The sequence below is a fragment of the Eschrichtius robustus genome, chromosome 13 (genome assembly GCF_028021215.1).
Source record: "Eschrichtius robustus isolate mEscRob2 chromosome 13, mEscRob2.pri, whole genome shotgun sequence".
NCBI classification, from domain to species: domain Eukaryota; kingdom Metazoa; phylum Chordata; class Mammalia; order Artiodactyla; family Eschrichtiidae; genus Eschrichtius; species Eschrichtius robustus.
Genome location: NC_090836.1, coordinates 12,601,322 through 12,745,500, shown reverse-complemented (window position 1 = coordinate 12,745,500; position 144,179 = coordinate 12,601,322). Strand labels below are relative to the sequence as shown.

General features: G+C 38.1%; 1 protein-coding gene across 1 annotated transcript; it reads left to right on the top strand.

Moving 5' to 3' along the window:
- Positions 1 to 23,431: 23,431 nt before the first annotated feature.
- On the top strand, positions 23,432 to 130,802 carry RERG (RAS like estrogen regulated growth inhibitor). The gene is made up of 5 exons (XM_068560564.1): positions 23,432 to 23,572; positions 27,266 to 27,429; positions 118,533 to 118,589; positions 127,605 to 127,678; positions 129,221 to 130,802. Exons 2-5 carry the CDS (start codon positions 27,369 to 27,371, stop codon positions 129,626 to 129,628), a joined length of 600 nt encoding a protein of 199 aa, XP_068416665.1. The 5' UTR covers positions 23,432 to 23,572; positions 27,266 to 27,368; the 3' UTR covers positions 129,629 to 130,802.
- Positions 130,803 to 144,179: the final 13,377 nt, after the last annotated feature.

The window sequence follows — 144,179 nt, the reverse complement described above, 5'->3', positions numbered from 1 at the left end:
CTGATTTCTAGAATCTTTCGACTGTATTAAGCATTCATAGTTTACGGTAATATATTTCTATACACTAAACTGACTACTAAAATTTTTTTAAATTTCTTAACTCATAAAATTCCAAATACATTCTTTGTTTTTTCTTTTTTTTTTAAAATTTTTATTGGAGTATAGTTGATTTACAATGTTGTGTTTGTTTCAGGTGTACAGCAAAGTGAATCAGTTATACATATACACATATCCACTCTTTTTTAGATTCTTTTCCCATTTAGGCCATTACAGAGCATTGAGTAGAGTTCCCTGGGTTATACAGTATGTCCTTATTTGTTATCTATTTCATATATAGTAGTGCATATGTGTCAATCCTAATCTCCCAGTTTATCCCCCTGACCCCTTGGTCATTCTCTATTTTCTATGCTTTCATTTTAACCAAATCTTTAACCAAGTGGATGGGAAACCCAAATATAAGGACAAAAATGTTTCTGGATTTTGGTTTATTATCTTGTAGACAAATACATTGGCATATTTTCTCCATGTGGAAAAGAAAACTAATCTCATACTAACATTGATAAGAAGCCAAATGTGACTGAGGGAAAGGCAATCCTTCAGTTGATCCTTAACAAAGTATTTTCTTATTGGTATGTATTGAATGAACCACTACAATCAAACTGAGATAGACCCAACCAATTTAAATTTGTCTTTCTTTTTAATTAGAAGGAGAGTTTCCAAGTGATTGCACTCAGAAAAATGGGTAACACCACCATTATGTAAACATTTTGTTCCTTGTTTCTCTTAGTATTTGCTTTTCCTAATGCAAACTAGCTCACTAATCTTCCTGAAGCTTAAAGAAAGAAGTCTTATATAACCTGTGAAATGCTGGACTTGAAATGGTACGAATGCAATTTTATGATAAACTATAAAAGAATTTAGGCACAAGTCATTAGGGCATAAAAATTTATTGAAGATCATGATCTACTGAGGGACACAAGAGCATTTTTATTTAGGAACCATGATATATGTTCATTTTAGTTTAAATAGCATTTCAAGCAACTCAGTTGAAGAAAGCTGTGGTGGTTGGCAGTAAGGTGATGAGGAAATTGGCCAAGTAGGTGGGGAAAAGAGTAGGTGCATATAGCTGGATGGGGTGGGAAAGAGAACATCAGTAGGAGGAACAGTAAATCATCAGCTAAGAGAATCAAAGTTGTGAAGTTGCATGTTTGTGTACTTATTTTATCCTCTACCACTTTATATAAGGAATTTCAGTCAGTTTACGGAGAATATATAATACATACTAGTGCAGTAACTCAAACTATTTGTGGTAAAGAGCTAGCTTTCTTTCCTCTTCTTTCATTCCTTCCTTCCTGCCTTCACTCCTCCCTCTCCTCCTTTCTTTCCTTTCTTTCTTCCTTCCTTCCTTCCTTTCCTTCTTTCTTTCTCTCTCTCTCTCTTTCTTTCTTTCCCATAGACTGCTACTGTTGCAAAAAAGAATGAATCACTAGGAAAATGAAATATAAAGAAAACACCCAAACTGGTCTATGTTTTTTTCAGTGAGATGAGTTCACTGATCACATGTTTGAATGTTATGTCAATGGCAAATTGCTCTCAATTCTCAATTTCTGTACTTATTCTGTCATGGACCATGCTTTTAGTAACACTGTACTATTCAAACATAAATGAAAACAAATGTGAACAAAGCAAACAATCACCCACAGCATCCAGAAAGCCACATGTTAGAATAGGAAGCACTCCTGGTACGCTTGCTGTTGAGCTTGGTCCTTGGCTATGTTTGCATTTAGATAAATCCCTCTGGTTTATGTGTAATAGTAGGAGTCACTATTTTCTGGTTTGTAGGTGATAGAAACCCAACTAAACAGGCTCCAGTTGGAAATGTATTCGTTTACGTGGATCCTAGGAAGAACAGAGTTAGAACTGATTTCAGAGATTCTTAGAACGTGGCAATGTGGTTATTACATAACCTCCATTTTCTTTTTCTCTTCCTTCCTAAATCAGCCTCAGAGTTTGCTGGGGGAGGAGGAGTAGGTATGAGGGGAGCCTGACGGTTAGGACTTGGTTCTATGGGCTCTTCACCAGTGTTTGCCCAGCTCTGTGTTACTAATTAAGGGTATAAAGAATCAGAGGGAAATGGATGTTGAGAGCCTCCACCCGCCCCCGCCATGGGTTCCCGGCTTCTGAGATGTGAGGAACTTACGTCTCATATCTCCCTGCAGGAGTGGGAGAGGTTTTAGAGAAAGGATGTAGGCATGTTCGTGTGGAACAAGAGGGTACACTGGGGGCTGCTGTGGCAGGGCAATGGAAGACATGGCTGGATGTTACAAAGGACTAATGATGCCCAGGAGATCCCCTGCAGGTCAGAGACAATGAGATGGAAAGGCAGTTACCAAGCAAACAAGGAGGCAGGGGAGGCCTTGCAAAGCTGGTCACAAAGGAGAGTACTGTACCACCCTAGTCTTTTCTCCCTACCCCAGGTCCAGGGAGGGAGTCAAGAGGAGCAAAATCTCTCTGCTCAGAGCCACGTGAACTGCCAGCGCCCTGCTGGCTGGTGGGGTGGGCAGAACAGCCGAATTGCAGATGAGGTTAAAGTCTTCAGATAAACAGGGCTGAGTCTGAGAAGCTGAATGAAACCAACTGATCCAAAGTGACTGAAAACTTAGAGAATCAAGCCGAGATATTGCCCAGGAAGATACTACTTAGTGGGAAACAGTATCTCAGCAAATACTGGGAGTTGAGGCACCTTAATAAAATGGTTACATAATTAATCACAGTGGCTGCTATGTTGAAAGATTGAGAAAAGCAACCCTAGATGTAGAGAGACCCTTAGGGGACCATTTTAGTGTGGTCTGGGTGAAAGATGATTGTGCCCCGTACAAGAGTTATAACGATAGTTATAGGTAGATGAGGATGGATTTGTTATGTATATTGCAGTCAGAATCAACAGGACTTGCTAAAGTAGAAGAAGGGCATGGTGGGAGGAGAGAGGGATTTCCCCTTGGTTTTCTGGCTTAGGAAACTGGGTCGATGATGAAGCCTTGTAAGGAGGTGGAAAAGCCTGGAGGAAGAATCAGATCAGCTTTGAGAGGGAGCTGCAATCAACCTTTGGGTCTGCTAAGCTAAAGATGCTTACAAAGCAACCAAATGTAGATGTCAAATGTTCAGCTAGGTATTTAATTCCAGAGCTCAGAGATCTTCACCCGTGGACATAACATAAACCTGCAACCATTCCTTGAAAGTACCTGCACCCAGCAGATTGAAAGTAGACAGCAGCTTTATACTTTCTCAACTTGTCTTTTTTAACTCCTTTCTGTTGAATGGTTCTTTCCTTCCACCGGAATGGGGAAGTCTCAGGGTTTCTCAGACCAGTATCAGGCAAAATACAAATCCATTATCGTTTTCAAACTAAGTTCCAGATACTTTCTATTTGAAATTTCTGCTCTCCACCAGCTGTCCTGCGTTTGGACTCTGAGTCCCACAGTGGGGCATGCCCTTAACTCTTCCAGTAGTGTAGGATGGTTCTGGGTCTCTGCAGGATTTCAAGGCGTTGGTGGGATAGAGGAGAAATAACTGGTATAATTGAAATGAGGCATCGGTGCCTTCTGGGTGGGGTGAAAGTGAACAGCTGGTACACTCCAAGCCAATGCATGCAGAGGTCACCTCACCCCTGGCAGGAAGTCCTCTTGAGAAACAGGAAGTCACCTGTTTCAAGACAGCCCATGAAGTTCACCTTTGACACCTGGAAAACATACATCTTTCCTCTAAGTCTGTCAACTTGCAATTCACCACACTCCCACCTTCTTTCCTCCGTTTATGGAGCTCTTGTCCTTCAAGGGAGTCCGATACCAGTTGTGTGTTTCAGAACCTGTGTGCTAAACTCTAAATGGTTCTACAGATCCTGACTTACAGGCTTTAAGTGAGAAGGGAATACCTCCCACCCTCATGGCTGGTGCAGAACAAGGGAGAAATATACAACACACTGACAATTTACTCCAAAGAAACCTGTACTATTGGCTGCTGCATCCTCCAGTGGATTCCCTGCTTTCCTTTATAGATTCTGAAGGCAGCTGACAGTCTAATGCTGGTGGTGCTGGTTTCACAATCCCTCAGCGTGACCTTCCCACTCGGTTTAGCCTCTTTTCTAAGATCCTTGCACAGTATTGCATTGCTCTCAGCCTTTGCTCCAGACAAGGAAAATGTCATAGTTATTATAGTGTTATATAAATGTAGGCATCAACTGCACAGAGATGGAGATAGCATTTACACTATAGGACTGCCTGAGAAAATTTAGGAAGAGAGAGAGAAAATAGAGAGACCCATTTAAGGGCTCCAAGGAGCTTCAGTATCCAGAAGTAAGGTAGGGAGGAACTTGCAAAGGAGTTTGTGGGGAGGGCACAGAGATGAAGGGAAAGATAGATGTTTGGTAGCACAGCGTTTTGAAGAAAAAAGGCAAAGCCTTACCACAATATATCCTTCTCCACCAGAGGTGAAGCTTCCTTTTGTTCCTGTTCTTTGACAGACATAATCCATTAGTCCATTAGTTCATGTTGGGACATACTGTAATTGATAATAAGATTAAAAGTGCTAGTGAACCAAAAAGTTCATGAAACAACTCTTTAAATAGAAGGCAATTGTCTTTAGTTCAATTGATCAGTAATAAAATCTAACAAATGGAAAGCACCAGGGGGCACATTTCAGTTTTAAAGTTCTGTGGGACTAGGAGGAGAATTTAAATAAAAAAGCAAAATTGAAAATAAAAAAACAAAAACCAACCAGCTGAACAAAAAACTATTAGGAAAGCAGCCAGTATTCATTTTCATTCTCGCATATCTAACTCCTAAACGTAATTGCTGGTTCTCTTATTTGGTTCACAAAGTTGACATTTGAGCGGAGACATCCATTTTTAGGCTGAAGTAGAATAAGCATATTGTATACTGACTGTTTTTACTGTCCAAATGCAATTAAAATGAATAATCTTAAAAATGTTTGTCTGGCATGAATGAATATACAAATGAATTAAAGAATGTATGCAATGGGTACCATACCCCAAACAACATGAAAAATTTGAGATTGTATGAAAAGTCAAATTAATATTTCTTCACCTGCCTTCTAAGCAGGGCATCATGTTCTAGTTAAAGAATGTGGTATAACTTATCCTAACAGAGCCTAGGGTCTGAAAAGCTTTTAATTATAAATTTTGTTTTGACTTTGTGGTTCAAAGTATTTAACTTCTAGTGGAGACAGTTATTGTATATATAATTTTAAATGAAGATTTAACTGTTAGGATTAAGGATTAATTCCCACATTTGTTTAGTTGCATTCTCTCCCTTAAAAATAAAGGCTCAAAAGTAAGACAAAAGGGCTTGAACAATATTTTATCCATCACTGGAACAATATTAATGTCTGTGAAGTCATTTTGGACTGAAAGATAATTTTTAGCATTTTCTAAACTCTAGCAAACAACTTTAAACTTTGGAATCTAGAAATTTCAACAAATGCATCAATTCTCTTTTAGTGACCCGTGGTAATTAGGTCTTTGCCAAGTAGAAAAGGGACTTTCTGGCAAAAAGATATACTTTCTTGATCATATAAAGTAGTAATTATTTCCATTCAAGGCTATTTTTAAGTTGTTTGCACCCGCTTTCATGTTTGTGAAAATCAGCTTTGGCTGAGTTAAAGCTTGACTTAACTAGATAGTTGGCATAAAAACCACTAACGAAAAAAAAAAAAAAACCCACTAACGATTTGCTCCAATAAACATGAACAGAAAAAAGTGATTTTTGTTGTCTTTAAAATCCTTAATCGTAGGAATTCACTTTTGAAATCTTATTATCCTTTGTCCACAAATCACTCATTTGCCAATTGTACATCTTGGTTCATTTCTGCAGATCTTCTACATGTGTGCTGCACTGGGCCAGTCATCCAGAAAGTCTAGCTAGACATTCAGTCTCAGGGGAGTTGATCAAGGCACAAGTGGTAAATGTGACGCGGGTTCGGTTGGTGCTCAGTCAACTTGGATGGTTCAATTGCCAGGAAATGGGGAAGTGGAACCACGTCAGAGCTGTTTATTGGCCATGGGACCAGGGTCAATGCCCCAAAGGTTGCCAGGAATCACTACAGTTTCAAGTCAAAGGGAGTCAGGAGTGGTATATACTTGTAGGTTCCCACACCAGCCAAAAGAGTGTGGGTGGAAGGTCAGTACTAAAGAGTTCTCTCCATCCTGGAGATAAGGCAGTAATTCTCAAAGGGTTGTGTTCTCTTCTGATACTTTTTGTAGTTTAACTTAAATTTTAAATTTTTCATAGGTAATTACATAGGCGTAATAAAATATTCAAAAAGTATAAATGGTATATAATGAAAGGTAAGTACCTCTCCAAGCCTTCAGTTCCTTCCCCCAGAAGAAACCACTGTACCAACGCCTTGTACATTTACCTTCCCTCTAGAGATAGTCTAGGTATGCATGAGGACACGTGCGTGTGCATAAAGACAATTTACAAATATACAAATTGTATCGTACTGGTTTGCTCCTTCTTTCCCATTTATCAACGTATCTTGTAGTTCATTCCTCATCAGTACATAAAGAGGCTGTTCCTTCATTCCTTTGAGCGGGTTCTGCTGTCTTTTAATTCTGGTATTTGGGGCTGCCAACTTAACTTTATTTCATCTAACTCATTTCACTTAAAGAATCCTTGCCTTAAATTTAAATTAAAACGTGAACATCCAGCATCTAAGAAATACCTGGCACGGAGGAGGATCTTCCACTTTTATTTGTGTGACATTGAGGAAGGCACTCAGTTGTCTCATCTACATGAGAGGGATCCTACTTACCTGGCTGATGTGGCCAGGTTGGCTGGCTGTCTAGCGAATGTATGCTCTCTGTTTCAAAGTAGAGAAGAGGCTGTCAAGGTGGAAACTGCAGTTCTGGGCTCCCTTTATATCTAGTGTAACCACATAACTAAGTTTTGCCAATGAAAGATGAGAAATAGTAGTATGTGTCAATTCAAGGCCAAGGCAATTAAAACCAGAACTGTACACTAAATCATATAATTGGGGTAAAGATTAAATTCAATAAGATAACGTAAGTAAAGCATTAGGGCATAGTAGTGCAAAGTGACATCTATTCTTATTAATACTGTAATTTATATACAGCTCTCCATATGAATAACATACTTTTTTTCCTGTACCAAGTTTAATAAGGACTCAATACTCAGTCATGTGCTCCAAAGTCAAATGGACTTCACAGAAGCATTAGGGAGCAATGAAGATTTTAATTGGGGAACTGAAAGAGCAAATTTACTTCCACAGCTCATAGGAAACAACTTAATAATAATCTCCATTAGATTTTTTCTCCAAGAGTGAGTCTTTAGCTACCAGCCAATAGGTGTCTTTCTTGATGTTTTCCCCATAAATCTCTAAATTATTTTCTATTGTCCCAACAAATTCAGATTCCACCCAAAATTTAAATGATCTCACTTAAATTAAGAACTACTCAGGGCAGCTGACTCACCTTCCTTGTTTTTCATTAAGAAATAATTGACATATAACATCATATTAGTTTCAGGTATACAACATAATGATTCAATAGTTTTATATATTATGAAATGATCACCATAATAAGTCTAATTTATATCCATCACCTCACATAGTTATACATTTTTTTCTTGCAATGAGAACATTTATGATCTAATCTCTTAGCAATTTTCAAGTATGCAATACAGTATTATTTAACTATAGTCACTATGCTATGTATTACATTCCCAGGACTTATTTATTTTATAACTGGAGGTTTGTATATTTTGACCCCCTTTACCCATTCTGCCCACTCCCCCCACCATCCTTAAAAGGCAATTTATCAACTATCCTCTGGTGCTCCACTTACCTTTTGAGAATCTTAGTTCTTCTCCAATCATATTATTAAAATGTTTATCCAACAAAAGTTAGTCTTTACCTAGAAGGGGATTTTTTTCTGCTGAGAAAAACAAGATTCACCTCTTCCCCTCCTAATTTCATTGGAATTAGAAAAGGCTTTCTTAGTGATTCCTAGTTGTATTCAGGAGATGGACTCTATCAGGAAATACTCTCCTCTCTCGGACTAGAATAGCCCCAGAGAAGTCTCTCAAGGGAAGTTTTGAGTTACTGAATTAAAGGCAGCATCCACCAGCCAGCTTACCTTCTGTGTCACAACTGTCCTTTTGAGATTGACTATGGCTTTTGCTTCTGACCCTGTCTTAACCATCCCTTGCTCTCTTCTACTGAATGTGGCTCATGGATTCTGCCTCTGCAAATGCTGAATTTGCTCCTAACAACATACCCCAACTCCCTTTCCTGCCTTTGTATTCTTGTTCATGTTCATCCTTACAGGCTTCTGCACTGGAATTCAGGCTCAGAGCCTTCCCATTTCACTGATTTCAACCCTTGTCTCCTGAACACCACCAGCCCTCTTTATGTGTAGTTGATGAGTTGGTTCATTCAGAGAAGTTACCACCAAACTAATATTCAATGTATCTTGTCTACTAGTAGGTCGTAGAACACAAAATGCAAGTGCAAATACACACACTATATCTGTGACTAACTAGGGTGTAAGTGTGACAAAAACGCCTTGAAAGTGTTTCATAAGAATTAAAACTTGTTTAATATTCTCTTCCCCCCAACATGCTGTAAACTCTATAGGCAATGAACTGTGTCTGAACTATTCCCTGGAGTATCCTCAGAATCTAGCACAGTTATGTGCTTGGTTATGTTAGAGCCTAAATAATGTTCATTAAATAAATAAATGATACAGATAACCTAGAAGTAAAAGACTCAAGGTTCAAATATATATTTTACAAAATAAAATCCATATTCCATATTTAAGAAAATATAACCAAGTAGCATCCAATAATTACCAACTTTGTAAATGTAGACAAGATATGCTGGGTTTCCCTTTCTTTATCTCTAAAATGTAGCTAATGGTAGAGTGAAAGAAATTAGAACATCATAAAAGTGCTGTCTGTATATTGGAGATTATTGTTTTTACTCACATTGGCAATATGAGGTTGATAATCTAGTTGTTACAGTCTGAGGACAATCATTCGGAAGTCTATTGCATTATAATAAAAATAATGTGTCTTGGTGACAACATTATAGGAGCTCATCTTGTAACTTGCTGGGCACAAGAGGCAAATCACTTATTTCCTTTTATTACTTTTAAAATGAGAATAATGCATACCTGCCTCCCAATTAAGTTGTGTATGTTCATTCAAGTGCTTATAATTTACCATGTATCAGCTCATCTATACTAATTTTTTTTTTGCCCATGGAGCAAGATAGCATCCATGGTTAAAAGAAACTGGCAAGTACTTTAGCCTGATTGTTATCTGTATTTCAGATTTTGAGCCTGCTGTTTTATATCAAAATGTAGACACACACAACTGTCTAAAACCTTATGGAGTTTATCTAATTCAGAGATGAAAACGCAAAATTAAATAGTTCCATGTTCTGTTCTTGCCATTAACAAATCCTTGCTATTAACCCCACAGATAAACTATTCCCTGAACCAAAACTAACATAAGTATATTGTCACAACATATTAAAAGCAGCAAGTGATGGATTTTCTCCATATAGGGCAGGCCTGGGGATACTTCCAGGCCTGAGGATACTTAATAAATAGCTCTAAAATAAAAGTCACTTCACTATAAAGTGAAGGTTTAGATCAGTAATGGGCAATGTCTTCCAGGAAGGACCCAAGTCTCAAATTCTTCATTTCCCACCAAGGTTGCTAGAGAATTTTACATCCCTGCAAAGCTTCCCTCACCATAGCGGGGAAGAGACAGTGGAAAACCTCCCTCATCACAACCATGAAAGCTTTTTGGAAGAGGAACACCCTAGTCTCCTAAGACTAAATGTCATTCCTTATGGAATGCTTCCAGGTAATGGTAAATGATGGAGGTCAAATTTTAAACGTGTTTCTTGAAAGTTGAAGATCTAGGAACATAGTTAAGTGACAGTTAGAGGTAGCAAGCCAGGCTGAGGTTCTGGACAGAGATGAGGAGGACCAGAATCCCTGACTCCGACACAGGCGAGAAGGACGTGCGCTCTAAACACTGTGTCTGCAGGGTACACGAGTCTCATCCTGTCTATACATTTAACGATTATTTAATATGTGTGGGTATTTTCTTAAATAAGTCAACTCTATGCTGATAGTGTCTCCCCACTATAAAGGCATGCCTAGTGAAATATGCCACAGAGGGGAACAATCCTAAGTTTGGTATCCCAGCCTTTCTGCCATGGGGTGACTATAACAAGGCTTCTATGTGTTCAAGTAGCCCTGAGCTGTCCCACGGAAAGCTTGGGAATAAGAGAAATATATTCACTTTCTGGGAGTTAAACTAGGGACATGAATGGTTTGGGTATCTTACTGGAGGACACAGACTTGAGAGTCATCGTAGCTGAAAGCATGGTGGACTTGGCCAGCACGGGCACCTGGACATCTGGGGGGGAGTGGAAAAGAGGATGGAATTCCTAAATAAACAATTGACAAAGACATGTATATATTTATTTAGTGCCAACCAGCCTTTGCCTCTGCTTGTCTCCCAGTCCCGGATTCTTGCTTCTATATTTTGACTTTGAAAAAAACCTGCCTGTCTGTCCCTCTTTCATTGAACAACTCCCTAGACTTTCACATCCTCCTATTTCACATTCTCCTATTTCACCTTGGCTTGTCCTGCCTGGTCTACGTAACTCCAGTCCTTGAGAAGCCTCTCTGGCTGGGGCGACAGATCAGTTAATAGGAGGTAAACATTTTCATAGCATTTGGTAAAATGCTGTAAGAATAGATTCATGCTCTAACGTAAGAGCTTCTTCTCGGGTATTCATCTCTCTTCTCTTCCACTAGCCAGAATCAGCACACTTGAAAACCTCTAAATATCAAATCTGCCCTCTTTTGCTGTGCATTCATCAGACTATACGATGTACAGCACCATGAATATTTTTAGATGCTTAAGATTTTTTTCAACCTAGTTTTGATAAAAGATCTGCTTACCTGATTTGCAGAATCTTAACTTGGGTCTATCTGAGGTATTTCTTTAACTTGAGTCTTTACAATGAAAACAAAAATGTATAATTCAAGAATGACTGTCTTATGTTATGAAATTAGGAATAATTACATCAATCTGCTTATATTGCCCGATAGTTGATGTTACTTCCCAATTCATTCCTTTTAGGGAACTAGTAAAAGACTAGCAGTAGGAGAACAAGCTCTCTCCTCCTTGATTCCAGATTTATTTTATTACATAATCCAGATTCTATTGATGGTCTTCTGCCAGTTTTAGGTTACTCTTGTTCCACTCTCAGATGTGACAATCACTTCTTTGTGTCAGAATTAAAGAATTCTCAGCTCTTGTATTAGTTAAAAGTTTACTTTAATTGCAGATCTTTAAGCTACTAAAATGTAAAAGAAATTGTTTTCTTCCAATGTTTTTGGTAAACACCTAGAAATATCTTTTTCTTGGTTTGTATGTTTTGCCCGCCTGTGAAATTCTGAGCTCCATGTTATATTAAGAAGTAAATTGTAAATTTTGGTGCTTGCTCCAGCAATGCTATCTCCTGATATTACCTTCTGGCTAAAGGAAAGAAAGGACTAAAGGCAAACTGTGTGTGAAATACAGAAAAGTGTACTTTCAATAAGGCCACCTAAAGGGGGCTGTACTGGAGTCAGGCTTTTATAAAAGTGAGCCCCTTGTGCCATCAGCCCTGTGGTGGCACTAATATGCCCGGGACTACCAGCGGCACAGCTCCCGCTCCCAGTCTCAGACATGAGTGACAGCATCTTTCAACTCACGTTCATGCCTTCCTGTCATCACTCTTCCTAAGCAAGCTGGCTGAAATATCATTCACCACCACAGGAGAAGAACGTATGAGGCATCTTGGCAGCGTTCATGTAAGAAATATAACTCTACAGATATAACTCTGTAGATGCCGACCATGTATCCTTTTTTGTACTGATGGTTTTGTTGCTGGGCCCATTTTCCTTGAACAGGCTTTTTCAATCATCTCCAGAGCGCATGTATCAATATTAACTTTGTATTTTCATTATTTTTTTAAAGAACAATATAATTTCTAACAATTATAATACATATATCTTCATTATAAGATGAATTCAATAAAACCAACTAAAACATTATAAATAAATGTAATGTCCGCTTTATCTATGAACACCAACCCTAGATACCTCTCCAGAGGTAACTGTTTTCATTTGTCTGCTTTACAGCCTTCACATATTTACTATGAAGCCATGTGTGTATGTTTGTGTAACCACATAGAAATGATATAGGGTTTTATACATAAATTATATCAAATTTTATATACTCTATCCTGTTTTTGTGTTGGAAATATTTTTATGTCAGTACATGTGGGAATACTGCATTTTTAAAAGATGATGGATAGTATTTCTTATTTTAAAATGCATCCTTTAGATGGTTTTAAAATGTATTTTTAGATGGTTAAATATATTAAATAAATTATGTTTGGTACATAGTTCCTTAGTACAATGACACAGTTGGAATCAATGAGGCACATCCATAGGTAGTGACATGAAAAGATCTTTATGTTGAATGATGAAAAGAATAATTTGTAGATTATGATTCAATATGTGACTTTTAAAAATAAGTATGTTTTGGGGTATGTGTGTTCATGTGTGAATACAAAGAAAAAGATGAAAGGATATGATCTAGACTGTTAAAGTTGGTGGTTTTATGTAAGTTTTGGCTTTAGGTATTAGTGTTGGTGTGAGCTTTGATCTTTATTAATATCTTTTTAATGTATTTTATTTAAAATTTTGGAGACACTTAGCTAGGGACAGTTCACCAGATGAAATATTAAATCAGAAATTGCTATGTATTTATTTTATGCTTAATTATCCACAGATTATACATATACTTGATTATATTCTATTTATTTTGTTCAACAATTATGAAAATGAATTGAGTTCCATCTCGGTGCCAGGCACTGTGCTAAAAGCTGTGAATAAACGGTGTTATTATTTTTCAGCGTCTACAATTTTCCCTGAGTTAGCTGCTTATGTGAATCAGTTGGTGGCTGTTATTAAACTTTAGAATTTCTAGTAGCTGGTAAAATATTCTTAAACTTTCACCTCCTACTCACCCACTTTTTCCTACCTCACTATTTTCTCATTCCAGTCCATGGTTATACTATCAATTGGATTCATAAAATTACCATTTCATTTAAGAATAGTTTCTTCTTTCAACCCAATTTAGGACGGAACAGCTAGGAAAATGATCCTGAGTGCATATGGTTTCTTAACCTTTTTTTAACCACAGGTCATATGTCTGATTACTTCATCCTGATTTGTGAGGTTTAAAAAAATGTTGCAGTTTGAATAGTTTTCATATATCATTAGGGCAAAGTTAGAAAGTGGAAAACCACGTGGACTTTCCTATGTAAATAAATTTAGCTTTGCATGTAGACTGTGTGGTAGGCTGATTTTTATTATGAATATGTTATGCAGGTCCCACAAATTGTCAGAACTTTGAAAATGTGTTTCTAATTTCCTGAGAGTTTATTAGGTATAGCTCATCTGATGTCATCTAAGCAATATTAACTTCTAATAAAATCTTTACTATTCCATTTGAATTTATTAATTTCTTCAAGCCCAGCTTATTAACTATAGAGGTTACTAAATTGCATTCTCTATGAACAGATAGTTTCTCTCTCTCTCTCCCTTTCTCCCTCTGTCTCCCTCACACATATAGACACACACACACACACACACACACACACACATACACTACTGCCCAGTCCAAAATCAATATACACAAAAGTAATAAGATTTTAATAAGTATTTCAATTCTACTAGAACAATTTAATCTCCAGTGAGCTGGAAAAAATAGTTTAAACAGAGATGGGCTCCTGAAAGTTACATTTAGTTCAGCGATTATGGTTCAAAAATCTGCTCAATAAGAAACTTGCTTTTATAGCCTCATATGGGCATTCACTGGCTTTCCCCTTTCCTAATAAAGGTCTCATTTTATTTATGTAACTACAACAACCTTTCCCACCATGGCAGGGAAAAGGATTCAGGGTGAAAATCCTCTCCAAAGAGATACAAAATATTAGCCATAGCTTACTTTTCTCCAAACATGCTCATTCTTAATATTCTTGTTGTTATGCTTAGAATAGCACCAGCTGCAGAACTGAGAATGGGAAAGAAGAATGGAGGGAATCAACCTTGGCCAAGGCAGGGAAATCTCACTAAGAGAGATGGACTCAGCAGTACTGTAAATATAGCGGAGCATAATGATCAAGAACATGGGCTTTTGGCTGACTTTCATACATGTAATGGTACAGAGTGAAGATCAATTGCAGAATCACTCTTTCCCTTTGATTAGTGTTTGCATGGCATATCTTTTTCCATGTTTTTTTTTCTCAGTCTATCTGTGTTTCTTTATTTAAGGTCTGTTTTTAAAAAAAACACATAGTCATATCATTTTAAAACAATATGAGAAATTCTACCTTTTAATTGGAGTTTTTACTACATTTACATTTAATGTAATTACTGAGATAGAGTGCCTTAAGTAGATCTCATTTATTGTCAATTCGTACCATCTACTTGTTCCTTTATTCCTCCTTTCCTGCCTTTTTTTGTACTAATGAAGTGTTTTTATTTCATTTTTTTCTCTATTACTGTACTTTTGGATTCTTTTAGTGTTTTCTTAGAAATTGCAAACTGAATTCTTACTATTAGTCTGTTTTAAATTAGTAATTTTGCCATATTCCAAACTGTGGAAGAAACATATAGTAGCCTAACTTCTTTTCTGTTCTCCCACCTGTTTGCTCTTGTCATATATTTTACTTCTAGGTATTGTTGTATCCCCACAAGATATTTTAATGCTTATGGCTCTTATTGATCAATATTCATTCATTTTACCTATATTTTTACCCTATCTGAAGTTGCTGATTACTACTTGAATTTTTTTATTTCTATCTGTAATCTTTTTTTTTTCATTGTTCTGCCAACAAAGAACTCTCTCAAATTTTGTTTCTCTGAGAATGATTTATTTCAGTAAATATAGAATTTTAGTTTGGCACTTTAATTATGTCATTTCATTGTCTTATGTCTTCGTTACTTTCTGTTGAGAGCTTACTGCAAATTCTCATTGTTTTTCCCTTAAAAATAATGTGTCTTTTTTTCCCCCTGTCTCCTCTTAATATTTCCTCTGTACTTTGGTTTTCAGTAAGTTGACAGTGGCGTGCCTAGGTGTAGTTTTCCTTTTATTTATCTTGCTTGGGGTTAATGGAGGTCTTTGAATTGGAGGATTACAATCTTTCAACAGATTTGCAAAATTTTCAGCCATTATTTCCTCAGCTACTGCTTGTATCTCATTCTTTTTTTGCTTCTCTTTCTATAACTCCAGTTACAAGTGTGTTAGCTCTTTCACCCATGTTATACATTTCTCATGCTCTGTTTTGGTCTTTCCATTTTTTTTCCCTCCATGGTTTACTTTGGATATTCTCTAATGACATATCTTTGAATTTACTAATCCTGTCTTCTGATATTTCTGTCTGCTGTTAAAACCATCAAATGAGTTCATTATTTCAGGTATTGTATTGTATAGTTCTAAAGGGTTTTTTGATCATTTTGTTTTCAATTGAAGTATAGTTGATTTACAATATTATATTAGTTTCAGATGTACAACATAGTGATTCAGTATTTTTACAGATTATACTCCATTTAAAGTTATTACAAGATAATGCCTATAACTCCCTGTGCTATGCAATATATATTTGTTGCTTATCTATTTTATACATAGTAGTTTGTATCTCTTAATCCCATACCCTTATCTCTCTCCCCCTTCCCTCTCCCTACTGGTAATCACTAGTTTCTTTTCTATGTCTGTGAGTCTGCTTCTTTTTCGCAATATACATTCATTTGTTTTATTTTTTAGATTCCACATATAAATGATGTTATACAGTATTTATCTTTCTCTGGCTGACTTATTACACTTATTTCCATCCACATTGCTGCAAATGGCAGAATTTTATTCTTTTTTGTGGCTGAGTACTATCCCATTGTATACATGCATATCTCATCTTCTTTATCCACTCATCTGTTGATGGACATTGGGTTGTTTCTCTATCTTGGCTATTATAAATAGTGCTAGTAGGAACATTCAGGTGCATGTATCTTTTCAAATTAGTGGGGGTTTTTCCAGATATATACCTAGGAATGGAATTGCTGGATCATATGGTAGTTCTATTTCCAGTTTTTTTGAGGAAACTTAAACTGTTTTCTACAGTGACTGCACCAATTTGCATTCCCCAACAGTGTACAGGATTCCCTTTTCCCTGAATACACACCAACATTTGCTATTTGTAAACTTCTAGACGGTAGCCATTCAGACAGGTGTGAGGTGATATCTCATTGGGTTTTGATTTGTACTTCTTTAATAATTAGCAGTGTTGAGCATCTTTTCATGTGCCTGTTGGCCGTCTGTGTCTTCTTTGGAAAAATGTCTATTCAGGTCTTCTGCCCACATGTTAATTGGATTTTTTTTTTTTATATATTGACTTGTATGAGCTGTTTATAAATTTTGGATATTAACCCCTTATCCATAAATTTATTTGCAAATATTTTCTCCCATTCCATAGTTGGAATGGAATTTTTTTTTGTTTTGTTGAAGGTTTCCTTTGCTATACAAAAGATTTTAAGTTTAATTAGGTTCCACTTGTTTATTTTTGCTTTTATTTCTTTTCCCTTAGGAGACAGATCCAAAAAAAATATTGCTATGATTTATGTCAAAGAGTTTTCTGCCTGTGTTCTCTTCTAGGGTTTTTATGGTTTCAGGTCTTACATTTAGGTCTTTAATCCATTTTGAGTATATTTTTGTATACAGTGTGAGTAAATGTTCTAATATCACTCTTTTACATGTGGCTGTCCAGTTTTTCCAGCACCATTTATTGAAGAGACTGTCTTTTCTCCATTGTATATTCTTGCCTCCTTTGTAGATTAATTGATGATAGGTGCTTGGGTTTATTTCTGGACTTTCTATTCTGTTCCATTAATCTATGTGTCAGTTTTTGTGAAAATACCATGCTGTTTTGACTACTGTAGCTTTGTAGTATAGTCTGAAATCTGGGAGGGTGATACTTCTACCTTTGTTCTTTTTACTCAATATTGCTTTAGCAATTCAAGGTCTTTTGGGGTTCCATATGAATTTTTGAATTATTTGTTCTAGTCCTGTGAAAAATGTCATGGATATTTTGATAGGAATTGCATGAAATCTGCAGATTTGTTTGGGTAGTATGGTCATTTTAACAATTTTAATTCTTCCAATCCATGAGAATGGAATATCTTTCCATTGCTTTGTATCATCTTCAATTTCTTTTATCCATGTTTTATAGTTTTCAGAGAATAGGTCTTTCACCTACTGGGCTAAGTTAATTCCTAGGTATTTTATTCTTTTTTATGTGATTTTAAATAAGATTTTTGTTTACTTTCTCTTTTTGATAGTACATTATTAGCATATGGGAAAGCAACAGATTTCTATATATTAATCTTGTATCCTGTAGCTTTGATTAATTCATTTATTAATTCTAATAGTTTTTTGGTGGAAACTTTAGGGTTTTCTTTTTTATATAAATTTATTTATTTTATTTATTTATTTTTGGCTGAGTTGGGTTTTCATTGCTGTGTGTGGTTTTTCTCTAGTTGTGGCAAGCAGGGGCTACTCTTCGTTGTGGTGCACAGGCCTCTCATTGCTGTGACCTCTCCTGTTGAGGAGCACAGGCTCTACGTGCGCAGACTTTGGTAGTTGTGGCGTGTGGGCTCAGCAGTCGTGGCTCGTGGGCTCCAGAGCGCAGGCTCAGCAGCTGTGGTGCACGGGCTTAGTTGCTCCGCAGCATGTGGGAATTTAGGGTTTTCTATATCAGGTATCATGCTATCAGCAAATAGTGAGTTTTACTTCTTCCCTACCAATTTGGATGGCTTTTATCCTTTCTTCTTGTCTGATTGCAGTAGCTAGGACTTCCAATACTACATTAAATAGAAGTGGTGAGAGTGGGTATCCTTGTCTTGTACCTGAATTTAGGGGAAAGGCTTTCAGCTTTTCACCACTGAGTATGAGGTTAGTTGTGGGTTTGTCATAGATGGCCTTTATTATATTAAGATATGTTGCCTCTATACCCACTTTGATGAGAGTTTTATCGTGAATGGATGTTGAATTTTGTCAAATGCTTTTTCTGCATCTATTGAGCTGCTCATGTGATTTTTACTGTGGTATATCACATTGATTGATTTGTGAATATTGACAAATTCAATTTCACTACTAGTGATCAGTCTGTTTGAATTGTCTGTTTCTTGATTCAGTCTTGGCAGGCTGTATGTTTCTAGAAATTTGTCCTTTTCTTCTAGGTTGTCCGTTTTGTTGGCATGTAACTGTTCATAGTATTCTCTTATGATTTTTTGCATTTCTGTGGTATCCATTGTTATTTTTCATCTTTCATTTCTTGTTTTGTTTATTTGGAACTTCTCTCTCTTTTTGGTGAGTTTGGCTAAAGGTTTACCAATTTTGTTTATCTTTACTAAAAAACAGCTCTTGGTTTCATTGATATTTTCTGTTGTCTTTTTATCTCTATTTTATATATTTCCTCTCTGATCTTTATTATTTCCTTCCTTCTGTTGACTTTGGGCTTTGTTTGTTCTTTTTCTAATTACTTTAGGCGGTAGTTTAGGTTGTTTATTTGAGATTTTTCTTGTTTCTTGAAGAAGGCTTGTATCGCTCTAAACTTCCCTCTTAGAACGGCTTTTGCTGCATCCCATAGATTTTGGAGGGTTGTGTTTCCATTTTCATTTGTCTCAAAGTATTTTCTGATTTCCTTTTTGATTTCTGCATTGACCCATTGGTTTTTTAGTAGCATGTTGTCTAGTCTCCACATGTTTGCTCTTTTCCCATTATTCTTTCTGTAATTGATTTCTAGTTTCATACCGTTGTGATCAGAGAAAACGCTTCATGTAATTTCTATATTCTTAAATTTGTTGAGACTTATTTTGTGGCCTAGCATGTGATCTACAGTAAGTCCCCTACATACGAACTTTCAAGTTGTGAACTTTCAAAGATGTGAGTGTGCATTCACATGTCCAGTCACATAAGTTAGTTCACATGTCTGGTGTACATTGTCACATGCATGCATTCTCTACAAGTAGTTGTGCTTTTGTCTACTTTACTGTACAGTACTGCATAGAGTACAGCAGTACAGTATCTTTATTTCAAGCCCAGGATGTCTGGAAGCAAGTGTAAAAGCAGCAGTGAAGTAGCTGGTACTGCTAAGAAGCACCAAGCAATAACAATGGAACTTGCTGTGCAACACGAGGAGCTTACTAATGAAGACTTGACAGAATTGGAGGCCCAGAGAAAGCACAAAGAGAGACAAGAGGAAGAAGAAGTAACTGAAGAACTGAAGAGGTTCATGACACAGAAAATGGCAAGGGATTTCCTTTATTTGAGGAGGCACTGTTAGTTTTTGAAGCACAGCACCCGAACGTAGAACAGTATATGAAGGTTGCAGCAGCTGTTCAGAATGCAATCCAGTGCTACCGTATCATCTATGATGAGAAAAAAAGAGCTACTAACCAGACATCACTGGATCATTTTTTCAAGAGGGTAGATAGAGTTGAATCCAGCAAGAAACCAGAACCTGTGCCGTCAAAGTCAGGCATGAGTGAAACTGCAGCTTGCCCTCCATCTCCTATTGCTGACGATCCTTCAGCTCTACCATCTCCCACCTCCTCTCCCTCCTCCAGTCAGTAACTCTTCTTGCCTGTTCACTCGATGCCAGCCCTTGTATGCCAGCTGTTGTACAGTACTACTGTACTTTTCAAAGTACTGTACTGTAAGATTAAAAATGTTTTCTTTATTTTTTCTGTTTCTTCGTTTTTTATGCATTATTTGTGTGAAAAGTATTATAAACCTATTACAGTACAGTACTACATAGCTGATTGTACTAGTTGGGTACCTAGGCTAACTTTGTTGGACTTACAAACAAATTGGACTGACGAAACTCACTCTCGGAACAGAACTTGTTCATATGTAGGGGACTTACTGTGTCCTGGAGAACGTTACATGTGCACTTGAAAAGAATGGATATTCTGCTCTTTTTGGATGTAATGTCTTGTAGATATCTATGAAGTCCAACTGGTCTATCGTATCAGTTAAGACCACTATTGCCTTATTGATTTTCCATCTGGATGACCTGTCCATTGTTATAATTGAGATGTTAAAGTCCCCTACTATTATTGTATTATTGTGAATTTTCCCCTTTATATCTTATCTGTTAGTATTTGCTTTATATATTTAGGTGCTCCCATATTGGGTGTATATACATTAACGAGTGTGATATAGATTTTATCACACTTTAAAGCACTTTATTAGTTTTAGTGGCACTTTATTAGTGTTACAGAACAAATGTAAAATTGTAAATCTTGATAAAAATAATATAGAAGTAAAAATATAGGAGAAGGGAAGGGGAAGCGAGAGGAATAATAAGAGACTAATTTCCTCCTTTTTAAATGGCAAAAAGTCAATTGACATTGACTAAAACAAATATATGGTTAAATATGAACCATATAAATATATAAATAACCATGTAAATTTAAATATAAACAAATATATGGTTAAACATAATGAATTCAGATCTGATTATTATGTAATTAATAATTTTAACTTCAGATCTGATTATTATGTAATTAATAATTTTAACTCAGATCTAATTAGTGTGTAATTAATAATTTTAATCTTTAGGATAAAATATCTTGTGAGGTGAGTTAACATCTAAAATTCAGCCATCTTTTAAGGTTCACTTTCATTTCGTTATCTTCTGCTTAATTTAGTGTATTTTTAAATTAAAAATAGCATTTACTTATTTATTAAAAGAGTATGATTGCACTTAGCATATCTACATGCCATTTAATGTATCCACCCATTGATTCATTTATGTTCTACAACATCTTGAAGGTCTCTTATGGTAACAATGGTTATTTCTGGATAGTATGATTTTGGGGGTGATTTTCTACTTCTTTGTATTCTTTCAACTACTTGAATTATTTACAATGAACATGATTGGCAACTACACACACACACACACACACACACACACACAATTCCAGTTTGTAATGTGTTTTGGGCTTACACTGATGATTCATCTACTAGCTTTGTGTTAGAAGTTTTAGCTTAGGCCTGAAGTCAGGCTAAGGGACCAGAGGATGACAAGACCTCTCCCCAGGGCTATTGCTGCCCAGCAAGCAATTATTGTGGATCCTTAAGTGCAAAATATCCTCTGTCCTTCTTTCTGATCCATGAAGCAGTCAGCATAAGGGAGACTGGCTCTTTTTTTTTTTTTTTTTTTTGCCACTTTTGAGACAAAGGAAACACTCCCATAGAATATAGGCTACATACTGAAGATATCACACGATGGGTGTCAGGCTCCAATGTAGCTATTTCACCTCTCTGGTTATAGCGCGTCAAGAGCTACAGGTGTGCCTGCAAGTGCTTCCCTAATTGAGAGAGCAATGCTGGCCTATATGTGCTAAGTAGGAGGATGGAGACAACTTGCCTAAGTTCTGTAGACAAGTTCCCAAAGAGCTATTACAAAAGGAGCCTGGCTTGACCCTCTTCAATAACTCCAATTAGGTAAGAGTGGCAAAGTAGGAATTCAACTTAAGTCTCTGTAAGAAGGAAATATAGGTACAGATATAGACAGATACAGATCTTTTTATTAACTCCTTCCATGGGTAACACGTGAGACCTGAACACCTCAGTGCCACAAAATTCCATGTAATTGGATTTCTATAAAATTCCATATAATCTACCTGGACCATTCTTTCCACATCGTAGGCTTTAAAAACTTCCTGCATGCCAAGACACTGCAATCTGTCTCTCTCTCTCTCAGACCTCTTTCCTGAACTTCAGACCCAAATGTTCATCTACTTACTAGCTATTCTGTCCCAAATTCAGCAAGTACAAGTAAATCCAACATACACTGTCCCAACTTGTTCTTTCTCTTCATTCACTCAACAACTGTTTTTTGAACACCCACCATGTGCCGGCATGACTGTAGAGCCTGGAAATACAGAGATGCATATGCTATATTCCTACATTCAGGAAGGTCAAATTTTCATGGAGAAGACTGAGAAATAAAAATGAATACAATGCAACGGCGATGATAGATCACAGGGAGCTGAGACATATAATCGGGTCATCTAAAGCAGGTCGTGTGTTTGGGAGGGCAGGGACAGATTAGTGATCAGGAAAGTCACAGAGGAAACAGTGTTTGAGCTTTCTCCAAGAATTTGCAGGACTACTCCTGCACAGCAAGGCAATTCTTACCTCTGCCGCAGACCCAGCTGTTCCGGTCAGCGTGGCCCACATCTCGCGTCTGCAGTGGCTTTCCAGGTCAGCCGGCCCTGGAAACTGCCTCCCTGGCTACATCTCTTCCATCAAGGACACGCTGAAGACGGTTCACTTAGCCCTAGGTCCCTGTCTGCTCTATGCGGTGGTTTTCTGGAGGCCACCTGGTATCTTGCTAAGAACACCTAGGTTTCAAAGGAAAAAAATAACGTAGGTGTTTCCTGCTCCTTTAATCAAAAGTTTCTTAGTCTTTGGGAAATGATTTCACCTCTCTGAAACTCACCTCCTCGTCTCTGAAAGGCTAATAATTTTAAATACTAGTGCTTACCTCAAGGGAGGGTATAAAACACCAAATGAGGTGAGCGATGTGAAAGGCACAGCACGAATACTAATCATCTTTGTTAGGTTTTGAGGAGGATGGACGATGACTTCAAACGTTATAAATGCGGATCTTGTAAGGACAGTGTGAAGCTTTTGGAACTTTCTCAAATATACAGATATGAATTTCAGTTGAATTCACTATTTATGTCTCTTCCAGCATCTCAGTTTCCAATCCGGTCTGGATTTCATTCCAGCCATTTACTAGCCTTGGACAAGTTATTCTAAGTTTCCTCTCGGGTATCATGGGGATAATTAAACGTGTCTCTAAGGGACGTTGTGAGGATGGTTCGAAGCATGGAATAGAAAACATCACCTAGTAATGCTTTCACACGCAAGGTTTTGACCAAGGAAAGAGGTCCTTCTGTGGGAACCTAGAGACCGGGAACTGAGCAGGGGCAAAGGGAAGCCTGTCTCCGGTGCAGCGCGAAGGCGGATATTCGGATGCTCGCACTCACCAGCCGGGGGCGGCCTCGCGGGAAGAGCCGGGCGCTGGCCCCGGTAGGGGGCGCCCGAGCGCCGCACTGCAGCATCCTGGCGGCCTCTCCGGGCTGAGCTCGCGTCCTGCCGCAGTCCCTCGGCCGCTAGTCGGAGCGAGTGGCGGCGAGGAGATCCTGGCCGCTCCGCCAGCACTTGCCGCAGCTGCCGCCGCTCCCACCCGCGATCGCAGCCCAGCAGCTGGGAAACGCCCCCCCGCAGACTGGGCTGCGCAGCGTGGGAGGGTTAGCGGTCCCGGAGGAACGATTCCGAACTTGCAAGGGGACCGCGGCTCTCCCGGGCCTGGAGAGTATGAACAGGTGAGTGTCACGCACGTGCCCAGGTGGCTCTTTCGGGATTACTTCCTGCAGACCCTTTCGAGCCCCTGAACGCTCGGCCTCTGGGGCGGTCCTCCTGGTCACTGGGTCCTCCCAGGCGGGGCTTGTGGGTCACCGAGAGGGAGATGTGAGCGCCGGCGCCCAGAGCTTGACAGCGCCCTCCGTCCCAGCTGAGACCGAGAATGCCCTTTTGACTTAGGCTGCATTTGCTCCCTAGGTCGAGAACAAGTGACCTGCAGTCCACGATGGGCTTGTTTGTGTATCATTTCCAGGATACCTGTTGCTTTCCGAGCAACGGTATAGCCAGGGGTGTCGTACAATCATCCTCATCCCTGTGCGTGCTGCGTTGTGATAAGATAAGGGAGAATTTCTGACAATGAGACCAGGAAAACTTGATTTCAGAGCTAGAGAAGGAGCAGCCCAAAGAGAATCTCATTCCCACGACCAGACTAGATTCTTTGCTTCCCTAAACACCTGCACTTTATTTTGATGAGACCATAAATATAGAAGTTACAAAACTATTACCATATAAAGATGCTTGCTTTTTTTTTTTTTTCCAAAAGGAAATAGAAAGCATGGACCTTGAAAAGTGTAATAGTCTTGGGATTGATTTACTATGGATAAATCATTATTTTAAAATAAATATGAAAATCGGGTTATTAGTGAAGTAAATGTCATAGGCCTATTGAATTGTAAGCTCCTTGAAGGTGACCATTTAGCATAAATGTGGGATGAATCAATGCATGCATTAATGTAACATAGAATTTGGAGTCTTGCTTTTTTCTTTTCTTCTTCTTTCTAAGCTTTGTTTTGGTACCTTTATGTTTAGGAAAAACCTTTAATCTCTTAAATACCTAAGTGTGATTTTAGCTTTAGGAGTGATTAGAGCTGAGAATTCTTTGTCCTAATAAAGCACTGTCCACGTAAAAAGTGAATGGCAGCTTCGAGACCCAGCCAGAATATTTCTGCACAACAACATGAAAAAAAATGTTTTCTTCGATCCGTGTTATGGAAGGTCTTGGATCATGAATTATTTTAAACATCAGAGACTTGACAACAGGTCCCTTATTAAACCAATTTACACATTTATCTTTGTTTTCTATCTTTATCAAATGTAACTTTTCACATTTTCATGTGAGAAAATGTTGAAGGATATATGTCAGTTTTGTGTCTTCCTTTAAGGGATTTTTCTAAACATAACCTAAGATTTACAATAACTAGCTGCATCTTTATTAGGTTATGTATGAAAAATTTAACCTACGCAATTTTTCTTTCTTATGTGAAATTCCTATGCCTCTGAGGCCATTTGGGAGTTACTGAAAAATTTAACTTAACAAATGTTTTGGGTTTTTTTTTTAAAACCACATTTGATGGCTACTTTCTTGAGGCGTAAATCAGATAGTAAATTATTTGGATTTTTATATGCATGGGAATGAACAGTTCTGTATGAAATAACAAATTTTGTTTATACAAGCTCCAGACACTTGCATGTTCTATGTTTCAGAGAAATGCTTGCCATTCTTATTCGGACTTTAGTTAATACATCTCGATAGATTATGCTTCTGTGATGCTTCTGTGATGAACCACTGAGCCTTAAGCATAGAGGCCTTTTCTCTTTTTTTTTCCTTTTTGATTTTCAAATTCTTTTAGATTGTATCTTTTTCTTTTTTTAACATCTTTATTGGAGTATAATTGCTTTACAATGGTGTGTTAGTTTCCACTTTATAGCAAAGTGAATCAGCTATACATGTACATATATCCCCATATCCCCTCCCTCTTGCCTCTCCCTCCCTCCCACCCTCCCTATCCCACCCCTCTAGGTGGTCACAGAGCACCGAGCTGATCTCCCTGTGCTATGCGGCTGCTTCCCACTAGCTATCTATTTTACATTTGGTAGTGTATGTATGTCAATGCCACTCTCTCACTTCGTCCCAGCTTACCCGAGGCCTTTTCGTAATGAATGCATATAAAATGACAAATAATGAAATTCTTTTTATCTTTAGCCAAAAGTGTGGGACTGGACAAATTACAGATGTAAAAGCTTCTGGTTTTTGTACTATTAATGATCACTAGGGAGTTTGTTCATTATTGGGATGAAGTAAACAACAGCCAGTGTTATTGTTGACCTTTCTGTCCTTCGGAGGAAGCTCTGGCACTGTGGAAATCAGCAAATACAAAATTTGTGAGGTACAGGTCCATAGTTTAGATGCGTAATGAAGGAGACGACTACACGTTAACGTCTTTGTAGAAACACTCTTTCAGAAGGACTTTTACTTTTTTCTTTCTCTGGAAAAGCTCTTTTTGAAAATTTGTAGATGCCAAAACTCTGGCAGGAACAGTTCATGTGTTTAGATAACAGACTTGAAAGTGAAGTCTTGTATTTAGGTTGAAAACATCGATAGCAGAGGTTCAGAATAGGGGAGCCCGCAATTCACATGAAAAATGGGAGCCTTAATATGAGTGTGCTGAAATATAACTACAGTGCCAGATGAAGAAGAGGTCGCATGAAACTTTTGCTGGGTCATTTGTCAGGTCATATCTCAAGGGGCGAATGCAGAGGGTGCCACATTTTTAGAGTGATTAAAATGGCAAATACCAGAGAAGAGAGCTGCACATGGTCAAGAGGGAAGGTGAGGGTCAAAAAAACATAAACAAGAACAGATGTCCCATGAAGAACCAGGGAAGATGATTGGGTCTCATTTTCCTAGAAAGTAGACATCTAGAATGGGGCAAAGGTTCCTAATAGCTGCTTGGCTACTTGAAGGGCTCTGAGTGAAAGAAAAGAAAAAGTTGATATAATGCTCCTCCTCCCCCCATACCTGGAAGTGATAAATTAGACCCAGGATGGTTGCTAGATGGTTGTCTGATCAAAAAGGAAGGCTGGATGGATTTTTCTGTTGACTCCAAGGCTTTTTCCAATTTTACATTTCCATGGTACCAAGGACCTAGGTGTCCTTCCTAAAGCACCCAACTATACAAAATGTGCTTACATTGTATATAATGTCATTTCCCAAGTGTCAGGACAGTACCATAAACTAATTTACTTGAGGTTGTCATAGAAAAGGAATCAGAAGTCAGCACATGGCATTTATCTTTTGTGTACCAGGGCATTGTGCCCAGAAAAATATAATCTAGATGTTATATATCAATTTTGGAACATGGGTATCTGTCACATGACTCAACCATGTGATCTAGTGTGAACGGAGATAAAATTTAAACCTTGGAATGCAAATTCAGTCGTATTACAATGGGATACACTAATATGAATGTGTATTAATCAGCCCAAAGGGAAATAAGAGTTCCAAATGTGACTCTCCCCATGTGTGTATGTATATTGGATGTTTACAGACATATGGTAAATACATGTATTCACAGGCAAGTATTTGTTATCAATTACTGACAAAAAACTTTCTTTGAGGAAGTACTTTTGGAAATGCTATCTTGTGTAAAAATGCATTTTTTAGAACCAAACAGATCTACGTGCAAGTCCTGGATCTATCACTCTTTAGTTGAATGGTTTACAGTATATTGCTAGGACCCTCTCGCAGGATTGTGGTGAAGATCAACAGGGAAGATGTTGATCGAGTGAATGGTGCTGGCACATAGGAGATGCTTTAATAAATATGAGTTTCTTTCTCCAGTCAGTTATGAATTCCCAAATCTCTTTTGTTGAAGGATTGCTGCTTTACAATGATATGGTGAAACCAAGGGCTGGAACCAAAAAGATCTTCTCAGCTCTTTAGTTTGAACCACAGTGAATTGTCTACCAGCAGCCGGCATGGCTAAAAGTTCAGAGGTCAAACTGGCAATATTTGGGAGAGCAGGCGTGGGCAAGTCAGGTAAGATTTTTGTGGTGGTTGTTTGTGTGTGTGTGTGTCTCTCTCTCTCCTGTTCTCCTGTGTTGCTCTTTTAGATGAAGCCTCTTTCTCTTTATCTAAAATTTTCATTTTGCATAACCAGGTTTTATGTCCTCTTTTGCTTCTTTATGGTAAAGAAGCTCTGCTGGTAATACACAAGGCAATGGATACATCACAGGTCTTGGTATTCTGAGGAAGGATGTTCAACTTCCAAAGAAATCAGATTGTAGAAATTAAAAAATACATTTGCTCTTTTTTTCTCTATATGAGATCTTGAGGGGCCAATGTAATATCTCATCAATCTTGATATTTTCAGCAACTGGCTCAATGTCAAGCATGTGTTGGGTGCTGAATAAATGCTTGCCGAGGGAATATATCTTTACAAGAAACAGAATGGTATTATCACCCAACACGTCTAAAATTGGGGAGGACTGGTGAAAACTGGGGCGTGTGTGACCTCAAGTAAGACAGCTATTGTCAGAACCTCTGGGGTGAATTTAAATGATCCAGTTGTGGCTCACGTTGGTAATTCAGAGGCTTTTGTATTTCACACCTCAGTAAAGGTTTGCAGACCTTTAAGATGAAGGGTGAAGTGGTAGAAGTGAAAATGTATCTAATCCAATTTGAGAAATGGATCTCAGATTTTATAATTAAATGTTAATTACATGTTGCTGAAATATCAGGGCAACGTGGTTTTTCCGATAACGTTGCTTTGATCTCTCACTGGAGGAAAGACCCATAATTGACTTTGCCCATTGAGCTCTTGGTTCTCAGGAAAGGACTCCAACAGACACCTAGTAGGTGTGTGTTTGTAGAGGGAAACCCATTCGGATCATCCAGTACAACAAGTCATCCACATAATCTTAAACAAACACGCATGAGCAGCTTTAAATTCTGTGACCAACCTCTCTTTCCAAACCGGCTCTCTGGTATAATTTCAGCAGTAAATCTTCCCTATTCTAAGTTCTAAGTCTTTCTCTCTCTCTCTTTTTTCTTTTTATTTTCTCAAGAGGGCTCTTTTCTGCCATCACCCTTTTCTCCTGCTTGCCACTTGCTCTGGCCTCTGGCAGAAACCAAGCAAAAAAAAAATAGATAATTGACAAGGCTAAGAAACTGCCAGCCTTCAGGAGATCGGAAGATCGTTAAACTCCTCCCTATTAATCTCCTCAGTGTTTCCTGATGGCATGAGAACAAACAATTTCTGTAGCTGGTGGAAGGCTCTGGAGAATGAGGAAACTGTTCCAGTGAGCGGAGGATCAAGGAGATGCCGTGTGTGGGAAGACATGTTCTAACAAGAGCTGGTCTAAATTTTTCGCGACCGAGGGATCTAGACTTAGAGCTCAGCGTTTAACATTCATGCATGCAAAATTTAACACAGGCAATAAGAGAAGGGGAATTTTTAACCTTACATCATTTACCAAAATAAACTCTGCATCATTTGAAAAGTGAAACATAAAAATAAAAATCCAGTGGAGAGAACCACTTAACTCTATGTACCGTATACCAACCCTTTTTCATCTGTAGTATCTCAGAGCAAACTGGGTATCTCTTCCTGTCAAGGCTGATCCACCAATTAGACCTCAGTTAGACCTCAGTTTCCTTTGTCTTCCCCCAAGTTGTTTCAATTATTTCTTTAAGGATTCTTCTCTTTCTCTACTGACCTTTTCCCCTTGAGCATTTCTTTGTCCACTACTCCATCTTTTTCTTTTCTCCAAGGTTATTGAACTTGGGCTCTGCCCTCACTGTCTTAACTTTTTTGGACTTCCCATTCATTGCTTAAACATGGCAATCTTCCACTGTGATCATGCTGTTGAAACTGCTTTTGTGAGGGTCACCACAAACCAATATCCAACCAATCTAATGAATCTTTCTCTGTTCTGGTCTTCTTAGAACTCTTGTTACCGTTCAACATAACCACTTACGCTTTCCTAAAACTCCTTCCTTCCCAGGCTCCCATGACATCACACTTCTTGGCTTTCCTGCCACCTCTCCATTGACCCTAAGCAGCCATCTTCATGCGCTGCTTCTTATTGGCCTACCTCTCTCAAAGATTGGGGCTCTCAGGTTCTACACACCATCCTCTTGTCCTCTCACTGCAGACCCTCTCCCTAGGGGAGAGTCCTCACGCCCAGAGCTGAAGATGACACCTGCACACAGAGTCCACATTCTGTTGACCTTGGTTTTAATTTATGGAAAGTTCAGAAGTTGAACTTGTTCATTTAGGTCCTTTCCAACTCTAGACTGGTTTTCCTGTCCCCCTTATATACATTCTACCATGCGTGTTTATTTTCATTTAGGTGAAAATGACAGTGATAGACCACATGCCTTTAAACAATTGCCTTTTTGTCTGTCATCTATACACAGACAGTGTTTTCCTATTTCAACGTGAGACTGTTTTCCTGAGACCTTGTAACCACACCTCCCATTTATAAAGTAGATCGGTTTGACTTATGCATGGGAGACAGTTCTGAGACCTTTTCCCATAGTTCAGTGAAAACAACCATAGAGTACTTCATACCTTATCTCTCAACTTTGAAACCAGACTGTGAATTCACGTTTATACTAGTTCTTAATTAATATGGATATCTCTGCCTAATCATTGCATCCCACCTTCGCCTTCCTATTGTACAGATTCAATTTGTCTTATAAGTAACTTTTGTTTGTTTAAGTCTGCAAGAAATTATACCTGCTGGAATGTAACTATGGCTCCTCACTTACTCAAATGCCTCCCCCAAACGGTAGTGACCCACCCGTGGGCTCAAACAATCCATTTCTCACCAAACGTTCCTGAGAAGGGGCGGCAGCTTGTGACCTTGGAGCGGTAGAAACTGAGCGTCTCTGATTTGAACCTGGGTCTGTGTGAATTGCTTCAGAGGCTTCAAGCCTTACCTGGCCCATCTGCTTTCCTGCACACTCAATACCAATTTGGAATTTGGGGTAAATAAGACCATATTGGCCATTTGCTAATGGAGTCAAGAACAGGAGACCTGGAGTCACACTATTAGGTCTGACTCCCAGTTCTACACTTTATTAGCTGTGTGAATTTAGCAACTTTAACAAGGTACTTAAATTTTCAATTTCTGCAATAATATGAAGGATGTAATAGTGCCTATTTCAAAGAGTTGTTGTTAGGACTGACTGAGTTATTACACGCAAGTCTCTTAGAACAGTACCTGGCACATAGTAAGTGCTCAAGTATATTAGCTTATATTATTACAATTTTTCAAGGTATGCTCTTCTTCATTTGTAAGTTGTCTAGTGAAACCATACAATCAAAGATATATCTACATTCAAGTGGATATTTGGGTTTTCAGTAAAAGTCAGAAAGCTTATAAGAAAAAATTTTGTGTTGCTGCTCAGCACACCCTGAACACACACACACAGAGACACACACACTTTCTCTGTGTCTCTCTTTCTCTTAAATCCAGAGTCTGGTTTATGTCAATTACAGCTTGACCGCTGCTGATCATAACAACACTTCTCCTGGCTAATATCTTGGAAATCTTGGAAAAACAGCCAGAAGTATTATGGTGTCATCAATAAATTAACACCGTTAAATTTGAAAGTGCTTCTGGTATGTGGTAGGTGGTTTCCTAAGCCCAGGTAACAGATAAGCCCTCCATGTTTAAAACAGAATTTAACGTTAACCAGAAGTCTTTGGTTGACAGGTTGACATTAGAAGCGTCAGCACAGGCGAAATTTAATAATGTGTTAATTACAAAACATGTCGGGTATGTGTACATGTGTATGTATATTGCAGTATTTACAGGGTCTTTTGTATCGGGAGGATTCTTCTTCCTTCTGTCTAGTTTTGGCAGTTCTTGCAGTTCTGTCTTCAAGTGAGCTTCCTGGCTTGGCGAGCTTGCTGGTTCAGCATGGCGAACACTGTGTGGAATCTTCAAAGTGGAGAGCCAAGTTTTCCCAGCCCTTTGCTTCTTCTCTTGCCCCAGCAGAGTAAACGTTTCCTTTCTCTGGCTAAGGGTAAGGCAGCCAGTAATAACATGGCATGTAGGGCATAGATTTCCTTACTCGTGTGTGTCAGCCTGTAATGTGGCAGGCTCCAAGTAATGAAAGCAAAAAGACCTGCCATAAAACCTACAATGCACACCGTATTTATGTAAATGCTTCCTGGATTCACATTATTCGAATGTGTAGTAAGTGGGAGTCGTCGAGAGAAAAACAACTGAAATTTTCAGTTGCATTTCACAGTTGACGTTCTCATCTTAGGACTGAAATATTGTGTGCCATAGCTAAATATATTTCTTGAAAGGGATAGTCTCAAAGTTAATGGAGTAATGCTATTCTCTGATTCAAAAGCCAATTGATGCACTCGTCCATGAAGGCTTAAGTTCATAGACTCAGATTGCTGGGCTATGAATTGGGTGCCAAACACAAACAAGCATGTGATACAGTTTCCCTTGGCACAAAGAGATTTATTTTTTCTTCCTTTTTCTTATTCTTGTTTGCTTTTCCCCCTCTCTCTCAATTATTAAAAGTTTTAAAAAGCCTTTTTCATTTTATTTTCAAGTGGGACAGGCAGGGACAATTCTGATTTTAAATGTGACTTTTCCAATGAGCGCCAGATACTGCTTTAACATATATGATTCTTTATGGCTGAGTTATGTTTATGAGATCTCATATATATTAAATAAAGACAATATCAATAGCATCTTAGGTAGGTCAATTTCCTTATGCTATAGAGCTCAGCTTTGTGTTTTAGAACTTTTTCTTTACCCAAGTAGCTATACCAGTTCGTTCCCTTCATTTATACTTCATGGTGTAGTATGATCCTTCTTAAACATTGTCTTCAAAGTACTTCTAAAAGAAGGAGGAGAAAGATCTAGGGGATTGGGTCATGCAAGCATCTCATTACAATCATGTAATTATTTTGCATGTTTTATTACTTATAGAAATATAGGCAAATTTTAATATTGATCCACAATATGTCTATGTTTGTTTGAATATAAAAACAGTTTTATCCCCAAATCAGTGACTAAAATGGACTCTTCAGGATGATATAGCAAATTGATCTGTGGCTTCAATAATGCCTAGGCTTTGGGTCCAGTTTCAGGACCACGAGCAGAGGAAATAGCCTCAGCTGTGTGCATCACATGAATGTGAGCGCTGGCAATGGTCCTGTACCTCACTTTTTACCTACTTAAGTTGCCAAGCAGCTCTTCAAGTTCTCGGTTATTCTTGTTCTAAGATTATACACTATAATATTAATGGTAATTTTTCTTTAAATATGTTTAGGTAAAAAGAGGGATAGGTTGTGTTTCAGGTGGGTGCAGAAGTTCCACAGCTCCTGGAAATGTGTGTGTGTGTGTGTGTGTGTGTGTGTGTGTGTGTGTGTGTGAAGAAGCCTTTCCTAAGTGGTTGTTGAAATTTAAAGATTACCGGAAATCAGGTCCATTGGTTCCTGTGTAGACGGTAGTTAGAGAAGTAGTTGTTTTTTAATGGACTGGGCCAAAGGGAGGAAGGTGGCATTGAGACAAGTTTGGATAATGCTGGAAAAATAGCTGTTCTCTTGTCATAAAATATGGTGATGTGGTTACCTGCGGCTTTCAAGCATTTATACCTTCCTTTACCTGCAAAGATAGAAAAGCAAAAAGAGACAAACAGCCAAAATGAGTTTATGTTCATTTGATTCTTCCACCCCAAGAGGAATAAAAGGGTGTTTTCAAACTGCAGGTGTATACCTATGGATATGTACAAAAAGTCAGACTTCTGTGCAAGGCTTAAGTCACGCTGACTTTTCTTGCATGCCCAGGAAGTTAAGCAAAGATGAGGAATCGTGCTTATAAGGACTTAGAAAAAGAAAGGGAAAGGAAAGAAAGAAGAGGAAAGAAAAATTAAAAGAATCAAAATCAGTTGTTTATTGGTGGGTAAACATTTTTGTAGGCTGGCAGTGGCCAATTCTTAAGCTTTTCTCCCAAGAAAAATATAATTAGGAAAGAAACAAGACTGGAAAACAAAACAAAATCAAGAACTGTTTTTCAAAGTCAAAAGGACATATCTCTGTCTCTGCTTTTTTCTGCTGGGATATATTATCAAAATTCAATTGTCCTTAATTTTTACCTGATGGCTAATTTATTTATTGAAATATTTTGCTGTAGTTTAATTATCAGTTACCAGTTGGTTCCATTTTGATCTTGACTTGTTTTCTTGGCAATGGACAAAGACTAAATTTGAGGGAGGGAGTGAAGAAAATTGTAAATCATCCTTGTAATTCCCCTTTTTATTACTGGTATTTCTCCAACTCATGGGTTTGGGGAAATCAGCCAAATTTTCAAGGTGGTACTGGCCTTGAAGCCAAAATTCCAGTGCAAACGCATCCCTATTGCTCCAGCTGCCTTTAAAAATTGATGTGGTTTCAGAGAAACAGCCATAATTTCTTCCATCCCATTAAAAATGAAAGTAGATATATTATGAAGACAAGGCAGCCTGAAATAGGTAATTTCAGCCTGGAATAAGCAAATAGGTAAAGCTCCTATACATACACACGAGAGAGATTCTTACCTAGATCACCCAGCTTATTGGAGCTGCAGCCAAGTCTAGAATCCCAGTTTATGACTGTGCAAGGCTTTTGCAACTTTGCCACTAAGTGTTTTCATTTTGTATCACCCCGTTCCTTTCAAACACCTTTTATTAGGAAATGAAATGATCGTTAGAATTTTGTAATATGAATTTTGTAAAAAAAAAACTCTAAAGAGTTTTATTTTTATAAGAAATTTCCAGTACTCAGTGAATTACCAATGCAAGGCAAAGCCCCTTGGGAGTACAGGGTAAGTTGCCAATCAATACAACCAAGATTCTCAGCAACCTGTATATGTAGGAAAGTTCCCCTGTAATGCAGTATTCCATTTGTTATAGCTCTGGATCAAGAGTAAGAAGACTGATGAATCATCTTCTACTAAAGGGTAAATTTTCCGTTGTTAAAAGAGAATATGCTGCGCCATGTTCTGTCAGTATGATCTAATGCGAAAAAAAAGCACCCAACCGAACCGAGTGAAAGGATTGGGGTTTAAACTTCACCTTCATCCCATCCATGACTCTCTCTTTTTATTCATCCGTCAAATGATACTTTTATTTGCTTTTTTTTTTTTTTTACAGTGATGCAGGTCGCATAGGCTGTGAAGGTACTTTGAAAAGTTACAAGTGTGATATAAATATGGTCCTAATACTATCATGCTTTTATATTGAAATCTGTGCAGTTCTTCCCCTGCGTTCCTTAACATTCGTGTTTGGAAAAGCAGTACGGTCGGTTTCCTGGCTGTCCATCACTGCAGGCTGGGTGAACACGCTCAGGTCAGTAGTTGGCTATGAGTGTTCCTCCACTGAGTGTATAACGTTACAGACTATCCAGAGGTTGTAGAGTCTATGCTGAAGGAATTTGCACTTTCAAATGTGTGAAATGAATAGACATTAAGTCAGGGTGTTTTCTTAGGCTCAGTATGTAAGGGGGTCAAAAAAGGAGAAGAGTTTAGGAAAATAATTTGGACTTATGCCTCACTGGAGGAGGAAATATGGCATGTTATAGAATTTTTTGATAAGCAAATCTTATCCTTATTAAAAAATTAAAGCTTTAAAACATTTACATATTTTTATAGAAACATTTCTCAAAAAATATATAAATATATGTATCTATATATTTCCCTATAATCTTAAACTATGTTTTTATTCATTCATTCAATTATTCATTCAACAAGTGTCTGTTGAGTGCCAACTTTGTGTTCTAGAATAGCTTGCACATAGTACAGGATTCATGTACATTCCAAAAAAGCAGAGTAGTAACTATTTCTGCTCATTATTATATTCCCAGAGCAGATGAAGACTGGCTCCTCAATAAAGTGAATAAATTGAGTTAGGGTATGTGGTCTATACGTGCTATATAGTTTCATCAAGAATCATATCTTCTAAATGGTCTCTTTATTGTTGCCAAAGTGGTTTCCTCTCCTGCACTTGAATACCTCTGGTAACAGGAACTCAGCATGAGAAGAAATAGACCGTTCTATCCTTGGGCAACTGTATCAGTTACAGTCTTCCAGAGAAACAGAACCAGTAGGACACACACACACATGCGCGCACACACACACACACTCAAATTACGTCTTTCTATATTTATTTGGGCTGGCAAGACTGAAATCTGTAGAGAAAGACGGCAGGCTGGAAAGTCAGGGAGGAGTGAATGCTGCAAGCTAGAGGAAGAATTTCTTTCGCTCTGGGAAAGCTCAGTTTTTGCACTAAAGCCCTTCCAGTAATCGGATAAGGTCCGCCCACATCATTCAGGCTAATCTCTTTTGCTTAAGGTCAGCTGATTGTAGATGTTAACCATATCTACCAAATACCTTCACAGCAACTCCTACAGTAATATTTGATTGAATAACTGGGTCCTAGAGCCCAGACAAACTGGCACAGAAAACTATCACAACAAGTCTTCCTGTCTGTTACTTTACCTTCTTTGCAACCAAAGGCTGTTCGTCAGTTTCTACTCATTGACTTTAACCCCTTCAAGTTCCACAGAGCACTTTAAATCCTTCTTCCTTAGGACAGCCCTTAACATATTTGAAGATAAACCAGCATGCCTCCACCCATGCCTGAGTTTTCTTTTCCACTGTGTGGTTCCTCACAGTGATTTCATTTGCTCTGCAGAGATCACGGTTTCTGGTCACGACACCATCCTTGCTGTTCCACTCCAGCTGTGCACTCCACGAAATGTAGGGCTTGGAAATGAATGCAGACGTTTCAGTTGTGGGATGCCCAGACCAGATCAGAGCACAGCTGTGGTTTTGATACTAGATACTTTGCTTCTGCTAAGACATTCTAAGGTCACTGTTGCTTTTAGGGTGACAGTGGGTACAGTGTTGGCTCATGGGGTGTATACTGCAAATGAAGTCTTTTTCTTTAAATATATGCTGTTGCTGAGTCAGATCTTCCCAAACTTGTACCTGAGTATGTGTATGTTTCATCCAGGTGTAGAAGTTAACTTGTATCCTCTAAAATACTGTTTTGTTCAATTTAATTTATTCTTCTGGCTTGTCAGGAGCTTTTTGGATACAACGTGTGTATCATCTGTCTCTTCTTTCTGTCATCTAGAAATATGTTGGTTTGGGAACATTTTAGGCCCTGGATGCTCTTACTGAATCATAGAATTTTCCACTTTGGTATTATTTAGCTCACTGAAATGATGAGGAATCCCAGTGAGTTTTTTGGATAATTTTCAGCTAGTAAAGAAAAACAAAGGTCTTTGACTCTTGGTGTGGGGACATTAACACCATATCACGTTACTTCCATGTTCATTAAATAAGTTCTGTTTAGATTTGCCATAAAATAGGTTGTCTGGGAGGAAGCCTTACACACATTCTTGTCTTACGATTCAAGGTATCTTGCTATATAAAGTGCATAACAGTGGTCAACTTTTATTGGCCCACATATCTAGTCTTTACAGAAAGTCATTTTCCAGAGACTCATTCCAGGATATGTATGTTTCTGTGCTGAAATAGCTGAGTTTATGTGATGCAAATCAGAGCTGAATTGGGGAAAGAGTTTTCTTCCTTAGATTATACCGGTAGATATCAAACTTTAGCATGCCTCAGAATCACCTGGAGGGCTTGTTAAAATATATGTTTCAGGTCACCAGCCCTGAGGTTCTGATCCAGCAGGTCTGTAGTAGGGCCAGAGAATTTGTATTTTTTAACAAATTCCCAGAGGTTGCTAATTCTGCTAGTCTGAGGACCACATTTTGGAAACCACTGTTTAAGTTTGCTAAGTACTCAGTTTCCATTTGAAATAGGTGTTTTCAGCTTTGGAAAAGCATATAGCTTTTAGTGAGCTACATGTAATAAACATTGAGTGCCAGGCACTGTCACGGGTACCAATGATACAAGGGTAAATAAAACAGACAGGGTCTCTGCACTCATGAAGTTAACATTCTAGCAGGAGTAGACTAGGCCAAAAATTACTCTATTGGGGCAGAGCAAATGTGAGCTTTTGCTGTGGTTCGTTAGGACTAGAATTTTTCATTCGCTTCATAGTAAGATAAGTTTTGTTTAAAAAAAAAAAAAGTGTAAGCCTCAACAACTGTGACATGCTGAGCTTTGATTTTAAGATGATACTTTGAGCCATTTGGCAACAGTAGGGGTGGCTTGGGCTAAACTACAGTGTTAAGAGTCTGGGAGTTAAACATGGTCGAAGACCATGGTACCAAATATTCTACTGAGAGAAGCTAAGTAGCCCACATAGGAATTGAACCTAATAAACTTGAGCTTATTAACACAATGCTCCCTCAGTCAATTAAAGCCAATGTAGACTAGCTTTAATTAATATAAGATAGTTGTTCTTCCTCCAACATTTGGAAAAAAACAATTTTCAATTGCTTGCTGACAGTGGCATTTATAAAACTTACACAATGGTTGTGTAGACAGAACTACGATATTGAGAAAAGTTCATAAGTTTCCACTGTTTTGGATAGAAAGATAACATCTTTTTCTCACTGATGCTTTTCCAGGTTTTTTTAAAAATGTTTTTTAAAGTTCTCTTTTGCTTTATGCCGTTGGACAGTAATTTAAGTGGTGAAGCCAAAAATTAAAAAGTAAGAATAAAAATGGTGAATATTTGTCTGTCTGAAAAGCATTTGACTTCTTTTTGCATTAAGGATCTTGTAAATTACAACTGAACCTAATAACTGAGCCAGCTTCCTAGTCATTTGGCAACACGTGTTGAGTTAGATGTTTTAAAGGAAGACTCAACCACACTTAGTAGTGTGAGTAATGGTTATCTGTTCCAATGCCTGGGACTATTTTTCCATTCATATATTTTATAACTGGAAACTATTTTTCTAGCGGTTTCTAAAAGAGGTGAAATCAAGAGCACAGTAACCATACATTTAAATCCTTGAGTCCCAAAATCTAACCCATGATTTCTTAATGTCTCCCACTTATCAATTTACAAATATTTATGAAATTCCTCCTGTGTTCCCAATTCTTCCACCTTCTTCATCCTCCCACCATGTGCCTAATAAAATGCCAATATTTGGGGGGAAGTCCAGAGAATTATATGATTATCCTTGTCTCAGGGACCTTAGTGTTTTGTTGGGCCTGTGTGACTTGCAACTAGAAATCAGCTGGTGATGGTTTCCAGCACAATGATTGATTTTGACAAATTTGCATCTTGAAATATTTTTAGAAAATTGTCAGAGTTGCAAAAACAAACAGAGAGCTCTTGTGTACCCTTCACCTAGCTTCCCCCAATGATTAACACCTCACATAACCACAATACATTATCAAAACCAGGAAACTGACATAGACACTGTATCAATTGTATGACATGGTTACAACTAAGCTGTAAATATTAGAATGATTGACTTTTGACTCAATTCAGGCTCAGGGCCCTTTTGAAAAGACAACAGCAATACAGAAGGAGAGACTTCAATTGTTTTAAAATTAGTACTTATTTATTTTACAGTCTGTTTGAAACAGGCTTTTAATAAAGGCTATGGACTGTAATTTTGTTTGATATGTGTCTTACATATGGAATTTATGTAATTCGTGGAATTTATGAGATTTAAGTTTCCTCCTCCATCAGTTTTTTGGGGTATTATTTTTGTTAAGAAAAGTGCATCATTTGTTCCAAGCAGTGTCCCGCAAACTGGAATTTGCCAACTGGACCCCCAGAGTGTTATGTAGCACAGTTCTCTACCCCCTGTATTTCCTGTAAATACAGGAAGCTGGTGGTTCGATCCAGAGGCTTCATTTTATTCAGGTTTTTTTGTTGCTGTTGTTTTTGGTTTTTCGCAAGGGGTTATTGTGTACTTCTGTCACTCAATGTCTGGTAGCAATTGAAACTCATTGTCTAGAGTAGACTTTCTAGAATAGCACTTTCCAACAGAAATTTCTGTGATGATGGAAGTGTTCCATATCAGTCTTTACTTATTAGCGGGAATATTTTTATAAGGAGAAACTTCGTCTTAAAAACTATGTTGCTACTGTGAGGTTCAGTTTATATAGAAAAGACAGAAAAATTGTTTAATTCTTACTCTCTATTATCAGCTGTCAAAATAATAAGTTGGTTCCTTAGCATTCTCCAAAAGTGATGCACCCTCATCCTCATGTGTTTTTTGTTGTTGTATGTCATCATCATTTGCATTTTAGTTTATTGTAGTTATTCTTTTTGAGGCTCAAATTGGTCCATCCTTGGCCAGAGGGGGTTTATTCAAATGAAGCTCATCATGGGTTTTCAAAAGGTGAAATTCAATAAGCTATTTACTATCAGACATTTATTTTTTGAGATCTGTGCAAGTTAGTGTCTTAAACTGTACACAAGACAGTGTTCTAGCAGTTGAGTTCAGGCCATAAATGCTATAAGAGTCAACAAGAGGGAGAGAAATCAGTGGGAAATACTTGGGGAAGCTTTGAGGGAGGCAGTGGGAGACTGAAATACCATACGTTCAGTGGGATTTTTATGGTTCCCTTTCATTTCTTATCTTTCAAAATTATATGTTTTCTTCATACCAATTCACATATGTCATTAATATTGGAATTAGGAGGGGAAAAAAGACAACCAAGCAATAAATGAAAGGGATAGGAACTAAATGATGCTTAGGGAGGGTGAAGAGCTTTGGGCATCCTGCTGATTCAGTTGCAGGAAAAGCCCCTTTAAAGCTCCCCAGAGCCAGCTTTTCAGTCCTCATTTCCCTTCAGTGGCAGGAACACAGGTTTGGAGCCTGACAGGCCATATATTAACTGTGTGTGTGGTCAGCTTACTTAACTTCAGTGCACCCCAGTTTCGTCTTCAGTAAAATGCAGAAGATAATAACCATCTTCTATTAGGGCTGTTGTACGCCAAACCCATATGAGATCTGATGGTAACCAGCAATTGCAATAATTAGCTAATGCTTATAACATTGACTATAAGCCAACCGCTGCTATAAGACTTGACACATATGAACTCACATAATCATCACCACTCCTCTATGAATTGGCCCTATTATTATCCCTTCTTTACAGATGAGGAGCTTCAGGAGGGCGTGAATAACTTGCCCAGGGTCTTGCAGGTAGAGACGGGACTCTAGCAGAATTAGGATTCAAACCCAGGCAGTTTGCCTCTGGTGTCTGTGCTTTTATCCACAGTACTCGGAAAATTTCCAACAAAATGCCAATGCAGAGTTGTAGATGCTCAGCGAATGCCTTCTTCCCTTCTCCCTCTCTTGTCTTCTCTTCCTTGTTACTTGGGAACATTCATTTTGATTAATCAGTATCCATGAAAAGTACTTTACTTCACTGCAACCATTACTAGGGAAAATGAGGAACCAGAACAGAGGAACCGTTGCTTAAACTACCAAGAGATCGTCTAGCTTTATATTACACTTTTCTTCAGCTCAGTTTTTAAAACAATATTTCTATTCCAAATTCTGCCTATGATTTCATGCTGAAACCACTTATTGGCCTTTTGAGGTGCAGCTGTATGCGAAGGAGGTGTTACGGGAGAAAGGCGGAAGTTGTACAGAAAGATGGGAGAGCTTAGCATTGAATATGTGAAAAATGCGAAGCGTGTTAAACATCTTCAGTGGGAAGGGAGGATACATTAATAATTTGACCTGGAAGAGCCCCAAAAGCAAAACTCAGAAGCTATTTAAAAATGTGAAAGTCCTAGAATGTCAACATTAAGGAAAATATATAGTCAAGTCAAAAATTTTAAATGATGGGGCGTGTTAAAAATATTGGATTTCAGAGAGTTGCTGCATTATTTATCACAATAAGAGGATGTTTTTTTTCTCCACTGAAATGCAAGATGTTCTTGTGAACCAAATAGCTGGAAGAATCGGGCTCCTACACAGGGCAAAATGCCAGAAGGCTTCAAACATTTTATGAGGGCAGATTGAATCCCATCAGATAACTGGAAATCTTTTATCTGCTATGAATAATTCATGATTAATTATTGCTGGAGACTTCTAGGTCAATAAATATTATTGAAGACTACGATGCTTCTTATAAAGGCAAAGGGCCACTGTCGTCATTATTGATGATTGTTTTTGACTCCGTCATTCATTATGCAAAATTACATTATGGTGGTGCTCTTTTGGGTGTATAATTGGTGTAAACAGCCTTGATGGCAAAGCAGAAACTCTACATATCGTTTTCTTAGGTCATTTTTTTCAGAGTCAGTCAAAAGGAGATTCTGTTCAGTACAAATTAAGAAATTCCTCAAGCCAACCATCAAGAGAAAACATGAGCTTTTGTAAATGTGTTTTATTTAAGGTATAACGAAAGAAGTTTTTTTTTGTATTATCTTTTATTTATGCAATGTAGCATTGCCATAGTTAGTAAGTGAACACTTTTATCTTATTTGGGCACCTCCAGGATATTCATTATAATTTCCCAAATGCCTTTGTCTGTGTGCTCAACCAAGACTATTGTTTAGTCCTGTGTATCTTGTGCCCAGTTCCAATAGCATTCACAATATCGATAGGTTTTATTTCTAACATGTTCTGGTTTGAATGGCTTACAAATTACTGTAGAGTATTTTTATTACAGTGAAAGGGTTTCATTTTATTGAGGGACACATGCAAACAAAAAGAAAGAACTTGCCAAGAAATATCAAGTTCACTTTAATCTTGGAATGCTCTTTCTATAAAGATGTATCGATAAAGTTAGAAACAAAACTGAATTCTTCACGCTCCACGTTTTGAAGATACTGGACTAGCCATTAGATCAAATTAGATAATTGAAAAATCTCCACTGTTATTTGATGAGTGTGTGTATGTGAGTGTGTGTGTGTGTGTGTGTGTGTGTGTGTGTGTTGGCTAAGAGTGCTAGTCCAGAAAATCAGAACCTCAACCAATTATGAATGGCAGTGGTTTCTACATTTGAAACACATGAAAAATTTTGAGATACGATGGGCTTAATACTTAGTCTCTATTTAGTCTCATGTTTAGCTTTTTCCTCCATATGTGGCAAATCTAGAATATAGGAATATAAGAAAAACATGTAACTAGCTCTACCCTGGGAGTAGAGAGTTGCAATCAGAATGGGAAGATTGTAATGGCATACAGTAGACATAGTGGGACATGCAGGAAAAAAAAAAGAACACTCATGGTCTTTTCAATAAACGCCTCAGAATACCATCAAGAGTGGAAACCTTTGACAAAATGTGTAAACTATAGAAATAACAACAATTGAATTATTTCAAAACACTCACATTAGAAAAAAGCTACCTTATGTTGCCACCTAGAGCCTCAGCCATGCTTGGTTTATCTGAAGTAGATAATGAGATTTGGGACTTTTGAACTGATGAGATTTTGATGAGATTTTTGGACTTTGAGTAGACACTGTAATGGATTGAGAATATTGAGGGCCTTAGGATGGCAGGAATATATTTGCATGTGGAATTCCCTTGGAGGGCCAGAGAGAGGAATGAGATGGACAGAATAATGACCACAAAGATGTCCATGTCCTAATCTCCAGAACCTGTGAATATGTTACCTTACAGGGCAAAAGGGACTTTACAGATGTGGTTGAAGTTACGAACCTTGACATGGGGAGACTATCCTAGATTCTCCAGGTGAGTCCAGCTTAATCACATGATTCCCTGACATTGAAGAACCTTTCCAGGCTGAGGTCGGAGGCTGAGGTCAAGGGGAAGTGTGACTAAGAAGGTATGGTCACAGAGATATAATGGTGCTGGCTTTGAGGATAGAAGAAGGGAACCTTTAGCCAAGGATTATGGATAGACTCTGGAAGGTGGAGGAGGAAGGGAAATGGATTCTCCCCAAGAGCCTCCAGAGAGGCACTAATGACCTGTGTCAGACTTCTAACCTATGGAAGTGTAAGATGGCAAATTTGTGTTTTTTTCAGGGCACTAAACTTGTGATCATTTGGATTCTTATTCATGAGAATGGAGCGTGGCTCCCAGAAGCTTTGATTTCATACACTAAGAGCCTGCTGAGAATCAATATGCATTTCACAGAATGAGGTCTCTGAGTCTGTGCACACATTTGCCCCCTTACCCCGACGTTCAGAATCATCTGTGAAAACTAAGGAATGGAGCCCAAATCAGCCTTGAGGGTGACCAAATGGATGGGGATGATCAATATCCTGAAGAATCGTAACTGGTCAATTTCCAAGTTTAGAGACTTGCCTTGAGCGATCACTTGAGTGGGCGTGACCCAAGGGGATTTGAGTCCTGCACCCCTCTTGGTAAAGAAGAGGGGTGCCTTTGGGAACTACACACAAAGGAGGCTGCTAACAGGTCAGACCATATGGACTGATCGATAGAAGCATCCTTACTAAGAGAGAGGACAGGAAGATAGAGAGCAAAGAAAGTAGATCCAGGGGTTGTAAAGGAAAGAGAACTGAGGCCCCAGGGGTGGAGCAGCTAGACCAAGAGACATCCCTGTGGACAAAGCAGTTTGTGACCTTTAGGCATCTCTGCTTTCTATGGGCCCTGGGTGACCTGGTCATATGGAGGACAGAGCCCTAAAGCAAGCAAAGCTGGTGACACAGGACAAAAGACTCAGGCTCCTTGATACAGGGAGCTCTGTTTTGGTGCCCCTGGATAACACAGGATGCTGTGCCTTCTTTCTCTCCGCACTGCCTATGCCCGTGAACACACACACTGAAGACAGATGGGCTAGAGACCTCTGCTCTGCCTCAGTCCGTGCAGTCAGGCATTTATACAGTGCAGGGCTGACATTCCAAGATGACTTCAATCAGCTTCTGATATTTTATTGTCTGGGTTTGCGGGTCCATAAACAACAAATAAGAAGAATAGTTTACTTTTGACAACGCCAGGCACTTTGCAAAGTATTTTATTTCTCTTATCTCATTTAATAGCCCACCACAACACAAAGAATGTAGGTCTTGTTATCATTTCTCTCTTCCAGATGAGGCTCAGAGAGGTTTAACAACTTGCCCCAAGCATCCGTGGAATAAATAGCAGAGCCAGATCTTTTTTTTTTTTTTTTTTTTTAAATGTTTAACATACTATTTCCCCCTGTGTTATTTCATGGACATGGGTATATTATTATTATTATTTTAAAATTTATTTATTTATTATTTTTTTGGCTGTGTTGGGTCTTCGTTTCTGTGCGAGGGCTTTCTCTAGTTGCGGCGAGCTGGGGCCACTCTTCATCGCGGTGCGCGGGCCTCTCACTATCGCGGCCTCTCTTGTTGCGGAGCACAGGCTCCAGACGCGCAGGCTCAGCAGTTGTGGCTCACGGCCCTAGTCGCTCCGCGGCATGTGGGATCTTCCCAGACCAGGGCTCGAACCCGTGTCCCCTGCATTGGCAGGCAGACTCTCAACCACTGCGCCACCAGGGAAGCCCCAGCTCTTGGACCTGGGTCTGCTGAATCCAAACGCCAGCTCTTTTCAGTTTCAGGCCCTGCTCCTACTATTCCCAGCAAGAAGAGCAAACCAGCCACATCAGTCACAGAAAACACATCTCTCCCAGTTGTTTCACATTTAACGCTTTATGATCTAAGAGATTCTCACTGGTCTCCAAAAGAGGCTACCTTTTGTGACACCTACTAACAACTGTGATGATTTTACAGCCCAGTAGCCAGACTTCTGAGATTCAAATCCTGGCTGCGCTAGGATGTAAGTTACAGAGTGCAGGCGTTTGTGTGTGTTTTGATCAGTGCAATAGCCCCAGCCCCCAGACTAGCGTTTGACACATGGTAGGTGCTAAATAGATATTTGGAGAATAAAAGACTGCTTCAGTTGTCACCGTTAAGTATTAAGTGGAAGAATCCATGAACATACTTAGAACAGCACCTGACAACGAATAAGTGCTCAGCCAATGTGAGCGATTGTTATTGTACATGAGATTGACACCCTTGGTCTGTGGTCCAATAGGCCTGTGATCCCTCAAGATGCCAGTAATGAGGAGGTTTGGTTATTTTATGATTAGAACCTTTCTCCCTCATTCCTGACCTTTCTTATTTCTCCTCTCATTCTCAACTAGGACTGTTCTGTTTCAGCTGCAACAATTGAAGATTACAGAGTATTTCTAAAATATAAACTGTGCTATGAATGCTGAAGAATAACCTCTCCTCTGCAGTATAGTTATGTACAAAATACCTTTCTCTGAATGAATTACTGACAGTACTTGGAAGGTCGCCATTTCTAACGGTCTTTGGAAACCATTTCTCAGCCCAGAGATGTGGCATGGGTTTTGTTTTTAGTGTAAACCAAATGCTCACAAATCCTCAAAAGCGTTCCCTTCAATGTGTTTACTTGAGTTGATTCTTAGTATATTTTTGGTGCAAGGTCCACAGTCTTGGTAGCAGAGGAGACGTGATTGACCTTTCCACCAGGGTTTTAAACTTGAGCAGTGTTGCTAATGTGAAGCCCAAGTGTGGGGTTGCATCTGTTTGAGAAATACTTGCTCAGGGGAAAAGAATGATTAAGACAAGGTGTCATTTTCTAGCATGTTTGTGCCAACCTTGTAACAAGCTGATAATGTTAATTATCTCCATCCAAGGAGCCAGGGTCAACTCTTCAGTCAGAAAAGCTCTGCCTGGGCAGAACGAAATGTTCTTTTTTTTTCCCCATAAATAAATGAAAGCTCTGCCTCTACACCATTTCACTGGGATGGGCGGTGTGTTCCTTCTCCTCCCGGGCTTCTTTCTCATCTGCCTTAAGATGAATCCTGTTCACCAAATCGTTAACTAGAGAGGTCTCACTTATGTAAACTTGTGGGGGAACAGCCCCCCTTTCTCGGATTTTAAATGTCCTGAAAGGAGGCGGGAAGTGATGGGATTGTATTCCTCAGGTAGTCAGGGCTTACACACTCAGCTTTGGATGGGGCACGTTTGCAGCCCACTGAGCTTCATGGGTGGACGGCTGCATCCCTTCCACGTGCTTGTCCGTTTAGCTTGTAATGTGGCTCACGATACACAAAACCCAAAACCATCCGACTGAGTGGCTCTTCGCCTTACGTTGTCCAATTTAAGCCATGATCTGGGGGCAGGAGCATAGGATGGAACTGAAGCTGTGAACCTTCTGGGGAGGAGGATGGCGTATGAACAGTTTATTCATCATCAGTGTTGCAACTTCTGGGTAGCTGCGTGCCTCAGTTTGGTGCCACATTGCAGCCGACGCTGTTTCCTCCCACCTTCCTGAACTGATTTTCTTTTGACCTCAGTTCAATTTGAGACAAAAAAATGCTGATGGATTTGGGTAATTAACTAAACCAACAGGAGAAAAATGAATGAATAACCCACAGCCAACCTTGCTGTGCATTAACAAGGTAAGTGGAGATTTTCCCCTGGGTGGCTACGGAACCAGGATACACAGTCATTCGTAGGGCAGGGTGAAAGCCGCCTACTTAGCAGAAAAAAAAATGAGTGGGCAAAAACTATTCAGAGATTAAGAATGACCTCTGTTGATCCAACTCTTTGTTTCCTAATTAGGCACCCTTGGCATTCAGGGCATCGCCCCTTATGTTTGAGGTGGGAAGGGGAGGTGAGGTGGTCCTGTAGTGTTGGCACTTCATTCCTTTTCTGACACCTTAGTCTCATCCTCAGCCATACCGGACTTTATCCAAAGCAACACACCTGAAGGCAGTGTGGGAATCTCCTCAATTCTGCCACCATCTCCAGGTGGCTAATTAGAATTGTTCCATTTCATCCCTTATTTGTTTATTAGCCAAGACGATAATGATGTGCAGAAGGGCTAGACCCAAGTCACTTTGCAAGCATTAATTTGAGAAGCTCTCTAGCTTTCTGGGTCATGCATTAAACTTTTCCACAAAGTGTATTCTGGAAGATAATATAGGTAGATGTTTCAAAAACCAGACCAAACCAAAAACTCTCTCCATTTCTGATGGATGTAAAGGGGTGACTCCTTGACATAAGTTACCACATGACATCTGGCAACCGGAGATTGGTCTTGCAGAGGTAGTGGATTTCGAGTTGGTGGTGAAATCATAACATCACCGGTACGATTTTCTCTGTGGATATCGTCAAGTTCTCAGTGGTCAGACCAGCAACTCAGGATCCTGCAGCAACCACAGCGTGAAAAACGGACATAGCAAGAGATCCTGCTGCTGTCAACAGAATTGCTTTAACAAATAAAGCAAAGTAGAACTTCCTTCTTGGCAACTGCCTAGTGGACATCAAGTGAAGCATTCCTGGAAAAGATGGGCTCCAGGCTTTTAAACGACACCAAGACTGTATATACGGTGCATGAATCTGAGCTAATGAAATACTAGTAAAAGAGTAAAGCATTCCTCATACAGATTTCACGTGAACACCATTTTTTTTTCAGGAGATCAGAAAACTTTTTTTTCTCTCTAATTCAAAACACTCAGTCTAATAAAATCTATTTTCAAAAGTATAGGTTCTGAGGGGAGAATGTATAGATTTGGGGAACTGAGGAGCAGCAGACCGTATGTGAGAGGGGGTAGGAAAAGGGTGTTTCAAGAGATCTGTTTCTAGTGACTTCGAAAGGCTCATTTACAATCCTGCTGAAATGTCTTCTGCCTTTCCTTCTTTCACAGCAGGCCTGGAATGTGCCATTGAAGGAAGTCAGGGTTTGTTGTTTAGAGCCCAGCCTGGATCCTGTAAGTGTGTGTCAGGCAAGCTGTGGAAGTCCAGCTGCACGCTGTCTCTTTTTCACCCTTCAGCGTATAATTTAGCATAATCCTCTGAAGCTTTTCAAAACAGGGAAATAATCTTAAATCCTTGCACTGAGTTTGTGAGTCATTGTTTTGATTGTTCTTGTAAAGGTACGTACCTTTCTTCCTGTTGGCAAAGCAAAACTCTCAGATTCAAATTATCTTGGAGGAGGGGTGGGAAAGTTGAGAATAAAAAGAAGCAAGCCTCTTTTCCCCGATTCATGCCTTTTTATAGAATAATAACCTGAGTCGTTTGCCTACCTCTGAAATTCAGGAACAGGAGAATGAATGCAGGAGAAATAATAGCCAAGTGTTTGTAGGCAGATTTCTCTCACTTGCAATGGTATTTATAGTTTCCCGTACTTACAGTACTTTTCTCTGCAAACCAGACCCAGAGTCAAAATGCCAGATGATCAGAAACATCTCCCAGCTCTAGGTTCATTGCTCTTTCTGCTACACTGTATTGCTGTGTCTCCATTATTATGTCCTGGACCCACAGAGTTTCTAAAACTGTCATTTTAAGTGTGTCTTTCTTTGAGGGAAATAAAAGAGGGGACTTCAGCGTGGGGAGCATGAGAATGAGTGCACAGATAAGACTATCACAGTGGCAGAGAGGCAGGTATAATTCTCCACTAAAAGGAACCAGAATTCCTTGGAGAAGGGGTTCCAGGGCTGGGGCAGGCAAGTGAAAGATGAACGTGGAACATCTTGTGGCACCAGAAAGTAAGAAAGTGCTGGAAAACGAGAGAGGAGGGAAACATATCCACCAACCTGAAAGGGCTCCCAATGGCCAGAGTTGGAATAATTTGAGCAAAGTAAATAACATAAATCCAATAATAGTATTGATTATAATCCAATGGATAACATGGCTCTCCTTGAGTCCACCCTGATGTAAACAAACAACCAGCTAGATAAAGAGGAAGAAATAACAAGTCTTCTTTACAAAATAATTCCAGTTAATAAATATAGAATGAATGAGAGGAATAGAACATTATAACATCACAGGAATAATTTATGCAGGCAACCATGGATGGATTTCGTGGGTGAAAGTTTTAAGCAGAAATGGGACACTCGCATAGTTTCAAAAGATCTCCCCTAAAATAAACATTTACTAATTGCAAAGGAAAAAATAGTAATGTTACAATGAAGAAACCTGGCAGGCACCACATTAACCAAGTACTAAAGGGGAAATTAAATAAGCAAACAACTAAATAAAATAATAATCACTAGGTACAAGGCATATCTACATGGTATGATTCACTGAGAAGGGTACATCATATCTGTGGCATTCTTTCCAATAATGTATAACCTCAATCTAACCGTGGATTAACACCAGACAAACCCAAATTGAAGGGCATTTTGCAAAGAGCTGGCCAGTACTCTTTAAAAGTGTCAAGGCTGTGAAAAGGAAAGTCTGAAGAACTGTCACAAAGTGTAGGGAGACTAAAGAGACATGATAACCGAATGCAATGTGACATTCTGGATTGTATCCTGGAAGAGAAAAAAAAAGGACATTATTGCAAAAACTGGTGAAATCCAAGTAAAATCTGTAGTTTGGTTAATAGTATGGTATCAATGCTAATTTCTTAGTTTTGATAATTGCACCATGGTTACATGAGATATTATCATTACATGAATGTGGGTGAAGGGTGTACAGAACTCTCTATTTTTAGAACTCTCCTGTAAGTCCAAATTTATCTCAAAATGAAAAGTTATTGCATCGGTGATATTTAGTTATCTCTCTCTGTTTTTCAACACTGGAAAATAAATGAGTGTAAGGCATCTGGGACAGTGGCAAGAGAGCTGCTTATAAGAAAACTTGGCATTTGTTCATTCAACAGTTATTCAGAAGCCGCTAGGTTGAAACACTGTGTTAGTCTCAGGGATTTAGCAGCTAACAGGCGAGACAGTTCCTGACAAATCAATAAGTGCCAGCATAAAAAGTACATGGTTCTATGTGAAAACACAGAAGCAACACTTAACTTAGGCTTGGGGGATCAGAGATCACAGAGCTGAAGATGAGTACAAACAAGCCAAGCTGGTTGGGTGAAGATGGAGTGTAGGGTTGGGGGAAAGTAACAGGCAGTAGAAACAGTGTATCAACAGTAGAAGCAAGAGAAAACGTGGAACTTTGGAAAAACAAAGAAATAGTGAACTTGGCTGGCTCATGAAGCTCAAGGGGAGCTAGAAAGGTAAGAATCCACCTGCCAATGCAGGGGACACGGGTTCAAGCCCTGGTCCGGGAAGATCCCACATGCCGCGGAGCAACTAAGCCCATGCGCCACAACTACTGAGCCTGCGCTCTAGATCCCGCGAGCCACAACTACTGAGCCTGCGTGCCACAACTACTGAAGCCCGTGCACCTAGAGCCCGTGCTCCGCAACAAGAGAAGCCACTGCAGTGAGAAGCCTGCGCACCACAACGAAAAGGAGCTCCTGCTCGCCGCAACTAGAGGAAGCCCGCGCACAGCAACGAAGACCCAACACAACCAAAAATAAATAAATAAAATAAATTTATTAAAAAAAAAAAAAAAAAAAGGTAAGCAGAAACCAGATGATGTTAAGAAGCTTGTAACTTAACCAAAATGTGAGGGGCAATGAGTAAAGAGCTCTAATCAGGGAGTGATGTTATCAAATTTATATTTTAGAAAAAGTACTCTGGCTTCCTTGTGAGGACCAGATTATACAGGGAGGTGGGGCAGAGGTGGAGGGGTAGGGACACCAACTAGGAGGCTACCACAACAGTCCCGGCAAGGGATGGTGACAGCCTTGACACCACAGTGAGGGCTTTAAAGAGAAAGTGGACAGATTTAAGAGATTTCAGGAAGGCATAGTCAACAGAGGTCAATGCTTGATTGTATGAGGGTGGTGAGGGAGAGGGAAGATTTACTGTGGAGAATGTTCAATTCCACATCTAGACTCCATACGTCATTTCTTAGGCTACACATAGATTGATGCTGTCATGTATGGCAGTGGCCTGTGACTCAAATACGTTTATCTGGAGATCTATGGTGAAGCTTGTGTGAGTGTGACAGACACACCTTAAGATGATCCCTAATGAGTCACGTCCCTTCCCCTCGAATTCAGGTAGAACCTGTAACTTGCTTCCAAACAATAGAAAATGGCAAAGGTGATGGGGTGTCACTTCTGTGATTAAGTTACATTACATAAGACTCTGTCTTAGCAGACTGGAGTGAGAGAGACCCCCTCCCCTTGCTGGCTTTGGATAAGTAAGATGCCTTGTTGTGAGACAGCTGTGTGGCAAGGAACTATGGGTAACTTCTAGGTGCCCAGAGTCTCCCCCCACACACCCTCCTCCCCCAACAGTCAGCAAAAAAAATGAATCTTAGTCCCCAACCATGAGGAACTGAATTGTACCAACAACCTGAGGAGGCTTGAAAATGGATCTTTCCCAAGTCAAGCCTCTGATGAGACCGCAGTCCCCAGCTGACCCCTTGATGGCAGCCCGGTGTGCCCCTGAGCAGTGTGGTGAGACAAGCAGCTATGAGATACTAAAGGGTGTTTTGAGCCACTACGTTTGTGGCAATTTGTTATGCAGCCACAGATAATGAATACACTTGCTCCAGATGCCTTTATTCCCTCTTTTGTATTTCCTATCTTTAGCTCTGTCCATTATCAGGGTCTTCAACCAGGGATCTTGGTCTTGTTTCTACCTATCCTTATATTTTTCAGCTATTTAACCTGGATGTTCCAAATATCAAAAACTCTCTTTGGCTCTAGTACCAGAACCTGGGCTAACTTAAAAATTAAGGAACATCTTACCACCTTTGGACAACCCTGGGCTATGATGTGTACATAAGCCATGACCAGTGACATTTGCTTTCAGGTTTTGGAGCAGCCCAAAGGTCTTCCCACTGTTTAATCTCTGAGGACCCATTGTAGACCCAAGTTGCCTTTTCGTGCTCTCCTATGTCCCTCACCATAGGCCCTGTGGATGGAAGGTCTTTCAGGCTTTACTTAAGGTGTCAACAGCTGCTTTAGTTCTTGCAGTTCTTTGAACCCCCTAATCTAATCCCTAAGCCAGACTCTATATAATGCACCCCCAACTCCTCCCTGTCTTACTATTACTAAGAATAGTAACATTTAAAATTAATATTAAGAAGTGGATAGATGATTATGAAAAGAGCATATGTGAAGATGCACGGAGTCTAAGAAATCATACGGATTTCTCAATGTCAGAATCTCTGGTCTGTATCCTTGATGAAATAGGTGATAACTAGGAAACTGTGGCTTTCTGCCTTATTCATACATTTTTGAGGGTGGGATTTACCGAACTCTTCACTTCATAACCCTCACTTATAGTGAAGGTTGTGTAAATTCCTCTCCCAGAAGCCCTTTCTTCCTAACAGTCTAGCTGTAGAATCATTTACTCAATCAATATTTATATACTAGTCACTGTCTGAGGCTGTGGGAATATGGCAATAAACAAAATAGTTAAGAACAATGGAATTTGCATTATAAAGGGTCAGAGATATAATTAGAAAATGAATATTTGCAATGTACATTATGTCAGAGTATGATAGCTGTGATGGGAAAAAATAAAGATGGAAATAGAAACAGAGTGTTGAGGATTGCAATTCTAAATAGACTGATCAGAGAAGATGTCAGGAAGGAGACTGCATTTAAGCAAAGATCTGAAGAAAGTGAGGAAGTGAGTCATATGGTCATCTGAATAAAGAACATTCCTGGCAAAGGGAACAGCGAGTGCAAAGATCTTATGTCTGAAAGGACACCAAAAAGGAAGGCCAGTTTAGCTGGAGAGAGAGGAGTGGAGGAAGAGAAAGAGGTCAAGGAGATTCTTGAGGATGGTGAAACCACATAGGGTCTTAGGTCACTGTAAAGACTTTAACTCTTACCGGAATTACCGGAAAAACCATTGGCATTTTTTAAGCAGAGGAGTGACATGATGTGGCTTATGTTTTAATAACACTACTCTAATTTCTACACTAAGAATACAATACGGTGTGCACTGGGGGAGAGAGATTGAAAACAAAGGTAGGAACAGAGACCCCAGTTAGGAGACTATTTCAGTAATCCAGGTAGCACAGTGCAAATACAGAACATCTCCATCAACAAGGAAAGTTCTGTTTGACTTATCGGGAAGAGGGACAGTGTGGGATACCCTGGCTTCTTCTGGTGACTGATGTCAAGAGATCCCTTGATCTCTTTACTCTGAAAGGACGTGTGGGGTTGGGGTGTTCTCTTAACTCCTGCCGGTGGAGAACGGAGAGCTATGGAAGGGATAATAGATTCCTCCTTCTCTCAAGTAGAACATTTATTTCTCTCTAAGAACTGTAATTGGGGCTGGAAAAGCCCTTTGAAGGAAAAGCAAATAACATCTTACTATTGATCACCCGTTACATGCTAAATACAATTTTAATATGACATTGGTATAAACACACATTATGTGTACCCATTCTGTGCTAAATACAGTTTAAATGGTATCTCATTTTTATCTCCACACTAAGTATGTAAAGGATACCTTCATTTCTTGGTAAAGCCACAGTTCAGAAAAAAATTAATGACATGTTCAGAGGAGGAGCTATAGTGCTGGAGCAAGACTTGATCCCAAAGACCGTTCCCTTTTCATTGATGTACTTGTACTGCCTCCTTTCTGAGCATCTCTTCATGCATGATGATCAAAGAAGAATGTTAATAGATTCAAAACCTTTGTCTATGTGTTTGTGTAACTTCCTCAATATATCTGTACAGACACTGTGACCTTCTCCAAGTAGCAGTGGTTACCCAACCTTGGATATTTGAGCAGAATGTGCTTTCTTATCCTTTGTCAAAAGCCTGTTCTGTTAGAGTGTGAAAGATAGACATCTCTTCCGAGAAGGCATTAACTCTGGCCATGTGAGAAAAAGAAAACACTGGCGGAAGTACGTGAACATTGGATTGGGTGAAGGAGGGGGCAGAAGTTATGGTCTTGACTTTGCCGCTAATTAGCCTTGTGACCTTGGGCAAGTAAGTTATCCATCTCTTTGGATATCTACTTCTCATCCTTATAATAAGACTACTGCTTGTCCAAGAACCCATTCTAGCTCTGTAACTCTAGAACCCAGCTTGGTGTTCTTTATCCTTATTTACTCTGGTGGGAAGAAATTTTCTAGGTTCCTGTATCTTTGGTATTTATTTCCTGATAATGCAGAGGAAAACAATATGCAGTCTTATGAAATTATGATAAAATCTTACTTCAATGTAGTTCCCCTAGTACAATGCAAAACAAGATCTCAGAGTATTTCATTTTGCTACTAAACATAGCCAAAAGACCAAGAAAAAGCAGTATATGTGTATGACCTTAATTCCCATTTGTACCTAACATCGTCAAACTTAAGAGCTAACAGTGTTATGACTGGTCGTTGAAGTATGAGCAAATTAGTAATAGTGCTAAAACCCCAGACCTAAAGAACTTTCTGGCTGCCAGTCAAATCATACTTAAATTTTGCATTAATATATTCATATTTAGCATTTGGTTGCGCTAAATAGTACATTTACTCTCAGGTTCATTGTAAGCTTTGCTCTCCAAAAAGAGTAGTGTCTTTTACTTAGGATTCTTCATGGTGCCTTAATCCTACTTGTTGACTGGAATGCTGGTTCTACCACCTCTTGAAATCCCAATTTTCATAAAGTCTATTGTTACTTCTTTCCCACCTTCTCAAAAATTATCCTGGTCATAACTCCCAATTTAGCCTGGGGTAGTGGAAAAGTTTTACCTATAGTTAAGAGACTGGAAGAGTGAGAGAGGAGATAGGCAGTCTAATGATCTCTGTAGGAATCTTAATTGAAACCAAATTGTCCCCTGTGTTAATTTTTTTTTAATAGGAAGAAAAAGATGAAAGCAAAAGCAAGCACCCAAGTCCTCCTCCATTTTCTGCTTCCTAGCGAAGTTAACAAGAGACATTTCCTGGGTATTATTCATTGACTGGGATCATCTTGGCTGTCCCCAGGGCCATCGACTCTTCCCAGCTGCTCCGTTAATCTCCGGGAAATCCCCAGCGCTGCAACTGTCACTATATAATTAAATGCTTTGTTATTTTCTGCACTGTCCTGTACTTCGGCAGCTCATTTTCCTTAATAGCAGGGCCTGTTCTTTGTCACTTATCCCCTATGGCTGTGACGAAGTAGCCTCTAATCTTTCCTCTTTTTTATTTCTTCCTCTTCTCCTTCTGAATCAAGCAGTTTCCCCCTGTTCTTTCTCGCCTGTTCCTCCTCCCCCTCTCCCTCCGCCTCCTCCTTCTCCTCCCACCCTTCGTCCTTCTCCATCCCCTCCTCTCCCTCTTCTCCATCCCCTCCCCTCCCCCTTCTCCATCTCTTCCCCACTCCGCCTTCCCTTCCCCTTCCCCCTCCCTCCCTCTCCTCCTCTCCTCCTTCTCCACCCTCTTCTCTTCTCCCTCATCTCTTCGACTCCAAGACAGATTCTCTAAATAATATATCAGACTGATATCGCGATTTTTAATTTTCCTTCTAAGCTTTTCCTCCTCAGACGAAGATTTAAAACTTTAGAATTTAATGTGCATTGCTTTCTTATGTTTCCCGCACAGGGGTTAATCTTTGGCTTGAGTGCACGGCTCAGCAGACATCCAGACACTATGGATGGCTGTCAAAGCTGAACAGGAAAAAAATCAACAATTTCACTTCTCGATGTTGTCATCATGCTGGTAATTTCTTAATTGTGGTAACAGGGACCACACTTTGATACTAATACAGGAAGATCTTTTAAAATCATTATTTTCCCCAGAGAGTCCAACCTCAGAATTTTCCCCTAAGATACCTTATTATTGCTCAAAAGTGATGCCATCGCTTTCATACACACTTAAGAGGTTTCTTGACACTAAATGAAGCGTCTTCCCCCAGTGGAAGGTAGTAGCATCTGAGGAGATCTAGGGGAATGAGAGGTTCCCAGGGTGGATGGTCACTGAATTGAATTGCAAGCTGCTTAAGGAACTTCCCTACCCATTTTCATGTCCTCTGTCAATTGATTCTCTGCCTTTGGGTACACATTAGAATTAGGTAGGGGAGCTTTACAAGTCTTGATGTCTAGGTCACAGCCAAGACCCATGTGAGAGGGGATTGTTAAGGGGAGAGATTATTAGTTTCATAACTCCAAAGGAGATACTGATGATGAGAAATGACTAAGAGCTCTCACTGGAGGCCAAGTGATGACACAGTTATAAATTGGGTACCTGCCTAGCCGTCTCACTTTCTCCTTACGTGGAGCAAGTGACGCTTAGGCTCTGGAGCAAGACCTGGGTAAGAACCAGCACTGATGCCCCAAACCTGGACCAATGCTCTTGACCTTTCTGGGCCTCAGTTCTCTCATCTGTAAATGAGAATAATTACACCTAGTGTACATATGTCCCATGAAATTTCAATAAGAATGAACTTTTTTTTTAAACACTATTTTATTTATTTATGGCTGTGTTGGGTCTTCGTTTCTGTGCGAGGGCTTTCTCCAGTTGCGGCAAGCGGGGGCCACTCTTCATCGCGGTGCACGGGCCTCTCATTATCGCGGCCTCTCATTATCGCGGCCTCTCTTGTTGCGGAGCACAGGCTCCAGACGCGCAGGCTTAGCAATTGTGGCTCACGGGCCCAGTTGCTCCGCGGCATGTGGGATCTTCCCAGACCAGGGCTCGAACCCGTGTCCCCTGCATTGGCAGGCAGATTCTCAACCACTGCGCCACCAGGGAAGCCCAAGAATGTACTTTAAAAGCGCGCACACATAATGTGTGCCACTTCCCAAGAACCTAATAAATAATTAAGGCCTTGTTTAGCATGATGACGCTGGTCTACACCTCCCTTCTGTTCCACGTGCCCTCTGTTCCCACAAACTCACAGCAGATGATCCAGAATTCACGATTCTCGTTCATGCCTCTATAATTCTATTTATGTTTTTCATTCTAACCACAAGAAGCTATCTTCTTTGACTGTTTACTTGGCAAAGTAATATTTATCCTTCCGGGCTTAGCTTGGTTTCTACCTGTGAAACATTCTTCAACTTCCATAATCAGACTTAAGTTCTCCTTTGGTAACTTTCCTCCTGCACTTTGTACCTACCTTGAAAAGGGTAAAAAGTATGCTGATGGTTGAAAGGCCCATCTATCTTCCCACTAGATTCTAGTTATTAAGGCCAGAACTAACTGGTTTTGTTTTATATTGTTTTATATCCTGTGCCAAGCAAAATACCCAGAACAGAGTAGCTGTTCAATAAATATTTTTTGAATGAATGGGAACAAATGAGTTCTTTTAGTGCATTTTTCGCAGAAAAAGGTTGGAGTTGCCCAGAATGCTCTCAGGAGTCAGAAAGCAGAGGAAGACATGGAGAGCTAGGCCTCTGAAGGTGGCGATTACCTGGTAGTCAGAGAAAAGAAACTTGGAAAATGAAAAGAGGGGGTCAAATGCCGTTAGGCTCTCAAGGAAAATTGTTGTATTTTTGTCTTTGGTTTTTTTTGCCATGTGGCACGTGGGATCTTAGTTCCCAACCAGGGATCAAACCCACACCCCCTGCAGTGGAAGCACAGAGTCTTAACCACTGGACCACCAGGGAAGTCCAAGGAAAAGTGTTTTGATTGTTTATTGAGGGTTGAAATTTTAATTCATTAAATTGAATTGAATTGCAAGCTTCCTGAGGAGCTTCATACTCACTTTGCTCCCCTTTTCCACTGACTCTCAAGCTGTCAGTGCATATTGAAATTACGTGGGAGCTTTAAAAAAAATCTTCGGCCACATCTTAGACCCAGGCATCAGCATTTTTAAAATTTCCCCTTCTGACTTCGGTGAGAAGCCAATGTTGAGGGCCATTGCCCAGCACAGAACCCAGCTTAGTTCGTTGCCCACAGTGAAGGCTCAAAGTCTGTTTTCCAATTGCATCACTGAACCTCTCACTCATTACCTAACTCCTTCCTAGCTTATCGTAGCTGAGAATGAGAGCACATAGCAGTGTTTTCCAAATACTGAATTAATCAGCCCTACAAGTCTTCAAAACAGACAGGAGCAACTAATTTGTAGCTTCAGGGAATGAATGTTTGTTTTTACTACTTTTTTGTGTGTGCTCATCTTTGCTGTCAAGTTAATATATTATGTTCTTAGAGTAGTAAGACAACTCTAAAACTATGGTGGCAGGAAATGGTGATTCAGGGAGGGAAATAGCGTGAAGGGGGCCTCTGTTTCTGACAATTGATCGTTCAGGAATATTGTCACCCTTATCGAAGCAAACAGAAGATTCTCCCATGAGGACATTGGCCGTTCAGCACATAAAGGCCTGTAGGCATTCCCCAAAACTGCTGCACTGGACTTAATTGTTGGTGTCAATGTAGAATTTCACAGCATCATATGGTAAAGGGAAGAATCCACGAGGATCAAGGTAACAATCACTCCCAGAAGTGAGAGCACGTTTACTGCACATTTGAAGACAGGAAGTGAAGGAAGAGAGGAGATTAAGAAGGAGTACCACTTTTAACTCTGATTTAACTTACCATCTTGGAAATCAAGGAATTCTGACTTCCAAACCAAACCTCAGAACCTATGGATTCGTGTTGAAACACGCAATGCCAATATGCTGCTGATGGCTTCTGCAACTCTTGCATGCCATAGAGAGAAACTTTTAAAAGCTCATCTTTCATCAGCATTCCTTGAGGGGGTGGATGGGCTGTGCCTTATAGATTGGCACAGATGAATATTATTAAGGAGATGGACTTTGCTTCCTTCAGAAGTGCATTACCATAGAAGAAGCAGTTTAACTCTTTAATCTTCACGGGTCTTTAATGTAGTACCTTGTGTGCCTGAGGCCCCATGCATTGTGAAGACAGATGATATTTGTACTAGTTTTCTATTGCTGTATAACCAATTTCTGCACGTTTAGTGACTTCACACAATACCTACTTATGATCTCAGTTTTCGTGAGTCAGGAGTCTGGGATCATCTTAGATGGGTTCTCTGCTAAGGGTCTCAATCAAAGAGTATGCTGGCATGCATTCTCATCGAGAGGCTTGACTAGGGATAAAATCTGCTTCCAAGCTCATTTAGGATTTTCACGGAATGTATTTCTTTGCAGCTGTGTATGTCTGAGATACCAGTTTCCTTGCTGTCAACCAGGGTCCTCTTTCAGCTCTAGAGGTGCCCACACTTCCTCGCCACATGGCCTTCTCACAACATGGCAGCTTACTTCTTCAAATCAAGCAAGGAACTCTCTCATCCCAATCTTTTTTTTTTTTTAATATTTTATGTATGTATGTATTTATTTATTTATTTTGGCTGCGCCAGGTCTTCGTTGCAGCACGCGGGGTCTTCATTGCAACATGCGGGGTCTTTAGTTGTGGTATGCGGACTCTTAGTTGTGGCATGCATGCGGGATCTAGTCCCCGACCAGGGGTTGAACCGGGCCCCCTGCATTGGGAGCGCAGAGTCTTATCCACTGGACCCCAGGGAAGTCCCTCTCATCCCAGTCTTATGTAACATCATAATTATGGGACAGACATCCCATCACCTTTGCCATTTTCCATTGGTTCGAAGCCAGTCACAGTTTCTACATTCAAGAAGATGTGTGGGGCAGGGGTTTACACAGTTTGGGACTCACTGCTGTGACTATATTGTGTTTGTTGACCACAGTATTCTGAACAGGCATTTTACTGAAGTTGTTGATTTATTAGAACCAACTCAGTAAAGGTGGCATAGTGTGGAGTAGAAGAGAGAGCCCTGGGATTAATGTGCTTTGCAATCATGTAGCTCCATGACCTTAGACTAGTTACTTAAACTCTGAGACTCAGTTTTATCTCCAGTAAGATGGGAACAACTAACATCTACTCTATAGAACTGTAAGTATAAAATTACATGTGTATTTGAAAGTTCCTGTATGTTGTTCAATCAGTCTTAGTTTCCATTAAAAAGAGTGATCGGTAGAGATTATTTTAGTATGTCTGAGTCCTTTAAACCCAAGATCAAGTCACCGAGATTAAATTCTTTTTCATTTAACTCAATTTCTGGAATTTCAGCAACCTATCTGGAAACAATACAACTTCTTTTCTCTAGTAAGTATGAACTCCTCTAATAAGTATGCAGGGGAAACCTCCAGTTGAATCCTCCAGGGCCAGATTATATAGACGGAAAAATAATCAGACAAACTGAGGTAATTTAATTACTCGAGACTTTTCCCCTCCCTACAAAAAGGAAGAAAGAGGCACAGTTTTTAACATGGAGATTATGATGAAGGTCTTAGAATATCAAGCTGTAGCTCACAGAATTCTCTCCCAGCTCATACTATTCCTTTTTAAGGAATGCATTTGAGGTTTAGGTTGCTAACGGACACTATTTTAGGAATATAGAATATACCTCTGGACCAAAGAAATTAAATATTTTGTGTTCTATATTCTACTTGTTGAAACATTGCATGATTTGGATTCAATTTGTGTGTAGTCTAGCAATTGTGGCAATCAACATAAGATCTAAATGTTTTGGGGGAAATGAATATTATATAAACATAGCCACCAGGAAAAAAAAATCAGGGGCGTGCACCCTTCCCTAAGACTTTGCCTGCTTAAGAATAAAGTAAGTGTTGGGGGAATTATATGGAGGCTATTTGTGCAGTGTTTGGTCTGTGTTTGACAAATTACTGGAGCTGCTTTTCTGTCACTTTGCATCAGAGTGTTATGTTAGGTTACAGGAACATAAAATTACATCTAAAACAGACATCATTTTATGCCTGCCTCCATTCTTCCTTGTGGTATTTCAAATCATGCCAGTTAAGGGAGACATTTTAAGTACCTCAGTTCATATTCTGAAAGAACTCCTGAGGGTTGGCCCACTTAAGAAGTAAGAAGTACAGTCACCCCCAAACTGACTTGGTAATATGCATTTTTCATAATTCGCCTCTGACTGCTTTTGTGACACACCCTCTGTCATTATGATTTGCTGTCATTGGATGCTATTAAATTCATCAGTTCAAACACACTCTCTTCCCAGGTTTACAGCTTGCAATAATGATCTGGATCTCTGTGCATTCCTGATAAATTAGGCCCGTATGATCACGTAGCACGCGTAGGGAAAGTTTACTGGATTAAAAAGTTTCAGACATTCTGGCTTATTGTATCTTCTCTAGAAAAAAGTGTCACAGGTCATACTTCTTTTTTGAAGAAGAAGCAAGCCAATAGTTTAGAAAAGCAAACAACTTCTGTTTGAGGATAAATAACACCTGCTTTCCTGCAAAACTAGTCTTCTATACAAAGGAACATCTTTCCCTTTTATTTGGACTAGGCCCATTTGGATTAACTACCTGTCACTATGGTACTGATATATTATTTGCATTATAAAAAATATAAAATGTGGACATTTTTAAAAGATGAGATTAAAATTAATAGAAACAGAAGTTTGAATATTTTCTCCCTGCCTCCCTTTGGAGACTATTGGTGTGGGTGAGGAAATGGGATAAAAGGTGTTGTGATTCACCCCTTTCTTCCCTTCCCTGATTTGTGCTCAGTGTCATATTCTGACTGCTAAGTGTCATTGGGTTTGATTTGGGTGTCTTGGTTACGGGAGTTGGGGAGTGACAGCGGTATAGAGTGGATTTCCATAAATTCACATCACACATTTTACTTTTAGAAAAGTTACTTGGCTTCCTACAAAAATTTGATAGGAGGACAGAGATATTAAGTGTTTGCTTACAGGCTTCTCATTAAGCTCTTCAGAGAAGATGAAGAGATACATAGTTGAAATAAAACTGGGCATTGTTCCCAGCTGGGTTCATGGCAGGCTAATCCTGAAATGTGTGAGTTTAGGGTTAATCAGGATGAGCTTTTTTTTTTCTATACTATTCATGGGCCTGTGTAAGAACTGTGCTTTTTATGGATTTAGGATAAACTGCAATAAAATAATTTTTCTAAAATGATATATGCAGGTCAGTTATTTAAAGAAAAGAAAACATCTCAATAGCTTTCTAATTTTTTGATATCTCAGAATGACAGATTGTAAAATAAACATGCTGTAAGGCATAAAACTTCACATAACATCAGGGAAAATATTCTTCCTGGGTTAGAAATTGTACACCTGAACTAGAAGTTTGGATCGAATACCATATTTCATGCCTTCATTGGCTTTCTTTCACTAACAATTGAGATAGATGCTTACATTTTTTTGGCTGCTAAAAAGAAAGGCTTTTCTTTATCAGCATATATTTCAGGAAGATGACACAAATTTTTGAGTTGCAAACAAAGTGGGGAATGAGTATACCATTACACGTTTAAATTTGTAAACAAAATTATTTTTATTTAGCATTTACTTTTTAAAATTCTAAACTAAGTTGATTAGTCAATTTGAATACTCTAGTGCTTTCTTGATCACAGATTATTATATGTTCTCCCACTTGTCTCACAGGTTTATGTTAAAATTTAAATGACATCATGACTGAAAAGGCATTTTTTAAACCATTAAAGATGGTATGATATGAGTTATTATTACATTATATATTATTACATGTTATTATATTATTATATTTTAAGTTATTATTATTACATTCATTGCAATTTATGTCTTCCAACCCACTTAGCTTCCATCCCACTTTTTCATAATGTCTGGACACAAATCTCCCTTTAATACTTTCTTAATGAGATAATGTCTGTAATATATTTTGAGGTCATCAGGAAGTGAAAGATCATTATTGTTAAGTCAGAAAGTCAAGACGAACAGTTTATATCACTCAACATTGATGTTGTTCTGGAATCAACGTGTATATGTAGAAAGTACATGTTTTGCAATTTAGCAATTGGCTCACTTTTCCTGGAATTATATATTGTTTAATGGCTTTAGATGAGGAGAGAAGAAATAAGCCGTGTACCTTATGATGTGATCTTACATCTTGGAGTCAATATTTGATTATTTTTTACCTCTGAAATTCTTACTACCCAACAGCTATTCTTTGATTCCATTATGGTTAACCCTTGGGAGGACTTTCTTGGTGTGGATGGATAGTTCTTTTAGCAAGAAGCCAGACATTTTTCAAGATTAATCTGCCAGTTGTTTTCTTCTTCTGCGATAAAATTATCTCATGAACTGAAATTTAATTCTTCAAAGTATAAAAGAGAAAATGATTGAATTTCCTGGTGGCTCCTGCTGGTGGCCATAAAGATATTCTTCCAGAATTTACTGCGTGAATAGCAGAGCCATTTGCAATGACCTCCCAAGGGCATTTTCCACCTGGCTGTATGTGTGACCTCACTTCTCCCCTTCTTTTTTCCATTCTCTACTCTCTCCTCATTGAAGTAAACTTAGAGGGCTACCCCAGCAGGCTTTTATCATTTCCTTTCTTCCTATATGGGATGAAGAGTAGGTTCACCCAGACATAATAATAAAATCTAACATTTATTGAGCTCTTCTGATGTTCCAGGAATTGTTCTAAACATTTTATGTATATTAATTAAGCCCATAACAACTCTATGAAATAGTTAACATTATCCCTGCTTATAGACGGGGAAACTGAGGAGAGAAGGTTAAGTAAGTGGCACAACCAGGATTCGAAACCTAGCAGCCCTGGCGCCCAACACCCTACACTGTGTCTCTACAATTACTTATTGCTCTGTCTTTAAGTCTGCAAAGCTCAGCTATTAGCCATCTCGATAAATGGCATACCTGTGGACACAAGCAAGGAAACAAACCCCAAGCCCGCTTTTGAATTGGATGTGAAATTTCATAAATAAAAAGGTTCTAGCTTAATATTTCACATATTGTTCAGATCATTAAGATTCGTCAGGAAGAAGAAGACTCCCTTACTGGAGGTTGGGTTTCTGAGTTAAATTCTCATGACTCAGTCATTCTGGGAATCGCTCAGGGCCTCCACTGCCTTGCGAGTATTGAAGGCTTTCTTTGGCCTGCTATGTATGTGCTGGTTCTAAATGAAACCAGGGTCTCAGATGCAGGAGGTGAACCAAAAACAAATTTTCAAAGCTATTGATATCTGTGTTTGGTTTCTTCCCAAGGGAAAAAGAATAAGTGGAAAAAATGAATGTCTGGATGCAATAGAATTGTCACTCTTAATCATTCTGTACATGTTAGAAGAATTGAGACTGAGAATTTATGAAATATCCTTATAGTTCATGGTCTGCCTAACAACGAGGCGCAACCTGGCTGTGTGGTCTTATTCCCCAGTTTTGGTAAAGAATACTGAAAAATTCTGCCTTCCACTCGGAAAGCTAGGGGCCTCCCCTTCCGTCCCTTACCGCATCAGAGGGGGAAGATATGTCCCCATGGAGTCTTGAGTGAGGCTTTTACCTATGAGTGAGGCAGACAGCCACCTCGGATATTTATCAGTAGTGCAAGGGACGGCTGGCGGTTCAGTCACCTAGTTCCTAGCAGACAGGAGGGCTCCACATCCTTGCTATCACCTTCAGCCAGTGTGACTTCAGTCTCAAAGCCTGAGCCTCCAGTTAGAGGGTGTTGGGGATGATTTACTGGATTTGCCTTAAGGGCGTGGAGTTTTTCATTGGAACATTCTTGACCACAGTCTGTGGAGCTACTACTTACAGGAAGCTGGGCTGTCAGGACTGTGCAGAGAGGCAGGTTTCCTCTTCCTGCCAGAGTCCCGGCCAGGAACTCAGGCCTCCCCACTCAGGGCCCCAGCTCTCTCACCTCTCACTCCAGGAGAGGAAGGAGTAGTTTGAAGAAGGCTCCTGAGGGACCGAATGGCCCAAGGCAGGTGCTCTCAGGATCCACAGTGGATATGCTTTGTGGATTCATTTCACACTGAAAATAGGGCTGCATCTTTATCTTTTTTTCTGTTGTTTTTTTTTTTTTTGAAGTATATTTGATTTACAATGTTGTGTTAGTTCCAGGTGAACAGCACAGTGATTCAGTTATACATGTATATGTATATATAGCTATTCTTTTTCTGATTCTTTTCCCTTATAGGTTATTACAACATATTGAGTATAGTTCCCTGTGCTATACAGTAGGTGCTTGTTGTTTATGTATTTTATATATAGTAGTGTGTTTATGTTAATCCCAAACTCCTAATTTATCACTCCTAATCCATCTTTATTTATAATTTGATAATTCAGACCTTTGTTCACTTCCTATATCAGCCCTTTGCAGTAAACTTCCAAGGTTTCATGTGGAATGACATGCCTCTCTGTTGGAAAGGGCAGTATTCCATGAGATTTTTTGACTTTGCAGTTTAGAAAAAGTTAAATCCCTAGCTAAGAAATACTGTTATCTTTTTCTTTAATTTTCTTGCACTGGAAATCTCCCCAGATAGGTTCATATGGGTGAATTTCATGTCACTTCTTTCTTCTTCCCCAAACTACTAAACTCAACCCATCTGCTTTGCATTACATTACAACTTTGGCCTGGCCACTGACCCTCAAGATCTGTGTCCAAGCTTGTGAAGTGCTGTCCTAGGCGCTTCATGCAAAGTCCAGAAACGATCTTTTGAAGCTCCCGCTGTGCAGTGGAGAAGCTGCGATAAAGTGTATAACTGGAACTGCCCACCCTGGATCCCTCAGTGCCTCATTTTGCTTTCTCTGTTGATTGGTAATTTTCTCCGCGAAAAGCCATGAATCAGTCTGTTGTGGCTTTCAGAGACGGCAATTGGAATAAGAAAACCCGTAGGCATTTTCTCACACTCTCTTAATACCTTGATATTTTTGGATGTTACGTGGCAGCAAGCAAATGTTTCCTAACAATTTTTTGGAGAACGATGCAACCTAAATATGGAAGATAATGCATTCAGCGGAATAAGCCAGACACTTCAGAATTTTTCTGATGGAAATTCAGAAAATCTCTCCATTTAATTGTAGCATGGTGGGGCAGAAGATTGCATTCGAGCAGGTACAGGGGTCCCATCCTGGACTTGAACAGTGATTGATGGCAGAGTCCCTAATGTAGTTCTACAGTTCAATTTAGTTAGATAAAAGCAGTGCCAAGCCCTAGCTTTCAGCCCTTCTGAACTACATTGGTTTTGGAGATCCTTTTCTTCCAAACTGCCTTTGAGATTGCAAAAAGTTATGGCCGATCAGGTAAGGAGAAAATCGCTGCTGTCTTTAGAAGCAATTGTATTTAATTAATATAATACAAATTTAACTAGGACAATGGAGGGGTTTACCCTGGCCCCAGGATAGCTAAGTAGTAGCCATCCTCAGCAGCCCCTGGCCAACACACATACACACTCGTTCCTACCGCCCGCTCTTCCTCACCACCTCCCCCAACATAATCACACATTCTCTCTTGCTCTCTCCCTTCCCTTCTCTTCTTTCTTTCTCTCCATCTTGAAATTTTTTAATTTTTTTTTTAATTTTATTTTTTTGGCTGCACCACGTGGCTTGCAGGATCTTATTTCCCTGACCAGGGATTGAACCCGGGCCCCAGCAGTGAAAGCCCAGAGTCCTAACCACTGGGCTGCCAGGGAATTAATTCCCCTCCCTTCTTTCTTTTCCTTTCACGTTTCTGATGTCCAAAATCTTCATTTAACAGGGGCATGGGGAAATAATTGTGTTTTAGGCAACACACTAACTAGAGAAAGCAGAGTTATAATTTCAACACAACCTTTTAGTAGTTAATTAAGAAACTTTTACTGTAAGCATTCACCTCTTCTGAGATAAAAGAGTTGACCTGATTTTTAACACAACTGTAACTCCAGAAAAGAAAACAGTTATTTACCAATAAATAACTTTTCTTCAGGAAAGCATAGTTTTTTCACATCTCTAATAGGTTGGTCCCTTTACCAAATCTCCACGTAAATTGAGGAACTTGGAGAATGTTGCTATGCACATGTCCTAGATGAATGTCTTGGAGGTTTGCAGGAGTCAAACTTTCGTTTCAATGCAGTCATTTAATTTATGTTTATGCTTTGGCCCTCACATCAGGTTTCATTATCCATATTTTACAGATGAGAAAATTGAGGCTCAAATATAATAGGTAACTTGTGTAAGATCACACAGTAAGAGATGAACTTGGAACTCAAGTCCAGGCCTTCATGAATCCAAAGCATATTCTCTACCCAAATAAAACAACAGTTTATAAAATTAATGAAAAAAAAAAAGAAAAGAAATAGATGGATATTGTCTTGTGTACCTTCCTTGATATTGTATCGATCATTTCTGGTACTTTAACTTTGCAGAGTACAGATCAAGTCTATTCATTACTGCCAAGCTCCCAGTCTTCATATTTTTACTACAGTCTCAAAATACATAACAGTAAATATTGCAGAAAACCCAATGGTGTCATTTTAAGTGGAGTGGGAAAATACAATGTTTCAGTCAGAAGAATGGTTGAAATGAATAAGAAGAGTGTAGTTAGTGAGTTTCTAGAGAGCTTAAAGCTACTCTTGAACTTATTTCATTATAGAATCAAGTTCTTAACACATAGTCAAAATGAGAGAATTGCAGTGTATCCCTCCATTATACCATTTAGCTTTCCCCTTTCCTGCTCCAATATAGCAGTAGAAATGTGAAATCTGTTCCCTCAGTCATCCAGGGAAGGGTTTCAAACTATTTGGGAAAAAATGCTGAAAAGGGCAGATCTGGGGATGATAGCACGTAAATGTCTAAATATATGCTTCCAGCTCCCTTTGTTCTATGTGCTCTGGGTTTCTGGTTAATACAGCAAAACAGTAAAGCGTAATATCATGCTTTTAAGCAGCAAAAATAATAGATGATACAAGTAGAAAAGAAAGAGATGGAATCAAGAGAGATCACAATTTTAGGCTCTCATTTTGTCTCTTGCTTCTTTATTCCTCATGTCCTTTATAGGTTCTGTCTTTCAATATATATATTGTATATATATATATATATATATATATATATATATGTATATGTATATATTTGGTCTCTAGATTTTCAGCTGTAGCCAATGTGTTTATAGGCTAGGAGACTGATAACAAATGTTCCTTTAAGCTGACAGCTTAGGTGTCTTTAATTTTAAAATACTGTGATTATTTTTGCTGCCTTTCATGATCAAACATGGAGCCATTGGACTTATCAGAAAGAAATACAATGTGAGGTGCTCTATTAAGCAGTGGTATGAAGTTCAGAAGAAATTCATAAACAAGTCAGCTGAATTACAGAGGGAGAATTTTTCTGTATGAGTTTTAAAGTTTTCAAGAGATTAGAAATTATCATGCCAAAATATATTCTTAAATTTATTTGAAAGTAAACAAAAGGATTATGCACACCTGTATATCACTTAGATGCATAAAAATTAAGTGATGACGTTTTCAATAAAATCAATCATTTTCACACATTATAACATTTTAATAAGATATCAGAAAGGTGTAGCCACCCTAAATAAATGTGTTTACAAATAAATGAGTTTACCCTTTTTGTTTGTATTATTGGTACTTAAGGAGTGTGAGGGGTAGTTAGTTAATGGGAGTGTATTCTTTTATTGAAAGATCAATTACTAGAAAAGTTCTCTAAGGCAATGCATTACCCAGAAGAAGAAACTTGATTAATGTAGTTTTTTTTTAATTAAAATATCTTTAAAGAATACAAAAGAAAGTACCAAGTAAAATTTTGTGTGTGCTGGTATTTTAAATTATATCCTTATAATCATGAAAGATGGGTGGACTTTTTTTCTTTCCATTATTTCCTAAAGTATTAATGCATCATGGTAGGCAGTTTGAAAGATGTCAGCTGACTAGCCTTCTGACCATTTTCAAATTGCAGTATACCTAAGTACCTGACCTCCAACAGAGAAAAACTAACTTTGTCAGCATCTATTTTACAATTTTCATTGTTCTGTGTCCTATTTCAAGCTGATATGGATCTGTGCATGTTCACATACTTAAGCAAGTGTGTACACTGGAAAACAACAGCAATATAAGCATAATACCTATTATGGGGAGATGGAAAAGCCCTCCTATGTTCTGCAAATGTCTGATAGCATAGGAATATTGTGTTCTGTTCTGGGTACCAATGATAAGAAACACAATCAAAACAAGGGGAAAGAAAGGAGGATCACTTAGGAGGTTTAATATTATTTATAATTTGAGGAGCTATGTGATATAAAGAAGGGACTGGATAAAAGTAGGAAAATTTAGGTTTCTGCCACATGTCATAAATTCATGAACTTTGAACTAAAATGTGTAATCACCTAAATAAATTAGATGAAAACAAAGATCAAGAGTCACTTATAATGTATGAAAAGTTTCAATCAAATTACATTTCTCTTTAAGAATAAATAATGGTAGGAGACTTCTGCAATGGCTGAATGAGGATCTCTGTAAATTTACCCTCCCATGAAAGCAATGAAAACACTGGCAAAACCATCAAAGTCAACTTTTCAGACCACAGGAAATTAACTGAAGTCTTGTAACGATCTGATAATAGTTTATTTGGGAAAAACTGCTGAACCTCATTAAGAACTATAGGGTTTGCATCATTTTAACTTGATCTGCTATTGTCACTCTCTTCCCAACTCTGCACAGTAACCTTGAAGACCAGCCTCACAACCATGTAACTGCGAAAAATGGCAGCCTTGGAGTCAATGGACGGGCAGTCAGGTCGGGTTTGGAGCTCCACAAAAAGTTCTACCTATGGATCATTGTCACCATTTGATTTATCTCACAGCCTGGGGAAAAGCCCATTCAGGGTGTTGTTGTTATTTGATCTGACTCGGAACACCTGCTGGAGGAAAAACCCTATCCCCGGGGCATTTGTCAAAAAAAAATCAGTAGTGATTGTTTCACATTACAGACAAGCAACTAGAGACTTACAAGGAAGATAAGGGAAATGCGACGTCCATAGGGGGTTTTGAAAAGCTCTAACATGTTCCTGGGGGTCTAGAAGGTTGTATTCATGTACAAAGCTATACGCATGCCCAGAAAAGATGTGAGAGGGCCTCAATCTCTCATCTCTGGCCAATCTTGAAGCTCTGTGCAAGTAGAAAATGAAGTCGAAGACAGAGTTATAAACTAACTGCCTGGGCGTTGAAATCATGTCCCAACACACAGGGAAAGTCTGACAAAAAAGGTTGGAAGACTTATTTTTTCAAGACTTTTAAAGAAGTCTCGGACCCATCACCAGCTGATTAGTAAGTTAACTGAACAGATACTTCAGCTGTTATATGCTACAGAGAATACAAACTTTACAGGATTGGTCTGGGAAAGTTATAAAACAAACGAACAGCAGCAACAGCAATGACACAAAAATAATAACAACAATGACAACAAAAATACTTTTTTGGGAAGGAGTGATCTAACTTCAGAGTTTCCACATTATATTAGTTTAAAAGTCTAGTTTTCAACAAAAAATTATGAGACACAGGAAGGAATAAGAAAGTGTCATCCATACACAGGAAAAAGCAGTCAATAGAAACTGTCCCTGAGTGATCCCAGATCATGGGTTTAATAGACAAAGACCTTAAATCAGCTTTTACAAATATGTTCAAATAACTAAAGGAAATATGTCAAAAGAATTAAAGGAAAGTATGAAAATGATATCTCACCAAATAGAGAACACCAATAAAGAGAGAGAAACTACAAATAAAGAGCCAAGTAGAAATTCTGGTTTTAAAGTTATAAGAACTAAAATGAGAAAAATTCACTAGCAGGACTCAACAGCAGATTTTAGCTGGCAGAAGAAACAATCAGTGAACTTGAATATAGGTCAGTTGAGATTATCCAGTGTAAGGAACAGGAAGGAAAAAGAAAGAAGAAATATAAATAGAGTCTCAGGGACCTGTGGGACACAATTAAGAATACTAACATACATATAATGGGAATCCCAGAGTAGAAGAGAGAAAGAAACAGAAATATTATTTAAAGAAATAATGGCCCCCAAACCCCACAAATTTGATTTAAAAAAAAAAATTAGTCTCCACATCCAAGTAGGATACAAACTCCAAGCAGGATAAACTCAAGGAGATCCACTCCTATACATATCACTGTCAACATTTCAAAAGGCAAAGACAAAGAGAGAATTCTGAAAGAAGCAAGAGAAAAATTATCCATTGTATATAATGAATCCTCAATAAGAATAACAACTAACTTTTACTCCAAAGCTATGGAGGCCAAAAGGCAGTGGAAGGACAACCAAAGTGCTGAAAGAAAAAGGCTGTCAACGGAGAAGTCAATATCCAGCAAAACTATGCTTCATAGAGATTAAGACACTTCCCCCAAAAAAAGAAGCTGAGAGAGAATTTGTCTCTAATATATCTGCCTTACAAAACATACTAAAGGAAATCCTTTGGGAAGAATTGGAAAGACACAAGGGAGTACTTGATACCACGTGAAGAAACAAAGAGCATCAGTAGAGGTAACTGCATAGATAAATATAAAAGGCAACTTACAGGTATTTTTTAGTAAAAGGATCCAGATTAGACAAGAAGAAATAAAACAATATCTGTTTGCATATGGCATGATCCTGTATACAGAAAATCCTAAGGAATTCACACACACACACACAAAAATCTACTAGAAGTACTAAATGAGTATATTAAGATCTCAGAATACAAAATCAAGTTACAAAAATGTTATCTTTCTATACACTGACAATTAACAATTCAAAAATGAAATAAAGAAAACAATTCTATTTAAAATAGCATAAAACGAATAAAACACCTATGTATAACTTTCACAAAATAAGTGCCATACTTGTACACTGAAAACTACAAAATATTGCTGAAAGAAATGAAAGAATACTGAAATGGAAAGATAACCCATATTTATATATTGGGAGAATTCCTATTGCTAAGATGGCAAGATGGCAGTACCCCCCAAACTGTTCTCCAGACTCACTGCAGTCCCTACTGAAATTTCATCTGACATTTTTGCTGAAATTCATAAGTTGATCCTAAAATTCATACAGAACTTCAATGGATCCAGAATAGCTAAATGATCTTGATAAAGAAGAACAAAATTGGAGATGCACATTCCCTAACTACAAAGCTACAATAATCAAGAAATTGTGCTACTGGCATAAGGATAGAAATATAGATCAGTGGAACAGAATTGACAGCCCAGAAATAAACTCATATTTGTGACCAATTGATTTTTGACAGAAGTATCACGAAAAATTTAATGGAGAAAGGATAGTCTTTCCAGCAAATGGTTTTGAGACAACTGAACATCCACATGTAGAAGAATGAATTTGGACCTGTAACACACCATATAAAATTTCTAACTCAAAATGGATCATAAATCTAAATATAAGAACTAAAAACATAAATTTTTAGAAGAAAAAAGAAAAACTAGGAGTATTTGTGACTTGGGGCTAAGGAGTAGTTTGTTAGATATGACATGTAAACACAAGCTACAAAAGGAAAAATAGATACATTTGACATCACAAAAATTAAAAACTTTTCATGCATCAAAGGATATTATCAAGAAAGTGAAAAAAACGGCTCAGAGCATGAGAAAGTACATTCAAATAAATTATCTGATAAGGAACTTATATCTAGAATTTTATAAAGAAACTTTATACTAAATGATAAAAAAGATGAATAACCCAGTTTAAAAATGGACAGAGGGTTTGAATAGACATTTCTCCCTGGAAGACATACAATAAACAATAAGCACATGAAGAGATGCTCAACATCATTAGCCATTAAGGAAATGCAAATCAAAACCATAATAAGATATCACTTTGCACCCACTAACATGGCTATAATGAAAAACACAGATAGTGATAAATATTGGCAAGGATGTAAAAAAAAAATGGGACTCTCAAACAATGCTGATAGATATGTAAAATGGTGTAGCCCTTTGGAAAAAAAAAAATAGCAGTTCCTCAAAATGTTAAACATAGAGTTACTATATGACCAAACAATTCTTCTAGCTATATACCCACCCAATAGAAAGAAAACATATGTCTACGTAGAATCGTGTACGTGGATGTTTACGGCAATATTATTCATAGTCACCCCAAAATGAAAACAACCCAAATGTCCTTAAACTGTTGAGTGAATAAACAAAATGGTATATCTACATAATGGAATAATTTCAACAATAAAAAGGAATGGGTACTAATACATGTTATAACATGGATGAGCCTTGAAAACATTATGTTAAGTGAAAGAAGCCAGGCACAAAAGATCACATATTGTATGATATCATTTATATGAAATTTTCACAATAGGCAAATCTGTAGATACAGAATGATTAATGGTTGCATAGGGCTGGGGGCGGGTGAGGTGGGCTGAAGAGTGACTGCTAATGGGTATGGGTTTTCTTTTCCGGTGATTAAAATATTCTAAAATTAGACTGTGTTGATGGTTGTACAACTCTGTGAATACAGTAAAATACATTGAATTGTACACTTTGGACTGGTGAATTTTGTGGTGTGATAATTGTAATCTTCTAATAAAGCTATTTTTAAAAAGCTATTTTGACAATCTCTAGGTCCATCCATGTCACGCAAATGACATTATTTTGTTCTTTTTTACGGTTGAGTAATATTCCACTGTATATATGTACCACATCTTCTTTATCCATTCCTCTGTCGATGGACATTTAAGTTGCTTCCATGTCCTGGCTATATATATAAAATAGATAACTAATAAGAATCTACTGTATAGCACAGTATTTTGTCAATACTCTGTAATGACCTATATGGGAATAGAATCTAAAAAAGAGTGGATATATGTATCTGTATAACTGATTCACTTTGCTGTACAGCAGAAACTAACACAACATTGTAAATCAACTATACTCCAATAAAAATTAATTTTAAAATGCTATTATATAGCTTAAAAAAGTAAACAAAAAGTGTTAGGTCTTATACATGTTAAAATACTTCATGAAAACTAGAGTGCTACAAATCATTATTTTATTAATTACTAACATAATTTTTATCGTTAGGATGTTTAACCAATAGGTCCCATTATTTTAGGTAGGTTGCACTCTTCAAATGTGTTAATATTATTTCCTGTGGAAATACGTCACTTACAAAATACTCATTTGTATGAGCTCAAGGAAACAGAATAATTTACAATAATTTTATTGAAATTTCAAGACCTTTTCAGGTTAACCTAAAATGCATTTCAAAATAATTTAGTAACAATATAAAATTAAAAGAGAGAACAATTGCTTTGTAGGTGTGTCTATTAGATATTTACTTTGACTCATCGTCACTCCTAACCACATTCTTACTAAAGCGTGCTTTCCTGTTTTCATTGTGTTCCTGCCCCACTGGGAACACTTTATCGACTCCCCTTCTCCCCTAGGCTTCTCTGCTGGCCATGCGGGATTTCCCACAGTCTAACTTCAATCCAGAGGCCAGCCTTATCTGCTGTTCTTACATAAACCCTGTAAATCATTCAAATTATCTGGTCTCTGAACTCACCTGGCATTTATTCATCATTTATTTCATTAGTCTTTCAATGAAAATATTTGTTCAATGTCTACCATGTATCATAAGTACTATGATCTCAAGGTCTTGATATGTGGGGAGAAATCAGAAGACCACAAGGCAGAGTAAAAAATAACGGTATTAATCAATTCATACAAATGCAGCAAGAAGGCCAAACTTCAGCTCCAATCACCAGCTCTGATTACAGCTTCCCAAACAGAGGGATACACACATCCCAAAGTAAGACAGTGGCATCACACTGCAGTGATCCTCATAAGCCAGAGACCTGCAAATCTTCATTCATGTTATGCAGTGATAAAACCAATAAATACATCCGTTAAAGCCCCTGTGTTGGTAAATCAAAGAGAGTAATAACCTATGCATATAGTTGAGATTTTCTAAAGCTCCCTTAAGTTGTCTGCAGAGCTCTATGCTCACAGTCAGTCAGATAGGGTTCTACTTCCCCTGGTTGTGAGGGAAGTGATTTCAATTTTTCAAAAGTGATTGTTTAGGGTCATTTTCTCTTTGGGGAGCTAAAGTAGTTAGGAGACAGAGCGTATGGGAAAGCTTTGGTATCTTCAGTGAGAGCTGGAAATGTCATTTTGACCCAGAGTGCCTTAACACTGCAGAGTTCTGCAGGCTTCCTTAAAATGTGGTTGCCCATCGTATGCTCTACAAAACACATTCATTCACAACAAAAGGTCTGTGACCAAAAGTTCAGCTAGAGTCTAGCCTTCAGATCAACATATTTCACTCAGAGACTGGAATCCCTGGCCCCTGCATGTTCGTGAAATGCCCTTAATAGCAGTGATCCTAAAGGCTACAACTCCAGAAAGTGTGACCTGAAAAAGTTATGAATATTTCTTTTTAAAAAGAGACTATGTTTTAGAGCAGTTTTACGTTCACAGCTAAATTGAATGGAAAGTACAGGGAGTTCCCATATAAACTCCTAAACCACACTCCCTCTCTGCCTTCCCCAGCTTCAACATCCCACGCCAGAGTGGTGCATCTGTAACAATCAGTGAACATACGAGGATACATCATTGTCACCCACATTTACATTAGGGTTCACGCTTTTAATATTTATTTTTAAATGATTTTAATATTTATTTTTAAATGATTTAGAACATTACTTTTATTTAAATAAAGTTGTATTTTTATGTTAAAGTGGTCCTAAGTCTTATTATCATTAGAGTAGTTGAATTCAGTTATGATTGCCATTTCTGTATATGTATTTCTCACTTTATATTCGATGGGGTTTACAGTAATTAAAAATACAAAACACTTTGCAAGCTGGGTCTTAACATCTGGTCCCCTCAGAATTCCTGCGCTGAGATCTCTGATACACACACACACACACACACACACACACACACACACACACACACTTTTAAGTGGATGATGTGTTGGTGTGTGCCCTCCTTGTTTCATTGCTTTTGTGGAGTCTGGCTTCTGTTAATGTTCCCACCTCCTGCGCTCTATAAGAAGTGTAGATTAATCATTAAAAGAGGAAGTTTAGTACAGGCCAGGAATTGCTGTCACATGAATGACTGACTAGAAACTCATAAAAATAAAATTCTGTACACATTTAAGGGGGAGCCCTTTATAGCTAGAAGGAACGCTATAGATCTGTCTTTATAGGTTGGCGCTTATTGAACCTGTCATGAGCTGAAAGCATTTAAACCTCATCACTTCAAGCCTTATAGATTACAGTCTGGGTTTATGGTTCATTTCACTGGCAAACCAGAGGTAACTCCCATTCTCTTGTTTTATTTCCCTGCCTTGGTATCCCTTTGATTTGTAAACTAAATCAAACAGTTTCTTCCCAAAAGTCATTAACATAATGTTCTTCTCAAACAAAGGAGAAAACTTTAGTGTATCAACAGAACACACCCTTTGGTTGGCCATCTGTCTACTTGTCTGTCTGTCCATCCATTATCTATCTATCTACCGATCTATCTATCTGCCTATCACCTGTCTATCTATCTACCTACCGATCTACCTACCTGTTCATTTAGTTATTTAAATTTGGTTTCCCAGAAGAAAAGCATCTTAGTGATGGAAAGACCATGGATTTTTGAGAGGGCTGGGTTCTGTCCCTTACTTTGTACTTGGGAAGACAATAAGAATCTGCACCTTTGTTTACTCTTCTGTAAATTGGGGGAACGAATATTAACTGTACAGGGTTTAAGGGTTAAGAGGGATCACGTATTTGGAAGTGACTTTATTACCCATACCGCAGCAGTGAAATGTTAGCACTGCCGTGGTGGTTGAGTGGGTGTGGATCTGTCATCCTCTCTCATCAGTCTCCAAGAATACATTTGAGAAACCACTCACTGGGAGCAGGAATGCAGCCTGTGAACAGGGACCAGGGCAAACTAACAATCCATCACTGCGAATACAGGGCACCCATAACATGACACCAAGAAGATGGAAACCTTGCTGTTTTTTAAGGCAAGTTTCCAAAGTGCACTCACTCATGTTATCTCATTCTTATTTTGATCATCAAAACAACCCAATGAAGTAGTCCAGGCACTGATTATTGGCTCTATTTTACAATGGAAAAAGTCTGGTGAGTCAAGGGCTCCGTCGAGGTTCTGGGACCGATGAGCATTAAAGCTGGATGGAGGCTGAGACTTTAGACTCAGAACAAGACACGTTCACTGCTGGGTTGCTTGCTTGCTAAGTAGGCAAGCGGACTGAGTGAGGCAGAGGCTGGACGGAGCTTATACTTCATTCTGGTTTGTTGTGGATGATTGAAGCTAGAGGGGACACATCCACGTCATTAATATTGAACATAAAAACGGCACGTAAATCTCAGGAAATGTAGTCTTTTTAGGAGATCAGGGAATTGTACACATTTTGTTTTGGCGCAGTGTACTATTAAAGTGGAGGCTTGGAGCTCTGTGTGTGACAACAAAAAAGGCTAAGAGCTTAACTGGTTAATTAGATGAGAAGCAATCATAAACCAAACTTGCAAGTATAATGAAGGGGGAAAATGAGGTCTAAAATTGACCTTACCTTCTCTCAGGGCATAATTTCTAATTCTTATTCAACTTTCAAAGGACAAATGGTAAATTTGTGTTGCCAGTCTGAAAGGCTTTGTCCTTGATTTGGGTACAGAACCAATTAAAACATGATTCACTTTTATAGCCCGAGGGGTGTAAAAAGATTAAACAAACAAACAAAAGATACCAGGTGATTTTGTGTCTTTATAAAACTATTAAAAAGTGAAGTCTACATGAAAAAAATAATATTATTTGGATGTAATTTATATAACAATATCATCTATCTTAAAAGTTTACATCCATTATCCACCTTTTTAAAAGCACCTTTTTCTATTCCAGCTGCCATCAGAATCAACTCAAGAGGCTGCCTGTTTGTGAGGCACATTTAAAGGGTTATTTCAGACACCAGCATATACGCTGGCTCCTCCAGAATGTGGTTCTCAGCGTGTGGTCCTCAGAACACCAACATCGGCATCACCTTGCACATGCAAGTTCTCAGGCCCCACCCTAGACCTACCAAATCAGAAACTTTGAAGTTGGGGTCCAGGAATCTCTATGCTACAAGCCCTCCAGGTGATTCTGGTGATTCTGAACTTTGATAACAGCTGCTCCAGAAGAGTCAGGCATTGTCTTGGGGGTGGGATAGGGTTCCTCCAAGGCAGAAGAGGTTAATAACAATACAAATGTCTCTGGAATTATTGCCCAAATTACAAATGATGGGTTTTCATGGATCTAAGTCCTTCTCCACACTGTGCATACAGAAATGAGTGTTCTGAATTATCTCCAGGGCTGTTAATGACTGTACATCACCATATCCTCTCCCAGTTCTCCTGTAATTAGTGACCTACACCTAGGAGATGGTCAGGGGAGCTTATTATAGTCATGGAGCAGACCATGATCAAAGCACCTCCTTCTGTCTCTAAAGACTGACAGGGAGAGATGGAGAAGATATGGTTCTAAGATTAGCAAATTGCAGAGTAATCCTGGGATGTTGGAGACAGGGCGTTAGCTGATCCCTGAAAGCAAAGTTAATTTTCAGGGAATCTAAAAATGTACCAAGCTGGGAGTGTTACGGTTATTGTTATTTTTTAACCTTCTTGGGTCTCCCTGGTACTAACTCCAGGGCACCATGACCCCAGTTTAGAAAGAAAATATTCTGCTTGTGAAAGCTTGCATAGCAAATCTGGGTAGGGCTGTTATTTAAAGCCTCTCTGGTCACTGCATGCTGCATGTGAAGGCACCTTCCGCATGGTAACTCTTAACACCACCCATGACAGCAAAACCATTTGCCCAAGGGCAGGCGGTACATGGCAGGAGGGAGCCCAGAATCCCACATCATCCATTCTGCGAGGACCCTTAGGGAGGTACAGAGTGTATATTTTCTGGAAGTACAGTTTATTATGTTGTTTGAAAATGTTACTCTGAGCAACAGATGTTATTTTTGGAGGCCGAGCAACTTTATTTTAGTGAAAAAAGGTCTTGGCGGAAGTTAAAGATTGCTGGCTAGAAGAAGGGGTTGGTAGATGGGCTTCCAATCTAGTCTCTTGAGTGGTACTGGGACAGTTTGCATGCAGAGGCACAGGGCTGTAATTTGCAGTCTTCGAGCGGCTGCTGCCCTGCCATGACTAATGGCACCAGGGCTCAGCAGGGGAGCAAGGAGCCGTCCTCTCATCTTCAGCTCTCAAGTGCCAAAGGGAGAAGAAAAGTGGTTGAGGAGATGATTGTGTCCTCAAATCCACTGGGGGTTTCAGGCCACTTCATTCCCCCTCTTTACTTAGCTCAGAGTCTGCTCTGGAGGAGCAGATTGAGACCTTGATCCTCAGTGCCAGCAAGATTATTTGCTATCTGCTCTTATATTGAAATTTTCAAAGTGGCACCCTGGCTTTATGAAGAGAGCACTTCAATGGAAAACTTCAATCACACCCTTTTCGATTCTCTCCAGGGATGAAAGGTCAAGTTTCCCAAGGAAATTTAGTTTTATTTCTATCTTGTTCTCATACACCTTTGACTATTTTGTGCTAATTAACCTCTCTCATGGATGGCAAATTACTGAAGGACAGATAGAGAAGGAAAATTCAATTTGACTGCTTAGTGGACCAGGGGCGATCCAAGCGCAGAGAACTGAACCGAGGCTGTATTGCCCCCAAGGCTGGTAGCCTTTGGATGAAGGCATGGTGCTGCTTGGGAAATTCTGTTATTGACCATATCAAAGAGACCCAACCTGGTGGGTGGGGACACAGGGCCTGGGGACACACTGGTGGTGATCAAGAACATCCCATAGGTGGCTGCAGCAAGACACCAGATGATCTGTTCATTTCGGATCAATATCTTCATCCAAATTTAAGGGTTCAGGCCTTACTCACATCCCTAAGAAGAGGGAGTTCATAAGAGCTGCTTATTAACAGGCTTTCAGAGTCTCAGAAAAATGCTTCAGGATCAGAGTAGACTCTTGTGGTGAGCTGGAGGTTGACTTTGTAATAGACCAAACACTTTGGTTGTTTAGGAAAACTCTAAAGTTTGGCAAATAGACAATGAGTTTGGAGCTTACTTCAAAAGCACTAAAGAGGAGGATGGACAAATCCAGACCCCATGGCAACAGAGGTCCTAATGGAAAACTTGCTTCACTTAGGATTGGCTCAGAGATCAATGGAACGGGATCTGCTAGAGTCAGACTTCATTAACTCTGCTATGTGTTCTGGTCAACAAACTGAGTAATTCTGGATTCATTTCTGCCCTTTTTCTGCTCTTCTCTGTTTCAAATGGAACTACATTTCCTAGGCTCCCATGTCCTTTGCTTCCCTGGTATGTTTGGCCAGTACAAGGCAATGACAGAAGATTGAAGGGCTGGAAGGAGGGAAAACCACCATATGTCTCCCTCTTTCTCTCTCTGCTCCTTGCTGTGTTTCCTGTAGTATCAACATTTCCTCTTGAGTTCTCATTACCTCAAAAAAGCCCCTCCCTCCATGAGCCCATCTCCTACAAGGCAGTCTCCACTGACTCCAGCCCCTTCTGGAAGTCTTCAGAAGCTAGGCCCTCCGCTTCCTCCTCCTGTCCCATCACCTCTAGTTGTGGTTATAGCTTTCTGCTGTTGCCTACCCATCTCCTGACCGGCTTCTCAGTTCTTCCACTGTTTTGGATAACAATTTCCCTCTATTAAATGCCTTCTGTCTGAAAGATCTATGGTGGTTTCTGTATTCCTGGCAGGACCCTAGGGTACACTCCCACTGAGCAGATGTGGAATTGCATCAGAGACTATCTGACTATTAAATTACTTTCTTTCCCCTGTTTCAGATTTATGTCCTATCCTCTACTGGAAACATTTCCCCTTTCTAGCCTTATTCTTCACATCCATGTTGAATTTTAGTTCCTTGGGGTCATTGTGTCCTTTTCATCTCAAATCTATATATTCATCTTAAAATTAACTGGCATTGTTTGAAATACAACTTAGGAAAAATGGCTCAGTGAGTCACAACATAAAATTATAAATGTAAATTCCCATCCCTTCTTCCCTATAGCCTGAGTCATCCACTTTTCCTACTATGTTATTGCTTTCTGCTCTCTGAATATCAGGCCACCTGGCAAGGGTAATGTCTGCTTGAGTTTGTGCAGCGCTTCTGGCATTGTTGGCTCACAGCAAAAAGAAAACACTCATCTCCACCTACATCTGTCATATTTCAATAAAAGGCAGAAATGCCATGTCACCATGAAGCCAGGGATCCTCATTAACACAGCCAGGGGCTCAGGAGAAAACAATAACTTGTATTGTTTCAGCAAAGTTTGTCAAAATTCTTAGCAACAATTTAGGCTTACCATGAATATCATTCTGTGAAGCTACTGCTAATGGTAGAATTTAAATTTTTCACAATACAGATGTATATTATAGGACTCCAAGGTCTGGTACTACATTATAAGGAGTCCTGGGTTCCATTATTCATGGTGCCAGTAATTAGCTGTGTGACCAGAAGCAAGACTTTCATTTCTGGGTTCATTTTCACATTAGTGAAATAAGGTAATTGGACTAGATAATCTCCAAGAGCCCAGAAATATAAAGTTATAACTGTATAGTAAATTTGGTGGTTTTTTTTTTTCACTGTTCATGCTTTATTTTCCCTCCTTGAGAACAAAAGAGATTGTCATGAGCAAAGAAAGAAAAACTTTTCTCTGCTGGCTTTTCCCACTTCAATACTCCCATCCATATTACCCCTTTTTCCTTTAATGTGTTATGCATGCTTAATATTATCCTTTTGCCCTAGAAGCAGTGCTAAGAGTGAGAGAAAAGACCAGTGGGCTTTTGGTTCTGCATGTTCGGTTTGTGTAGTTAGTATTTATATACCCAAGCTGTCCCACTCCTCTTAGCTTGGAATATCTTAGCTTTGGTATACTGGAAGACTTGATCCCCTGATTTTTTCCTTTATTCTGATTGACCCACCCATGTTTTCTCCTGGTGGCAATTCCTTGTCAGGGCTATGTATGGGCCTTGGTCCATTTTGAGCATAACCAGAGTTGTTAAACATTTCAACCATGAGATTCGGATTCTTTTGCCCCCAAACCTTCCTCTTCCCATTCCCCTACCATTGTCCTGTGTGAGGACCCCTAAAGCTTCATGAGATTCATTTTGATTAAGATAGTATCTCATCTTTCAAATCTCAGTTTATTCAACACTTCCTCAGGAAAGGTTTTCATTTCTACCCCTAGCATGGGTTAGAGAATGCTTCTACGATGCCCTCTACACTCTTTACCAAGGAGAACAGCTACTGGAGCCAGACTGGTTTTAAATTCTGCCTCTGCCAGGTAGTAACTGTGTGAAAGTTACTTAAGCTTCACAAGACTTAATTTTTAAGATTTTGAAATGAGAATAATAACTGCATATACGTCCATGTTTGGGGGGAGGATTTTTTATGTAAAACAATTAGAGCAGTGCCTGGCAATTGGTAAGTGCTCAACAATATGGTTTGCTGTTATTATTATGATTGTTATTGACATTATTGATCGTTTATTTCTCTCCATCACCAAACTGTAACTACACAAGTGCAGAGATTGTATGTTTCTTCTGCATGGTCAGAGTCCAAACTCCTAACACAGAATAGGTGCTTGATAAATATCTATTGAAGGAATGAATGAATCCCTAAAATCTCTTCTAAAATGCATGTATTTCTAGGAGAATTAATTGAGTACATCAGCCATTCACACTGAGTGAAGGGAATCTGGCTAGTCCCTGAAGAGGCAAAATATAAATGGGAAGAAGGCAGAAAGAAGGTCCAGAGCATATGGAGAGCAGGTCTGTACACTGTACAAGGGGCTTTCGGTAACTAGCTTACCCCTGAGATAGGAGAGTGCTTCAAGGGGAGATAGAGGGGCTCCAAAGAATATACTTTCATTGACCATGAGGTTTTCCTTACAATTGCCCATACATGAAGGTTTTGCTGTGTTGATGCAGTGGCATACTTTATACCAGGTAGTCTGGAACATTCAGTGATGCGTCTACTTGTAAGAAGCATTATTCCTTTAGGCTTTAATGCTTACTGAGCATCCCAAGATGTATTTTTCCAGCTCAGTTCTTAAATTTTCATCTCCACTATGCTACCATCCATGTGATGGGGGCAAATGGATTCTTAATTTCCAACACTCAATATAATGTCCTCAAATGTCCTTGAATGAAGTGTGGTCATAATTAATATGACTCTTTGTCCATGCCAAGTATTTTATTGTGCAGATTTTTTTTTACTATAATAACCTGTGGGATAGGTAAGGTAAGTATGATTATCATACCTGTTTTAGAGATGATGAAATTGTGATTAAAAGGTTAAAAGACATTTCTGAGGTCACACTCCAAATTCTGCATACATTCTACTGTATGGTTCTTTTATGTTTTCTTTATGGATGGAGGCTTTACAAAATCTTCCAAATATGTGGGCTTTAAAGAGCCATATTTCAGTGGTATCTGCACATCTCTTGCATCTCTTCAATCCTCATGTGCTGCATTCTAGCTCATGAAGTGACCTGGGACCAACAACGTTACTGTGCTCCCCAACAAGGATCACAGAGCTGCAGACTGAGAATTAGTGAAATCCACACAATCTAACACTATTTCTTTCAGTACAGTATCAAGGAAAGGATTTAAAACAAAAATGACATAAATGTGCTACTACATATATAGAACTCCACAAAAAAACTGCTCAACTACAGAGAGTATATCCGCCATTATAATGAAACATATTTGCAGATTTATACAAAGAAAAGTAGCTATGAGCATTTTTCTCTCTGTCCGTTTTCCAACATTTAAGGTAATCTCTACTGCTCTCTTCCCTTTTTATATGAACAATGGAATATCACAATTTTCCTTCGTTGTCTAAGGCCTCGGCTAAGTCTCTAAGCCATCAAGTCTCTCTTTTTCCATTCTCAGGAAGATAGACTTGGTTAGAATTTTTTGTTGTTTGTTTTGGTTTTGGCCTGATTTATTCCTGCATCCATAAATATAAAGAGGTGCCTGAAATCAATAACTGACATAAAGAAACCACAAATCCTGAAAAGCCAAATACATACTTTAAAAAATACATATGTATAGTTAAATCAATCATTAATCATTATTCTCCTTCCTGTAAAAGTAAAATGAATCATCTTTATGTAAGAACCAAAGATTTATTTCTGTACAGCAAGGCAGCAAATTTTTCAAAAGAATGAAATACTATTATTGTTGTGCTCAACAAATAAATGATGGGGGCCTGTCAAAAGGACACAGGAGCCAGCTTGAAAGGGCACTTGCTGGACAATTCTGGGACAAAATATTGAGAGTAATGGATTACAACCTTGAATAAAATAAGAATATATGAGTCTATGTTGATAAAAACAATAACTTATGGTAGAATACCAACTAATAAGTGTAGGAAGAATGACAGATTTAGAAAACTACCACTTGGGAACCATTGTAGTACTAATTGATTAAGGTAAGAGTCATCCATGGATGCTGAAACTAATGGGTGAAAGTTTGTTGAGGATCAGGATATTTACATAGTCTTAGAGGATCTCTCACAAATCATTTATTAATTGCAAACAGAAAAATAACAACTTTACTGTAGAGAACCCTGAAAAATGCCACCTAAATCAAGTGATTAAAGTTAACTTCACCAATGATGGGACAAGCCAACAACCTGTGTCTTCTGATATGATTTACAGAGAAGGACACACTGTCACTTCTGTTGCATTTCTGCCCCCAAATGCATAAGCTGAATCTAGTCACGAGGAAATACTAGACAAATTCAGTTGAGGGACATTTTAGTTTGTTCCTATTCAAAAACTATATACTCTTCAAGATGCCTTGTACTCTTTGAAAATGTCAAAGGCTTAAATATATTTTTTTAAAGACTAAAGAAATATTCCAATTTAAGAGCTAGTAGAGATGTATAATAACTAATTTTAATGTTTGCTCCTGGATTAGACACTGGACCAGGAAAAAAAAGTAAATATAAAGTGCATTATGGGGACAATTGAAGAAATTTGAATGTGGACTGTGGATTAGATAATATTATTGTGTCACTGTTAAATTTTCTGATATTGGTAATTAATTTGCTACATTACAAAATATCCTTATTAAGTATATATATTGAAATACTTAGAGGTAAGGATGCACAATATCTCCAATTTACTCTCTAATGGTAAAGAAAAATGCAAATTATATATATTATATAAAGAGAAAGAGAGAATGATAGAACAAATGGAACAAATTGTAAACAGTGAGTGAATCTCAATAAAGAGTATATGAGAGTTATTTATTCTGTTTTTGTAGCTTTTTTCTAAGTTTGAAAATATATTCCAAAAAAGTGACCCAAAAAATTGGAAAGCAAAATTTCCCTATCAGCAGATGCCATCATTTGAATTTCACTGTGATAAGAAAGAAAAGCCCAGCTTCCAGAAATAAGCAGCCTAAGTTCTCATTTCCTAGTCATCAGTTATCTTTGTGTGTTTTGGAGTTAGAGCTCTTTTTTGTGGTTTTGTCTTTACTTTTTTGCATCCTTAAGTATAAGGTGGGAGCCAAAAAGAGTAAAAATGAGACACTCCTGGTAAGTTTAGAGCTACCACTTTAGGGACAGGAAGCAGTTGATCAGTTTTAGTACCATATTTTCATGAAACAGGAATATGGTTGTTTCCCAAGAATGGCCATAAATTATATCCTTCCAGTCAGCCCCGGCTAGTGGGAATTCACATGAAAAATTACTTGCTAGTTCTCAAGCTTCTTGCGTGTCCCTCCTGACATTTTGGCAAAGCAAAACTGGGGGTGGCTGGATTGTAAGCTATTTCCCAAAATTACAAAATATTTTAGAGCTGATACCAGACCTACACTCTTATCTGCTGACTGCAAATATTTTTAAGCTCTTCTGGTATGTCCTGTGCATCTTCCTCAAATGCAATCTAAGTGGCCTCTTTTCTTTTTCCTGCCTTCTTGAACCGAAGAGATCCAGAGGTCAGAATGAAAAACAGAGTCCATCCGCTAAAGGGAAGACCCTAGAGCAGGTCCAAGAAAAGAAGCTGAAAGGGAAGACAGGGTGAGAGATGTTTATTAATCTGTAGCTGGTCCTTCTTTTCTCATTTCACGACAGGCGAGGGATACTTTACGGCAGGCACTGGTTTAATACATTACCGTGCATTATCTCATGTAATCCCTTAATATTTCTGAGATGGGCACTACTCTTATCTCCATTTGGCAGCTCAGATAACTGAAGTTTAGAGAGTTAAAATCATTTGCCAAATATGAGCGGTGGGGTTGAGATTTGAATGAAATGCTGCCTGACTTTAGAGTCTCATTAGGCTTTAATTATCCTGTTCTATTAACTGTAATGAATACCCTGCTCTACTTTTTTTTTCACCCCTGAGGACTCACGGTGCAATGATAATGTCATCCACTCCTGCAGAATTTGTTGCATATCTAGGTTTAGACAGAAAATACCAAAACTATTATCTGTTTTCTGAACCCAGTGATTTCATTAACGTTCCTCCAACCTACAAGCCAATAGTATTTGGTCCTCACGGTGTTACCTCTCGGTCATACTGTAAGATTTTGAAGTGACTTCTTAATCACCAGAAAGATAGAGACTAAGTTAACACTTTTTTGAAGTAGGTAATCATAATACAACTGCTCGAAAACCGATGTGGCATTTGTGGTAAACTTCTGTATCAGGATGGGTAAACCTCTGTAGCAATGTTTCTCACCTGAGGTCCAGACCCACCAAGCAGTCTTCAGAGGGTCTGTCAACTTGTACGGGAATACATTTCATCTTCATTTTCGCTAACCTTTAAATTTCATTTAAGTGAACTTTAGCCTTGCCTTCCATTACAAATGTTGATACAAAGCACAGTGTTGTTAGCAATAGCGGTAACTGTCACCAATAGAAACCACAGATATTTTCAGTCATGCATATCAGTTGCTGCTGATATTTCAAAATGTCATCTATACTCATAATTTACTTGAAATTATGATAATTCTTAGATAATTATTAATTAAACTCGTGACTAGATCTTATTTAAAATGTTAACAAAGAAGCATGTAATTGCTATATCAAAAATTTGTTTTTTTAAATATTTTTAAAACAGTACATCAATATTTTAACATATTTTAATAGTAGTATTTCAACCTAGGTTTTATTTGTAATTACATCTTTTATGTTATATATTATAAAATATTATTCTGAGAATTGATTTACAGGCTGTGCCAAAATGGTCCATGGCATGAAAATGGTTAGGAATTCTGCTCTGTAGCATGAACCCCTTCATAGCCTGAGTGGGGAATACCCTGGCTTAACAACTGGCTGCTTTCAGAGTCCCCCGGAAAATTGCAGTGACCCCAGGAATGGAGAAAAGCTCTAAATGCTAGAACAAGATGATCGTTAGGTTCTACCAAGCGTGTCCTACCCAGTGCTTCAGCAACCTTCTCCCCCCTTTAGCCCTCACCCCTTCCAGGTCCCAGAAGATTGGGCAGTTATTATTCTGCCCAGCCTCACTGCCTGTACTTCTTCCTACTCAATTTTAATGAAAGCAGCTCTTCTGGCAGCTGCTCCAGTGCGACCCCAGTGCTCTGGGGAGCTGGGCCTGTGTCAGCAGGCCACGGGGGTAGATCAGAGCCAAGACTTTTGTGATCCTCTCCACCCTCATTTTCCTGTGAAAACGCAGCCCAGGAGGACTTTGCTGGAGGGTTGATCAACTTAGCCATATATTTACTTTGCTGGAAACTTAAATTGTCCTTTTATGTGTCGTTTTCTCTAATTTCATGTTTTTTCATCCTTTATTTTCCAACAGGCAGATTCTGGTCACACCTACAGAGGTGGCCCCAGGTGTGTGCATATTTTTCTGATAGTTACAATGCATCATAGACCCTTCCTGAAAATGAAGGACGAAAAAACTTAGTGGTGTTTATATATTCTAAATACAATGCCTGCTTCCTTTCCTTTTTGTTTGTTTTTTCTTTTGCTTTTTGCTTTATATTTTCTTCATTTAGGTTTCCTGATTTGGTTTCTTTATTTTATTTTATTATTTATTTATTTATGTGGTCTGAATCGGTCTTAGCTGGGTTTCTCATCATAACCGATCATTTTATACATATACTATTCAGTTTCTTTCCCAAGTCTCTATAGAGCAAGGATCAAGACAGTGTGACATCAGCGTCTAAATGCCTAAGCATTTGTAACTTATATTTCAAAAATGGAAAATGTGTAATACTATCATGACATTTAAATTAGCTTCTCCAAGGCTCCTTCATCAAATATTAGGGCAGACCCCTTCTGAAGTTTAATATATCTTAAAAACTGTAATGTAAAAATTCTGTTTGCATGCAAGTTTTTAAGTCTTCATCTGACCCAAACAATATCAGAGGTAATGTTCATAAATGTGATTTCTGAGTGTGACTGAGGCAAGTTTTAATCTACATTATTACCCTGCTGGGCAGGGGACCAATGAACTGCCACATTATGGAAGCACCAGAAGACTTCTGGCCATCAGTGGATGTCTATGGTAGCTTCTTGTAGTTCCAGTGTTGTTTTTTTCTTTTATATAAGTTTATTTATTTATTTATTTATTTATTTATTTATGGCTGTGTTGGGTCTTCGTTGCTTCGCACGGGCTTTTTCTAGTTGTGGCGAGTAGGGGATACTCTTTGTTGCGGTGCCCGGGCTTCTCACTGCGGTGGCTTCTCTTGTTGTGGAGCACAGCCTCTAGGCACGTGGACTTCAGTAGTTGCAGCACGCGGGCTCAGTAGTTGTAGCTCACGGGCTCTAGAGTGCAGGCTCAGTAGTTGTGGTGCATGGGCTTAGTTGCTCTGCGGCATGTGGGATCTTCCCGGACCAGGGCTCAAACCCGTGTCCCCTGCATTAGCAGGGGGATTCTTAACCACTGCGCCACCAGGGAAGTCCAGTTCCAGTGTTTTTTACATTCTGCAAAATTTTCACGAATCAGACTACTCTAGCTATTTGGCCAAATTTTCCTTGAAGAAAATGAAATACAATCGACCCGTGATTCTTTTCTAATTATTGGGGGCCACTGCTTCCTTCATGAGGAATAATAATCAAAATAGAATTTGTTTGGCTTCATAATGCAATATGTGAGTTTTTACAACAGACTTGCCCTCCTAATTGCTTTGCTCTTGCCAGTTCTAAAAGGAACTTGCCTTAGGTGAATGGTGGTGTGACGTGGTCCAGAACCGGATCAGGTGGTTGAATCTAAGGGCAATCTGGACACAACTTCTGTGCTCTGTTGATGGCCAGGGATACTCAGTGGTAAATGACAAGCCAAAAGACAGGGCTCAGAAATATACATCTGGATTTGTTTCCGGGGGCTGCCATAACAAAGTACCACAAATTAGGTGCCTCAAACAACAGAACTGTGTTATCTTACAGTTCTGGAGGCGAGAAGTCAAATCAGGGTGTCAGCAGCACAGCTGGTTCCTTATGAGAGCTGTGGGGGAGAATCTATTCCTGCCTCTCTCCTAGCTTCTGGTAGCTTCAGACATTCCTTGGCTTGCTGATGGTGTTCTCCCTGTGTCTTCACACTGTCTTCCCTCTGCATGTGTCTGTCTCTGTGTCCAAATTTCTCCTTTTTATAAGACTGTAGTCATATTGGATGAGGGCCCACCCTAGTGATGTCATCTTAACTTGATCATCTGCAAAGACCCCATTTCCAAATAAGGTCATATTCAAGGGCACTGGGGGTTAGGACTTCAATATCAATATCAATTCAACCCATAACAATATCTATCTTGAAAAATCACCAGAGATGATAATTTGTAACTATTAGTAAAATTTATGTGAATCCTATCATTTGCCTTCAGTGAATTTATTTATTCTAGACATCTTATTTAGATGATAGGATGCCAAAAGTAATGCACCATGAATGTTCTTTTTGTGTAAATTATCAATGCTATTCAATTATTCCTACATTTTCCAGGGACTATGGTTCCCTATTATTTTCTCATAGACCTTGTTGGCATTTTTCTGAATTTCATCGCTCTCCCTTCATTTTATAAACACTAGACTCTCCCTCTTCTATGCTGGATAAGCAATTGTTTAAAGAGTGAGTAAAGGATCTCTTTTGTAAGTAAAGTACATGTCTGGGGCCCTGCTATTTGGGAAATTTAATTCAGTTTCATTCATTTGTAACATTCAAAGTCTGTACCACTGCTTCATATTTTTCGTTGTTCAGAATAGTAACCATCACATTCGATGGTTAGATACAGTTAGATATGTTCTCTTAAAGTAGCATACGATTGTAATCAAATTTAAAATTAAGCATCCATGACAACTCCCCCCTTTCTTCCTTTCAAGAAAACATAAAGAAACCTGGGCTAAACCTAGGGCTCTGTGGACTTGCTGGAAAAACACTGACCCAGAAAATAAATGTGTAACAAGTCAAATTTTTTCCATTACTTAAGGGAAATTGTGGTGTTAATTTTTTTCTTAATCTCTGGGCTAAGTATAAATCTGTGACTCACCCAAACTACCTCATTCTTAGACCATAAATATTAGGAGTGATGACTTATAAGGAGGTCATGTTGACGTGTGGTGAGTAAATGCTTGTCCACACATATTAATTTAACAAGAAAATAGCACTTTCCTAAGTAGCATAACATAAACAGTAGAGAATTTAATATAAGTGAAAAGCAGTGTTATTTCTGAAGAGTTACTATGACAAAAGAATCCTTTTTTCTCCTCCAAATAGTAATACAATTGTATTAAGCTTTAGTATCTAAGAATATGTGTATAAATCTAGTTCCAATCAAAAAAAGTTCTGTTAAATTTCCAATACTATGGGAAAATTAAATTTTAAAAACTGTATTTGTTCATTGCAAATTTCTATTCCTAGTACATGGGAAACCACAGGGGGGTGTTCCAGCTGGGTTGGTTTTCTCAATTCAGGTTGTCAGTGTTAAACTTCACCCCTAGGGCACTGCTACATGACTTGAATTTCAGTGGCACAAATGGGATGATGTCATGTGTTCTTTGTTCTTGGAGCAAACCCCTACTTTGTCCAGGATCAGGCAGGACACAGTGAGGACCTCAGTCTCCAAGAGATGACTTGCTTCAGAGTCTACTCTGTTAGGGAAAATAAAACACTATAAATAACAGCTTCAGAAAACATGAAAAGCCCACTTATTACAGTAGGTGGGACAGATATATCACTTGGTCTCTAAAGTAGGTGAATTGATGCATTTATAAGTTTTCTAAATCAATGTAGACAGCCAGAAATATTAAATGAAAGGCATTAGTTTCCCTTAGTAATGAAATTTCTACTCCTGTGACTTTGCTAATGCTGGTTTCTGCTTTCCTTTCTGCCTATTCTAGTAGTACATCCTTCTCTGCTCTCCTCAGATGGCTTTCCAAAATGACTGTGGCCAATTTTCCCACCACTCAACAACAGTAATTAGCAATGCAAAACAAAATAACACCAACCATCTAATATTTTTAGTTCCTGGGTTATTTCATGTGCCTCTTGGTTATCTCAGAAGCTATTTATCTCCAACTTGCAGGCAAGAGGGTGGTCTTGTAGTTAATTTATTATTGTTATGGTGACAAGCTCAGGACTTAGCCCATGGGAAACACTCGACATTTATTGCAAAATGACATGTTTACAATCAAATGATGATGGCAATTTGAGTCATAAGAGTAAAGGTAACCCATAGTCCATTGATCCCTTCACAGGGAGGAAAGGCCTCACCTGATTAATACAGAAGGAGCAAGCAGAAAAAAAGTGGAATTAGGTTGACCTAACCCCATCAGCTTTCTCTGCTTAGAATTGGGGGGTGAGGGAGTTCCCTGGCATCCAGTGGTTAGGACTCCTCGCTTTCACTGCTGAGGGCCCTGAGGTCACGGGTTCAATCCCTGGTTGGGGAACTAAGATCCTGCAAGCCATGCCGCATGGCCAAAATAAATAAATAAATAAACTTCATACATCTTTATAAAAAAAAAATAATAATTGGGGAGTGAGAGGGATGGACACTTTTCCTGAGAAATTGTTGTCTTTACTGGTAGTGCCCTCTGGTGGATTAACGATCCTCTTGCTTCCTGGGCGCTCTATTTTACTTTTAGCTACCACTTAGCACTCCCCCACCTCACCATTAATAGGCTTTTCTTTCAAAGTGACTTGGGATGTTACAGTCTACTACAAATATTGCTGGTGTGTGGTTTGTAAGAGACACCTAAGGTGAATTCAACTGAAGTGAATACCAGTTTTTACCCTTCCAAGTCTATCAGATGCCAGTGTGGGTGCAATTTAACTTTTGCGTGCAAACCCTTGGCTTGAGTGTGTTTATGTAAACGGTTCAAAGCTGTGGACTGTGTGCCTGGCAAGTTGCTTCCAAGACAAAAAGGAGAAATCGGCATGTTTTCCATTTACAAGACATGTGGTTCTTATTGCCTTACAGAGATTGGTCTTTGTTTGTACTTCACTTTATTTTTAAAGTGAGTTTTCCACAGTGAAATAAAGTGTGTTCATTATAGAAAATGTTGAAAAGACAGAGGCAAAAAAATTATCTGGAATTCCACCAAAGCCAAGACGGATTTTAGATGTAGCCTGACAAGGTATCCTGCTTCCCTGGAGTGTATAACCTCAGGGAACAGGCTTTAATGGACTGAGGTTGAGCATGTCATTAACCTTCTTCGCAGCTGTTTTCTCAATTTATAAAGTGCAGTGATAATACGGCATTCGTTTGCTATCATTTTCTGTCTCAAATTAGGTCTGCTAATTGCATAACAATAATAGCAGCTATTTATTTATTTAGCACAGAATTTCAAAGCCTAACCCGAGAGTCACCATTTGCCTCATGGAGTACAACAATTTAGCCCAAAGTCAATTTTTCCCTATAACCTCCCATATCTCTGCCAGGATTTGTTCTTGTAATAGTAATAACTACCATTTATTAGATTCTTATTACACAAGATAATACAGTGGTTAAGTATGTAGCCCGATTGAATTTTATTTCTGGCTTTTCCCCCTAATAGCTGTGTGATCTTGGATGAGTCTAAAGTCTGCTCTACAGTTTCCCCCTTTGTCAAGTAAAGGCCCTGCCCTGCAGGGTTTTTAGGAGAAAATTAAGTCCCTAGAACAGATCTGGGTACCTGGGAAGCATTCTGTAATTATTAGATGTCATTATTACTATATCATGATGATATATTAGACATTATACTACGCTCTTTTTTATTCATTATGCCATTGAACGCTCTGTACCTGGGAAGCACTCTGTAATTGTTATGTAATTGTTATGTAACCATAACAATCCTATGATTGTTATAGGCTCAATCCTACTGAGCCTGCGCTCTAGAGCCTGCGAGCCACAACTACTGAAGCCTGCGCGCCTAGAGCCCATGCTTGGAAAGTCTTGAATTGTTATGTGATTGTTATGTAACCATAACAATCCTATGAGTTAGATATTCTTTGCCCTGTTTCAGATAATGAACATGAAACAGGGAACCTCAGTAACTTGTTCAAATCACATGGCAAGTTACCCCTAGACCTAAATCCTAGCCCAGATCTGACTATCTATAAAGCCTGAGCTTGCCATCTTATTTTGGATGTGGTGGGTTAACTATTACTTCGTTTCTTTAATTTTTATTGAAGTATAAGCTATATACAGAAAAATGCACAGATCATAAGTTTAAAGCTGTGCGAATTTTCACCAATGAAATCACCTGGGAAGTCAGCACCGTAACTTTGCCAGACCTTGGAAAGTGCCCTCGTGCCGGCATCCAGTCACTAATGCCTCCAACAGTCACTGCTAAGTTCATTTCCAGCATGTAGATTGGTTGGCCTGTTTTTAAACGTTACATCCATGGAAGTATACAGGACAACCCATTTTATGTCTGACTTCATTCACTTAGTTTTATGTTTGCAAGATTTATCCACGTTACTATATAGCATTATAGGCATTGACACAACACGATGTACCCATTCTACTCTTGGACATTTGGAAGATTTCCAGTTTGGAACTAATATGAATATTGCTACCAAAATAATGCTTGTACATGACTTTTGGATTGGAAAGGATTAATCCTTTCCATTGGACTAATAACTCAGAGCGGAATTGTTGGGTCATAGCGTAAGTATATTTTTAGCTTTAGTATTTATTGCCATATACTTTTCCAAAATAATTGTAGCAATTTACACTCTTTAGAGAGTTAACTTTTAACCTATATAAGAGAATTAGAGGCCACTTCTTATCTTTAAAACCATTAGAACAAAAGATAGTTGGATCTAAATAATTTTTGGATTTAAAAAATAAAGTCAGTTAATAATTAGTTGCTCCTGCAAAGCACACGAGTTTTTTTTGTTTTTTTTTTAATAAATTTATTTTTATTTATTTATTTTTGGCTGCGTTGAGTCTTTGTTGCTGTGCGGGCTTTCTTTAGTTGTGGTGAGCGGGGACTATGCTTAGTTGAGGTGTGCGGGCTTCTCATTGCGCTGGCTTCTCTTTCTTGCAGAGCACGGGCTCTAGGTGTGCGGGCCTCAGTATTTGCAGCACACGGGCTCAGTAGTTGTGGCTCGTGGGCTCTAGAGCACCGGCTCAGTAGTTGTGGCACACGGGCTTAGTTGCTCTGCAGCATGAAAGTACACGAGTTTAAATTTACTTACACAATAAAAATAACTCATTTTTGACATAGTTAAATACCATAATGTGAATGAAATATCAAGAAATTTAAAAGAGTAAAAAGAGTAAGCACAGTTGTGGTATTTACAGCAAAGTATCTCACGGACGGAATAGATAGTTCGCTTGCTGGTGTGCTTGGAAGCATGTTATATGGTCATCCATAAACTGTGTTTTTCCACACAGAACCAGCTGTTTAGTATCAGGGATCTTGTCTTTATCAATTAGGAAGATTGTAGAAAGACAAGAAGGGACCACATTGGAAAGTCTTAATATTTTTCGAATTCTTAGTAACAAGTCCATTGCCCCAAAGAAATCTTATTTTGAAGCGCAAAGTGTTAACCAGAGGAGCTGCTGGGGCAGAAGCAAAAGTGAGAAACCTCAGATCTCCACCTGCACTGCCTTCCCTTCATTGCTCCCGAGGACGACAACAGATCCGAGGAGCATGGCACAAGAATGTGCCTGTATCCTGGATGATAAAATGCACTTATCTTGCATCGCCTCAGTCAATTGGTAGCGACTCTCAGGATCAATATGTCAAGAAGGAAGGATCATAGGCCATGGTGAGAGCGCTAGCAAAGTCTGCCATGATCAGTTAGAAATGTCTGTCACAGGCACAGAAGGGGATAGTAAGGGTCTGTAGGCTGGCCCTAGATATCATTTATACACATATACATAAGTATGTATACACACCGTCTTTTAAATATTTCATTTCCTATTAACTCCAAATTCTGTAAAGATGGCTAATGTTCAGTATAGATAGGCTAAATACTGACATAGGAATCATCTAGGTACATATACCTTTCTGTATTTGTCGAAAACATCTTTGGGGATAAATTACTAAAACTGGAATTTCTTCCATTAGCGTTAAATCTCCCATACTCTCCTACAGAGGAGAACTCTGCCCTGCCAATGTGTGACACAGGTCACATTCTGCCCTGTATTATTGTTACTAGTGAGCGTTCACCTCCCCATCAGAACTGCAAAGCCCTGGGTATAAGTTCTGTTTTGTGTGTCTATATTTCATTCCCCTCCCCCATTAACAGTGCCTAACACAGTGTTTCCTTTTTCTATAACAGATGTGGATACATATTTTTTTGCTTTAAATAATAATGATACATTTTAATATTCTAAAGAAATGCTAAGAATTAAGTGTCAGAATTCAGCTTATGTAAGGAAAGCCTGAGATGAATTAATAAAAAAATAGGAGAAAATTTTCTAGATTTTAATATAGAGCAAATAAACAAACACTGCTTTGTTTTTCTCAGTTACTTTTAGGGGCAATAATAACAGTTAAAGGACCACTAATGAGTTTCATGGAACCATTGTCCAGAGCATTGATGTTCATTGTAGAGACCAAAATTTCAGAGCTAAATAGACACATTAATATTGGAGCAGGAATATATGAGTTTTAAAAAATCTCTAAATACCTATGGAATCGGTAGTTTTAATAAAAGTGACCTTCTTTAATTCACTTCACGTCCCCTCAGTGCCTCTGCCCTTGGCATCAATGACTGATTTATCAAGTCACCTCACATAAAGCTTTTTCTTTAAGTTGTTAATACACTAAGATCATTCTTTATGAAGCTTCTTGTGCTGACATCACTGGCATTCTCCATCATTTGCTGGTTTTGTTTTTTGGGTTTTTTTAGGTCATTTTTGGTTTGGGTCTCTACATTCTTTATTCACCTCTTCTTGTTTTAGTCCAGTTAGCATTGCTGGTGGTCCTTTTGGAAACCCCCAAAGTCCCCATGATGGCCAGTCTGCCTAGCCTTCTGTGTCCTTTGACTTTATTACCTACAATTAACTTGCAATTTGTTATGAATGCACCTGTAGCCTTGTCTTCTGGAAAACTTCTCCCTCTGGCTTTTCCCTCTTAGTTCAATTATCTAAGAAGATATTGCACTCACAAAACTTTGGCAGTGTTTTTCTTGGATCTACCTAACCACTCTCTCTTTGAGAGGAGATCTCAGATCCCGACACACCTCCACGTTATTCTGAGGGAATCTGATGTACTTTACATATATGTTTGACATGTTTCATGTACACAGACAACTATTATCCATCCAGACTCCAAGACATGCTGTCTGGTTCCAGAGACACATTTTTATAGAAAAGGTAGAAGGCTTAGCCCCAATTTTATGAACATACATTTTCCCAAGTAAAAAACAATTCAGTGGTCTCTCTTGTCTTGTTCAGCATTTTAACACATGAATTTCTCACAGTCTACCATCTAATGTATTCAGATCTTTTCTTCAGTTAATTATTCTGGAGCAATACTTTGTTTGCTGTTGAATGTTGCTAAATAGTTCATCACATTTTGATAGAGGTATTCTGGGTCAGTGGGCATAATTTCAGATACAGGTTCTGCATTTACATGTATTTTTTTTTCAAAGTTTCAGTTTCTCTCGTCTTGTGTCTGTATTAGAGGATGCTAATTTATGCACTCACCATTCTGAAAAATAAATATATCTGCACAATTACAGTTATAAAATGATTCCACTTTTCCTCCATCTTTATTCAGATTATTTCAGTTTGAATTAACTAAAGACCATTCCTCCAAATATTCATCTCATTTGGCTTGTAAAGACACAGCTTTAGTTAAAGAATGTTGCAAAATGCTTTTTTTCTTTGAGCAAATTTTACAATATGAATTATGTTCATTTTCAGGCCCAGACTTTCATCTTTTTGATTTATAATATTAACTTAAGGCCAAATAATTCTGTAAACCAGAGCCAGAGTCTTTCTGGTCACCAGTATAATTATAACTTTCATCCAATATTTACCAGGGGATAGTGAATTCATTTTGTTAAAATGAGATCTGGCATGAACCTTACTCCAGGCTTAACTGAAGTAAACATAACCTTTTTTTTTTTTTTTTTTGAGGTTTCACTAAATTCGATTTACAAACTGGACACAATTAAAAGCTTTAGAATACCAAAGAAAAGGAAGATTTGAGGGAGATAGAGATTTTCTTTTAAGAATGTTTGACTAAAATAAAAAAGAAAAGAAAACTGAAGAGAGGGGTTGTTAAGGTAATATTTCTAAGTCGATTTGCTTAAAGCTAATCTGCATGTTTTTGTACTGCTTGCCAATCCATTGCAAAGGCCAAATCCCTAAAGGTAAACAGGATTTGGGAAGCTGCCTGCTCAGGAATTCAAGGATTAGCCTTCACTCTGCTTTTGACTTGCTGCTGTCCGCCTAAGTGGGTCCCATCCTCTGTGCCTCAGAGAAATTGCTTCTGTTTACATACACATAGTTCTTAGGTAAATCAAAAGAGTAACATTGTACCTTACATGAGGGCACAGTAGATAGAACAACAGCCTGACCTTTCAAGTTGGTGGGCTTAGATTTGATTTTCCATAGAGCAGCATAACCAGCTGTGAGAGCATAGATAAACTGCTCAAGCCATTTAAACTTCAGGTACCTCACCTGTGAAAAGAAAATAAAAATACCTACTTTACCTTGCAAGGAAATGGAAAGTATAGACAGGGTGACCATGCTAGCTATCATCCAAACCAAAAATACTTTTGAGTGTAAAAGCTGCATTTTTAAAAATTATGCCAAGGCAATAGCAGTAAAATAAGGCTCTCCCAGACAAGCCAGAAATATAATGTAATATAAACTAATAGAATATAAACTAATAGAATATAATATAATAGTTGCATATAATTGCTACATATAATTGCTACATATAATATGTTAAATACAACACAAAATACATATAATATTTACCAGTACAAGGAGCCTGTTACATTGCAGAATCTGGTGTCACTTTGTTCACCCTTTATTTTGGAACATTTATACTTTTTAAAACACTTTTATATGTAATGTGGCATTTTATAACCACAGCAGTCTTGTAAGATATATTTACTTGTTCTCCTTTTACAAATAAGAGCACTAGAGCTCAGAGAGCATAATTACCTTTGCTCTAGAATAATTACCTTTGCTAGAAATTCTTTGGAAAGTTACAGAGGTGGGACTCAAATCTAATTCTTACCATTTCAAGTAGAGTGAATTGTATTATTTCCCTATACCACAATTTCTCCCAAAGAGCCTGTAAACACACTTTCTGTGTAATTGTGGGCTCGTGTGGTTGGTATACATTTTTCTAAAACTACCTAATTTCAATCTCCAATCATATTCTGTGTTCTGAATGAACTTAAAATAGTCAATTTTTATGAGTTTAGTCTGAAACTTCAGATTTTTCATAGTGGACTTATGGTCCACTGTGGGGTTTTGCTGCTGCCTATTTATTCCCTGGTGTGAGGTGGAAGTTACAGGGGCTTCCATCAAGCATTGGAAGTTCTTCACTGTTTGTCCCTGCAGGTGTCTGCTGGCTTTGGTATTCAGGCAGGGCCATCCCTCTGTGCTGATGAACTTGAGCACATCTGCTGCTGAAATCCCCTCGTCAGACTATAGGATGTGCTCAGGTCCAGTGGCTCTTGATGACACGCCTGTGGCACTTTCCGAGCCATGGAGCAAGCTTTTGTATGTGCTCTGGGTCCTACTTGGTCAGTGGCTCTGCGACCCTGTTTGAGATGCATCTGCCCACTCATCCCATGAGCTACTCCTACTGTTCCTCCTTAGTCACGAGGGATTTGGAGAGGGCTCTCAGAACCAAGACAGGTCGCGGAGGAGAGGTTTCCCTTTGCTCTAAACCTCCTAAAGCTAACTAGGAATTCCCGTGCCCCTTCTGCAACATCTCTGGCTCAGCCGAAGAGGAAAGGGATATAGCTCCACATCAGAATTTCTTTCACTTACTTTTCTCTCTGACCTCTCTCTTCCTAGACTAGAAAGAGTGCTTATCTCAGGGATCTAAGGATGGGGGTGTTTGGAGGGGGAAGGGATAGATAAGGGGTTCCGTCTAGAATCTAATTGTTAATGCCAAAATCTTGGTCACTGGAATGCTAAAATCCAGGAACAGCTGTCTGGTTTCTCTTTGTATTATATTTGTGCTCTGGCTTACCTTCCCTTGTGGGAGTGAAGGTCAAGGTCTAATTTAAAGGGGAAAAAAGAATGGGAAAAAATCCAAGAAATCTTCTAAAAGAAAACGACTTGAGTAAATGCTTCACAACATTGTCCCCCTGTTTCATTTTACAACTTTCTTTCATTTTGTTCTAGTCTTCTTTCTGTGGCGTTCCACATTTAAACTACTAAATAGTAAATGAACATCTTAAATTTCTGTGATTAAAAATGGTATCGTCGGAGGGCACCGTGTGGCGGCGGCGGGGCCAGCGAGGCTGGAGGAGGCGGCTGTGCCTGGGCATGGTGGTCTGGGGCAACGCGGAAGAATCCTGTTTTGGTGGTGCAGCTCTTGGGATCAGTGCTCTGAGCACCCAGCAGAAGAGGCTCTGAATGCTTCGGGCTCAGTTAGTCAAGCACCGTGAGCTGCAACAGGGAACATACAGACAGGAGGCCAGGTGCGCTGAATCGACAGTCCTGAGTTTTGAAGTTTTCCTGGAGGGGACTTGAGGGGATTTCTCCAGGATCGATGGAACTCCTTTTGTGGTGCTTCAGTGCTTCCACCATGAAGCGCTCATTTCCCTATGCACATCCCCCCGCCCCACCCCACTGTTTCCTTTACTCTCTCTCCTCCCACCCCCAATTCCCAGAGGAAGATCTAGGAATCAGGTCCAAACATAAGATCTTTGGAGAATCCTTGCATGTGTTTTTTTAAATTTTTGTTGGAGTGTAGTTGATTTACAATGTTGTGTTAGTTCCGGGTGTACAGCAGAGTGAAGCAGTTATACATATACATATAATCCACTCTTTTTTAGACTCTTTTCCCATACAGGTCATTACAGAGTACTGAGTAGAGTTCCCTGTGCTATACAGTAGGTCCTGATTAGTAATCTAGTTTATAGGTAGTGTTGTGTATATGTCAATCCCAATCTCCCAATTTATCCCTCTCCCCTCCCCACTTCCCCCCCTGGTAACCATAAGTTTGTTTTCTACACCTGTGACTCTATTTCGAATCCTTGTGTTTTACTCTCGTCCTGAAACTAGATAAAGCCTAGTCATCAATCAACAGGTGAGGAAGTAGAGCCAGGCATTGGTTGAGTGTTGATGTTTCTGGTACAAGCTGACTCTCTGCTCATCATCCCACACCTTCATCAGCCATCATCATGCTGTCTGTCACCTCCTCTTCTCTGAAGAAGGCCCGGGCCATCTTTTGAAAATACAAAGTCCAGCATTGAGACCCTCCCAACTGAGAGAGCAGGAAGGGTCAGGGCTGCTGAGGTGCTCCCTGAACCCCACTCAGGGGATCTGTGTTGTTCCCACCTGGGTGTATTGTGTGGACCCCTAAAATTCCTCCAAACCTCTGCCTCTGCGCTTCCAGATTGCCCCTGAAAGAAATGAACAATAATCATAATACCCACCACGTACTGACCGCTGGTCTCTTGAGGGCTGCCTTGCCATTGGACAACATTTGTTGAGCTCCTACTGTTTGCCAGACAGTGGGTACATGCTTTATGTGTGTTTAGCCCTTCTGACAACGCTGTGATTTAGGACCTGTTAATATGTCTATTTTGCTGAAATGGAAACTGAGGTTCAGAGTGGTTAAATAACAAGGAAAAGTCCATGTTTTTACCCCCTACACTAATATATATGTATATTTGTGTATATATATTCTATATATGTATATTTAACATATATATGATGTTGACTGAAAAAAATGCACAACCTCAAAAAAAAAAATGGTATCATCAAACAAAATGATGACTGATAAATGTTTGAAATGGGTCCATCTCTGTGATTTTTATGTGATTCAGAACGTTTTGATAATAGCTTAAAAGCCTACATTTACTTCTCCATTTCCTCTCCTCTGTATTCTCTTGAGCCCACTCCAATCAAGCTGCCATCCATACCACGCCATCATCTGTGATTTCACATAGCCAAATCCAATTCTCAGTCCTCCTCTTACTTATTTGCAACATTGAAACAGTTGATCAATCTCTTCTTCATAAAAGACTTTCTTTGCATAGCTTCCATGATTCTAAACCCTTTACGATTTTCTCCTACTTCAACTTCCCAGTCGCCTTCACTGCTTTTACCTCATCAACCCAACTGCTAAAAGTTAGAGGTGCCCCAGAGTTCAGGGTGCTCCTATATCGATACGGTCTTCAGGTGACTTCATCCAGTCTCGTGTCTTTAAATACCATCTTTATACTGACATATTTGCAAATTTACATCTCTAGCCTGGATCTCTGCCCTCAACTCCAGGTTCCTATATCCTCTACCTCTTCACATCTCCATCGCATGTCCTAAAGATATCACAAACTTATCTTGTTCAAAACTGACTCCAGATCTTTCCTCTAAATTCTTCTCTACTCATAGCTTTTCCCCATGTAAGGAAAGGGCACTTCATCTTTCTAGTTTCTTAGGTCATAAACCTTGGAGTCATCCTCCAACCTTCTTTCCTTCTCATACTCTGTAGCCAGTCCAAAAGCAAATCTGATTATTTCCCACCACCTCCACTGCTCCCCCCTGGTCCAAGCTGCCATGATCTCAGATATCACAATAACCTCCAAATTGTTCTCCCTACTTCTTCCCTTGCCCTACTCCCAATAGTCTATTATCTACAGAGCACTCAGATCATATCACTTCTTTTCTCATAATGGTCTGATGTGTCTCTGCCTCCAATCAATGTCCTTACATGCCAATGAATTTTTTAGTAGTTTAATTTTATCTAACAAGAGGGACTGGTATTACATTTTTTTATTCCTTCTCTCCCCACACTCCCTCTCTTCTCTCCTCTTTTAGACCCCAAATATTATTATTATTATCCAGAGAAGATGCTAGAAAAATTAAAATAGAAAAAGAGACTAGTTGATAATTCACCACCAAATAATCCATAGTTGACACTCAAATTACACCACATGAGCATTATCAGCCATACACACATATTAGGATCATGTATATAATAAATAAATGAACATGACAATGGTTTGGTGAGCTTTTAAAATTAATTTATTTCAGAACAAAGGTAATTATAAAGTGAAATCTTCTTATAAAATACTCTAGTGAGCAACATAGAAACATTGTTCTGTGTTCATTAATTTCTAGATATTAGATATTGGTCTTGTCTCACAATTTACTGTTAGAGAAATTGCTAGCAAGAGAATATCCTTGTGTCATTTGCGTTGAAAAAAAAATAAGACTAGCAAAGTGAATCTGAAGTATAACTTGCTCATTTGAAGAAAACAATGACTCTGGGATTTTTAAGACTAAAAGATAACACATGTAGGTTTATGAGTATATGAAAAAATTTAACACATTTTTATTTATTAGTAGAGGATAATTAAGAGTATGTAATCATATATATGTGTATATGTCTAAAGTTAGGTGAATATGAGTAACTTGAAAGAGTTAGAAAAAACTAAATAAAACTAATGGTGAAATATTAAATACTTGTTAATTGAACTCTAAGTCCTATGATGCCAATGTAGGTCAGTGAAATCCATTTTGCATTGCACACATGAAAAATACTAGAATATATATCACATATGGCTGAGCTGAAAGAAGAGTGAGAGAATACTGAAAAGGCAGAAATAACAGTAAGATGAAGAGGCTCTGAAACCTTCTAAACAACCTTCCAATTTCAGCCCTGAAATGTAAAGAGCTTCTAAATCATCAGTCATATCCTTACAACAGCAACAAAAAAGCTGAACAAACAAAATCAATTACTTTTTTTGGTCCAATCAAAGAAATTGAAGTTGCTGAGCAATATACCATATCCTGAAATCTAGAGAGAGACAGGTGAATACAGAAAATTATAGCCAAGATTAGCTTACCTAGACATAAGCTAATGGAACTATCACGTGAACAGGAAAGAGAAAAAAAATCACATGATCACAATAATAGATGCAGAAAAAGCACTTGACAAAATTCAACACTCATTCATGATGAAAACTCTCAGCAACCTAGGAATAGAGAGGAATAACTTAATAAAGAATATCTACAAAAAAAAAACCCAACAGCTAACATTATAATTAATGATGTGACACTAGAAGTTTTCTTGCTAAGATCAGAAACAAGGAAAGGATGACCTTTTCACCACTCCTTTTCAACATTGTATTGGATGTTCTAGCTAATGCAATAAGACGAGGAAAGAAAATAAAAGGTATACAGATTGGAAAGAAGGAAATAATGCCATCACATATATGTTGGAAATCCAAAAGAAGAGACAAAAAGAAAGAAACCTCCTGGATATAATAAATGATTATAGGAAGGTTGCAGCATGAGATTAAAACACAGAAGTCAATTGCCTTCCCAGAAATAGAGACACAGATGTAGAGAACAAACGTATGGACACAAAGGAGTGGAAAATGGGGGGGGGATGGGGGATGAATTGGGAAATTGGGATTGACATGTATACACTAATATATATAAAATAGATAATAGGAACCTGCTGCATAAAAATAAATAAATAAAATTAAATCTAAAAAAAAGTCAATTGCCTTCCTTTATACCAGCAATGAACAAGTGGAATTTGAAACTGAAAACATAATATCATTTTTTTTAATTTATTTATTTTTTCTGAGTTGGGTCTTTGTTGCTGCACATGGGCATTCTCTAGTTGCAGTGAGTGGGGCTACTCTTCATGGCGGTGTGTGGGCTTCTCATTGCGGCGGCTTCTCTTGTTGCAGAGCACAGGCTCTAGGAGTGCGGGCTTCAGTAGTTGTGGCTCGTGGACTCTAGAGCGCAGGCTCAGTAGTTGTGGCACACGGGCTTAGTTGCTCCGTGGCATGTGGGATCTTCCCAGACTAGGACTTGAACCCGTGTCCCCTGCATTGGCAGGCAGATTCTTAACTGCTGCACCACCAGGGAAGCCCATAATATCATTTTTATTAGCACCCCCAAAATGAAATGATTAGGTAGAAATTTAATAAAATATGTATAAGATGTATATGAGGAAAACTTCCAAACTCTGATTTTAAAAATCCAAGATCTAAATAAATTCCATGTTTATATATAGGAAGACTCAGTATTGTCAAGATGACAACGTTCCCCAACTTGACCTAAAGATTCACTACAATCCCAATCAAAGTCCTTGCAAGTTATTTTGTGAACATAGACAAACTAATCCTAAAGTTTATATGGAGAGGGAAAGGACCCAGAATAGCCAACACAATATTGAAAGAGAAGAACAAAGTTGAGCTGATACTACCTGACTTCAAGATTTACTATAAGCTACAGTAATCAAGACAATGTGATATTGGTGAAGTATAGACAAATAGATCAATGGAACACAATAAAGACCAGAAATAAACTCACACAAATAATGCCAACTATCTTTGACAAAGAAGCAAAGACAATACAATGGAGCAAAGATAGTCTTTCAACAAATGGTACTGAAACAACTGAATATCCACATGAAAAAAAAAAATCTATATACAGACCTTATACCCGTCACAAAAATTAAGTCAAAATGGATCATAGACCTAAATATAAAATGCAAAACTATAAAACTCCTAGAATATATCATAGGAGAAAATCTAGGTGACCTTGGGTATAACAATGACTTTTTAGATACAATACCAAAGGCGCAATCCATGAAAGAAATGATTGATGAAAATCATTAAAAACTTCTAAATTAAAAACTTCTGCTCTGTGAAGGACACTGTCAAGAGAATGAGAAGACAAGGCACAGCCTGAGCGAAAATATTTGCAAATGATATTTTGATAAAGGACTGCTATCCAGAATATACAAAGAACTCTTAAAACTCAAAAATAAAAAAACAACACAATTAAAAAATGGTCAGAATATCTGAAGATACCTCACCAAAGAAAAAACACAGATGCCAAATAAGTATATAAAAAGATGTTACACATCATATGTCATTACAGATTTGAAAATGAAAACAACAATGATAAACCATTCACACCTATTAGAATGGCCAAAATCTCACTGACAACACCAAATGCTGACAGTGATGTGGAGCAACAGGAACTCTCATACTATATGACATCCTGGGAAAAGGCAAAGCTATGGAGACAATAAAAAGAGTAGTGGTAGCCAGGAGTTAGGAGAGGGGGAGGGATGGCAAAGCAGAACACCTAAAACTGCTCTAAAAAATAAAGTCTATTTTTTTCAAAGGGATAAAAGATCTGAACAGATGCCTCACCAAAGAAGATATATGGATAGCAAACAATTACATGAAAGATTATTTCCAACCTTATTTGTCATTAGAGAATTGTAAGAAAACAACAGTGAGATAACAATGCACACTTAATAGGATGGCAAAAAAAAAAAATCAAAACAAAATTGACAATACTAAATGCTGACAAGGATACAGAGCAACAGAAACTGTCGTTCATTTCTGATGGGAATGCAAAATGGTACAGCCACTTTGGAAAACAGTTTGGCAGTTTCTTATAAAGCTAAATGTAGTCTTACTATAATCCAGTAATTGTGCTTCTAAATATTTACCCAAACTATCTGATAACTTATGTCTACATAAATACCTTCATGTGAATATTTATGGCCAAAATATAATTGCCCAAAATTGGAAGCATCCAAGATGTTCTTCAGTTGGTGACTGGATAAACTGTAGTATACCCATACAATGGAATATTCAGCAATAAATAGAAATAAGCTCTCAAGGCAGGACATGACATGGAAGAAATTAAGATGCATATTGCTAAGTGAAAGATGTCAGACTGAAAAGACTATATACTGTATAATTCCAATTATGACTTGACACATTTACTGGTGGATAGGAGTGAATTTTTCCTTCTGTAGTACTGGAATAGCTCCTTAACTAGTCCTCCTGTCTCCAGCCTTACCTTGGCACTGAAACAGCAGTGGCCTTTATAAAACAAAAAGATGATCATGTCACCTTTGTGTTTATAATACCTTAATGGCTTCTCATCATCTTAAGCATAAGTAGAAATATCTTAGCTTGGCTTATAAGTTGTCCATAGTGTGGGCCCTTTTCCAACCCAATCTCTGACAATTCCTCTCACTTACAGTCTTATTTTGCCAAGCTCTAGTTCTCCATACAAACTCTGACTTTTTTAAGGCTCCATGTTTTGTTTTTATCTTATGAGGTTATGAAGATAGCAATAGGAGTGGTGATGGGGCTACAAATGGAGACACCCAGTTGCTAGAGGTAAGTCTTCAAGACCAGAGTCATAGACACAGCCTCTTAAATCCATTTGTGCCCATATAGGCAGGAAGCAAAATGAGTCTGGAGCAGAGGCCATGTGTGAGAGGAATAACTTGTAAAATCCTTGGTTCTTTATAAAAGAAGGCATTCAGTGGGGATCATATGAGATATTCCTCTGCTTGTCTGGGATATTTAGTCATTCTGAATCAGTTTTATGCTCCAACAAATTCCATATGTTTCCAGTTGCCAATTTCTTGTGTGTTCTCGTAAAATATAAGCATAGGAAAAGAAATTCAGACATTAACACCATACACGATCCTCTTCCAAAAAAGAGTAAAAATTAAAAATTAGAATTTTATATCCAAATCTCTTGAAAAATTTAGAAAAATACTTAATACAAGACAGATAATTCTTCTTAAATATAACGGCTTGGTATAAAATATTATTTTAATGAAAATAATTATAAATTATTAAATTAAAAACTCTGGCTTAGGAAATTTGGTAATTTATTTCTTAAGGATCACTTATAATTAAATTATAATTAAATTGAATTATAATTAAAATGAATAATAATTTCCAACTTATATAAAACTGGTTCGAATTCCTGGGCACAGAATCCATAGCTTTTGACGTATTAACCTTCAAAAACAAATGAAGAGACAAAGCCAAATCAGCTGATTACCATATTTCAAAGTTAATTTCCCTTGTTTCTACTGTCAATTTAAATTCTGGAAAATTTATTGTTATTCAATCATACAAGCTAATTTTTAATTTAATATAAAATTTTTTCTTGATTTTACATTCTTTCAAGCATTCTCAAACCTCTACCCTCTATCAAACATGTTAAGAATTATAAGTCATGGTCCTGCTTTTTTTCCCATTCTCATTTGTCATCCTAAAGCACTGTTGTCAGTACCAAATCCTTACCTTACCATTCCATACCAAAGTAAGTCAATTTTCAAGACTTGAAATGCACTGACTCGGAGCTAGACTCCGAGGCTAGGTTTTCAGATACAAAGGCATCTCCCTAATAATTCTTGGAGATTACACCATTTATCTTTAAGAAATTTCCTGCACAGAGAACTGACTAATTCTGTAACTCTTTCTCAGAGTGATATTTTTGTCAGAATGCAGGACAAGTCAAAATGTTCAGGCTTAAATAAACAATAGTTTAAAAGCAATCCTTAGACCCCCATCTGGAACTAATTTACTTCTCATTTGAACTTCTGGCATTATAAAGCACCCACTTTTATACTGCATTAATTTAAAATTTCCATTAAATTGCTCAATCTCCATGCTTTTATGGGGCTTAAATGTTTTTTATGTCAATTTATTTTGACCATCACAGGAAATAGAGCAAGAGTAGGGGATGGGGGATGGGACTGCTTCAGAAACTATGGCTATATGAACAAATTTTTGTCCCCTGACTAGATCTGTTAAATTTTTTAGTTCAGCTAGAAATTTTAGGAGTTGAGATGGAGGAGAACATAGGAATCAAGAGAGGTCACCATGAGATGACATTGAAGATAGATAGCACTTCTCTGCTAAGTCCTCTTTTCTTTATCTACATTGAGCATCTTAACTATGCCCACTGCATTTGCCAATCACTAGAAAGTATCGTTCTAGCAATGATCAACTCTCTCCAGCTTCATGCTATGATGTCAGCTGCCTGTGGGACAGTGCTTAGCAGTGACTGGGACATGACAGGCATTTAATAAATAAATGTTGAATGTATGATAGATGGGTAGATAAATAGAAGAATAGAAGAGGGATGGATGGATGGATGGATGGATGGATGGATGGATGTGTAGATGGATGGAGAGATGAGACTTCTCTACCTGGATGTTTTCATTAATGTCTCTTGTTCAACGTGTTCAAATCCACCTCACTTGCACTTAACTCATTTCTCCATTATATTCTGCCTCAGAGAATAACTCAGACTTTTATTCCATATAGACCAATCCCTCTGTCACACTTTGCACATCTAATCAGTGAACAATTTCCATAGGTAACCAGCTCAAATTGAGCCATCTCCCTACTCAGAACCTCTGTGTGCCCATAGACTTCACAGTAAAATCCAAGCTCGTCAATGTGACATATAAGCTCCTTCATAGTCTGGGCTGTGAAGAACCTCACAACCTACCCCCTACATAGCTCCATCCACACACCACTCAACCTACGCTGAACTGCTTGTGGTTCCTAAATGAACCAGGGTCTCCCATGACTCATGGGAGGCCTTTGAACATATGCTCTTTGCTTACAGTACTCTCCCTAAGTTAACAAGTTCAACTCATCCAAGACTTAGCTCACAATTTAGGTCTAATATGAAGTCATTGCAAAGATCTTGCTTAGGGAATCTTCTGTCTTGCTTTCTTTCATGTCTAGCACAGTGATCAATAAATATTTAATGATTAAATTAATGTGTGTAAGTCTCATATATGTGGGGAGGAGAGAAAGACTTAATGAGAGAGCCATACAAGAAGCATTTGAAAATATTAAATTTAGATATCAGTAAATCTGAAATCTGATTTCTGTGCACACACCTTTGCTCTGAGCCCCTCTCCTTAAGATCTGACATTTCAGAGGATGAAATAGAATATATATGTATAATTGAATCACTTTGCTGTGCAGCAAAAATTAGCCCATTGTAAATCAACTGTACTTCAATAAAATTTTTAAAAATTAAAAATTAAAAAAAAAAAAGATCTGACATTTCAAGTCACACAATGTCCGGGTGCTTTTTTGACATCTCATTTCCAGTGCAGCCTATTTCCATCCCCTTTCAGTGAAGAAAAGGCTTTTAGTCTGCTTTGACTAGGGGTCCTGAGATTCCAAAGTGCCACATTCTTGGTTTCAGCCATACTTGCAGCTGTTAAGCTCAAACTTCGAAGAGCTGTGCTGTCCCCCACAGGTCCTTCTAGATCAAGTCTTTGTGCTGAGACGTCCATAGTTCACTCCTTGATTTGAGGTGCAATGTCCCATGTTTCTTGGGGAAGGCTAGTGTAGTCATAGAAAGAGAAGCCTGCTAAAAGGAAGAACATGAACTTGGGGCTTGGTGGTTGAAGAGAGACCCAGGAATAAAGTACAAAAGGCCAGAAGTGTCAGATCCAGGGGGTGGGGAATAGGGAACTTTTATCTGGAGGCTGGATTTGACAGGAGGATGATTGAGGTCAGGGTGAGGGAAGGAAAAAGGTAAAACTGAACTTCCTCTTATATTTTAGCCAAACCCCATCCATCTCAAAGATGGAAGAGAAGCAATCATAGGATTGACACTTTATACATATTACTCTGATTTTGTCTATTACACTTTCTCTTCTGGAAAACACAAGAAGGTTTTCTCGCTTTGAGGCACTTAAGTCGGTTAGACTCGCCTCAATCTGGCCTTCCTTCCTTCACCCAGGCATCATAACAGGACTTAGACAATATTCTAAATTACCCACATGTCTTTTGATTTTTCCTGGAACATGCAAAAGTGCAAATTCTCAGCTCCTCAAAAATAGGAACCGTGTCTTATTTTCTGTGCTGTCTTCTTCACTGCCTAAAATGTTTCCTGACATTCTATTCTGTGTTGTTGAAAGAAGGAACTTGTTAATGACTGAGGAAACTAGTAAGAAAACAGTTGCTTATCACATACTACTTTATGTCTGTATCATTACACACTTGTTTTTTTCTTTTGCTCCATCTTTTAAAGACCTTTTCAAGAGACAAACAAAAATCTTATTTATATAAAATTTCCTTCTTGCATCTTGAAATTCATATTCTCTTTCTGTGTTGCCATGGTTTCTGGTCATGGATATTGCCTCCACTGAGGATGAAGAAATCTAGTCATGAACAAAAAATGCACTCTTCAAAGCATGCCTCTTTGTCAGATGTAAGCTCAAAGGGAAAACAATTCCAACCATTCAGAATTAAATCATATCCATAGAAATATTAAAATATAGTGGAAAATATTGGACATTAGAAAAAGCATGCATTTTAAAGTAAATAAACCTGGGTTCAATCAGTTCTGTCACTTAACTGCTCTGCAAAATAGACAAGTTTATTTACTTTTCAGTTCAGGTTTCTTATGTGTAAAATAAGAACATTAATTCCTACTTTTGAGAGTGTTTATGAGAAATAAATAAGCTTGTAGTCAATATTCAATACAAACTACCCTTTTGATAGTTAGCATTCCAGAAGTTCCATTAATGTCTTTATTTAAATCATAACTAAAATCTACTTAACGGTATTTTCTAAGAGTATATACACTTTAATCCAACAGCTCATATCGTTATTAAATAGGTACTTAGTTCTACAAAATTAATTTATTCAGCAATAAACTATCTCCACAGGTCTAAGGTAGAATTCACTCTATTTCTGTAAGTAAGCTCATTTTTATTTCTCTGACGCTTATGACCACCGAAGGTTTGGAGTTAAACTTAGGGCTGATAGTAGTATGAGGTCTGGGGCTGTGGTTTCCTCTGGCCCGAGAGAAGGGGCCTGGAGGGTCCTGTAGGTTGACGAATCAGGTTTTCAATAGACATCTGAAGTAGGCATTGAACCTGAGAAGTTGTGCCATATATTCACTGGAAGTTCCGCTGTAAAGAAGATGTTTTCAGATAATAAAAACACACTAGAGTACCAACCTGAGTACAGTAGTAATACGGGGGCCAAATAATTTATCCAGATTTTAATTGTTTCCTCATTGGTTTCTTCAAATATTTATTGAGCACATATCATGTATCAGGCAGTATGCCAGCCATGGGAGATATAGGTGAACAAGGCTTAATCTCTGATCTCAGGTCACTCACAATTTGTAACACATAAGGTAGTATAAGTGAATAATTTACAAGGCAGCTGTGCATGTTTTATAATAGAGAAGAAACAAGTGACAATTTCACATCACATAGGGAGTGATTAATGACTTGGGAAGGCCAGGGAAGACTTGAAAGAGGAGGTGATCCTTCACTGGTTACCACAATTAGAAATGCTCTGGTGAATAGTAACATTATCTATGAGTCTGTTGCTTTCTAAATACAGCTTTCTTTTTCCCTTTCATTGATTTAGTTCCATTCTGGGTTACCTATTACCTACTTAATATGCTGACTAGTTTTTAGCTTCTTTGGACTTTCCAGGGTGCAAAGTTAAAAAAGAAATCAGCCTGAAATTATTTATGGGACACTCAAAATGAGTAAGGATCTCTGCATTGTATTTAAAATAATAATTATTAACCTTGAAAGCAACCTTGAAGAAACATACAGCAAACCACGTTCCGATGAAGCCAAATGATACCATGAGGATGATTGCATTTTCTCTCTCTGTGTTAGTACACCATGCATTACAGAATGAAAGGAGTAGGGTCAGTGCCCCACACGAAGGCAAGAAAAGAAGCCCAGGAATGTTCAGAAGCGCCTAAAAACTCACTTTTTTCTAGAGACATTTCAAGCCTTTATTTTCACCAGGGTTTTGATCCCTTTTTTGGTCACAAAAGCAGTGTTGGGTGACTAAACAATATATTTTCTTAAAAATAGACCCTGTTTCTAAAGTACATACAACTTTCTCCCTGAAATTTTTCAAATTAAGAGTTTAGTAACAATAGAGGACTATACCAATAAGACTTGTCAGCTTTCTAGTGGCAAATTCCTCATCTGTAAAACGAGGGGCTTCCACTAAATGAGAGAGGGTGACACACTGGTGTCAGACAAGAGTGGGCACAGGGCTTCCCTGGTGGCGCAGTGGTTGAGAATCTGCCTGCGAATGCAGGGGACATGGGTCCGAGCCCTGGTCTGGGAAGATCCCACATGCCGCGGAGCAACTAGACCCGTGAGCCACAACTACTGAGCCTCCGCGTCTGGAGCCTGTGCTCCGCAACAAGAGAGGCCGCAATAGTGAGAGGCCCACGCACCGCGATGAAGAGTGGCCCCCGCTTGCCGCAACTAGAGAAAGCCCTTGCACAGAAACGAAGACCCAACACAGCCAAAAATAATAAATAAAATAAATAAATAGTCACTCACCAATTTAAAAAAGAAAAAAAAAAAGAGTGGGCACATATTTCAGGAAGAAATGTAAATAATCTGAGCCTCAATTTCTTCCTTGAGGTACACACATACCTATAATATGTGTATCCATATACATAATCACATGCATATATTCCATGCTATGGGGCAATGAAGAGTAAACATATACATGTAAAGATATAGCACAGCACCTGACCTGATAGCACACACTCGATAAAGGAAGGTGGATAACAATACCGACAAAACTGCACTATTTTTTTCTTACTGTTTTCCCATTATAATTTTTATGATATTGTTTAAATTGAGGTTGTGCTTAGTGAAGTGAGGAAACCATTCCCAAGTGGTATTAAACTCTTTCCTCTTTCTCTTTTTCATTATTTTTCAAATATTTTACTTATTGTGACATTTTCCCTATCACTCATAAAATTCAAACTGAAAGCAATTTAGTGTTGACTTTTGCCACCCATTTAAGCTTGGTAATGTATACCATTGTTTCACATTTTTTGCTGGCCAAGTAGTTACACTGTGAGTAGTGTAATGAAGTAGAAACGGGAAGAAGAGGAAAAGAGAGACATTCTATCTTCTATGCATCATAATTTTGAGAAGTTTCACATTTGGGACACGGTGTAAGTTTATTATAATGTTGTTTCATGGTCTTTAAGCTTTAACATTTGTATTAAACATTGAGAAGTTTGGTTGTAAAAAAATAGGAAAAATAATTCAGATAACGGGCAGTAAATATACTTACAACCCAGAATGGACTCTGATTATGCTAGTATTATCCATATCTGCTTTCTTTTCCTATAACAAAAGTTTTTGTTTGTTTTTCACAGAATAATTAAAACTCTTCGTGAAATAATTGCTCTAAATTTAATAGACTCTTGTGGAAGGTCATTTAAAAGTATTTAAAAGTTACCTGGTCTTACAATTTAAAAATAAATATATTTTGTATGAAAGTCCTGCAGGTTACAGAATAAAAACCATATACATCACTTAATACATATTCATAATAACTTTTCATTATGATATGAATGTAGGAGATAATGAGCACCATCTTAGCACAATATGAAATTAAGGGTTTCCACTGGGTGTGTTACCAGGATCAAAGGCAAGTTCAAAAGTTAGTCAAAATGGGCAGGTGAAAATTAATGTTCCTTGAAGTACTCTCAATTGAAGCAGAAATTCTTTTCTTATCCTAAAAATTCTGACCTAACTATTTTAAACACTTTTCAGCCGGATTTTTTCCCAAGATAATCAGTTGACCACGATTCTATAAGCACATGATAATTTTCCCATAATAAATGCTTATTGTTGTATGCTACTGAGTTTTGGGTTGTATTTGTTACATGGCAATTGCTAACTGATACAGAAAGAAAGGAAAGGTTTCATAAAGGAGGTTATATTTGAACTAGATTTTGAAGGATGATTAGGATTTTATTAGTTAGATAAGGACTTTCAAGGCAGCAGTAACACTGTGATTAGAGGCATTAAGAGATGAATATGCGTGATGTTAGTAAGGAGTACAATCAGTCTGGTGGGGTGATGTAAGGAGTGCTACGGGAAATGATTGAAATTCATGTTGCAGAGGTATATGAGGATCCAGGAGAAGCAAAAGAATCAACTATGAGCCGCAAGGTGATATTGCTATCCATATATTATAGATGAGAAAGCCAGAGTTTGGAGAGGACAGGTAATTGGAAACTGCTTTAACTGAGAACACATTCAATATACATCAGTAAAGAGATAAAAGTTCCTTTCAGACAAAAAGACTAGATTTTTAATAATAAGGATACATCTTTAAGAGACCTATAGAAAAGACAATGATCACAAATATTTAGGCGGTCTCATATGCTTAAGTATCTTACAACACAGTTGTATTATACAGATTGTTAATCAAGTTTTTTCATGAATGTATAAGTGAAAAATAATGACATATATAACAGGATTTTTTCTAAGAATATGAGTCTAAAAAGTAACCTTTGAAAGTTCTGTCTGAATCTCTCTTGAGTATATCTCTTAAATTTTTTTAAAGTATAAGAATATCATGTGTGTTAGCTTTCATTTACCTTGAAAAGTTCATTTCTTTCTAAAAGTTGGTTTATTGCACAGATTACATCCAATCAATTTTCATTTAAAAATATCATTCTAATCATTAAAGCTGGTACTTCAGATGTTTGCCTGATCGTGATAATGACATCAGCAATTATTTTGAAAAACTAGCCCAGTCTTGTTAACCTTTAGAAATAGTATGGCTATTTTAATATAGAAATTTTCCCTTCTAACTCTTGCTTATAAACAGAATTTTATCCTATTTATTTATTATCTTGATGTCACTTTTAATAATATTTCTTTCGATTAAGTTCAACTTAGTGAATTTTCCATTTTGTTGGAAACTAGCTTACATTGATAATCATGACAGACAGGAAATAATCTAATCAACTACTATACTTATTATTGCTCATTCTGCCTTACCCATACTGGCTTGCTTAATATTCCTTGAGCATATCAAGCACACATTCCTGCTGTAGAGCCTTTGCACTGGCTGTTCCCTCTTCCTGAAGCACTGTTCCCCCCACATATCTTCCCTCATCTCTTTCTTCTATCACCTTCTCATCAAGAATTACCCTGATCACCCAATCTTAAATAACAACTCTCACACCCTCTTCTCCCAATGCTGAATCCCCCTTACCTTGCTCTTCCTATTTTATCTGATAGCACTTAACACCTCTAACAGACTATTGTAGTTTATTTTAATTATTAATTAATAATTATTTTTAATTAATTAAATTATTTAAATAATTAATTATTAATTAATTATTTTATGGTTATGTATTTTTTATCTGTCTCCTCCTAGAAGAATATAAGCTTGGTAAGTTCAGAGATCTTTGTCTCAATTGTTTACTGGATTATTACAAACACCTAAAACAGATCCTGGCACAGAGAAGTTACTCGAAAAATACTTATTCAATGAGATAAGGTCAGCGAGCGTTTGGGGAATAGATGTGAGAGACGGTTTAAGTTTTAACAGAATCATTGGCTGCTGTGTGGAGAGTAGTTTAAGGGAGTACTGGGGGGTGCAGTTAAAATAGGGACACCACTGAGAAAGCAATTGTATTATCGTTAAGAGGTAAAACCATGTGATGAGAGTAGTCGTGGTGGAGGAGGTGAGACTTGGTAAGATATATCCCATATGAAAATTATATTTCATAATAAAATTATAATAAAACTAGGGACGAAATAATACTGGTGAAGTTTTGTAATTACATCAATAAATGGTGAATGTCACTTACACGCCTCAGACAATTTAAATAACAATAGAGCCTTTAGCAGATATCATTTCCAAAGATGTAAAATTATTTTCATTCTTTCGACTAATAATTTTACATTATGATATTATTGCAAACTTAATAATATATAAAATGCATTTGTCTTTTCCATGAATAATCTGTGAGAGATGAAAACATGTTTTCAAAAAATGAATATATGACATGTCCATTTTTCAAAATGGCTTTTGATGATTTTTACTGCATTTGAAGTAGATTGAATTTTTTTTTAATGTATGATTCTTTTGTTAAAATAACCATGACATAAAGATGTAGATCCCTTTAAAAAGAATATAAAAACGTGTAGATTGATTTCATTGACTAAGCCGAGCAGCACTGCCCATTGCAAGGTGGCAATCTGAAACTAAGCCCAAAACCCAGGAGTCAGCAGGAATGACGATATCAACAACAAAATGATAACTCAGAGGTGCACCAGAATCATTTTTATATTCTTGGAACAAATTGTTTAAAACCAAACCCCAGAATTAATTTACTCCAATATTAGACAATGATCTGATCTGATTCTAACAAGCTTGTTAATATGGCTTATCCATCTTTGGAATAATAAAAGTAACAAAGTACATTTATAGATAGGTTATTAGAGGTAGTCTCAGAAACCGTGGCAAAAAGAGAAAGCCAGCACTTTAGAATTGTTTTGCCTCAACGACTCTACAGCTTCTAAAAGTATCACCACATAACTACACAGGGCACTAATCAAGATTCTTAACTAAGATCCAGACGTTTTAAGAGTGATTTAGTTCTACTCGGTATGCTTGGTTTTGAAAGACAATGGCCTGTCTAAAACATTTTATAAAGATTTCTTTGAGAAATGATTAAATTTAAATGGTCTGGGAACTGGGGTACTTCAAACTTCAGTTATGTAAAAAATTTTGTTAATTTTAATAGCTCATGGCCTGAAGATGCCAGATAAATGAATGTTTCTAGGTCACAACCTTTTGAGTTAAAACTCCATGTTCTGACAAAATGTGAAACTCTTTGAATACTGCAAGCAGTTATGTTTACTAACACTGACAATTGAAAAACAGAAGAATATCTCCGTCTAGGGCTTACAGTTTCTTACATGAAAAAAAAACAGTCTCAAGAGAGTGGACAGTGACAGACTCTGCAAGTTGAAGATCAAACCACAAGTACACTCACTGTGGGAAGTATTATAGGGTCAGTGGCCTTGCTACTTTAGGCACTGCAAATATTTTGGCTCAAATCCAGCCTCACACTCTGTAATTAGAAAGAACATTGCTGCTTTCAGTCTCCAGCCAAGCCACGTTTACTTGTAGTCTGTTTTATGAGGTTTTCATTGCAATTTGCACTGGGATCTCTCATATAAACCACTGCAGTAGGGGGAGTATATACCCTGTTGATCTTAACAGAGGCAACAGACAAAGGAGAAACTGACAGTGACTTTCAACTAAATAGTCTTGTTTCTCCAAGGATTATCTTTATAGACTACTACATACAGGGCATTTCAGTAAAACTACCATAATAGACATTTTTAAATGATAAAATACAGTAGACATTGATTCTTTAGTTAGGGTCAGTGGGGTCCCAGGAAGACCATCAAGGGTATCCAAAGGGCTGGTGAGCCTGCTGAAATTATATACTAGACTGTGTGTATATACATTTTTCCAGGGAAAGGGTCCAAAGCTTACATTCTATTTTTAAACTGTCTGTGATACTCTCCTCCAAAAGAAGTTTTTTTAAAGATTAAAAACCATTGTTTTCAACTATAATACAAGAATAAGAAAATGTTCAGCATGTGTCCCATCGGTTTTTTAAGGGCAATAGAATCCACTTCTCTCAAGCATCACTCTTTTTCTGACTCACCTTCTAGTTAAATATTAGCCAGATGGCCTTGGCCTTAAATTCAGTTTAGACAATGGAGAAATTACAGGCTTCGGAAACAGCCTCTTGAATTCACATCCTGACTCAGCCACTAACTAGCTAGGTGAGCTTAGTTAAATGAGTTAACCTCTCAGAGCCTCAGTTTCCTTATCTGAAAAATGGGGTCAATCCTAGTACCTGCCTCTCAGGGGTGAAGTGCTGGTCGAGGAGATCATGCAAGTGAAGTGAATAGCATAGTTCCAGATCCTCATCCTGACTGTAAGTACTTCATTGACCTTACTTTTGAGAAGCTTTAATGATTCACTAATAAAATCTGTAATTTTGAATATTTTTGATAATACAAATATCTTTTCATTACAGTAAAAATCATCACATTTTAACTGGTCTTTATCAATCATTATCAGTATTCAAACTTTAGACGCCCATATTGTAATGCTTTATGGCTAAATTCATTGTTTTGCTAAAAACTGTGTATGTGCGCATTTTCACATTGTGATGTTTTTAACTCTGTGACTAAAGGAACAAATCTAAGATGTTCATTAATGCACTACAAACCATTAAAACATCATACCAATGTTTAGGCCACAATATGAAATTTTAAAAATATCTGAATAAACATAAATCGATATATCGGGTTTATATTGGGTTTATATGCCCAGGAAACATAAAACACATATAGTTGTATGGGCTATTTCTCTTTCCTGATGAGGGTAAGAACTATAAGGAAATTAACAAATTTGATTGAAATGTTGTTCTTTTTTTCCACAGCTCTTGTAGTGAGGTTTCTGACCAAACGGTTCATCTGGGAATATGATCCCACCCTCGGTAGGTCAAATTTTGTTTCATCCTTCTCTCCGATCAAAGTTTTGACCCAAAAGAGAGAATGACATTTTCTGTTGCAACAATTTTAAGCATCTTGCAGCTATTTGGGAAGTGCTTTATCAAATCATGCGAAGAAGCCCTGTAAGAAGATGGATGTGTGTTGCATGCCATCTGTGCTTAGAACCCTGTGGAATTTTAATGCGTAGAATGAAATCAGGTCAAACCAGAGACAAGAAGGAAATGGGTACAGCTTGATGCTCTTCCATCAGTAAACGTAGCGTCATTCTAGTGGGAGAAAGAGGATGCAGCGGTCGTGGCTAATTGGGTGTGGGAGAGAATGGCATGGGGAGGAGAGGATAACAGTAATATTAAACTTGTGAATGCTCATTTTGGGAAAATGTATAAATAAACTATGTTTCTCCCCCTCTTCTCTCCAATGAATCTGATTTAAGCCTATTTAAAAAAGAAGCAGCAAAAATTGATATCTGTAGATCTTTAAAGTAGCAGTAGTGTTAACAGATGAGGTATTCATCACATGTATTTTTCACAGTCCAAAGCAGAGTACTTATTCTTACATAATCTATTTAGTTCTCATCTTCAAAATAACACTGAAAATCCATGGGTTCCAAATTAAGCTAAGATTTGACTCTGAATTAAGCCTTTGAGTTTTTGTTTGTTATGCTTCGGGACCTCAGTTGGTTTTGTAAAGGTCAACGTCTTTGAAATCCATATGAAGAGGGAGAGGCATACATCATTTCATTACCAGTGTCCCAGACCAAGCTGGCCTTACTCAGAATGATGAAGTGGGGCAAGGTGATTCCTGGTTTGTTTTTTGTTTTTATGTTTATCACTACAAGGTTACACACATTCAGTTTAAAAGGGGGCTTTCTTTCCCCTTGTGCCTCCTTTCATTGCTTTCACTCATTCATCTGACAAGTATGTATTAAATGCCTCCTATGTGTCAGATGATTCTAAGTGCTGAGGATAAATTAATAGGCAGAGGGAGAAAACATGGGCTTTGGTTGAACTTACAGTCTAATGAAGAGAGAAGAGTCAATAAACAAATATATACATGTCAAATAGTAATAAGCATTACAAAGGGAAACTGAACAAGGAAGGGGATAGAGAGTGATCTTATATTTTATCTAATCTTTAACTTTTTTTTTTTAACATTTTTTCTACTTTTTTTAAAAAAAATTTACTTATTTATTTATTTATGGCTGGGTTGGGTCTTCGTTTCTGTGCGAGGGCTTCCTCTAGTTGTGGCAAGTGGGGGCCACTCTTCATCGCGGTGCGCGGGCCTCTCACTATCACGGCCTCTCTTGTTGCGGAGCACAGGCTCCAGACGCGCAGGCTCAGTAGTTGTGGCTCACGGGCCTAGTCGCTCCGCGGCATGTGGGATCTTCCCAGACCAGGGCTCGAACCCGTGTCCCCTGCATTGACAGGCAGATTCTCAACCACTGCGCCACCAGGGAAGCCCCTAATCTTTAACTTTTTAATCTATAGAATTTATTTTAGTGAGAAGTAAAAGGTGAAGACCCAACATCTTTTCCAAATAGTTGACCAACTGTCTTCCTATTATTTATTAAACAATCCCCACCTTTCCCCACTGCTTCCAATGCTGCCTTTTTTTCATACATGGGATCATGTACGTGAGGATGCAGTTCTAGATTTGCTTTTCACATCCAATGCCAGTACCACACTCTTTTGATAATTGTATGTTCCTGAGAACATGTTGAAACCCAGTAGAGAAAGCCTTCCTTCTTTACTTTTTTACAGAATTATCTTGGCTACTATCTCTAGTTTATTCTTCCAGGTCAATGTTTAAAACTCTATCATAACATGACATAATTTTTATTGGAATTGCATTAAAACTATAAATTACTTTGAGAAGATTCACAGCTTTAAGATATTTAATCTTTTAATCTAAGAGAACAGCATGTCTCTACATTCATTAATCATCTCTGTTTTTGCTTTTAAATAAAAAGTTTTTCAACATCAGTAATTTTTGACGTGTTTTAATATAGCCACAATCTAATCTTAAGATGATATATGTGGATCTAAAAATGCACTTGGTTTGAAAAAATCATTCATTAGCTATTGTTTGCCCCACCTAAGTAAATGCTTACTCTCCTCTTATATTTTTATTACTTACCTAAGTTTTATAAAGATTATAGTCCCTGAGAATCTTAATAATTTATGGGAGTTTAATGGAAAAATACTAATTTTACTTAGCTGTACCAGTACATCTCAATGAAAGATGAAGCTTCTAAAAAATGATCTCATAAAATTTTGAGCTCTCTCTGAATATGTTCTAGTAACTAATGTTACTTTTTAATTAGTCTTGGGTGAACCATTTTCCCTCTGGTTTTATTCCTTCTGAAAAACGACAGCTATTAATAGAAATCTCCTGCATCAGTTATCTGTAACTCAGGCTTCCTTCACTAAGAATAATGAAATTTTATTGAGTGACCTTGTACCGTGCTGCTCCAAAAGGATTGCAGCTGCTAGGCAACAAGAGTGATTTCAGGAGTATCAGATAGATGACTCACTCGCAGGTGAGGCTTTCATTTAGTCACCCTGGAAACTGTATGTGTGTGTGTGTGTGTGTGTGTACACTCATGTACTAGAAGTCACTAATGTTCTAGCCTACAGGAGTTTCCAATCCATCTGATTCAAGATGAACCAAGCATTTCCTGTATGTAACTTCATACTATTATTATAGAGTTTCAAAACCAACACCCAAAGGGAAAGCTACCTTAGAAAGTAAGATGGCATATTTGCAAAAAACAGTTTTGAATTCTGAATGCACAGCCTTCCTCAAAAACATGGGGCCGTTTTTCAACCTGTAACAGAATTATTGCTCCATGAGAAGCTGAAGACTATGAACACCATTCAACATGTTAACAACACGGGAATATCTATTGCTCTGAGATAATTCTATAAAGAAAATTCTTGCTACTATAATAGCAAGTGATTCCCAAAATTTAGATTTTTTTTTTTTAAGGAGAAGAACTATCACAGGAATTCCAATTAGGGATGGAGGCTCAGAGCGTGAGGGAGAATTAAACTCACATTCTGGTGGCACTTACATGTCATAAAAGAAGGAAATATTATTAGCCTCCAAGTGTTTTGAAGGATATAATCTAAGAAAAAAGTTCAATCCCTTACATTGGACAATTTTAGTTTTCCTTAAATTTTTCTCATTTCGCCATGGACCAGTGAGATCTTTGTCAGAGGCCAGAGCTGGTCTGTGAATTGCATTCAAAAACCACCACTGAAGGCTATAGGATTTGGGACTTGGACCACCTAACCAGGAAAAACCCCTGATTGACGGAGGTGTCAGCAGTGTTCTGGGTGCAGGACAGCTTCTGTGTTCTGATTAGATTCCAAAAAAAGAACTGAATCTCTACCTCTGAGAGTCATATTACCTTCAGAAAATGCTGATCATGGTAGAGAACACAGACAAAGGCTTAGATCGTGTACAGTTGTGTGTGTACGTGTACTTCTGCTTGTTGGGGGCAGTTGGAGAGAGAGAGAGAGAGAGACTGCTACTACCTAGGAGGCACCCTACTCTGTGTTTGAATGGATTATGGTGTCTCTACTTGGTTAGTAAAGGCTCAGACAAGAGTGAGGTAGGAAGTGGGAGACATATTGGACACACTGACACTTGATTTTGAGATTGGTTCTTCCTGCCTGCATTACAATTCCCTCTGCTTGGAAAGGCTCATTCTAGGAGAGAGACACACCCAGAACAAATATTCTCCACTGGATACTAAAGCAGAGGTGCTCAGACAACTCACAGAACTATTTAATATTGGCACAGCAAGGAACTTTGAGATCGTCATTTGGCAAATAAGGAAACAAGTCCAAAGAAGTAAATTTATCCAAGATTACATGGCTAGTTTGTGGTAAGACCAGCAGTAGAGCTCCAGTTAGTACAATTCCCACTATAGCATAAATCAACGTAACTAACTGTCATTGTTACTGTACTAGCCAAATGTCCATATTAATATGTTGTAATTTGCAGAAGAGCTAAATTAGTGAAAGGATTAATCACACAAAACATCCCTTTGAGCATCAGTTTCTTTTAGTATACAAAATATACTTCTGTTTACAAAATGGTAATGAATATAGGTTATAAATCATGTATCTCTCATATACAGTGAACTTCAGATATATGTTTAATATATATATATTTAATATGCCTAATTCCATCTTGAAACTAATATTGACCTTACAGTATACAATATTTGGTTCATTTCAAAGTATCTCTTTTTTTTTTTTTTTTTAATTAATTAATTTTTTATTTATTTTTGGCTGTGTTGGGTCTTCGTTTCTGTGTGAGGGCTTCCTCTAGTTGCGGCAAGTGGGGACCACTCTTCATCGCGGTGCGCGGGCCTCTCACTATCGTGGCCTATCTTGTTGCGGAGCACAGGCTCCAGACGCGCAGGCTCAGTAGTTGTGGCTCACGGGTCCAGTTGCTCCGCGGTATGTGGGATCTTCCCAGACCAGGGCTCGAACCCGTGTCCCCTGCATTGGCAGGCAGACTCTCAACCACTGCTCCACCAGGGAAGCCCCCCAAAGTATCTCTTAAACATTCATTCTCCCTACCATTCAAGAAAAAAGACTAAAAATTATCATTCTCTGTTAGTATGAAAAAAAGAAAAGTGTTTCCACCCTCCAAACACATACACATTTATTCTTATGTTTTAGAATGAATAGTAGAGTTTCACTGCAAAATACTTAGTACATTTTTTAGAATTATCTTCGGATAATTCTGGCACATGGATGTACAACGTTTTGCCTCTGTAAGCAATGTTCCCACTGTTTTACATGTAGACATGGGTTCCTAATGAGAGAGAGAAGGGGCTTAAAGAAAAAAATGCTTCAAATGGCATGAAACCAGTGTTCAGCTTAAATGAAATCACTGCTGTCACCCGCTGCTCTGTCTGTGGCTAGCATTCCCTCATTTCCTGCCTTTCAACATTTCCGTTTCGGTTAACAAACAGCCAAAGATCACACAACTTCATACCGTTTTCACTATATTTTATTCCCCCCCTACTGTGACCTTCTGTGGTTGAAATACATATCCTATTTATCATGGGGGCAACTGAGAAATATGTCCCTGTCTGTCAGACAACTTTTGGTGCAAAGAGATGGGCTAGAGCCCAGAACTCTGTTTTCCAGGCTCCAGGGCTGATGCCAGACCTTTCAAAGGGAAGGCAGCGCAAAGGTCACTGCAGAACAGTGGAGAGAGAAACAAAAAGTGCATATATCCTAGCTGTGTGCTGCCCTCTGGCCTCTCCTCTTCAGGCTGGAGCACTGAAGATGAAAAGGAAATAACTGAGAGAAAACTTCTAGATGAGTAGTCACTGTAAATGGTATTTTAGAGCATTCAATTAGACAAAACAATAATCTCCCATTTAACATAGAAGAGTAGGGGGATGGAATGATCTAGAATTGAGAATCATTGTACATACCACATAAGGATTACGTATTATAGGAAAAGGACTGTAACGTAAGATACACTTGTTAAAATCTATTGAACATAATCCCATTTTCATTTTTTAAGATGGAGGACTAGTGATTTACAATAGTATATTAGTTTCAGGTGTACAACATCGTGATTCAATTTTTTATAGATTACACACTATATAAAGTTATTATAAACTATTGGCTATATTCCCTGTACTGTACATTTATTTACAATAGCCAAAATATAGAAGCACCCTAAATGTCCATTGCCAGGTTATCATTTATATGTGGAGTCTAAAAAAAACAAAACAAACAAAACTTCATTTTAAAATTTTATTTTTCGGAAAATACATTCACAATGGGCCATGCCTATGGCAATGATCATTACACACAACTGACGGCAGGTCGAAGGCTGCTTGGCTAGCTTATGCTGCTTAGTTAAGTTTCCTTTCTGTGGTTTCTATTTTGAGCAGGAGATTTGATTTACAACAAAGTTGCTTAAAACTGTGGTCAGAAAAGAACTGTAAAATAGTTGATGAGCTGAAGAAATGAAAGTCAGAAACATGAGACAGATAGAGAGGAAATGAAATAAAAACACTGGTTTACTGGCTACCCTGATGAGAAAGTAACTTCTAGGTTTTAGTCAGTTGCTTGGTTAGTGATTTGGGTACTTGAAGTGCAAATAATTGAGTTCATTGAGTTAATACTTAAGTTAATCATGCTGCTGTTTTCCTGGCACCATGTCATGTGTATGTGAAGCCTTCATATTATTTCACTTTATTTTTCCTGCATGCCCGCTTCTGATATCATTGCCCTCCTCTTTCCCATAGGTACATAATCTAATATGGTTGCTACTTAGCACAGTGGTTCAAAGCCTAAATTCCTAAAGCCAGTCTTCTGGGTTCCAGTCTCAACTCTACCATTTACCACTTAACACCTGTGTGACCTTCAGCAACTTATTAAATGTTGTTGTGCCTCAGTTTCTTCACATAAAATGGATCTGACAGTAATACATACTGCATGAAATATTTGTACGGAATAAATGAGTTAACACAAGTAAAGCATTTAGAACCATTCGTGTTCAAATGATAAGCAGTATGTGCTAGCTATTACATATTTTTTGAAAAAAGTATTTTTCTATATATGCATATACTTTAAGTTTGTATACATTTTATCATGCTGTAGATCTACCTATAGAGGTAATCATGTGTTTTTTTTTTCTTTAGTCCTTTAACGTGTTAATTGCACTAATAGTTATAAACACTTTGCATTACTGAAATAAACTCTACTAGTTTATGATGTACTTTTCTTATTACACTGTTGGATTCAACTGGGTAATATTTTATTTAGAATTTTTGAATCTATGTTTAAGAATAAAATTAGCCTACAATTTTTTTCTCTTTTCTCTTCATATTACTTTTACAATACTTCTTGTTGGAGTTCGTGTAATGGGTAGCTATTCTTTTTTTTTTTTTTCCTAGAACAGCTTGTTTAATGTTTAATAGCAATCATCTCCTATAAAGCCAATTGAGTGTAGTTATTTCATTATGATAAAGAGAAATCTACAATCAGCATTTAAATTTATTTACCCACTATTGATCTACTTGTGTTCTATTTCTCATTGCACCAATCTGTGTATTTTTTTCTCTCACAGAATTTATCACGTGTTTGAAATTTGTTTGGTATACAGTTCATAATATTATTTTATTTTTATTACTATTTCACCAGAATGTGTAATCATTTCCCCTTTTCATGCTAAATTTTGTTTGATCGCACCTTCTCTCTTAATTTATTAGTCAGTATTGTCAGATTTTTACCTTTCCTCCACCCACCTTTTTTTTTTTAATTTTTCAAGCACCATGCTTTGGTTTTGTTAACCTTATCTAATTTTTTCTACTGTTTTCTCTTTTACTTCTTTCCTCATATCTTCTTGGATTTATTCTGTTTTCCTCTTCTAACAGTTGAGTTGAATAATTTGCTCACTTTTTTCAGTTCTTCCTTTTTATCATATCATTTGGAGTAAGACAAGTACATTAGTTCACTCAAACCTGCCTCTGGTCTCTTCCCCCACCTCCAACCTGATATATTGTTGTTATCTAGAACTGTAATTCTGGATTGCTTTTGGTATAGTTTCATTGCTTTGCTTGACTCCATTAGGATCTTGAATTCAGTTTTGCTGATGAGAAGCCCAGGCTCAATCTGAATCACATGCTTTTGTAGGTGATGTGCTTTTTTCCTCTAGATCCTTTAAAATTTTCCTCTTTGTCATTGATATCCTTACATTTTGTTGTAACAGGTTGAGACATGGGACTTTTTTCCTTGTGTGTCCCGTTAGTTCTTTTTTAAAATTTATTTTATTGAAGTATAGTTGGTTTACAATATTGTGTTAATTTCTGCTGTCCAGTGAAGTGATTCAGTTATACATATATACATGCTTTTTCATATTCTTTTCCATTATGGTTTATCACAGGATATTGAATATAGTTCCCTGTGCTATACAGTAGGACCTTGTTGTTTATCCATTCTATACTGTCAGTCCTTTTGATATGAAGTTGTTCAATGCCTCTCATCCTGGGAAATTCTCAGTCACTACAACCTCAAATATTTTCCATCCTTCTATGTATTTTATTCTCTCTTTGAGGCTCATTTTATAGTAGAAAATAACATGTCTATTTCTATTATCCATATCTCTTATATTTTACTTTCAAATTTTCCTTCTTATCATTTACTAGTGCTTTCTGAGAGAGTTCTTCAACCTGAACTTCATCAACTTAATCATTTATTGAGTGCTTTATGACAGTTGTTCTAGTTTTCATACAGAGCAGCACCATTTTAACTTCTGGTTTCCATTTCATGTTCAGGGGCACACTCAGTCACCTAGTGCTCTTGCCCCTGCTAACTTCTCCTGACTCCAGCAGAGCTTGGGGACTACGCTGATATTATCCTACCAGTCTCCGGCTGGTATTGAACTGCTGCCATTTTTCTACCTTGAAGAGGCAACATGAACTCTGCTTTGTTCCCTCTCCCCTCCATGCTGCCCAGCCCTCCTCTATGTTGGGTAACTGTTCCTCACCAACCCCCAGTCACTGGGGTCCAACCACCTTCTACTGCCGCAAGGGTCCCTCATAGCTTTACACAGTCATTTTTTACACGGTTAGCCACCCACTTCCCTCTGATGTTTATTACCTTCCTAGGGTTGAGGTCTAGATAGAAACGAACAGCTTCTGTCTATATGCCATCTTGTCAGGAAAAGGAATTAACATGATTCCAGAAACTGGATTTTTAGGAGTATCAAGGTAGAATGCACTTGTAGGAATCACTTTCTCATTTTAGGATGTAGAGGCCTCATTCTAGAAGGAAGAGAGCATCAGGAAGCTGGCCTCATAGGAGAATAAAATAAGAGGCAAAGACTTCCTAGGATGCACATTCCCTTATGCTATAAAAACAGACATACTCCTGTGACTAATTTGTAATTCTAAGCATCAAATTAAATCATGCACATATTTACCTTTTCACCTTCTTTTTTGCTCCTTTCCTCAGAATCAACCTACCGACACCAAGCAACCATTGATGATGAAGTTGTCACCATGGAGATACTAGATACTGCTGGCCAGGTGAATGAGGAATAAGCTAAAATATTTTCTGGATCAAATAAAAATGAGATGTGCATAATATGAACAAAATTAAGATACTTTCTTATAATTAACTAATGATGCCTAAAGACTTTTTAATTTAATTATCTAGTTATTTTATATACAATATTAACTTATTTGCAACAGTATTAACTTATTTGCATATGCATCCTTATGTAAATTACCCAGTACTCCAAAGGGGTTTTGAAAATATCATAGCGTTCACATAATATCATCTAGAATAGAATTGCCCACCTATATTTTGGGGAGTTGGGGAGATCTCCCAAAACTCCCATTGGAATGCTGTGATAAAGTTAAACAGATATCATTACTGGAGAAGTTCTCAGAGCCTTAATATGCTTATGTATAAGGTGAATCTTTAAGAAATTTACTATATATTATATTCTAAACTTATATGATCTTAGAATCTTTTTTTGGAATACTTTATTTTAAGAATCCCTTCTGTAATATTCTTTTCAGACCTCACCACATCCGATTGAAAATTTGAGCCACATCATTGAACAATAGTAACTTATTTTAAAATGAAACTAATATAAATTTGTTTTGTAGCCAGTCGTTCTGAAATTATAAACAAGTTCATAGGTAGGTTTGGTTCCCAAGATTAGGCATGACCACTAAGAATGAGAGTTAGGTAGCTGAAGGATTTCATGGTGCTTTTCAGTTACTTGGGATCCCAAGAAGACTTGAATTAAAGTATTTAATCCAAGAAATATACTTGCAGCTAATTATACAGTTTTCCTTCTCATCACTACCTGCTCCCTATATATGCTCTCACCTTCCAGCACTGATTCTAAAGAGAGGCAGCAGGGAAATACTTGCCTGCAGAAGTCATTTGAGCCTATAAAGGCAATGCATTTTCAAATCACACATGCTACCTTCTTAGGAAGGAGGGATCACCCACTTTGAGAATCACTGCTAATGAGGTTCTGTCATTATTGGGACCGCATAATATTTGGAGGGTGTTGAGATAGAAAAAGAAGCCAAAATCCCCTGGCTTTGAGTTTGACTCTCTATACAATTTTTCACTGTTTTTCTGTCCTGGTAGCTAATTGTCTCTAATCTGAAGAGAGGAAAAATTAAAAAAAAAAAATCAAAACCACTATGCCGTGCCTCTAATTCTGATCTCAAAGGATGGGATAAGGTCTACTTGTCTGTTACTTATTGGCCAATTCTTTATTTGTGATGAAAAGTCTCAGAGGCAATATGCTCAACTAAGAGTATAATTTCTTTATAGTTCTTGGGATTACACACTTAATGATGTGGCAAGAAAAATTTAGAAGCCGAAAGTTAGGTTCTATGCAGTTAGAAAATGTCTAGTTCCCTAAGTAATGCTTCTACTCCAAACTGATTGAGAAGGTCAGCTTCTTCAGGCAGACTACCAAGAAATTTTAATGACACTGAACATAAGGAATAGTCATTAAGGGATCACCGTTAGCATTTGCAGCATCTATACATGGCAATTACTTCCAGGTCTCCCGACTGCCATATTTTCCTTGCCAACAGGAAGACACCATTCAGAGGGAAGGGCACATGCGATGGGGGGAAGGCTTTGTGCTGGTCTATGACGTTACTGACCGAGGAAGTTTTGAGGAAGTGCTGCCACTTAAGAACATCCTGGATGAGATCAAAAAGCCCAAGAATGTGACTCTCATCTTGGTTGGAAACAAGGCTGACTTGGACCACTCCAGACAGGTTAGTACAGAAGAAGGGGAGAAGCTGGCCACAGAATTGGCATGTGCTTTTTATGAGTGTTCTGCCTGTACCGGGGAAGGGAACATCACCGAGATATTCTACGAGCTGTGTAGAGAGGTACGTCGCCGGAGGATGGTCCAGGGCAAGACGAGGAGACGCAGCTCCACCACGCACGTCAAGCAAGCCATTAACAAGATGCTCACCAAAATCAGCAGTTAGGCAGCTCTGTTCTTGTGAAGGCCCTGCTCAGGTGGGTTGGGTAATTGGAAACACTTTCTTGCCCTTTTTCCCTTTTTCTCCCCCCAAATAAAAGAAAATACTCCATTCCTTGTTCTGACTCTGGGAAACGTCTGGGCTTCCCACTGGTCCCAGCCTCCCATATGTTGCGAAGTTACAGAGTGTTTTAATGCAATTTCAGTGCTGACAATCTCTCTTTTGCCTGCTTGAATAAAATATGCTCTATTGCAGTTTGAACATGTAATCACCAGATTCTGCAAACGCTGTGTTCATATTAAGCTATTTTTAGGCATCCTCACCTTGCTTCGATAGGTGGAAGTCTTTCCAAAGGCATTTTTAAATTCCATTCCTTGTCAAAGTCTACAAATGATCACCCTAAAAGTCTAAGATAATAGAAAATACAGTGAGAACACAGGAAGAGTACCTAAGATGTTGGACCAGGGAATAGAGCCTTAGTTTCTATTTGAAGTGAGGATTTTTCTGAATTATCTTAAATCATCTAGTTTCTCTTTAACCCTTGTTTTGTTCTTAAATTCAAACATGCTCTCACAAAGTTTTCCATTGTCATAGAGAGTTTCATTTCAATTTGAGTTGGTTCTCTCCTTGATCTATTGATCATTGCACCCTAATTCTTCTGTGGCTCCAACAAGATTTAATTATAACAAAGGCAGCAGGACCCCTCAATTCAAATCCTCCTGGACCATTTTTCACCAAGCCCAGGGCAATGTAAAGACGAAAGGAATCTTTTCACCAAGTCCTGACTTTATTGAATGCTAATAGAGGATTTGGAATTAGAGGTGTCTGGTTCATTTCTCTCTCTGCTTATCATCTTAGAAGAAAGACAACATTCAAAACAACAGGAAAACTAAGAATGAGGCTTAACTACCCTTCCGTTGGGGATCCCAGGCTTTGTGGCAGGCACAGTAAGAAGAATCATCCTTTGATTCATTAAGTTGGCTACGTGGCTTCTAATATTTCAGATAAATTAATTCACTTAGGAGAATTCAGAAAAGAATGAGTGATTAGAGTTCACTATACCCGAATAAATGCGTATAAAACAGATTCTTATATTGCGAAAGTACAGTCTATAACTGATAAAGCTTTACGATTCTTTTTTCCCTATTACGCCCCCATATATCAAGATGTGGGCACTTTATTTTGGAATAAAATATATATCTTTTACATATGTGTGTATTTATAAATGCATAGATATATGTATAAAAATTTGTAAGAGTTGGAGGCTTTAATTCACCAATGCATTTGGACAACTCAGTGTAACTGACTATTTTATGTTGAATATAATAAAAAGCAAAATTTTCACATTCGGTCACATTCAGGCAGTCTTTCTTGTGATAATATAAAAAGTTTGTAGTTTTAGGAGAGACTTCAAGAGATTGTTGGATTGCAGAGCTGACGAATCAGTGAATGTGATATAGAAAAGAAGCACCTGAACAGGTCTGTTCTTGTGAAGGTCCTGTGGAGGTGGGTCGGGTAATTGGAACCACTTGAATATAATAATAACTACATTTTTAGAGTGCTTAGGTGCTATTTTAGGTGCCTTATGTATTATCTCATCATATTCTCACAATACCCCTATGCAAGAGATAGTATTATGATCACAGTTGTAAGGATGAAGATACTGAGCCACAAGGGAAAACAAGTTTGCACAGCTATTTAGTGGGCAGAGCCGGGATTTGAACCCAGAGAGGCAAAGTCAGACAGTAGAGCCCATACTATGATCCACTATGGTATATTAGTAGGCTGAGATATGGCTCTTGTTCTTGAGCTGTGGGGATGAAAACACAGGAAGGAGAAAATTTAGGGAAGACTTGTTTCATTTATGCTTTCATTCATTCATGAACAAATATTTACAGATAAACTGGGCATGTAACTTGACACGTTAGCCCATTTGATGGTTTCTGAGCTGAACCTTGAAGAATACAGTTGACCCTTGAACAATGGGGGGGATTAGGGGCGCCGACTCTCCACGCAGTTGAAAATCTGTGTGGAATTTTTGACTCCCTCCAAAACTTAACTGCTAATAGCCTACTGTTGACCAGAAGCCTTACCAATAACATAAACAGTCGACTGACACGTATTTTGCATGTTATATGCATTATATACTGTATTCTTACATAAAGTAAACTGGAGAAAAGAAAATGTTAATAAGAGAATCATAAGGAAGAGAAAATACTTTTACAATACTGTACTGTAGTTATCAATACCGCAAGTTTACATCATCGGTTTACAAGATGAATCATCTGTCAGTACCTACAGCAATATTGTCTTATATGATACAAAACACTGTAGATGTTACACGTATTACTAACACTAAATGTCAAAAATGGAAAGACCATGTGAAAAAGAAATTCATATTTATTTCATGCATTGATAACGAGGAAGCTGCAATAAGAATGTTTTATGGTAGCCTAGTGTAATCAAAATGATTGCTTCACGATAGCCTAGCCTATACACTAATGAATGAATAGTTATAATAGTATGGCATACAGTATTACAGTCATATTCATAATACAGTATTGGAAACATTTACATTTTTTAAAAAAACACTTACCCATGACGATAGGCTGACAGGTAGTTTCTTCAATTACGAGAGAGCAGTATACTGTACTGTAATGTAATTTTTTGAAAACAATGTTATAAAATGGTAAGAAAACTAACACATTATTAATTTTATATTAAATATCACTCACCTTATGCCTACGTAAGGATAGACTAGTATCTACATGTTTTACGCATTCATGACATACCTTTTTCTTAATTATTTTGATATTTCTAGGCTATGAGTTTTGTCTGCAGGTTTTTTCATATTATCACAAATCTCCAAAAATCTTTCCAATATGTTTGTTGAAAAGAAAAATCCACATAGAAGTGGACCCATGCCATTCAAATCTATGTTGTGCAAGGGCCAACTGTATGTACAAGTTATCCAGGAAAGAAAGATGGTGAAAATATCTAGGCAAAAGGAATAGCATGGAACCAAAAGATGGAGACATGAAAGGTGACGGTAAGTTAGTAATTAAAAGAGTTTGGAGAGCCACATGTATCATTCCTCAGGAAGAAAAGGGAAGGGAAGCAGAGAGAAGGGATTAAGAGAAAGAAAACGGATAAAGGATTTGGAAGTAAGAAAAAATATCAAAAATTCATAAAACTACAAGTTTAGGTAATTACATCTTAAAGGACCAAGTAGGTAACTTAGCTGTAATTCATTTTCAGTCCATTTAGACAAGGGTAGGGAAAATGAAAGCAGAGTAAAATTGTTTTTAAAATGTCCTCTTCTAGAAACACAGTCTCTTTCATTCTCTCATACTATACTTGGGGAATGAAGCTCAGCCAGTGCCCATTAACAGCACGCTCCTAAGGAGGCCTAGTGTGATACCTGGATGCTACCTTAGGTCAAACACTAAGGAAGTGAAATTCACAGTCACCAACGCCAGCATCTTCCTTAGACATATGCATACAAATCCAGACCTGTTAAAACATAGAACCACTGACAAAAGTACCAAGTGGTAATTACAGAAGAACATGAGATTGCACAAATATAAATTAGTTATTCCTCTCACGCCTCAGGTTTATCCACAAATGAAGATTATAAACAAGTTGGGTTTTTTTCACACAGTATTTTAATGATGGAAACGTGTGTTCTTGAACAATAATGATGGGTTGCTAGTATCACACTACCACTACCAACGTTTGCTTTTTGGTAATTGCTTTTCTTTCAAGAGTCAAAAGACTTTTTTCTATATATTGTGTTTGTACTCATATGCCTCACAGCACTGAAAGAAGAGACCCATTAGTCAGGACCTTTCTTTTAAATAATATGTGTAATATGTACATATACAAAGATAAACACAACATCTTGCATTCTTAGTATGGTACCAACCAAGCTTTCTTATTAAAACAGCCTATGCTCACTTTGAGGATAAGAAAGTCGTCAGTTCACTTGGCCAAATTTAATCAGAGTAAAGTTGAATTCAGAGTAAAGTTGTCCTGAGCTAATAACTTATTGGGACAGTCTGAGAAAAAATAAAGACAAATATTTTTTTCTCCATAGGTTTGACATGCTACATTTAGCAAATTCTGTATTCCCACATATATGGGTCTATTTTGAGACTGTTTGTTCTATTTCATTGGTCTGTTTGTTTGTTCATGCTCTAGAACCATGGTATTTTAAAATTTGAGCCTGGTAATATAATTACTGCTGTTATAACATGTTTGGTTTTTTTTTGTCAGAGAGCATTTGCTCTTTATTTTCATGTAAATTTTATGTTCACCCTGCATTACCATGTAGTAAGGGTGGTAAACTTGCTTCTTTGTGACTGGAATAATGATACTCCCAGGGGTGGTCAAAATTAAGAATAAATTTTTTGGTTTGGACATTACTGTACTCTGGGACTATATAACTGTTGGGTCTAAAAATAGAATCAGAAGGAAGATTTTCTGTTAGTGTTTAGAACTCAGTGTCTATTTCTTCCCCAGCCTTATTGAGATATAATGGACAAAACATTGTGCAAGTTTAAGGTGTACAACATGATATCTGATACATGTGTGTATTACCAAATGATTACCACAATAAGGTTTGTTAACATGTCCATCACCTCACATAATTACCCTTTCTTTTCTGTGGTGAGACTTCTTAAGGTTTACTGTCTTAGCAACTTTCAAATATATAAAACAAGTGGTGTCAGCACCCAACAAAACAAAAATTGCAATGTCCAGCATCTAGTCAAAAATTACCATGAATGCTGGAAACAGGAAAATATGACCCATAAATAGGAGAAAAATCAATCAATAGAAACATACCAAGAAATGCTAGATGATAGCATAACAAACAAGGAACTTAAGACAATTATTATAAATATGCTACATATGCCTAAGAAGGTAGAAAGAGACATGAACATTTTGAGGACAGAAATGAAAGCTATAAACAAGTCCTAATTGTAACTTCTAGAGATGGAAAATACAATATCTGAAATAATAAAACACTGAGTAGGATTAACATCAGATGAGATCCTAAAAAATATTACCAGTGAACTTAATGACATAGTACTTGAAACAATCCAAAATGAAGCAAAGAGAGGAAAAAAGACAATAATAACAAAGAATCAGTGACATCTGAAACAAAATCAAGCAATCTAACATACATATAATTAGATTCCCAGAAATAAAGGAAAGGGATGGTGGGATAGAAGAAAGTATTTGAACAAATAATGGCAAAAAACTTTCTCAAATTATAAGCTCACAGCTCCAAGAAACTCAGTAGACACCAAGTAAAAAAAGCAGAGGAAACACACCAAGGAATGTCAAAATCAAATTCCTGAAAAATAATGAAAAAGAGAACATTTTAAAAGCAACCAAGGGTGGGAGTAGTGGATGTAAACACATATGTACAGTGGAACAAAGGCTGATAAAATGTAATTATATTATTTGAAGGTAGGCAGTGATAAGTTGAATGAGTATATTATAAATCTTAGAATGACCATTAAAAACAAAAACAAAAGCAAGAACAAAAACAGAGAGGGATGTGGCTAATAGGTCAATAGTGTTTATAGAATGGAATCATAAGAAATACACAATTCAAAAGAAGACAGAAAAAAAGAGGAAATAAAGGAACAAATAACAGATGGGATAAATAGAAAATAAGAGCTAGATGGTAGCTTTAAACTTAATCATATTTTTAACTACATTAATTGTAACAAGTGGGAATAGACCACAGAGGGTCTCAAGGGAACATTTCTAGGATGACAGAACTATCCTGTATTATGATTGCTGTGGTAGTTATATGACTACATACATTTTCTAAAGCTCGTCAATTTGTAAACTTAAAATTAGCTTCCTTATTGTATGTGAATTATATCTCAAAAATGTTGAGCAGAAAAAGAAATATATCTTTCAGTTGGGAATTCAGCATGGAGGGCACATCAAAGAAAGCCATCCTGAAAACTATTTAAAACAAATGTTCAGGGGAGACCAAGATGGCAGAGGACTAAGGCGTGGAGATCACCTTCCTCCCCACAAATACATCAGAAATACATCTACATGTGGAACAACTCCTACAGAACACCTACTGAACGCTGGCAGAAGGCCTCAGACCTCCCAAAATGCAAGAAACTCCCCACGTACTTGGGTAGGGCAAAAGAAAAAAGAAAAATCAGAGACAAAAGAATAGGGACGGGACCCGCACCATGGGAGGGAGCTGTGAAGGAGGAAAGGTTTCCACACACTAGGAAGCCCCTTCGCGGGCAGAGACTGCGGGTGGCAGAGGGGGGAAGCTTCGGAGCCACGGAGGAGAGCGCAGCCACAGGGGTGTGGAGGGCAAAGCGGAGAGATTCCCGCACAGAGGCTCGGCGCCGAGCAGCACTCACCAGCCCGAGAGGCTTGTCTGCTCCCCCGCCGGGGCGGGCGGGGCTGGGAGCTGAGGCTCCGGCTTCGGTCGGATCACAGGGAGAGGACTGGGGTTGGCGGCGTGAACACAGCCTGAAGGGGCTAGTGCGCCACAGCTAGCCGAGAGGGAGTCCGGGAAAAAGTCTGGAGCTGCCTAAGAGACAAGAGACTTTTTCTTACCTCTTTGTTTCGTGGCGCGCGAGGAGAGGGGATTCAGAGCGCCGCTTAAAGGAGCTCCGGAGGCGGGCACGAGCCACGGCGATCAGCGCGGACCCCAGAGACGGGCATGAGACGCTAAGGCTGCTGCTGCCGCCACCAAGAAGCCTGTGTGCGAGCCCAGGTCACTCTCCACACCGCCCCTCCCGGGAGCTGGTGCAGCCCGCCACTGCCAGGGTCCCGTGATCCAGGGACAACCTCCCCGGGAGAACGCACGGCGCGCCTCGGGCTGCTGCAACGTCACGACGCCTCTGCCGCTGCAGGCTCACCCCGCATCCGTCCCCCTCCCTCTGCCCGGCCTGAGTGAGCCAGAGCCCCCGAAGCAGCTGCTCCTTTAACCCCGTCCTGTCTGGGCGGGAACAGATGCCCTCAGGCAACCTACACGCAGAGGCGGGTCCAAATCCAAAGCTGAACCCCGGGAGCTGTGCAAACAAAGAAGAGAAAGGGAAATCTCTCCCAGCAGCCTCAGAAGCAGCGGATTAAATCTCCACCATCAACTTGATGTACCTGCATCTCTGGAATACCTGAATAGACAACGAATCAACCCAAAATTGAGGTGGTGAATACATGTTCTTCTCAAGTGCTCATGGAACATTCTCCAGGACAGATGATATCTTGGGTCAGAAATCAGGCCCTGGTAAATTTAAGAAAATTGAAATCGTATCAAGTATCTGTTCCAACCACAATGCTATGAGACTAGATATCAATTACAGGAAAAAAATCTGTAAAAACTACAAACACATGGAGGCTAAACAATACACTACTTAATAACCGAGACATCACTGAAGAAATCAAAGAGGAAATCAAAAAATACTAGAAACAAATCACAATGAAAACACGATGACCCAAAACCTATGGGATGCAACAAAGCAGTTCTAAGAGGAAACTTTATAGCAAGCCAATCCTACCTCAAGAAACAGGAAACATCTTGAATAAACAACCTAACCTAGCACCTGAAGCAATTAGAGAAAGAAGAACAAAAAAACCCCAAAGCCAGCAGAAGGAAAGAAATTATAAAGATCAGGTCAGAAATAAATGAAAAAGAAATGAAGGAAACGATAGCAAAGATCAATGAAACTAAAAGCTGGTTCTTTGAGAAGATAAACAAAATTGATAAACCATTAGCCAGACTCATCAAGAAAAAAAGGGAGAAAACTCAAATCAATGGAATTAGAAATGAAAAAGGAGAAGTAACTACTGACACTGCAGAAATACAAAGGATCATGAGAGATTACTACAAGCAGCTATATGCCAATAAAATGGACAACCTGGAAGAAATGGACAAATTCTTAGAAAAGCACCACATTCCAAGACTGAACCAGGAAGAAATAGAAAATATAAACAGACCAGTCACAAGCACTGAAGTTGAAACTGTGATTTAAAATCTTCCAACAAACAAAAGCCCAGGACCAGATGGCTTCACAGGCGAGTTCTACAAACATTTAGAGAAGAGCTAATACCCATCCTTCTCAAACTCTTCCAAAATATAGTAGAGGGAAGAACACTCCCAAACTCATTCTACGAGACCACCATCACCCTGTTACCAAAACCAGACAAAGATGTCACAAAGAAAGAAAACTACAGGCCAATATCACTGATGAAAATAGATGCAAAAATCCTCAACAAAATACTAGCAAACAGAATCCAACAGCACATTAAAAGGATCATACACTATGATCAAGTGGGGTTTATCCCAGGAATGCAAGGATTCTTCAATATATGCAAATTACTCAATGTGATACACCATATTCACAAACTGAAGGAGAAAAACCATATGATCATCTCAATAGATGAAGAAAAAACTTTTGACCAAATTCAACACCTATTTATGATAAAAACCCTCCAGAAAGTAGGCATAGAGGGAACTAACCTCAACATAATGAAGGCCACATATGACAAACCCACAGCCAACATCGTTCTCAATGGTGAAAAACTGAAACCATTTCCACTAAGATAGGGAACAAGACAATGTTGCCCATTCTCACCAACATAGTTTTGGAATTTTTAGGGACAGCAATCAGAGAAGAAAAGAAATAAAAGGAATCCAAATTGGAAAAGAAGTAAAGCTGCCACTGTTTGCAGATGACATGATACTGTACAGAAAGAATCCTAAAGACTCTACCAGAAAACTACTAGAGCTAATCAATGAATTTGGTAAAGTAGCAGGATACAAAATTAATGCACAGAAATCTCTTGCATTCCTATACACTAATGATGAAAAATCTGAAAGAGAAATTAAGGAAACACTCCCACTTACCATTGCAACACAAAGAATAAAATACCTAGGAATAAACCTACCTAAGGAGACAAAAGACTGGTATGCAGAAAATTATAAGACACTGATGAAAGAAATTAAAGATGAGACAAACAGATGGAGAGATATACCATGTTCTTGGATTGGAAGAATCAATATTGTGAAAATGGCTATACTACCCAAAGCAATCTACAGATTCAATGCAATCCCTATCAAACTACCAATGGCACTTTTCACATAACTAGAACAAATAATTTCACAATTTGTATGGAAACACAAAAGACCCCGAATAGCCAAAGCAACCTTGAGAAAGAAAAACGGAGCTGGAGGAATCACACTCCTGGACCTCAGACTATACTACAAAGCTACAGTAATCAAATATCAAAAACAAATATAGATCAATGGAACAGGATAGAAAGCCCAGAGATAAACCCACGCACATATGGTCACCTTATTTTTGTTAAAGGAGGCAAGAATATACAATGGAGAAAAGACAGCCCCTTCAATAAGTGGTGCTGGGAAAACTGGGCAGCTACATGTAAAAGAATGAAATTAGAACACTCCCTAACACCATACACAAAAATAAACTCAAAATGGATTAAAGACCTAAATGTAAGGCCAGACATTATAAAACTCTTAGAGGAAAACATAGGCAGAACACTCTATGACATAAATCAGAGCAAGATCTTTTTTGACCCACCTCCTAGAGAAATGGAAATAAAAACAAAAGTAAACAAATGGGACCTAATGAAACTTAAAAGCTTTTGCACAGCAAAGGAAACCATAAACAAGACAAAAAGACAGCCCTCAGAAAGGGAGAAAGTATTTGCAAATGAAGCAACTGACAAAGGATTAATTTCCAAAATATACAAGCAGCTCATGCAGCTCAATATCAAAAAAACAAACAACCCAATCCAAAAATGGGCAGAAGACCTAAATAGACATTTCTCCAAAGAAGATATACAGATTGCCAACACACACATGAAAGGATGCTCAACATCACTAATCATTAGAGAAATGCAAATCAAAACTACAATGAGGTATCACCTCACACCAGTCAGAATGGCCATCATCAAAAAATCTACAAACAGTAAATGCTGGAGAGGGTGTGGCAAAAAGGGAACCCCCTTGCACTCTTGGTGGGAATGTAAATTGATACAGCCACTATGGAGAACAGTACGGAGGTTCCTTAAAAAACTAAAAATAGAACTACCATACGACCCAGCAATCCCACTACTGGGCATATACCCTGAGAAAACCATAATTCAAAAAGAGTCATGTACCACAATGTTCATTGCAGCTCTATTTCCAATAGCCAGGACATGGAAGCAACCTAAGTGTCCATCGACAGATGAATGGATAGAGAAGATGTGGCACATATATACAATGGAATATTACTCAGCCATGAAAAGAAGCAAAATTGAGTTATTTGTAGTGAGGTGGATGGACCTAGAGTCTGTCATACAGAGTGAAGTAAGTCAGAAAGAGAAAAACAAATGCCGTATGCTAACACATATGTATGGAATCTAAAAAAAATAAAATAAAATAAATTTTAAAAATGTTCAACATCTCGGAAGAGGTTTTTATTTTTCATCTTTTCCACTCTTAATGAAGTATCAATATTTTGTTCTTAAAATAATAGTTTCATTGAAATTCTCCATGCTCCTGTATCATTTCAGGCTCCCTGGCCTGAAGTACCATTAGTCACCAGAGACCCATTTCAAGGGAATGCCATTCTGTTCTCTTGTGAATCCAAAGACCCTTTTATTTTTCCTTAGGAAACACAGATGAGTGATTGGGCTTATGGAGGGTGGGAGTGTGCGTATGTACATGTGTCTGTCTAATCTTTACCTGTTTTCTGAGGGAAGAAAATAATTTGGTTTATTCTATGAAGGAGTATTTTTAAGAATAAAACTGTTTAGTAATCTAGGGAAGTGCTTGTTGATGCCTTCTTGATGCTTTTAAGATTTATGAGATCCTATAAACATTGCCATAAAAACTTTTATTCTGTCATCCTCTTCATCTTCTCACTGTTAGGAGAAGCAAAGAGCTGATTGAGAGAAACAAGGTAGGACATTGAAATAAATACAGGATATTGATTGCTTCTCTTCCCTGAGCTTCTGAGTCAATCTATATACTGGAAGTGTCCAACTACAATTTATGTTCCTAACATTTGCTTGTAAACTGGCTTTTTGGGATGCTGAATGCAATTTCCCTGGCAAACAAAGTTATAAACCACATTTAGGTTCCCCAGCTTGTCCATGGCAGCCTATTAATCGATAACATAGCACTTTTCTTGGTGAGAAATACATTAAACATAACATTTCAAAACAGATAAATATCTTTTCTGCATCCTCTCATCTTTCCCACACATTTTGGTGTCCTCCTGTCCCTTGAACCCTTCACTATATATACTTTCTTTGGGGAGTGGGGCAAATCAAGAATTTTTTAAGAGGATGATTCATTACACAAACATATCCAACTGGTGATATTTCAAATAGCCTAGAAAAGTGAAAGGAAATATTTTATGCAAAATAGGGGAAGGATTTTTTAGAAAAGACGCATGCATACAGTTTATATAAACATAGGGGAGACAAAAGGAATTTGGTGATCATCTAATTCAACAGCATTTCCCACAATAACAACTTTCTTGAGTCTGTAGACTGCTATTCGTTATCATTTAAAAAAAAAAAGAGAATTATGTTTCAAATGATTGGAACACTGTATGTTAATATAAGAAAAGCATTCATTCATTCAAGTATTAATATCATGCTAATGAATGTTGTGAATCAATAAGTGTTGCTTAAACTCACTTGGCTATGGGGCTGCACCTCACAGGACTAATGTTCTGTGAACTATACTTTAGGAAATAATGTTTTCATCACATCTTCAAAGAATGTCTTCTACATCATCAAGGCTTTCCATCAATACTGGAGAGTTCTCTGCTCTTCATCCCTTTGTAGGATGTTCTGTCCCTTTAAAGGAGTCCAGTGCAATGAAAATAACCTGTGAGCCATATATGGAAGTTACAATTTTTTATTTTAAATTTATTAGATTCTTATTAATTGCCTAAATTTAAATTATTTAAATTAAAAAGGTTTACATTTAAAGTAAAAAAGAAACACATGAAATTAATTTTAATATATTTTATTTAACGCAATATATCCTTATATATGATCATTGCAACATACAATCAATATGAAATTATTAATTCATGAGATATTGCACAATTTTTTGTACTAAGTTTTTGAAATCCACTGCGTATTTTACACTTACAGCACATCTCAATTTGGACCGATCATATTTTAAGAGTTCAATAGCAACACATGGCTAGTGGCTACCGTATTGGATGGTACAGCTTTAAAATAGTTTAACATCTATTGAGTCTTAATCCTCCTTTATTTTGAACAAATCCAGTCACTAAAAAATTGAAATCAGAATCCTAAATTTTAGACATGAATGTGTTCTTAGAAATCATTTAATGCAATCCTCTCAATTCTACAGCAAAGTAATGAAAGAGTGATGGGATTGGAATGCAAGTTACATTCTCCTGGCCCCTGATATACTCTACTATTTTAAAATGGAAACATTATGGTTTGAATTTATAAAAAGAATTGCTGGCTTTACTTAAAAAAATCACTACAGGATCCCCCTTAAAAATTGTCCACCTCCAGAAAATTTAATACGTGATTCTTTAAAATAAAAATTCAATTTGCAAACACATTTTCCAGACTTCATCTACTGCATAAAGTGATGCCACCTGCTCATTTTTAGTGCCAAACTAAAAACAGGGAATCTTTTTTAGATTAAAAAGCAACGCTTGTCTGTTGCTACATTTTATTGTATGAGGTACTTAAGCCAGCAGTACAAACATATAATAAACACAGCAACCACAGCCAAGTTAGCAATATGCTGGCCCTTCTCCATTTCTCTCAGGAGAAGGGGTATCCAGCTTTCATTCATCTGCTCAGCCTCTGTCCTTAAGCCAGGTGATATCACTTCAAATTTGAATTTTAAAATTCATTTTGCTAGTTTCTCTAGCCAACTCATTCTACTGGCCTTGGGGGAAAAAATAGAAACAGGAAAAAATTAAGACATGTAATAGGCAAATTGAGATTTCATTATCTATGCAATCTTTATCAAACTATTCTTAATGGAAAATTGGGATATTCCATATCGATATTGACTTTCTGCGCTAAGTGGGTGTCTAGTTTTGCTCTTTTAGTGTTATTAATTTAATCTCTAGTTAATAGTCAATATGAAGCACTCAAGTCAACCAGTGCACCAAATGAAAGCTTTTATGGGAAAAAAAGAATATAATCCAAGGATATGTGAGAACAAAGCAGGCAAAGAACTACCCATCCAGATATCTCACGGATAATGACAAAAAAACAAACAAGAGATGTGCTGCTGTGATTATCTTCCCAGTTGAAATTAATAGTGAATCAACATCCTGTCTCCAGCCACCACCTTGGCTAGAAACAATCCATTAAAATCACAACTCAAGGTGGGGAACAGAAATTATGCTGGACAAATAATGATGCTGATAAATGATCGGATCATGGCCATAAAACACCATGAGCAATTAAAGCAGACTGGAACTCTTCTCACCAACTCTAATTACTGGGCACCTGCCCACAAACCATATGGCCATATCTGAATTCTGCAAAGACTAAACCTAAACTACATTCTGGACTGCCAACCCACCAACTTTATAATAATACTTGTTTAATTAAAATGGTATAAAGAACAAGGCCACCATCAGACAGCTGAATAACAAAGTCTCTCTATTCATCTTTTTGTTTTGTATCCAGAACAGACATTGTCTCAAAATAGCCTTGGCATCAACTTATCAGGTTCCCTTAATGGGCAGTCCTTACTTAAACTGGGCAGAAATGCATCCAAGTTATCAGGGAAGGAGATGGATACATTAATTTCTGATTCTTCCAGGGCAGTATCGCAAGAGGTCAGTGTCTCCCAGCAGCCTGTAGATAGTTAAACTGTTAAGCACCCTGGGACACCAGAACAAGGATAAGGACCTCTGCACATTACCCTGCAGAGAGAAAAAAAAAGCACTCCAGAGATGCGAGGAGGTGCCAATGCCGAATCATACCTGGAAAGAATGGGGATTTGTGCTATAGCTTAAAGAATAAAGGGAAAATTGTTTAACCCAGGTACTGGAAGAGTCATGGAGAAATAATTACAAATGTTATCTGAAGCTTTTTGCATCTCAAACATCCAGATTATTCTGCATAACAAGAAGGATCTTGTATCTAGGCACCAACACTCAAAGTTATAAAATCTAGAAAGTATTGACCATTTGGAAGGAGGCTTAGACTTCATACTTCTTAGTATGCAATAAAGCAAAACAAATTTACAACTATTTATTGGAAGTGTAGAGGAGAGATAAACCTAAAAATTCTAGCAAGCAAACAATAGTATATAGAAATTCACTGATATCCATTATACAAAAACTAACTTTAAAAATCAATAATATTATGTTCACTCAGTGTTAAATTTGTTTGATTTTTTTTAACTTAATAGGTACTTGTAAGTGTGTTTGACCATCTAGTCTTATTTTTGTTACACAAAGTCCTTGAACTTTTCCAGGGCAAGTTCTTCTATCATGGGGATTTTCAGGAACTTTAACATAATGGCTCA

Excerpts from the sequence above, each read along its gene's own strand:
- RERG (XM_068560564.1), top strand. The coding sequence starts at position 27,369 with ATGGCTAAAAGTTCAGAGGTCAAACTGGCAATATTTGGGAGAGCAGGC. Across the intron at positions 27,430-118,532 it reads AGCAGGCGTGGGCAAGTCAG|CTCTTGTAGTGAGGTTTCTG; the intron begins GTAAGATTTTTG and ends TTTTTTCCACAG. Across the intron at positions 127,679-129,220 it reads TACTAGATACTGCTGGCCAG|GAAGACACCATTCAGAGGGA; the intron begins GTGAATGAGGAA and ends CCTTGCCAACAG.